Below are 144,179 nucleotides of genomic sequence, written 5' to 3' on the forward strand. Positions count from 1 at the left end.
AGCATCCAGAGCGCATCCCTGATTCACGCAGTCAGGGCCCGCCCGATTCATGGAATATTTGCCCGGTTCAAAGTGAATTTGCACTGCTGAAAAGTGACTTTGCACTGCCGACACAAACCCCGATTCATGGAACTGTGCAAAGTGTATTTTTGTCCAGGTGAAGTCATTTTGAACTGCAAAAATGACTATGCGCTGACTTTGCCCATACTTTGCGCTGCAAAAATACACTTTGCACGGTTCCACGAATTAGGGTTTGTGTTGGCAGTGCAAAGTCACTTTTCAGCAGTGCGAATTCACTTTGAAACGGGCAAATATTCCATGAATCGGGCCCTAAGTGCCCCCAGGAAGACTAAACTGCAGCAAGGAGCAATGGACAACAAAGCACAAAGGAATCCCCCCAGAAAAACCCGGGCCGATTAACCGGTCAGAAATGCTTCGGACGCCTTTCAAAGATAATGCTCCATTTTGAGCCCGAGTGTAGGTAATCCCGTCCACAAACATGGCCAGCCACAGGGAAATCTGCGGTCGTCACTAAATTTAAACCTCGATTTTCATATCTCTAAAAGTGACCGATTCTTCAATGGCAATGGTTGCCCCGGTGTATAGTAGAGTTTCTTTGCCTTCAAATAATTGGGAGCAAGACCTGGTGAACACTTGAACAGCAAACAGAGAAGGCAAAGGCTGTGGGTAGGGTGAGATTGGTTCATATGCAAGGACTAAGCCAATCATGGCCTTCTGCCATTTCTGAGGTCATGAAACTGCTGATCGGGTAACTCAATATGCAAAGCATTGGCACAGTCCAGTTGAGAATGCATAAGTGAATGGACTCAAGAAGTATGGCTCCCCGACTGTGGCACCCTACCTACCCTTGCACCTGGTCTGACTTGTCGCGTGCCACGCACACCGGAATGCTGAAGGTAGTGTTGAGATCGGATGGAGGCACACAATGGGGCTCATTACGAGAGTGCTGGGCCGGTAAAATGCCGGGAAAACTGAAAGTAATACTGGCTCGGGCATTTTTATCAGACTGGCACACTCTGAGTTTGCCGCTAGGAGACCAGCAGGCCTGACCTGCCGGTAGTTCTGGTCCCTACTACAGGTGCCGGTGATTGCAGCAAACCCATTCCTATGGGACTCCATGGAATGGGAACCTGCTGCCGTTGCGGGCACCCAATGACTCTGGAGTGCCCGTGGTGTGCTACAGGTACAACTTTATTCCATCATGTCAAAATACATCTTCACAGCGTGTTCCCATTTATGAATGTTCCAGCCACCTCCAACCGTCCCATACCGAACCTTCCACACATAACGTTCTGAATGACGTCATAACAGGTAGGCAGGATTTTGTTCCGATTACAGTGGATGGGACCTTTACATCAGGCCTGACACTTGGATATGTGTGTTGACCATGCTACCATACACGTAAGTGCTAAGCTGTCCCACACACAGAGGGGCCCTTTGTGAATAGGATATTCAAGCTGACTAGTTGGTGCTGCTCTCTGCCTGTGTTGTGCAATCTGCTTTCAGCAGAATTAGGGAACTTCTCCCAAAGTCTTTTTCTGGTGACATCTGTTTTCTGCTGTGTTTGGATCAGGCAGATGCCGTGGGAAACGTTTATTTAAAACTGTGTCCAGTATCCATGTTTTCGGGTTTTGTAAACAATATTAACCGACCTGATTAAGCTGTCACCAAACAAAGCAGATAGATAATCTAAAAGAACATTAATGGGCCTCTTTATTTAATACTATACGATCTGCGGTTTATAGATGGCGAGTGGGCGGATGCCTGCTCTGTGCTGTGTTTTTGTGTCTCGCTATTTGTACTTATTTTTTAGTTTTGAGTGTTTGATTTGTTTTTGCGGAGGTAAGCATGGTTACATAGATGTTGTTTTGGGGGATTTCTGTTCATCACACAGCAAAGTAGGTTCAATCTTTTGCAAAGCGGAGCAAGATCCCAATTCCCCAGAACCAGGTGAAGGCGAGGTTACAGTGCTCTATGGCTAGTGACCAGAAATAGACCCAGAAGCAGCTGGGAGACGAAAGGGTGCAGCAGAAAATCCACATAAACAGCATGTGGGGCAGGTTCCAGTGCTCGCAGTGACAGCATCCGCTGATGCAGGAGGTTGCAGTGCTCCTTGGGGTAGGAAGGGGTCAGAGGGGAAAGTGGTAGGACAGATGGGCAGAGAGGAAGGCAGAATCAGTCCAAAATCCTTTTCTCTTTTTTCACACCTGCCCTACACTGGGGTATATGGTAACATTATGTATATATAGAGAGGTTAGGTAGGGTTGTTGGGGGTAGGGGAAGTTGGGGTTGGGTGGTTGGGGGTAGAGGGAGTTGGGGTAGGGTGGGGGTAGCGAGAATGGGGGTTTGATGGGTGGGTGCGGGTAGAGCAAAGGTAGGTACGTAGAGAGAGTTGGGGTGGGTGGGGTAGAGCGAGTGGGAGTAGGTTGGGTGGGTGAGGATAGAGAGAGTGGGGGTAAGGTGGGTGGGTGTGGGTAGAGAGAGAGAGGGGGTAGGGTGGGTAGGTGGGGGTAAAAACAGTGGGAGTTAGGGTGGGTGGCTGGGGGTAGAGAGAGTGGGGTAGGGAAGGGTTCAAATCAAGGAATGGCCCTCAAAGAACAGCCCAGAATGTAATGTTTTTGGATGTGGCCATAGTAACCTCCCAGCTTTCCTTAACCGTTGTAATTCATTATCAAAGTTGTTAACTACCACAAATCCAAGATTTGTTATTGACTGATGTTTATAATTGAAGTCCAGTTTATCTTAAGTATTGTTTTAAATGAGCCATGTAGTGTCTGCCATGTTTTCTGTCTGTCTGTATGTGCTGTAAGCGATATTCAATCAACACTACAGCTAAATCAATGCCTAGTCTGGGATGCTGAGGAAAACCCGTATTGATGTATTTTTATATCCAGTTCAGTACTCTGGATGACAACCCTTGTATAACACCCCCCTCTTAGAATCCCCCTGACCCCACTGAGCCAAGAAGTAGGTTTGTTTTGCAAATTAAAAGGTTTATTTGGACAATTCAACAATATATATCTATCACACTTTATAAATAAATTGATAACTGATATCACACTTCAGAATACGACCGTGATCAACAATGGATAATGTTACAGGGGTACACTGATTTGGTTACTTAGGAGTAGCGTAGAGGATGAGGTAGCTGAAAATGCTTGATGGTTTCAAGGAAATGCAAGGTGGAATAAAATGCAGTACAGAAATAACTTGTTATGATTTTAGCAAAAGGTAATATGATCACTTTTTCTTTTGACAATTCACTCCCCCCCTATGCAATACAGGAAATGGAAGGAGAGCACACAGTCTTCAAGAATCCCAACAAATCACACTTTATAATGCAATACACAGTTCCAGTTCCCCCAGCAAGCTTAGAGAAAACAGGGATGAGTTTTAAACACAGGCGAATTACTTTAATGTGGTTTGCAAGGAAGTGAAAAGGTGCTAAAATTGCATTTAATTCCCTCTAGAGGTTCAGGGTGAGTGAGAGATGCTTGTTGGTATTAGTTCAGGCTCACTTTAGCAATGCCCTATGAGTTATTACCAGGTTGCAAACGGATTTTAACAAAGAGAAGCAACAAGCTGCTGATTTCTACAGATGAAGAAATCGGGCCAAATCGCAAATCGCGGTAAATTTCACGAGTGCGTGTCTCGCGATTACGGGAAAAGTATAGGGAGTAGGAAGTCGGTTCTAGGTTTGTTGGAAAGCCTAGATAAATTTCTTCCTAGCCCAAATGGTTCAAGAGATATGGACGATTTAATAAAGGTAGATTTTCGGATTCAAAGTAAAACTCAAAATGACAGGTGACAGCTTGCAGCTGCAGAATTGACAGGTGACAGTTGTGCATCTTTAAAAATGACAGATGACATGATTTCTAGGAGGCAGTTCTACTTAGGTTAAAATAGTTTGGATTAGATTATTTTAACTAAGAGATTGGTTCTGCACAGTTCTGCTAGGTACTCACAATATCAATTTGAAATAGGCCTCGTCACGGTCTGGTCAGGTTGGACGGGACTTCCGGCGGGTGGTTCTGAAGTCCCGGCTATCTCGGTCAGCTCTGCTCACTGGGTCTGTCCAGCACCGGATCTTCTCACAACGGTCTGGTTTGTGGTTCTCTCGGGTTCCGGATACAGCACTGCTTTCTGGATACTGCTACAGGTTCTTGCAAAAATTCTTGGCAAAAATTCAAACAGCTTGCTGTTGAATAGTTTGGTTGGTTTTGAGGCCTGCTGAAGAGGATTCAGCTGGTGGATTCAGGCCTCTCTGCTACAAATTCTGGAGTTAATTTCTGCTACAGGTTCTGGAGATTGATGGATTTGAAGTCTGGATCTCTGGATGTGAAGTCGTCGGTCAGCATGCTCCGCAGCAAATGGAATTGAATGTCTCTACCTGTCCCAGCAGTCTCTTTTTATGTGTTTTGAAAATGGGTGTGTGCCTGGGCCTAGCTAAGCCTGCCCCTCTCTACTTGTCATTGGCCCAATTCTCCCCTCTCCCATGATTGGGGGAAGGAAATGGATTTTCATCATGATGAGGTCTGTTTATGGGTCAGAGGATCCTCCCCTGGTCAATTTGCACACAAATCTATTTCTGACCCAAATACATATTTATCTGTGTACCATTTTCCTAATATTATAGGTCCAGTTTACATATTTTCTGTAGCACCAAACCATCCGATCCCTGTCTTTGTACGATGTTGTGTCCACTGATGACAGAATTCTCCCCTTTTCATCCAGATAACGACCTCTAAACCTTTTCAGATTTTACACAAATGTGCACCAGGGAGATGGGTTTCAGATGATAAAGTGTCAGATTTTTAACATGCATACATTTGGAGTGAGACCCTATTTTCCGCTAGCAACCCCCCAGAATACACCACAGGGTCCTAACACCTCTTAAAACGTGCACAGAAAAATCACAAGAATAATGATATTACTTATATAATTCTGACAAGTCCGCACTATGAGTTATCTATCTTTTTAAAATTATGCTCTGGTCAAAAAGGGGTGTGGCTTCCCACATCACATGGTGGAATAACTGGTTTATCCACTTCCCCCAAGCCAGCTTGTTCACAGAGGCACAGCCGCCCCCCAGTTTCTCCCAAGAGGAAGCTATTTTACGACGCCCCCAATATAACATTTGCCTGATTCAAGGACAGGCTTTTGTTCAACTTTCTGCAGTCCCCAGGTCCCCTCCCTTAATTCAATCAGAGAGGTGTCAATTCCTTTTGGCAAGGGGCAGAAGGATGCCGCTAGGCCTGGGAAGAGTGGCTGAGCAGGTTTCAACTCCTGTCGGGGGTAGTTGTCAGGCAGAATCCAGTTTCATTAAGCCAGGTTTCAGCTAAATGTCACTTTTTGTTCCCAGTTTAAATCAAACTTACAATTTTTACATATACATTAAATAATTACTTCCTTCAAGTAATTTCAGAATGTAGTTTTACATTGTATCCACCTCTTAGCAAGTCTTTCCTTGGCCTGGTTTTGTTTCATTTGTTCAGTTTTACACAAAAGTCTGGTGGTTTTAAAACGCCGGCTTTCTGATAGTGGTGAGTACCGGTATTGCAACCATTTTTGGGATTAAGAAAATGAATTCCCCACAGTCTGAGTTGCTTTTTGGCAATCAGCACTGCCATTCCCAATGGTTTCAGGCTACTGTGTGTGTAGCCCAATGGTGGTTTTAGGCAGTGCCCTCCTGTGCTCACAACATAGGCAAAAATGGGTGGCAGCCTATTCTTCATGTTTTCCCTGTGCACTCTCTGGGGAGTTCTGGCCATCATGATGTTTTCCATGCCAGTACTGCACAGTTTTATGGTAGGGCTTGGATGCATGGGTAAAAACATCCTACAAGCCCCCCCTCTTGCGATGTCCATTCTGTCCTTTCACTGATGGAACTCGCAAGATCTGGGATGTTCGCCTCCTCTTCTTCCAATTCCATAGATGGCACAGTTCAGCATCTTTTCCTCCCTCCGGTCGATCAATCAGTTCTCCTTGCTGGTCCTGATGGGAGGATTGGGCGGTACCCCGGACCCCTCGGGTCTCTGCTCCCGGTCCCCGGTCGTCCTCCTTGGTCAGTCTCCAAGGTTTCATCTCTCCTAGAATGATAAAGCAAAGCGGCAATACACATTCCTAGACATTTCTTCCCCACCATTGATATGGTGGGGTGGCATATACATTTTATAGTCAAAACATTTGCATTCTTATTTTAACCAAAACAAGATACAATTATAAGACATTTTTTTTCAAAATCATAATATTTTAGAGACTATATGTGGGATATTTTAGGGTTGGAATTGAATTACTCTGGAGCGGTCCCCCCTGGTATTGCAGAGGACTCCTCCAGTTGTTGCAGAGTGTGTCTGGGATGGCAACACTTTAGCTGATTTATATGGACCCACTTGTCTTCCCCCTCTGCCAAACCGCCTTTGGGGATGCGGATCTTGTAGGCCACAGGGGAGATTTTGTCTATAATTTCAAATGGTCCCTTCCATGTAGGCAAAAATTTTCGCTGTTTGGCCTGGTTCCTTTGGAAATTGTATAGATAGACCCGGTCCCCCACAGTATATTCCTTCCTGGTGGTCTTCAGGTCGTAGTGGGTTTTCATGCTATCAGCTGATCTTTCTAGATTCCGCTGAGCATAGGCAAAAGCATGCTGAAGGTGTTTCCTTAAATTCTCCACATACTCATGAGTTGTGGAGGCATTTATCAGTGTCTGCTCTTGAGTCCTGTAGAGCAAATGCTGGGGAAGCACCATCTTGCGTCCAGTCATCAACTCTAATGGTGACATTTTAGTTGCAGATGAAGGGGTAGATCTGATGGCCATTAGGACCAGAGGTAATCGGATATCCCAACTTGGCCCAGAATCTGCCACAAACTTTTTTAATATGCTCACAATGGTTCGGTTGTATCTCTTCACTGCTCCAGAAGAAGCTGGCCTGTAAAAAATGTGTAGGTTCCTTTTAACCCCCAGTATCTCCCACATCTTTGTCATTACTACACTGGTGAAGTGGCTACCTCTGTCTGACTCAATCATTTGAGGTAGACCAAAACGGAAAAGATGTGGTTAATTGTCATGATCTCTGCTTCCAAAAGGTCAGGGTTTTCCCAACTCCCTTGGAAGCAGATCCATAACCCAGGTTCCGAGTGCCAACCAGTCCCAATTGGGACCTTTTGGACCCAGTCCTGGCGCCAGTGGCACCAGGCTCATAAATATGCCCAGCCCCAGCGCTGGAAGCGCCGGGCTCATAATGCTTGGGTGGACTTACCTTCAGCAGACCATGCTGCTTACTTGCCTGCCAGTTGAGCCTCTGATCCTCTTCTGTTTGGAACTACGTTTCCTGTTGGGTGGGGCTGGAGCCACTCCCTAGATTCAGAACACTGGAACTCTTCTGGAAGGCAGGAACTCTTCTCTTACCAGGAACTCTTTTCTTACTTAGGCGTGGCTGTGGAAGGAGACACCTAAGCACTACAGGAGGCTATTTAAACCACACCCGGTGGATGAATCTTGCTTTGCGTTATTCTGCAACCTCTGCAGCAGAACGCTCATCGTGTCTTCTGCATCCGGTCCTGGGCCTAAGGAAAAAGGATTACCATCCTGAATCCAGTCTTCAGCAACACCTATAAAGACAAGAAAGAACAGGTTAGCATTCCGGCATCTGAAAGGCAAAGGCTTACCATCCTGAATCCAGTCTTCAGCAACACCTATAAAGACAAGAAAGAACAGGTTAGCATTCCGGCATCTGAAAGGCAAAGGCTTACCTACTCTTCGTGCGCTCCGGAGGTCTTCACACTGCATTCCGGCATCTGAAAGACAAAAGTTTACCAACTCTTCGCACGCTCCGGAGGCCTTCAGCGCTGCATCCCGCATCTGAAAGACAAAACAAGGTGCGTTTAAAGACATTGGGGAACTTTAATACTCACGTGCCATTACTCCTTTCCACATCTAATCCAGTGGGTATTCCGGCACCCTGCAGCCGCTCCAAACTCGTACCTGCAAAATAAAAAGACAGTTAGAGCGCATAGTGAAGCAGGCAACAAGCGCTTACTTACGTGCTTCCAGGCGCTTCTATTCATCACACGGGCTCCATCTTCAACTCACTTCAGCCCGCCATCGCCGGAACCCTGCAAAACAAGAGACATCATTACTAAAGACTTTAAAGACATTTGAATGACTCGAAACTTACCGTTCGTGCAGTAAACGACGGACAGCAGTCCTCTGAAGTCAAGAGGCCTGCGCTACCTATCCAGTGAAGAAACTGGTTACAGCACCCTGCCCCGAGGCAGATGGAGAGCTCGGCATTCACTTACCTAAGGTGAGAGCGTTAACCTTTGGGGGTCTACAGGAGAGGAGAAGAGGAAAGAGATAGGGACACCCCAATAACCCCAGTTCATTAACCCCATATTTTCTATCTGCAGACATCTTACTCTACATGTCAGGCATACAGTGCACAGAGGTCCAGCCCAAAGAGCCAACCGGGTGCTACACATCACCTTTGAAGATACGGTAGTCGCCCAGTCAAGACCGGCGCCTCTGCGAGAATCAGGTGAGCGTTACAGAACGCAAAGCCTACCGCAAAACTCTCGCCCAGGCGCTATGGAAACCTCGGATACTGACCCCCTAGCCCGGTTACTTGGGGAACTAAGGGCAGAAGTGCATGCAGCTCGTCAGGAAACGAATGCTCTAAGAAGGGAACTAATTATTTCCAAGGAGAGAACAGACAATCTTGCTAGACAAGTGCTACAGTCACAAGCCGGACAGACCCCGTTACCCGCATCAGGGGCAAATCTTCCTTCAACATCCTCTATGAATCCAGTGCAGATCAACCTACCTGGGAATGTACCTCTGGCTCCGCCCGAACGATTTTCTGGTGACCCAAAGAGGTTTGCAGTATTTATCAATCAGTGCCGGTTGCACTTCTTATGCCGGCCAGCAGCCTTTCCAACTGATCAAGCAAAAGTAACTTTTGTACTTTCGTACCTTAGTGGCAATGCGGCAGACTGGTCGATCCCTCTAGTTAATCAAGATGATCCGGTTCTCCATGATTTTCAAGCCTTTCAGCTTAGTATGGAAAAACTGTTCGCAAGACATTCACAGGGGCAGGCCTTGGACAATGAGCTTCTTTCGTTGCGACAGGGTAATCAAGACCTTTTGGCTTATATTGCATCTTTCAATAGACTAATAGTGGAAACTCAATGGCCTGAGGACAAAAGGATTACGCTGTTTTATAGAGGTCTACGTGGAGAGCTCAAAGACGTTTTAGCCCAAGTAGTGAATCCCCCACAAGACTGTTCGGATTATATAGACTTGGTCGTTCAAATAGATCACAGGCTGCAGAACAGGAAGGCCGATCGTTCCAAGTTTGATGCTCGAGTATTTTCCAAACCGCCAACTCCTTCCAAAGTAGACTCCGGGGAACCCATGCAAATAGGGGGTCTGAAAGGTCCTCTAACACAAAGGGAGCGGGAAAGGAGGAAACAGTTGCAATTATGCCTATATTGCGGAAACTCAGGGCACTTTCTTCGAGACTGTCCGGTGAAACCTGCCAAGAAGGCAGTAGGAGCTGCAGTTACCAAAGTTACAAACTCTGAGCAGGGAAACGACCTCGCCCGACAAGAATAGAGGTCCTCTTGCCGAGCGTGAAAACCAGTTCCGTGACCTCGCATTTCGTGATACCTATGGTCCTCATTAGCCCTGATAATCCAGATCGATTACATGCAATTGAAGCTTACGTCGACAGCGGTGCCATCGGCAATTATGTGGATCATGAAATGGTTTTGAGGATGAATCTAACTCTTTGTCCCAAGGCTGTAAAGGACGTCATTACTACGGTGGATGGTACGGAGATAGCCTCCGGGCCAGTAACGCATACCACTCAAGAGGTGACGCTAGTAAGTCAAGATGGACACCATGAGAAGATCGTGTTCGATGTGATCAAGGCCCCTCAGTTTCAGATTATTCTAGGAATACCTTGGTTAGAGAAACACAATCCTCTGATCGATTGGCGAGCAAGAACGGTCCAGTTTCCAGAATGTGTCTCTACTTGTCACCCTCCACCTGGTGTTGCACTGGCCGCAATTTCTTCAGAGACTCCCCAGTTACCTCCCGAATACCTAGAATACCAAGATGTTTTCCGGAAGGATCAGGCTAACTCTCTACCTCCTCATAGGTCTTATGACTGCCAGATAGACCTGATACCTGGATCTACTCCTCCTTGTAGTAGAATTTATGCCCTCACCGAGCCTGAGAACCTTCACCTTCGACAATACCTGGATCAATACCTGGCAAATGGGTTTATTCGTCCTTCCAAGTCCCCTGCTTCTTCAGCTTTGTTCTTCGTTCCAAAAAAGGAAGGAGACCTTAGAACTTGTATCGATTATCGCTCCCTGAACCAGATCACCGTTAAGAATAGATATCCGTTACCTTTGATCCCTGAACTCCTGGACCAAGTCAGAAAAGCATGCATATATACAAAGCTGGATCTTAGAGGAGCTTACCACTTGGTACGAGTAAAAGAGGGCAATGAATGGAAGACGGCCTTCCGCACCAAGTATGGGCTATTTGAATATCAGGTCATGCCCTTCGGACTTTGCAATGCCCCGGCCGCCTTTCAATATTTTATGAACGATGTCCTCAGAGAGCTCATAGATGTATGTGTTGTTGTTTACATTGACGACATCCTCGTTTATTCTTCATCGGAATCTGAACATCGGAAACACGTGAAAATGGTCCTCGAAAGATTGCGTCAACACAAACTTTTCGCTAAGTTGGAAAAATGTGTTTTCAACGTGACTGAAGTTGAATTCTTGGGATTCATATTATCCCCTGGCGGAGTGCGTATGGATTCAAAGAAGGTCGATGCAGTTCTCAAATGGCCATCACCATCCTCCGTAAAAGGTGTGCAAAGCATGTTAGGCTTCGCTAACTTTTACCGCAGGTTTATCCCCGAATTCTCTCGAATAGTCCAGCCCATCACTGCCTTGTTAAAGAAAAACAAACGTTTTGAATGGTCTACCGAGGCGGAACAAGCTTTCCAGGATTTGAAGACTAAATTTATCTCTGCACCAATCTTAAAACACCCTCGCCCCGAACTCCCCTACATCGTGGAAACTGATGCTTCAAGCCTTGCCATGGGGGCAGTTCTATCACAAAAGGACCCGGTAACCAATCAGTTGCATCCCGTGACATTTGGTCCCGCAAATTCTCGCCTCCTGAAATCAATTACACGATTACTGACAAGGAACTTCTGGCTATCAAGTCTGCCTTTAAGGCTTGGCGGCATTATCTGCTGGGGGCCCGACACACCGTTACTGTGATTACGGATCACCGAAACCTGCAATATTTGAAGACCGCAAAAGCCCAATCCTCTAGACAACTCCGTTGGGCATTATTCTTTGCCGAGTTTGACTTCATAATTACCTATCGACCTGGTACAAAGAACGGTAAAGCCGATGCCCTTTCTCGGATGGGAGTGGAAGAACACTTGGTCAACCCTAAACCTGTATCAATCATTCTCGAACAAAGAATTCTGGGTGTAATCACCACAGAATCCATAGAGGAAGTTAAGGATAAAGCCAGGCAACTTGTAACTCCAGCAGACATACAGAATTGGCATCTGCAGGGAAAGGACTTTGCAGTAAAGGACAACTTATTGTATTTCCAAGAACGATTATACCTACCCAGCACAGATTTACAGAAAAAAGTAATCTCTTGTTATCACGACTCTTTAATGGAAGGTCATCCCGGTATAGCCAAGACCTCAGAAAAGATCAAGCGCTACTTCTGGTGGCCGTCTTGGAAAAAAGATATCAGAGACTTTATAATGTCCTGTGGAGTATGCGCCCAAAACAAGAGTCAAAAGGAAAGACCAGCAGGCCTCTTACGCCCTATTGACATCCCACCTCGCCCTTGGCATACACTTTCTATGGACTTCATCACCGATCTACCTCCATGCTCCGGATACAATACGATTCTAGTAATCGTGGACTTATTCTCCAAGATGGCGCATTTCATTCCGCTCAAAGGCTTGCCAACAGCAGCAACTCTGGCCCGAGAATTTCTCAAAAACATCGTCCGACTGCACGGTTTTCCTTCGGTTCTAATTTCGGATCGAGGTAGTCAATTTATTTCTCATTTTTGGCGAAGTTGCTGTCGGTCGGCTCAAATTGATGTGAGACTATCGACCAGTCACCACCCTCAGACCGACGGACAAACCGAGAGGACCAATCAAACTCTGGAACAGTATTTACGGTGCATGCTGCAACAAACTGAAAAAACTTGGAAAGATATCCTTTGGATAGCCGAGTATGCCTACAATAACTCTGTCCATTCGGGAACTGGGAAAACCCCGTTCTTTCTTTTGTACGGCAGTCACCCTCGCACCTCGGAGTTGGATCCCCTCCAAGATCTTGAAACACCAGCAGTAGACTACCTGCATTCTACAATCACCCAAGCCTTTAAGGAAGCTGTTTCTCACCTTCAAAGGGCTAAAGAACAATACAAGAAAGGAGCAGATCAACATCGGAAGGAAGCCCCTCACTATCAAGTAGGGGATCAAGTCTGGTTATCCACCAAATATCTATCTCTAAAAGGGCCACGCACATTCAACCCAAGATACCTTGGTCCCTATTCCATCACTACCATAGTAAACCCAGTAGCGGTCAAGTTGGACTTGCCCCCGCACATGAAGATACATCCGGTCTTCCACGTCTCTCTATTAAAACCCGTGCAACCTCAAACCCGACTAACCAAATCTCCAAAACCTATCCTAGTGGATGGAGAACTCGAGTTTGAAGTCAAAAGCATTCTGGACTCCAAGATCTCCAAATCTAAACTATTCTACCTAATTGACTGGAAAGGCTACGGCCCCCAAGAGAGATCCTGGGAACCTGCTGAATATGTCCACGCTCCTCGCCTAATCAAAAGATTTCACCGAACATTTCCTGACAAGCCAAAACCCCCGGAGAAGCCCGGTTTGGGAGGGGCCTTGAGGGGGGGTACTGTCATGATCTCTGCTTCCAAAAGGTCAGGGTTTTCCCAACTCCCTTGGAAGCAGATCCATAACCCAGGTTCCGAGTGCCAACCAGTCCCAATTGGGACCTTTTGGACCCAGTCCTGGCGCCAGTGGCACCAGGCTCATAAATATGCCCAGCCCCAGCGCTGGAAGCGCCGGGCTCATAATGCTTGGGTGGACTTACCTTCAGCAGACCATGCTGCTTAATTGCCTGCCAGTTGAGCCTCTGATCCTCTTCTGTTTGGAACTACTTTTCCTGTTGGGTGGGGCTGGAGCCACTCCCTAGATTCAGAACACTGGAACTCTTCTGGAAGGCAGGAACTCTTTTCTTACCAGGAACTCTTTTCTTACTTAGGCGTGGCTGTGGAAGGAGACACCTAAGCACTACAGGAGGCTATTTAAACCACACCCGGTGGATGAATCTTGCTTTGCGTTATTCTGCAACCTCTGCAGCAGAACGCTCATCGTGTCTTCTGCATCCGGTCCTGGGCCTAAGGAAAAAGGCTTACCATCCTGAATCCAGTCTTCAGCAACACCTATAAAGACAAGAAAGAACAGGTTAGCATTCCGGCATCTGAAAGGCAAAGGCTTACCATCCTGAATCCAGTCTTCAGCAACACCTATAAAGACAAGAAAGAACAGGTTAGCATTCCGGCATCTGAAAGGCAAAGGCTTACCTACTCTTCGTGCGCTCCGGAGGTCTTCACACTGCATTCCGGCATCTGAAAGACAAAAGTTTACCAACTCTTCGTACGCTCCGGAGGCCTTCAGCGCTGCATCCCGCATCTGAAAGACAAAACAAGGTGCGTTTAAAGACATTGGGGAACTTTAATACTCACGTGCCATTACTCCTTTCCACATCTAATCCAGTGGGTATTCCGGCACCCTGCAGCCGCTCCAAACTCGTACCTGCAAAATAAAAAGACAGTTAGAGCGCATAGTGAAGCAGGCAACAAGCGCTTACTTACGTGCTTCCAGGCGCTTCTATTCATCACACGGGCTCCATCTTCAACTCACTTCAGCCCGCCATCGCCGGAACCCTGCAAAACAAGAGACATCATTACTAAAGACTTTAAAGACATTTGAATGACTCGAAACTTACCGTTCGTGCAGTAAACGACGGACAGCAGTCCTCTGAAGTCAAGAGGCCTGCGCTACCTATCCAGTGAAGAAACTGGTTACAGCACCCTGCCCCGAGGCAGATGGAGAGCTCGGCATTCACTTACCTAAGGTGAGAGCGTTAACCTTTGGGGGTCTACAGGAGAGGAGAAGAGGAAAGAGATAGGGACACCCCAATAACCCCAGTTCATTAACCCCATATTTTCTATCTGCAGACATCTTACTCTACACGTCAGGCATACAGTGCACAGAGGTCCAGCCCAAAGAGCCAACCGGGTGCTACACATCACCTTTGAAGATACGGTAGTCGCCCAGTCAAGACCGGCGCCTCTGTGAGAATCAGGTGAGCGTTACATTAATCATCAGGGCAGCTGCTGTTTCTGCCTTGCAGTTTGGGGCTGGGAGACATTCTACCCACTTGGTAAACAAGCATGTAACGGTCAACATGTACTTGTTTCCTCTAGACGAGCGAATTACAGGGCCTACAAAGTCGATTTGCAAATCTGACCATGGCAGTGTCATCTCCCTCTTTTGGAGAGGTGCACGGTGCGTGAGGGATGATGGCTGAAATTGTGCACACACAAGACACCCCTTCAAGTATTGGTCGAGGTCCTGCCCCATGTGTGGCCAGTATGCAGCCTCTCTTAAGATTTCCAGTGTTGTGTGAAACCCCCTATGACCGGCGGTGGCCGCATCATGGGCGTGACTTAACATCAGGCTTTGGAATGAGGTAGGAACCACCCACTGATTGTCGCCAGCTTTGGATTTCCTTACCAGCAAACCGTCTTGGATTCGGAACATATTTGGACATTTCATCAACACTCTTAGGTCCTCTTTCCCAATGTAATCGGTATCCGTCAGGGGAAAGTTCTCAGGGTCCTGAAGGTGTTGGTAAAACTTACCAATAATTGGATCCCCCTTCTGAGCTATAATTAAATCAGCATCAGGGGTCTCCTTACTCCATTGGGCAGTTGAAAGATCATTGTGAGCATTTGTCTGGGACCTAGTGATAGCAGTGACCTGGATTTCCCCCAACAGGGACTCTATTTCGATTAGATCCCCTTGGATGGCCCCGCTTTTGGCCAGCTGATCAGCTAAGTCATTTCCAGTTTTGTCTGGTCCCTCTACTTTGGAATGACCCTTGATCTTCTTCCAGTAGATGGTCATCCCATTCGAGGTGACCAGATCATCAATGTTTTGGATTAACTTCCCATGTTTCAGGGGTTTGTTATTAGCACATAACATGCCTCTGGTTTTCCAATTAACCAGGTGCTCCACGAACCCGTTCCGTACATAATCCGAATCAGTGATTAGGACCAGTTCGTGGAGTTGATGTTGGACAGCAGTGAGGATGGCCTGATGCACAGCCATCAACTCTGCCACCTGACTACTTCGGGGACCAATGTTGTATCCAGCGGAGGGTTCTGGTGACTCATTCACCCATGCATTCCCTACGCCGGCCACCAGTTCTTTCTCCCCGTTGTCGTCAACATGGTAAGAGCATCCATCCACATAGACAGTGGGCATTCCCTCACACTTGGCTTCTTCAAAGACTTTGTGTGGGGAATTAAGGTATGCCTCCATGTTGTCCTTGATTTTTAGACTTTCGTCCTCGAGACAGTTTTCTCTGGCACAATCATGCAAGTCAGCCAGACCTTGCGCGAGGGGACTCTTCTTGTTTTGGCCATATCTGACCTCTACAGGAAAGCCTTGCATTGACAGAATCCAGGAAGTAATTCGGGAATTACTCACATTTCCGGCCCGGATCCTGTCACTTTGGAGATATTGCAGAGGCTGGTGTGGAGTCTGCACTATGATGTGTTCCCCCTCGATGAACGGGCAGTAATTCTTCAATGCCCACACCGTTGCCAGGAGTGCCTTCTCACAATCGTTGAATTTTTCCTCCACAGAGTATAAAGTTTTGCTCGCATAGGAGATTACTTTATTGACCTTGTCATGCTTTTGGTATAATACTGCCGTCAAGCATGTATTAGAGAACCCTGTCTCCAGGAAGAACTCCTTGTTTCTGACAGGGTAAGCTAGGCAAGGCGCTTGTGAGAGGCTTCTTTTGAGTTGTCTTACTGCCTCGGATTGTTCTGGACCCCATTCCCACTTGACCCCCCCCTTCAAGAGATGAATCAGGGCTCTAGTGATCTATGCGTAGCCTTCAATGAACTTTCTGCTGTAATTAGTCAGGCCAAGGAGGCTCCTTAGTTCCCGCAGAGTTGTGGGGTCTTTCAGCTTCTGAAGTGCTTCCACTTTCTTTTCTTGGGGACAGAGACCCTGAGGAGTAATCTCATGCCCCAAGAAATTAACACGGGTTCTACACCACTGTGCTTTCTAAAAGGAAAGTTTTGCTCCGGCAGCCCTCAACTGCGTCAGAACATAACGGATCTCCGCAATGTGTTCTTCCACAGATGAACTTTTGATGAGGACATCATCTAAATAAGCCAGGTTACCCCTCGCACCCAGGTCGGGCATGGCCTTATGTAGGAAAATGTTGAATTCATTGCCGGAGTTGAGGTATCCGAAGGGAGTCCGGGTCCAGCTGTACTGCTGGCTCCCAAAGGTAAAAGCCAGTTTCTATTGGTCCTCCCTACTGACAGGCACAGTCCAGTATCCATTGGTCAGGTCTATTGCAGTGAATACTTGTGAACCTTGAATCTGGGCCAGCCCTTGGTCAATGTAGGGCAGAGGCCATCGGGAAGTATGGACCCGTTTGTTGAGCTCCCTAAGGTCGGCGCAGAGTCTCCACTGGCCGTTTGGCTTCAATATTCCCAGCACCGGATTATTGAAGGTGCTGTGTACTGGACGGATTATCCCACGGGTTCTTAATTATTTCAGTAAGGGACTCCATGGATGCGAGAGGCAAACGATATTGCTTCACAAACACTGGAGTCATTCCAGGGTCCATGGGAATTGTTGTGGTGTGGATGTCGGTGCGACCACAGTCATATGAGTCTACCGCAAAGAGATCTTGGAAATCCAAGAAAACTTGTTTCAAGTTTTGCTTCTGTTCCAGAGTCACACAGGCATCAGCTAGGTTGACTCTCTCTTCCACCATCTGCCTAAAGCCAGGAAAGACGTCTGGTTTTGCTATCTCAGCGGCCTCCTCCAGCTGGGTGGAGAAGTCCCTGGTCAGAGTGTTGATTTGGACTGGAGGCTTCAGGTGGGAAAGGCAGCCCTCATGGATGTGGAAAATCACCTCGTCCCTTCTGAAGTCACAAGTCACGTCTTCCTTACCATAAGGGCAAGAAGTGTACACCAGGAAGTTCCCCCCATGCCGGGTAAAAATCCTGTCTGGTGTTGTATTGTCCTCACTGTCACTGTCAAAACAGTCCTTGGGGATCAGTCCTAACAGTTCATTTCCTAAATCAATGGAAAAATGTCGGTCATCAACCGCCATTCCAATAATGGTGCCTGCGGCTAGAGTAATACTCTTTAAGTCGCTGTTATCCACCTCTATTGGAATGGTGTTATGTTCCATGTTGACTAATGGTGTTGGGTTTACCCCTAACTCTTGCTGTTGGAGAGAAGCATTTAGATGAATATAAGCATCAGGGTTTTTCAATTTTTGTCCTCTTTTAACTTTCACTTCCAGGGAGAATTGTCGGGTCCTTTCTGGGATGGTGACTTCCTCTTTAATCTGAATTTCAACTGCATAAGATAGCAATTGAGCTGACCTAAATGCTTTTTCTGAATCATCAAAGCCCATGGGATTTTACGCTAATCGGGACCAAGCTTTGAAGTTTATTAGGTCCAAACTAATGGCAAAGCGATTGAGAATGTCACTGCCTAAGTAAAAGGCGGCAGTGACGTCTCGCACGACCCAACAATTATGGACTATGCTCTTGTTGCCAATGGAGATTTTGAGCATAGACCTGCTTGGCAGGAGATGTTTGGAATTAGGTGCTTCCAGGTCCATTTCCCATTTGTCTATCAGTTTAAATGTGGGAATGGCTGGATCTTTTGGGAGTTGGCGGAACATGGCTTTGCTGATGAAGCTCTTACCGTTGTTCACACACACTCGAGTGAGAACAGAGTCCTTCCCATCATTTAACTGAAAAGGGATGAACAACTGCTCTCCAATTTGCTGAATATCAGCCAGGCTCTGAGCTGATTTCACATCTTTCTGGACTATAGGAGTGGGAGTTTCTGATTGTGAATTTCAGGGTGTTTCCTTCCAGTGTGGAATACCACCTTAAACTGGAAGGAAGGTTGATTTTCAGAAATAGAGAGGACCCCCCATCACCAGTCTGTTGTCCTACTGCTATTACTGTCACGTCTGGAATTTGGTTGTTCTGGAAGTGAAATTCTACTTGGCCAGCTTTTTGTTCAACCATGTGGCAGGTGCCATTTAAACTAACATGGTTGACACTCTGTTTTAATTTTATTGGTCGACTAGTCTAGGTCCAGAGGACCTTGTTTACACAATCTATTAGGGGTGACAACCTTCTCAGGAGGTCATTCCCTGGTAAACAAGGGGTGCCCTCTGGAGTCACTACTATGACCGGGTGTTTCACCTTGTGTCGCCCAATTTTGATGTCCAAATCTGCAGTCCCCTCGACAGGAATTTCCTTCCCGTCAAAGTTCTGCAGTTGTCCAGGAAGAAAGGTGAGAGGAAAAAGGTAATTCTCCCCCCTTCCTGCATTTAGTTCATCAAAGGCCCTTTTGGACAGAAGGGTAGCTTGGGATCCAGCGTCCACCAGTGCCAAAATTGTACCCTGCCCCTGTACTTGTACCGGGGCATAATATCTTCCCTCCTTCTCCTCAAGGGGGCACAGATAATGCACATTTTTGGACAACTGGTGGGCTAACTTTCTGGTTTTGGACATGGCGAGAGAAGAGATTTGAGCAGAATTCTGTGGAGAGTCTTGGGAATCTGAAAGAAAAAGTTGGCAACTGGAGATCAGAGCCATTGTGGGTTCCCCTGGTTCCGGTTCTGGGCCACCCCCCCCTTTTGGGAGGAAGTCACCAGGATGGGTTTGAACCAGGGGATTTCGGTATTGTAGGTTCTGGGATGAGATGATGGGCGGCGGTAGCTCAGTCTCCACATCTCCCCAGTCTGAATTGGCGTCCCTTGGGACCCATTTTTCCTTGGGAGGAGTTCCCCCATCTCTAAAGGAGAAGATCCTTTCCGCAGGATCGTCTGAGGATCCCTCTCCCTCAAATTGGAAGATCTGTACCTCCTCCACAAACTCGGCCTGTTTGGGTACTTTGTTTCTCCTACCTCCTCTCTGCTACTTGGGTGGCAGACTTTCAGGGGTAGGAGATTTTGTTTCCGGTTCCTGGTTTTCCAGGGGCTGTTTACAAGTTGGGAAGGAAGCTTCCTCCAAGGCTTGACACACCCCTTCCCCTTGTGCCTCCTCCCTGGGAACCGGTGGGTTATCGGGGTGCTGCCCCATCATTGTTCTGGAGCACCAGGTCCAGAGTTTGGGGCATTCTGCGGTGGCATGCTCATCTGAGGGTTCTGTTGAGCCCTCAGTATGTGACCCAGATCCCGTGCCATATTTTGGACCTGGCGCTCAAGTTGTGAAACCCGCTCAGGCTGAGATTGGTGAATTTCTGCCCTCCTGGGGGAAGTTAGGAGGGAAGTTCCCCGGGTTAGGCGCTTGGCTGGATCCCCCCCTTGGGCTGGAGGAGTCCACACATAACTCAGGATGGGTCGGTTTCCCTTGTAGCGGGGACTTACATAGTCAGGGGAGCAGGGGACCCCATTTGTGGGACTACCTGCTCGACTCCCTGTCTGTGACTGGCCCGAGGGCCTTCTGGGCTGTGAATTATTTGGTGCAGGGAGGTTTTTAGGCCCCCCCATCTCCAAATCTAAAACGGGGGCAACCTTTACCTCTGCCACCTTGGCAGCAGCAGGGGTGCTGTTGGTTTTGGGGTTTTTCTGCGCATTATTTTTATTTTCGATGGGCTTCTGCACCTCATAGATCCGGGTAGCCTGTTCAATGACCCAGTCTAAAGACCTTTTCTCATGAAAATCTCTGACGAGCTGGGTAAGGCATGGAAAAACGTATTGATAAATTCTCTGCTATCCGTGCGCACCCTTCTGGTGGTCTGCGCAAAAGCACAATTTAATTCTTGCACAAACTCTTGTGGGGCCTGATCCTCCCCACATTGCAAATTGTAGGCTGCCTTGCGAGCCTCTTGAGGATTTCTGTGGACAGAAAAATGTTTCAAGATGGCCGCCTTATAGGTGGACCATCTTAAATGATTTTGGTCCTCCACCCCCGCAAAGAAACTGCAGTATTCTGGGGAGAATGTCTATTTGACGTACTGGATGCAGCTACTGCTGTCCTTCAAATGGAAAGTCTCCATCATTTGCTCATAGAGCTCCTAGTGTTCCCAAACAGAATACTTGGCGTTCTTATGATAAGGAGTGATGACACTCCTGATTGCCTTTATTTGTTTCAATGGGTCCTTAAGCAAGGCCCTTTTTGCCTTATTGGCCTTTTTGGTTCGGGTAACCCTGGTCCATTCATCCTCTGACTCAGAAGCACTGCTCCCAGAGGTGCCCGTATGATCTTCCAGGTTTTCCCGGATTCTGCAAGCCTGGCAATGGCTGGCAGAATGTGGGGACCTGGTCACCTGTGTCCTGTAATGCTCAGAGTAGTCTTCAGACCCCTCCCTGTTGCCAGGATTTGATGGGTACCCCCCCCACTGACCTAACTGGGCAGAGGTTTTCAGGATGCCCTTAATGGGCCTACTCTCCTGGGGTTCCCCACTAAATTGCACTGTGCTTGGTTGCCCATACCCGGATGCCCGCCCATCCATTCCTGGGAGGTACTGGCCTATGAGTCCCATACTTCTAGCTGGATAGTAATCTGCCATCCCCGTGGCCCTGGGCTCATGTGCGCGAGGGGACATGGGGGTGGCAGAGTCCAGGGACTGGGAGAGATGAAGGCCTCTGGTACTAGGGCTCCTGAGGTTATGCTCAGGCGTTTCCCTTTCCCAGCGAACCTCGTCTCTATCAGCCCCTGCTCCCTGTTGCAATGCAAGAGCCTGCGCTTTCAGTTCCTCAGTTAAGGCCTTACTAGACTCTATCAGTCTCTCCTGCATCGCTACCTGTTGCTGGAGCCTATCATTGTGCTGACAGAGAGCCTCATTTTCTCTCTGTGCCTCCTGATTGGTCCTGGAGTACTGGGCCAGTCTCTGCTGCAGGAGGGTAACCTCCTCAGTCCCATCTCTACTGGCCTGCTCCTTTCTTGCCAGAGCCTCCTCCACCCTCCTGGTGTGATCTAGCAAGCCCATATGCTCTTTTTGGAGGTCACCCAGCCCCTGGAGGGCCAGGTGATTTTCTTCCATTTTCCTTTTTAAGTGGCAGACTTCCTGGCCTAAGGTATCCCTTTCCTGACTAAGAGCCTGCATCTGTGCCGCCAGGTCGTCCCTTTGCCTTTGGAAGGCACCAGCTTTCTGGCACTCCTGATCAAACTCTGCCTGGGTATCCAGGTCTTTCAGAATCAATGTATTGCTTTCCTCTTTCTCTCTGTCTAATCGAATTCGCAGGGTGGCTACCTGCTCTGTGCATGCCCTGTTGAAGTCCAGTTGTTGCTCCAGCTTTTTCTGGCTCTGCAGAAGGGAGTCCAAACCTTCTTGGTACTCCTTCTGCAAGGACAGAAATCTGGTATCCTGGTCAGCCTTTTCCTGTTGCAGCCTATCCATATCCTCCTTTATTTTAGTGATGTACTGTCTGCTGCCATTTTCTGACTCCTGGCTCCCATGCAGCCTCTGCTCAGAAGAGACTAGGTCAGATTGGGCCTTTTGTCCTGCATGGCTCTCATATATAGATACAAATATGCCGCTATCCTGGCAATCTTATTGTGTTCATCTTTGGCCTTAGAAGCCATATATAATTCACTCAGGGCCACATGTAATGGACCCTGATCTATCCATGTATCTGGACGTTTTTCAGTGACCTGTTGCGCAATTGCCTGCAACCAGACCGTTTGGTCCTGATGAGTCCACTCACCTCTCACAAATAGCTTATGTAAGATGTGCTCTCTGGCTATTTTCATATCTACCAAGGTCGTCATTCTGGAATTTGAGTTCCTTCCTGACTTACAGAAGTTTGTATTTTATTTTGCAAAACAGACCGTTTCCTTAGAGCGTTCCTTTGAGGGATGCTTTCATAGTGTAAAACAGCGTGGTGATCTAACCGGATATGTGTATCTGGTCAGTTGACACACTGCATTAATCTGCACAAGTGGTAAATCTAACCCAGAATTTCCCGGCTCCGAGCCCCCACTTTTGTAAGCGATATTCAATCAACACTACAGCTAAGTCAATGCTTAGTCTGGGATGCTGAGGAAAACCCTTATTGATGTATTTTTATATCCAGTTCAGTACTCTGGATGACAATCCTTGTATAACACCCCCCTCTTAGAAACCCCCTGACCCCACTGAGCCAAGAAGTAGGTTTGTTTTGCAAATTAAAAGGTTTATTTGGACAATTCAACAATATATATCTATCACACTTTATAAATAAATTGATAACTGATATCACACTTCAGAATACGACTGTGATCAACAATGGATAATGTTACAGGGGTACACTGATTTGGTTACTTAGGAGTAGTGTAGAGGATGAGGTAGCTGAAAATGCTTGATGGTTTCAAGGAAATGCAAGGTGGAATAAAATGCAGTACAGAAATAACTTGTTATGATTTTAGCAAAAGGTAATATGATCACTTTTTCTTTTGACAATTCACTCCCCCCCTATGCAATACAAGAAATGGAAGGAGAGCACACAGTCTTCAAGAATCCCAACAAATCACACTTTATAATGCAATACACAGTTCCAGTTCCCCCAGCAAGCTTAGAGAAAACAGGGATGAGTTTTAAACACAGGCGAATTACTTTAATGTGGTTTGCAAGGAAGTGAAAAGGTGCTAAAATTGCTTTTAATTCCCTCTAGAGATTCAGGGTGAGTGAGAGATGCTTGTTGGTATTGGTTCAGGCTCACTTTAGCAATGCCCTATGAGTTATTACCAGGTTGCAAACGGATTTTAACAAAGAGAAGCAACAAGCTGCTGATTTCTACAGATGAAGAAATCTGGCCAAATCACAAATCGCGGTAAATTTTGCGAGTGCGTGTCTCGCGATTACGGGAAAAGTATAAGGATTAGGAAGCCTAGATTCTAAGCTTTCAGATGAAAGTTACATTTCGTTCCTAGCCCAAATGGTTCAAGAGATACGGACAATTTAATAAAGGTAGATTTTCGGATTTAAAGTAAAACTCAAAATGACAGGTGACAGCTTGCAGCTGCAGAATTGACAGGTGACAGTTGTGCAGCTTTAAAAATGACAGATGACACGATTTCTAGGAGGCAGTTCTACTTAGGTTAAAATAGTTTGGATTACATTATTTTAACTAAGAGATTGGTTCTGCACAGTTCTGCTAGGTACTCACAATATCAATTTGAAATAGGCCTCGTCACGGTCTGGTCAGGTTGGACGGGACTTCCGGCGGGTGGTTCTGAAGTCCCGGCTATCTGGGTCAGCTCTGTTCTCTGGGTCTGTCCAGCACCGGATCTGCTCACAACGGTCTGGTTTGTGGTTCTCTCGGGTTCCGGATACAGCACTGCTTTCTGGATACTGCTACAGGTTCTTGCAAAAATTCTTGGCAAAAATTCAAACAGCTTGCCCGGCTGTTGAATAGTTTGGTTGGTTTTGAGGCCTGCTGAAGAGGATTCAGCTGGTGGATTCAGGCCTCTCTGCTACAAATTCTGGAGTTAATTTCTGCTACAGGTTCTGGAGATTGATGGATTTGAAGTCTGGATCTCTGGATGTGAAGTCGTCGGTCAGCATGCTCCGCAGCAAATGGAATTGAATGTCTCTACCTGTCCCAGCAGTCTCTTTTTATGTGTTTTGAAAATGGTTGTGTGCCTGGGCCTAGCTAAGCCTGCCCCTCTCTACTTGTCATTGGCCCAATTCTCCCCTCTCCCATGATTGGGGGAAGGAAATGGATTGTCATCATGATGAGGTCTGTTTATGGGTCAGAGGATCCTCCCCTGGTCAATTTGCACACAAATCTATTTCTGACCCAAATACATATTTATCTATGTACCATTTTTCTAATATTATAGGTCCAGTTTACATATTTTCTGTAGCACCAAACCATCCGATCCCTGTCTTTGTACGATGTCGTGTCCACTGATGACAGAATTCTCCCCTTTTCATCCAGATAACGACCTCTAAACCTTTTCAGATTTTACACAAATGTGCACCAGGGAGATGGGTTTCAGATGATAAAGTGTCATATTTTTAACATGCATACATTTGGAGTGAGACCCTATTTTCCGCTAGCAACCCCCCAGAATACACCACAGGGTCCTAACACCTCTTAAAACGTGCACAGAAAAATCACAACAATAATGATATTACTTATATCATTCTGACAAGTCCGCACTATGAGTTATCTATTTTTTTAAAAGTATGCTCTGGTCAAAAAGGGGTGTGGCTTCCCACATCACATGGTGGAATAACTGGTTTATCCACTTCCCCCAAGCCAGCTTGTTCACAGAGGCATAGCTTCCCCCCAATTTCTCCCAAGAGGAAGCTATTTTACGATGCCCCCAATATAACATTTGCCTGAGTCAAGGACAGGTTCTTGTTCAACTTTCTGCAGTCCCCAGGTCCCCTCCCTTAATTCAATCAGAGAGGTGTCAACTCCTTTTGGCAAGGGGCAGCAGGATGCCGCTAGGCCTGGGAAGAGTGGTTGAGCAGGTTTCAACTCCTGTCGGGGGTAGTTGTCAGGCAGAATCCAGTTTCATTAAGCCAGGTTTCAGCTAAATGTCACTTTTTGTTCCCAGTTTAAATCAAACTTACAACTTTTTACATATACATTAAATAATTACTTCCTTCAAGTCATTTCAGAATATAGTTTTACATTGTGTCCACCTCTGAGCAAGTCTTTCCTTGGCCTGGTTTTGTTTCATTTGTTCAGTTTTACACAAAAGTCTGGTGGTTTTAAAACGCCGGCTTTCTGATAGTGGTGATTACCGGCATTGCAACCATTTTTGGGATTAAGAAAATGAATTCCCCACAGTTCTGAGTTGCCTTTTGGCAATCAGCATTGCCATTCCCAATGGTTTCAGGCTACTGTGTGTGTAGCCCAATGGTGGTTTTAGGCAGTGCCCTCCTGTGCTCACAACATAGGCAAAAATGGGTGGCAGCCTATTCTTCATGTTTTCCCTGTGCACTCTCTGGGGAGTTCTGGCCATCATGATGTTTTCCATGCCAGTACTGCACAGTTTTATGGTATGGCTTGGATGCATGGGTAAAAACATCCCACAGTGAGTCATTATGCCTCTGGGTCATTGGTTGTGTGTTATACATTTTATAAAGTAAAAGGGTGGTTGGCTGGGGGTAGAAAGTGAGGTTAGGGTGGATGTGAGTAGAGAGAGTATGGTAGGGTGGCTGGGGGTAGAGAGAATGGGGGTTTGGTGGGTGGGGTAGAAAGAGTGGGGGGGGCTGGTGTGGGTGTGCAGTTAGAGAGAGTGGGGGTTGGTTGGGTGGGTGGGAGTCGAGGTAAAGGTAGGGTGGGCATGCAAAGAGAGTTGGGGTGTTTGTGGGTCAAGAGAGTGGGGTTAGGGAGGGTGATGGTAGACAGAGTGGGGGTAGGTTGGGTGGGGTTAAAGTGATTGGGGTGATGTTGGGGTAGAGTAAATAGGTGTTTGGTGGATGGATGGGGATAGGGTGAAGGGGGTTTTGGCTGACTGTATAGAGAGGGTGGGTATGTAGAGAGTGTGGGGTGGTGGGATTAGGTAGAGAGATGGGGGTTGGGTGTGAGGGAGGTTGGGGGTAGAAAGAGTGGAGGTAAAATGGGTAGGTGAATGTAGGATGTGTGTGGGTATGTAGAGGGAGTGGGGCACGTAGAGAGAAGGGGGGCCGGATTAGTGTGGGTAGGGATCATGAGGGGTGGGTGGAGTTAGAGAGAGTGGGGGATTGGTGGGGGAGCAGGTGGGTGTAGAGAGAGTGGGGGTGGGTGGTGGTAGTTGGCTCAGGGCAGAATACATGAAGAACAAAGGAGCCTCAGGAGAACCTGCCAAAAAAAGCCCAACATTAGCCCAAACAAAACCCAACCAGCAAAAGTAAGGTGTCACAACCTAGCATGGAGAGGGTATCAACAAACCCTCCTGAACCACAGAAACCGAAATGTGTATGACCCCTCTTGATGGGGGGATGTGGGCAGAGAGAGCTGGGAGGGGATGACTGGGAATCTCGAAAGGACTAAAAATCAGATCTGTCATCAAAAGTAGCCCAAACATAGCCTAAGTGTACATAAAATAGCCCAACATAGCTCTATAACCGACCCTTACAAATCACTATGCGGCTGGTAAATGGAAAGACCGGCACCTGACTTGCCTCTTACAAAGCTGCTGATTGGAGCAAATACTTTTGGGGAACTCCTCATTGGGTAGTACGGTGGAGCAGGCTGGAAAAAGAAACTTTAGTGTATTGCAAACACAGTGAGATTTAACTGCTTTTCTGTAGCACTTCTGTTCAAAGAATGGTTTAACACTGTGTTAGTTCAGGCTGTAAATCACCAACAATCCAACTTGTAATACAATGTACTGTACTAGCTGTAAACATTTTGTTGAGTTGGTAAAATGCATTGGTTTGTTTTCCTGAACAATGAGTAATTTCTGCAGAGAAAGATGCCCTAAAGACGCTATCCTAAAATGGTACTCATTTGGAACATGAAGATTTTCCATTTTCTGAATTACCTTTATGTTATAGTAAATATTTAACATAGGAAAATGCATGCTTTGCCGTACTCTTTCAGTCTGAAATGATGCTGACTTCAAGTTGACACGGGTTTCAACCCAGACCAAAACCAGCCTCCACCCTTGTGACACCCTTGTGGCAAATTTCCAGGGGACCCTTAAAAAATAACAGAAAATTCCAATAGCTTGAGGTTTGTAGTGTGATTAGAGATTAGCATATGTTGGCCTAAGCCTGTTCATTTTAATATTGAGATGCAAAAGTAAATTGTTCCATTGAAAATGAACCCTTGAACTTTGCCTGGTGATAAAGCCAGCCATCAGAAAAGTATGTTGTAACTAATTACACATCCTTACTTTCCCAAGCTATGAAGGAAAAAACTATGATATTGTCAAAGATTGGGAATTGGGTCTCACTGAATACTCACAACATGTTACATACCCTAATAAAATATGCAAAGATCAGTCATGAACAATTAATTGAGGACATTGACATCTTGACAGAGGAACTAACTAAAGAGCATGACCAGGATAAGGTCAAGTCTTTTATGAGCAACCTAAGTGAAAAACTATCCAACTACCAGGATGAAATACGATGGAGAAAACTTAGAAAATTCCAGAAGGACTGTGAGGAATATACGAGTAGCAGAATTTACACTTTTTCTAAAAGAATATGACTCTCTATAAGACATCAACTCAAGTAGCGCCTGATGCTGCTAAGGATATCTCATTTCCTGAAACCTCTGATATCAGCTCAGCTGAAGAAGAAAGCCCATCAGGATCCCCACACAGTCATCGTAAACAGGATTTGTTAGACAAGATGAGAATGATTTACAACGAAATAGAAAAGCAAAAAGACCCTCAAAAAGAAATCCGGCACCAGACGCTGCAGGCAGAGGAAGAAACCAGAACAGGGACAGAGGAAGAAGACACCAAACTCGGGGGAGATACCAGATTCAGATGCTAACACAATTGAAGAAACAACTATAATGGATATTACAAAGGCAAATACAGTCATGAATTTAACTGACACACCCCTTGAAGATCTAACAAATAAACTACTGGAATTAGGACTTTCTTTTGTTCCCGTCCACAATTTAGACTTATCGGATACTTTAATCAATGTTGTCAAATTGCGTCTCCATAAATATGATGTTTTCTATTCTGATAATATCATCCCGTCTCCCATACCGGATGCACAAAATGTGAGCATAAGAGAGACTGAAGCACAGAAATGCCTCACAGCATTAAACAAAGAAATTTGACATAGAATTTTCTGGAATTTTTTAATTTGGATTATGAATTCTTTTGTCATCAGTGTCATTTCAAACCCAAATATTACTTCAATACCCCCTTGATTGAAGATCAAGCAATTTCACAATTATCAAATACCATTAAATCGGGCTTGCAAAAAATTAATTGGCTTACACTGTCCAGATCCAACCTGTTTAACTCAGATCTGAATCTTTTTATAGACCTCAAAATGAACCAAAATTAGATAATCAAATCTTCTGATGAAGAGGGGAATGTAATTCTTTCTGGGGGAAATGACTGTGTAAGTGAAGAACATAAACATCTCAAAGACAGGAATTGTTACAAAAAGCTATTAAAAGACCCTACTAATGAATTCTATATTTCCCTCAAGCAACTGTTGGATAAATAGTATGGATGTGGCATTCTTGATAAAGAAGAATAAGAATATTTATCTGTTAGATACCCCAAAATAGCCACCTATTACCTAAGGTACATAAACATGCATTTTCTCCTCCAGGTAGGCCAATTTAATTATATTGGTTCTTTAACTGAACCCATGTCTAATTTGATTGACTTTTTCTAACTCCCTTTTGTCACCAGTCTTCCATCCTATGGTAAGGACACAGGAGATGTTCTGAATAGATTATTTAACATACCTTGGGAAAGTGATTTCATTTTGCTGACTTTTGACGTTGCATCCTTGTACACTGTAATTCAACATGAGGACAGCATCAGAGTAGCATTGACTATTAGACCTCGTGGGTTAGAGACACCAATTGTTGCTCTTCTGGGACTGGAAATAGAAGAAGGACTTTCATGACAACCCTACCTGTGCTAGCTAGACAGAGCAGCCTCCTTGCATAGGAAAACCTGACTTCCTACCAGTGTGATCGCTTTTAGGGCAATGAAGGGCGAAAAATGCGTTATAGTGTCTATAACTCTGTGTAATACATTGAGAAATGCAAACCCTTCAAATGTTATATGTTATATGTTGTGCAGGCTAATAATCCTGGATTAATCGTAAAGCAGCCCGCTCCTATGTATAAGTCAATAAAACTGTATTTTCCCCTAAATGTGGTAGGTTCTTGTGCAGCGGCAGTGACAGTGCAGTCATTTCCGATCTGCTGAGAGAAATAGAGACGAAAACCAAAGGAACATTCCAAGGCCTTGCTGCTGTGTATGAGCAGAGTAAGGACAAAGCAGGGAGCTCCGGGGTGAGCAGCAAGGACATATCCAAGTCAAGGCATCGCTGCTGTGTATGAGCAGAGTAAGGACAAAGCATGTAGCTTTGGGGTGAGCAGCAGGGACAAATCCAAGTCAAGGCATCGCCGCTGTGTATGAGCAGGGTAAGGACACAGCATGGAGCTCTGGGCTGAGTAGCAGGGACACATCCAAGTCAAGGCATCGCTGCTGTGTATGAGCAGAGTAAGGACAAAGCATGGAGCTCCGGCGTGAGCAGCTAGGACATATCCAAGTCAAGGCCTCGCTGCTGTGCATGAGCCGGGTGAGGACACAGCATGGAGCTCCGAGGTGAGCAGCAGGGACACATCCACGTCATGGCATCGCTGCTGTGCATGAGCCGGGTAAGGACACAGCATGGAGCTCCGGCGTGAGCAGCAGGTACACATGCAAGTCAAGGCATCGCTGCTGTGTATGAGCAGAGTAAGGACAAAGCATGGAGCTCCGGCGTGAGCAGCTGGGACATATCCAAGTCAAGGCATCGTTGCTGTGCATGAGCCGGGTAAGGACACAGCATGGAGCTCCGGGGTGAGCAGCAGGGACACATCCAAGTCATGGCATCGCTGCTGTGCATGAGCCGGGTAAGGACACAGCATGGAGCTCCGGGGTGAGCAGCAGGGACACATGCAAGTCAAACAAGGAATGAAAAACATGTGAACCTCAGCTAAAGGCACTATTTTTCCAGTCTAGCAAACACACACACAATTTGTGAAAAACAAACCATATGACAAAATGTTGCAACTTCCATTAAAACCCACATCAATAATTTATCCCCAAAGATCAATCGAAACGCAAAGAAACTGGCTCTCCCTGCCTTTTTTGATGTTTTTTAGACCTGTGTTTAGGATCCACACTCACTCAAGCTAAACCTTAAAGGTCAATTTAGTCTGCCACACCTCTGCCAAGACTCAAATTTCCTCAGAATTACTAGTACCCAAAAGGAACCTACTATTTCCCCATACTTTTCCCCATGGTCTCGGGAGGGTAGCTCAGGAGTAACGTTCTCGCCTTGGAAGCAAGTTAATGTGGAACAACACTGGTTCGATCCCCGGGTCTGCGCTGAGAAACCTCTGGGTATTAAGCACGTTATAAATAACATATCATATCATACTCTGAACAGATGTCACATACTCTAGAACAGGGGTCTACAACCTCTGCCTCTCCAGATGTTTCGGACAACAATTCCCATGATATATGGCTTTGGCTGTTAGTCAGATATGATGGGAGTTGTAACCCAGAACATCTGGAGAGCCAAAGGTTGCAGACCCCTTCTCTAGAAGCTAAATTGCTGCAATGATGTCCTGGAAGGCAAACAATGGGATGTATGCATACTTAAAAGGTGTATAATGTTTGAGAGTCACAACTTCCAAACATAGTAGATATCACAAGCAAGATAAATGAGGTAGGCCTGAATAATATACGGTTTGAAATACAGTATATAGGTACATGCCCGCACATGCAAGTTCCTGTCCTATAGTCTCCTTTAGTGCTTGAGAGACCCTCCTCCGCCCCCCCCCCATAAGGGTCATCTTAGCAGTGGACCTTGCTTAAACTACCATTGGCTGACACAGCACTAACACAAATAATTGACTGACCATCGAATATGAATTATGCACAAAACCCAGACTACTCCAAACGTGGGTGCAGAGTTGAGAGTCAAAGCTGCATCAGGTCTGTGGACTGTAACATTGCACCTATGCAGGACCATAAAGAAAAGGGTAGCAATGTTGTCAAATGATATACCTGCTAGGTAGCTAGTGAGACATGGTGAAAATTGAGAGTGGATGTTTAATGCAACAATTTCCATGAACATGGTGGAACGCAGGAGAAAGAAAGGGAAGCATACTGGAGTTCAAGGCTGTGATGATCAAATGCAATGGAAAGTGTGTATTGTGTTCATGTGAGCATGTGCACGTGAGAAGTGAAGGACCTAGGACTATGAGAAGTATATACTATGGTTCCTTGCACATGTTTCCTATCAAGCCAGCACAATTTTCCTAGGAACCTCCACATTTCCGACTCCAGCCGAAGTCTTCGCTGGCTCTCAGTCTCCCAAAGAGTCTCCCTAAAAGCACTCGTGCTCACTCACAAAAGCCTCACCAATCAAGCCCCTAGCTACCTAGCCTGTAGATTTGCTCTACACACTGCTGCAAGACCACTCAGAAGTGCCCAATCTAACTGTCTCTCTGTCCCACGCTTCAACTTGCAAAGATCTGGTGGGCGCAGCTTCCCAGTCCTAGCAGCCAAGCTGTGGAATTCGCTCCCAATCCACTCAGAGCAGAAACTTCCTTCCCGGCATTCAAGCGCAAAGCGTCAGCTTGGCTGACTGCCCAAGACTTGCCATGATCCCTATCTCATAGCGCCCAGGGTCACTACAACAGCATCACTGACTCACTGCTACCACCTGCTCTTACACATTGTATATTTCCTGTATAATTGGCCATTATGTATATCATATCCATCTGCTTTATGTTACCATGTCTGTAATTACGTGTTGATCATTTTGTATATATGTATACTCTATTCAAATGCTCCATTTTACCATGCCTGTAACTAAATGATGCGCCTGGTTGCCCTCGGGCCTGGTGCGCTATACAAATAAATAAAATACAAATATCAAGCTGTCACATTTCCTATATGTATAGGGGCATGGGTTAGATGCCTATGGTCTTAAAACATGGAAACGTCTCTTCTGTCCTGGTCCTATCTTGCAGGGCCAACTTCTATTTTACATTATATCTTTTCTAATCAATCGATTTACATTATATCTTCTCTGGTCACTGAAGTCCTCAAATGTTTTTAGTTTTGGGGAATGGTGGAACTTGGAATAATCTTTGCTGAATATATTAGGTCACTTTGGTTGGTGGGTACATACAGCATTGACCTTGGTCATGTACACAGATTTGTACTTTCAATAATATATGATTGGGTTGAGAGCAGAATAGAAACTGCTTGTGTATTTGTAGAAGCCCTGTAAAGATGGATGAGGACCTTAATATCCACGAGCAGCATCCAACCAGAGCTGGATCCTTTAGCCGATGAGTGACGCTGCTTGTCCACTTGAGGTCTGTGTGTGTGTGAAATTCAAGCACAAAGCCTGGCTAATTAGTAGGCTCAGGGTGACGGTTCTCCCCATCAATAGAGCCTTTAAACAGATCTGCATGGCGGACGCCTTGTGCCCTGAAACCATGATAGGTAGCGCCTGAAGCCATGATATCCGAGATCTTATAGTGAAATCTTTGCCGCTAGTTGCTCCCCACTTGTTGTGGGTACTAATAGTAATAATACCTTCAGTGGCGGGACATACCGTGATGGTGAGAGCCCACCAGTGTCATGGCCACAATGAGTCAGGCCGTTGCACACACAAGCTGGGAGCCAGGGGAGAAGCACTGCACTTAGGCCAGCAAAATGCATATCTGGTTGATGGGTCGGGCAGGTCAGACACATTGGGAGGCGTTGCACTGAACACTTACGGGACACCACGACATTTCAAAAGCTCATAAAATATGAGATGATATGTTATTTACAACGTGCTTAATACCCAGAGGTTTCTAAGCGTGGACCCCGGAATTGAACCTGGGTTGGTACGTGTCGTCTTGCTTCCAAGGTGAGCCCGTTGTGCCTGAGCTACCCTCCCAAGAGCGTGCTCCAGAGCCTATCTAAGGCAACCAACACCCATCGGCACGCCTTGTCAGTTATTCCAGGAACCCTGCCTGGAAAGATGCAAGAACACTTACCTGCATCCTGTTTGGCGCAGGGCTGAGCTCTGTGGGTCTTCTGTGCTCAAGACGACCATCGCGTTTTCCACAGCGGTACCTATGAAAACAAGAAAGAAAAAGATTAGACCAACTCGTTTACGAATCCTGTGTCATGCTCAGCACTCGCAGCCCTCACACTAGTCTCTGGGCCACTTACCATAAACTGTTCTGGACAAACAACTCTTCACTCCACGGATTCGCCTCCCTGGGGCTCACCTCGTACATTGCTCCAATCTAAGAGAAAACTAAAAGGAAAAGGATTAGTCCACCGCATTACGTCTATGCCTGGTGCCGTCATGCAGGCTTTGAAGGACACAAAAAGAAAGGAAAGACATTTTTTATTAAGGAGAAACCAAGTTTACTTCTATTGCAACCACCTCTTAGGTGGCTGCTGACCCCCTGGATGTTTTTCATTTTGAAGACTGGGAGTTGAAGAAACCGTCAGCCTTCTCGAAGGGTGATCAAGAGACGCAGTTGCAGGTCAGAGCACACTTTAGCATGGGCATCACCAGAAACATTGCAGGAAGGAACAGACAGAATTGGGCACCTCCATCAACGACCACCCCTTCAAAAAAGACAAGTGAGAAGCACTCCAAACAAAAAATACCCTCCACCCATTAGCCGTTCTTTTAACATAACTAGTTAGAAGCTATAGGGGAGGATGGGTACCAGCAACTTGTGGTTCGCATCCATGACATGATGCCCCTGGTTTTTAGTAAATGCCGACTGCAAGACCAATCGTGTCCAGCTTTTGAGCACTGTACACCAGGAGTGCAGGAATCACGGCACGACTTGCATGGACATGAGAGCACAGTCCACAGCCCAGAACCGTAGTGCTCATTTGAACTACCAGAGACTAAGCAACAGCGAGTAGTTATCTGGAAAGTCTCCGGCATATACACGCACTTGAAACCATCTCAGATGATTTTCGTTCTACCCATATACCGTGGCGAGACTGCAGTAAAGACTTGCCTCTTCTTGCTGGCCTTTTAAAGTTTGGGACCTATTGGATATCCTTCCTGACCCACACGAGTACCTCCATAGTATCAGTTCAGAGGAAGACTAGCCCTGAAGAAGACGATCAGTTCGTCGAAACTAGCAAGCACCCAGTAACAAGAGTTTTCTCGCCTAAGCACATTAATTAATGTCGTATCTGGTTTAGCTATTGTTTTCATCGGCACGCAGCACTTCTAGTGCCCTTAAGTATTCCACTACCGGGTCAAGCACTTGCTGTTGCATGTTCATGATACTCCCACATACTCCCACAGAAGGGAGAAATGGGCGGCACATGCATGCCTGGTTCATACAGCATCATACTGTAAGAAACGAGGTAGCAGACCTGTAGGATCCTGTGTCCCAGCATACTGCTCACTGCGTGGATGTGCTCTTAAGCATCCATGTGCTTTTATGTATTTTATGTATTGAATCCATGTATTTGTATGACGGTTATGCATGCATGTTATTCTAGTATCTCCACGTTTTCATGAGGAGAATTTTGACTTCTCTGGTGTGGAAATAATTAGTCACGTGTGTATTGTGTAAACATTTATGTATTTTTACATGCACTTTATTAAATGTTAAATATTAAATATACATACTTTCTGTCTCACATATGATATGATGTATATGTAGATCAGGCTGGTCACCGATAGGGAATGTGGTATTATTTACACCTAGCTTTATGCCAATTTATGATTTATATCCAATTTTCTAAAGAATCACCCATACAGAATTTATGTGGTTTATCACAATGCCCCTGGAAGTCAGAATACCAAGTAGGACGTTACACCCAACTTTGATAAAGTCCCACTCGACTCTTAACTGCAATTAATTTGGGAAAATGGCCTTTATTACCCATGACAGCCCACAAGCGAAGGCATTCTTACCTTAGTATTCCACCTAGTGCAACACTGTAGGAGACCATCCTAAGAGACCTCTACATTTGGAGTTACTGTCTGAATGTTTTCTTATTTAGAAGGTCTAATGCAGTTACTCCAGCGGTCCACTCAGGCTTGGCTTCTCGTTATCAAAATATGAAATTATTTGAGTAAAGGGATGAGCAGGGCATGGGTTGCCTGTCAGGATAAACTACTAGAAATGGTAGGACCCTTAGTTAAACTCCAGGATTTAAAGGGCAATTACATTTTCGACTACCAAGAGGGACCGTCAGATTTCTGTTTGTGGAGGAACATTACAGAGAAGTGGTCCATTGTGTCTCTAGATTTTCCTCCTTGGATAGAGCACAGAATACCGATGAAACAGGGGCCCAGAACCAGCATAGCCCTCTCTCAATAACAGAGATAACACAGAGGGGATTGTGGTATGCAAAATGCAGGGCAACCCAGCCTTTTTAGCAATGTAAAGCTGGGGGAAAAACAAGATCAACAGCCAAGCTCTCAGTCAAGGTTTTCTCCAACATTTCAACAGGAAACAGCAGTTTATATAGTCATTCTGATGTCGTTGTGATCACTTAGTTATCAAAACCTATTGCTCCTGGTCATTGGTTCCCTCTGATAAGCTTTATATATAATTCTATATGTTCCAAAATAATGATTGCATAACTCCTTCTCTAAGATCCCACCCAAAAAATATCCCATAAAAATGTGCTACGTCATCATGCCTGAATATTATTTGTGTAGGCTCTAAATTACTTCTGCAGTGAAAAGGACATATGCTTATCAGTTAACATGCAGTGACACTGGCCTTGAACTGCCGTGGTATAACGAATTATGGATGCGAATCGGGGGAGAAGACCAGGCATGTTGCTTGCAGTTCTTAATGAAATAAAATACCCCATGTTATCTCTGCCATGATGTCTCAGAGTTTGAAAGAGTTATTCCTCGCTCAATTGCCAAGTCCTGTCTTGCCCCAATATATACCCCATCCTGCCTTGACACATTATGAATAACTATTGTTATGATTCATGCTGCTTTGACCATGTTTAATGTTTTCGTCGTTTGGCAGACAACTATGCACATTTAGCTAACTCAATACTCTCTCCCTATACCTACCAGGGTAATTTATAATACACCCTGGTAGTTTCTATGTTGTAGACACAATATGTATCCTGCAAGGATTGTTTTATTTCCCTAAGTGTCCCCTAACAATCCACCTTGTTATCTGATGAACATGTTGTTCTTTTGTATTTTATGTATATATGATGAATGTTATGTTTTATGTCTTTCTTCATTTTTTTTCAATTGCTTTATTTAGTTTTTTGTTTAAAATTTTTTGTGTAACTATAAACTGTGCTCTTAATAAATAAATGTATTGCCAGTACCCCTTAGACTTCTTCTCTGGTTTACCCTTAGTGACTGTTTTTGCTAGCACTATCCTTAAACTCATTATGGAGATTTCATTTAAATGTTTGACAACATTTAGGACTGTCCACAGCATGAGTACCCTTCTGTTGGTTCTGTTTTAGCATTATTTTCTGCCCCAACTCACGCTTGCACATAGGGGCACCCCTATTGTTTGTTACATAATATTTTCGTCACAGCATATATTTGTGATTTCGCTGCATCCGTGCGTTTGTGTTACGCCTAGCCGAGTGCAGAGACATTCATCTGCCAGCTACCAAGATATTTTGCAGGCAACTCCTTGTTCCACGGACTTGTAAACCATCTACTGTGTTATTATAACTACTTGACCTAAATGGTTGAACGGCCACTGCCAGAGACACTGATATCTTATTTCTTTATGAACACCCCCCTTTAAAGTTCTCTTGGCCATGAACATTCCTTTGACACAGCCATCGTCCAGCACTACAGATTTTCTTGAATTAACTATTTTTATTTCAATAGCATGCTTGCTGTGAGGCACTCTTAAAGCTACAGGCCCTTATTCTCTACTGTGCTTGTCACGTTCTATCCTTGCAGGACACCTTCACTTCACAATCTACCAATTTCCTGATGCATGCCTGTCATATGTCATCCCTTCCTATGTTTATGCAGCATACTTTATCTACTGGCAGTCTACTATTGTACTTGTGTTGTGAGTCCCTTACTTCTCTACACACCTTCATGTCACCTAATCTACTCTATTTTAAAGCACGCTACTTCTGCATGCTAATGCCTTCATGCTAGGCCCTATCTGGCACCTAATTGTTTAGCGCCAACAATCTTAATCTTTATTACAGCTGCATTTTCAGGAGACTTCAAAGTGCAGTTTGAAATGTGCCCATTCTCACCTTATATCTTGTTTTTTTTTCTCTCTATTGAAGGCAGGGGAAGGGACAGCTTGCAATAACTAGCCCACTACACCATGAATAAAATATTTCATCGCACAATTTTCGCTAGGGCTGACCGAAGCAGGGCCTAGTTGGCCGGTTGGTTGAACACAAAAATCCACTGGTTTTCACGGCCCCTCCAGGAGTGGTAATGGCACAATGTTGCCCCTGAAAAAAAGCAAGGATTCTTTCCCTAAAGAGGCCAATTCAATAGAGACAGATAATCCAAATGCAGACTCAGCTCAAGATGTTTCAGGGGTAAGATACCTTTACATTCTTACCATCGAAATGGCAGGGGTTGAATACAACATTCCATAAACAATTGAAGGAAGATTTCCCAAAAGCCTTGGGTCTTAGAAAGAATAAAGGGTTTTTACATAGAACTTTCCACTCCACTAATCCAGAACAAACTCCTCAACTGAATTTGAGTTTCAAACAAGGTCATGTGGTAGATCAAAGCCTGTTGCAAAAAGTGGCAATAGAGCATACGTCTTCTCATCCCTTACAGTCCTCCAGCAATACACTTTTGACAAATAAGAAAGACCAGCGGTTTTGGTCTAGTCTTAAACTGTGTGATTGGTCTTCAAGGATGCATGTTCTTTGCTTCCCATGCAAACTCCAGAGAAGCAGTCTCTCCACTTCCAGAAGACCAAGGGCATCTTTCAGTATACATTCCTCTCGTTTTGTCTTTCTTCACTGGGGAAAATCACAAAGAGGCTCTCATCAGTTGTAGGACCCTTAGTCGACAGTGGATTGTATAGCAACATAGCTGGGTGACATATTATTAATGTCATACTCCAGTTAACATCATGCATTTTTTCAAACTTATTTCTACTGTAAACACAAGTACAGGGGATATCAGTCATCCTCAACTCTTTGTTTTGGCCAGTTTGGGCTTAGCACCCTATAACTTTGGAAATGGAGTCAAATGTTCAAAGCCCCTTCCATCTTCTCCACATGTATGAACCAACCCAGAGGGTCTTTCCATAATTATTAGAGGAAGCTCAGCATATGGTATGAAGAACTTTAGGTCTAGAGATCGCTCCCCCCACCCACCCAAGAATTGTGCAAGTGGCTTTAGCATTGCTTCAGGAATCTTGGGCACTGGGAACAAGAAACGTATATATTTATTGTGAAATGTATTGGTTTTATGATGAGCGTAAAAAGTTGTGGATCGATCTAGGGCAATGTAGTGAACAATAATTTCCTCAGTGAATTTGCCATGTTGTCCTCATATCATTGCAAGGATGTCCAGTGTGTGTCATATCATTCAGTCAGAGTGTTCAGATCCACCACCTCAGCTCAACATGAGCCTGTAGAAGGCCAGGCTAGGGGTGTACACCCATTAGTTTGTAGAATATTCAGTGGAATTGGTTTCAAATGTCCACCTAAGGTATGTATTCTGTTTTAGGAAATGTGAACCCAGTTATCTCCATTTCAAGCATTGAATGATTATCAGAATGTATTATTACCTGCATTGTCAGCCACAGTTGCCATTCTTTTCTGTTTGATATTACAATCAATGAATTTCTGATGTACGAGTTTTAGATTTGCAGAGTGGTTCTTCTCCTACTGGAGTATATTTTGTTATTTTGCAATGTACACAGGTCAATTCGAGTATGTAGAATAGCCATTCTTTACACAAGATCTTGGATTATGAGCTGAACGCTACTTTAAATCCTATGAGACTCACCGCAGAAATGACCAGCCCACCAGCAGGGTGAATCGTGCTGAGAGAATTTATATACACATCACCTCCCTTACTGCAGGCCTCTTTTAGTCTATTACGTACAACAGTGAATTGAGCCCAGAGTAAAACTCATGGATTTAGGCCGCTGTCTCAGACCTCATGATCCCGATCTGCATTTTCACAAATCCAAATTGGGACAAGGAACCCCATTGCTATTTACAGTGACGTCAATTCACCAAAATGCTAGGGGTAGCGAAAGTGACAGCACACACCCTATGTCATCACAGCAATTGGTGCCATATAACATTTGACCCATCACAGGAAATAACACTATATGTAGTGACTCGCAGATTATAAAATTGACCAAAAGCTTAAGATTCATAAAATAACAAATGGGCCCTCAAGCAGGCACAGGACTACTTTAACTACTAACCATGTTTAAAATCGGGTACTGCTTTAATACGCCACAGATGAGGCCACGGTATGACAGGAGTACATCTAGTAGAACCAACATAGACTAGGGGTACTGCCATATATATGCCACTATAGCCCTGTATAGACTCTTACTGCCATTTTATATCAGTTTTAGCTGCACCTGTCAAACACATTAATTATATAAGTGAAGCCGCACATTCCCAGGTGCTGCCATAATACAGCATGCCAAGTACAACATCCCATAAGCAGACACCGACATGGTGCGCCTGTTATAACCTTACATGCGAGGTGTAGTCATGATAAGTATGGTACACCTTACAATTCCAGTTACTTTCATCATGTGCAAAGTGGAGCCTCAATTGCCCCAGTAATCCCACCCAATTTCCGTTAATGTGTCAGACATCTGGTAAAGTGACGATATGCAAAGGACATAATCACATTTCTCTAACTAGTGCCATCATATGCAAAGTCCAGCATTATATGTCCCTGCAATGTTGTTCTATGCCAGTGAAGGCCTTTCGTGCATGTTCTAAGGGGCCATAAATAATGTACAGCTTCACATGTGTGATCGCTGCCATCATTTGCCAAAAAGCCTTCAATGCCCCAGTAATGTCACCCAGTGCACCTAATTTATTCATTTATTTATTTGTGTTTTTCAGTAAGGCGCTACATGCCCCCGGGGCCTCAGAGTGCAGCAAGTAAGAGGAGAGCAGAGCAACGAAGTGAATCAATCAGCAAGATTATAAATTAGTCGATGCAATCAAAAAGAAGTTTTTTTAATCATCCCTTAAGGTCTTGCAGGTACGGTGTACGTCACAGCATGCACTGTTCAGCCTTGTGTGTCTAATTTCTGCCATGATATGCCGAACCCAGCTTCAAAGGCTCCAATAATACAATTCAATGGCCCTCATTAGGACTCTGGCGGAAAACCATGGTGCTATTAGCACCATGGTCGATGCCGGAGTCCGCCATGGCGGAATGGGGAATTACCACCCCATTCCAAGGTTGGCAGGGCGGTAATTCCCCATGTCACCATGGCCCTTCCCCATTCCCATTTTTGCCCCATAGGGCATAATGGGAATGGGGAAGGCGGTAAGTACGGTACCGCAAATTGCGGTACCATACTTACCTCGAGAGTCCCTTTGCGGGCCCCTACTTTCACGGCTGGTCTAGACCAGCCGTTAAGGTCGGGTCCCGCAAAGGGACCTCATAGTAAGGCGTTAAGGGTTTAACGGCGCCGACACCTTTTACGGCGCTGTTAAACCCTTAACGCCAGGGTCCTAATGAGGGCCAAATGTCTCTTAATGACTTATGTACCTGGTATGAGAAACCATGTGCAGAGTGTACTAATTGATTGATTGATTATTTATAATGCGCCTATACACAAGTGTTTCAAGGCACAACAAGAGAGAAGGGTGGGGGAAAGGGAGGACATAAACAAAAACGGTCCTTCTAGGCCTTGTGACATTCAAAATGTGTACGTTGAGGGTAGATGGGAGGGGGGGAGTGCCGCTAATGGGCGAAGGGGCCCATGTGAAATCGAGTGCCAGGGGAGGCAGGAGAACAGAGCTGGGGGAAAGTAGAATGGAGGGGAGGAAGATCCACAAGCTAAGTGTGGGCTAAGGGGCTGAAAGGGCTACAGTGGTGTAGGCCCAGCCAAGCAAGTGCAGGGTGGAGGGGCCTGGAGGAGCAAGTGCAGGTTGAGGGGAAGGGTGGTCCAGGGAGACCTAGCGCAGGGGTAGACTGGAATGGGATGGCCTGGTGCCCTGAAGACTCTGAAGGAACCAGCCAGCCAGTCAGGAAGAAGACAGGGATATTAGCAGGGGAGGGGGAGAGGGAAGGAAGAAGAGAAAAGGAAGGTCTTGTGAAGCTTCTGGAACTTAAGGAGATCCGGTTCAAGTCTGAGAGGGGCAGGGAGGCCATTCGAGAGGGAGGCACCTGTAGAGGAGAGAGCTCTACCCCCTACTCTCAGCTTGAAAAAGCGCCTGATCTGCCTAGAGGTAGAGCTAGACGACCGAAGGTCTCTAGCAGGGAAGTATTTGGGGAAAGAGAGTTGGATGTAGCAGGCTCCCAGGCCCCAGAAAGCCATGTGGATAATGCAGAGGGTCTCCAACCTCACGTGTGCAATTGCTGCACTCATACGTCTAGCACAGCCTCAAAAGTCCCAGTAATGCCATCCTATGTACTCATAGGACCTCATTACGACCCAGGCGGTACGGGGTTAACGGCGCCGTAAAAGGTGCTGGCGCTGTTTACCCCGTACCGCCTCATTACGAGGTCCCCTCGCGGGACCCAGGAAGTAACGGCTGGTCAAACCAGGCGTGCTTACCGGGTCCCGTGAGGGGAAGAGGGAGCAAACAACGGGCCAACTCGTAATGGCCCGTTGTTTGCTCCCTCTCCCATTCCCATTCAGCCCTATGGGGGCTGAAATGGGAATGGGGAAGGACCGGGTCCGGGTCCTTGGAGGGAGGAATTACCAGGCCTTCCGAACTCAGAATGGCCCGGTAATTCCTCATTCTGTGGACCCGGACCCAGACGCGATTTCGGCGGCAGCCATGCCGCCAATAGCGGCATGGCTACCACCGAGGTCGTAATGAGGCCCATGGCCTCATATGTACCCATATGAACTGGTCAGCCTTACATGTCTAATTTTTTGCCATTTTATGTGAAATGCAGCTTCACATGTTCCAGAAATGTGATTCAATACCAGTTAATTCCTCATATTCTCAGTATAATGAGGTACCATATGTAATGTTGAGCCTCATGTGTATGCTGTATTTACTTGCTTCCATAATATGCCAGCCAAATCAAGCCCAGAGAGTTTGTCCCTTGCGTCCCTTCTTCTCTTTGGGCTTCAGGACCAAAGACAGATGCTGACCAATGAAAATACAGTATCTGAACCAGTACATGTTCAATGACCATCAAATGCTAAAACTGCTCACCTACTGAAAGTCCTCAACTTCACACCAAATTTTAAGATTTACAAGTAGTCTTGCAAGCCACATTTGCTTTAATCTGTGAAAGTTATAATTGCTAGCTTGGTGTGCGTCTTAAATGTTATCTTTAACGTGTAAATATTGTAAATCCAAATAAAATGCACTGGGACTAATTGACTAACTTAGAAAACAAGGATAAACTGGTCTGTTGAAAGAGAACGTGGCCCAGGGTGGTTCACAAGCATTCAGGAGCCGCCTTGCAGCGTGACACTGTCCTGATTGACGTTTCATCCAGGGGTCAGGTCCTAAACGTGGGGGGACTCATTGACATATCAATTGAATGTGCTGTCACCGGAATTTAGAATATCAAGGTGCCCTCTGAAAAAAGTGGGGGGACTTCTCAAAAAGGTGGTGGGTCTCTGTCCACCGGTGTGAACCCTCGACTTGTGGCCAGCTCATATCTGAATTGAATGAGGGTGTTACACCGCAGCTTGGCCAAATTGTAAGATCGCTCCCAAAGTAACTGTTTCCCACCCACACGTAGGCCTTACCTTTAGGAGCTCTGTACAATTGCATCTCCCACCCTCAGCATCATTGAAGCTCCAGCCACGACTCCCCTTCCTGACTCCAGCAAAGCTGCAAACATCTCCGCTTCTTGTTTTGTTTCATCTGATCCAGGGCTTTTCCCTAGTTTCTCTCCAAGGATCCCTCTTTGCTTTTGATTTGGCCATACGCCTGTGTTCTCGGAACTGGGATTTGCGGAGGCAGAGCCATAGGCCTCAAGAGAGACACCGGGTGGCATCAACCCGCAATTGAAGTACCTGAATGTGCAAGATATGGTTCACACTGTTAAAAGACACTGATGGGTCTTACATGATAAAGGCAAGATAAAGGCAAGACTGCAGCTGGAATCCTGGCCCTGGCGGAGTTTATGAAATGGTGGCACCAGTGCAGAGTCCATTCCTTGCTGCCCTGACCCCACTTGGAATGGATGCAGCACATCCGGTAAACTTCAAGAGCTTCGCTTGAGCCAGCTGCTAAAACCTAGGCTGATAATTTGCCGACACTAAAAGATCTACTGTGTCCCTCTTAAGACATTGAAGGATGAGTGTCTGTTTCCAGGCACAACGGCCAATCCCCGAAGCCAAAGAAAATGGAAAAGTTCTGTTGAAGGGCTTCTGTTGCATTTTCTGCTTATTTTCATGGAGCTGCAGGGCCCGTATCATAAAGGGAATAGTGATTTAAGAGGTGCCAGGAGAGACTATAATTCCTCTTATGGAGGCCTAGGAAAATCCATCAGGAAACTAGTGGAACAAGAAGCTTAAGTGGGAACAGACAAGGAGGTCATTATAAATGGGCCGTAAAAAAGGGCCCTTTGGAATAAACAGGCGGAGACACGCGCTCTTCCTGTGAAGTATGTTCCATGCCATGTTCATGCATTTGCAGCACTTATTTCAGCAGGGAACTGGAAAGTCGGCTCCCTCCTCTGCCATCAGCTCCATGCTGCAAATATGGCTGCCTCTCTGCCCGCATAACGGAAATGCTGGAATCCATGTAGACTCCACCTGTGTTTTACACCTGTAAAATAGAGGTGGATTCTATAGGGAGCCGTGCTAATTTAATACACCACGCATGTACGTAGTGCCCAGCATGAATAATTGCTTTGTAGCCCCAGTGAAAAAGTACCCGCCCTATTTCTATGTATTTTTGTACAAAACAATAAAAAATACAAGAGGTCGCTTGTACATAATGGCTGCTGTGCTCGCCAGGAAACGTGCACCCTATTTGAAAAGGAAGGCGACCAGACAGGAGAAATGTAAGGCTCTCTATGGTTAGAATATTTAGAGCTATGACATCTAACAAAAACATTCCTACGCGAGATAAGCAGCTCAGGGATCCTGGGAAAGGAGGTGTCATGGCTGCTGTCACTGCGGTCAAGGAAACAGCTTGGAACAGGCCGGATCCAATCCTCGCCCAGGCAACATCGAAGACCCGGCAGCAAGTACTGTGTTTTTTTCAAAATAGATCAGCAATACGCACTGTGGAAAAACACTAAATAAGGAAATTGGAAACAGAAATGAAAACTACAGCTGCCCTTTGTTTTAGATTTATTTGAATTGTGTTGTCCTGCTCGTGCTACGCTACAAATAAAATGAGTTGCTTCATTTTTGTTCCCCCCTCCCCCCCCCCCACGATAATACTATCTCATAATACATTTAGCAAGCGACAACAAATGATTCTTTCCACGCGCTCCTCCTTTTTAAATATCCCGGGAACTATTGTATTTGCACAAGTGTCAGCAAGGGGTATTTTCCAGGAGTCGGCTCATTACCACCATGTTGGTATCCTGGCGGTAAATCCACCAGGGTACCAGCAAATGGTAGTACCATTAACGGCACTTGGTGCCGGGGTGATGATGTTAATCCACATTCATGATGTGCCAATATGACTGGCAATTTTTGCCAGTAGGGTGTTGGTATTACCTCTAGCTCTGCGCTGGAGGTAATTCCTTGCCTGTTGGCCGGTGCGGAAGCGTACTGGTATACATTAGTACCGGCACGTTATTTCCACACCAGCCAACATATAATGAGGCTCACTGATACGGTTGATCCTTACACACGAGACTGCTTAGCATTCAGCCATAGGGCCTGATTTACAAACAATCGTTTAAATGAAAAAGTCCCATTGGGCATTGAAAGCCTTTTTGTAAATCAGGCCCATAATATTTACCAGACACCCTAGATTTCTTGGCCAACACATCTCCCTCATCACTCAGAGTCTTTAAGAAAATGCCATTTAGTTGCTAGATGCCTCATTTTAACTATACCTTTTGCTTTATAATATGTTTCATGAAACTTCGTCCCACTTCTAAGCACTGTAATAGCAGGTGTTATTAACATTCACTCTAGTGCTACACATGGTAGCACCAGCCCTCACAGGGATGAAGGGCTGTGTCCTGCAGGATGGCGACCGAGGTCAGCACGTAACTCGGTTCGACCGAGGTCAGCAGCATTCACCGCAGTGACTGCAATGTCATGCATGTGCTTGTCTTGATGAGCTTACGGCTCTTTACATAGTTGCCTTTATGTATCAGTTTTCTCACTTGGGCATCACTTATAATTGATTATTTATAACGCACTTGATACCCAGAGGTTTCTAAGCGCCGACCCAGGGTTTGAACCTGTGTTGCTCAGTGGCGTCTTGCTTCCAAGGCCAGTGCGTTGCAAGGCCAGTGCGTTGCCCCAGTATCCATCCATTGACTCCTTACGAGAGGAGCAGATACGTGGGTGACTGAGGTAGCAACAGACGCAATGACGTGCCTTTCTATCCCGATATTGGAGAGCGCCGGATCCAGCAGTGCCAATACTGAGTAAAGGCCATTGACCCATGACTTGAGCAAGCAGCTCCAAGCAATGTCCTCTTCTTGTGCATTAAACGCTACCCACGTCTCCTGGTGAAATCCTAGCAGAAGCTTCAAACACGCGCGGGCAAATGGTACTGCTGCCTGTATGGCCCGGAGCACTACAACATGTCCTAAGTGACAGAACCGGGCCAGCATGAGAAGGGAATTATGTAGGTTGCTTTCCCACACATATTTGAAGCCATTTCAGTGAAAGAAGTCTGAGGGCTGGTTGAGTGAAAAGAAGTGCGTTGCTTCTTCTGCTGAAACCGTGATGGATAGGCCTTCGCTTCTGAACCAGCACCTACCTCCAGTAGGTCTGCAGGTCCCACTCTCGGCAGAATTGAAGGCCCAGCAGCACCTCCACCTTCTGGCGCTGGCAAAGCAAGCAGGATCCACGCTCCTTTTCTCATATCCCTTCCACGCATTTTCCAGAGCCCACGTCACCCGCATTTTATCAATGTGCCAAAGGTGGGAACCGGGCTATCTGCCCTAGGCCCTCCCCCAAGTCACACAGCAGCCAACACACTGCTGAGGAGCTGGAGGCAGGACAAACGGTGAGAAGGACCAGTGAAACTAAGCCGGGCTCTGACGATCCCTCGTTACTCTCAGATTGGCATTACCTCTGAGATCCCTGAACCAGTGGTAGCAGAAGCAGTGTCAAAGGTCGCAAAGGAGTTGCAAGTGGTAGCAGGGGCTACCTCTGGACACCCCTAATTGACATCCCCTTTGCACTAGATGAGGAGGCCTCATATCTCCTGTTTTTGCCTATCCCTCCCCCACACCCACAGCACTCTGCACCAGGGCTGGCTTTAGGGCAGGGCGGGCCGGGCGAGAGCCCGGGCGCCTTGCCCCCCAGGGTGCCAATAGTCCCCCACCACACCAGCTCGGGGTGTCTTTCAAGGGCTCCCCAAGCTGGCGTAGTGGGAGAAGGCGCAGCAGGTGCCTCTTTGTTATTAAATGTGCCCGCATTTAATAACAATAGGGTGCTGATGCTTTGCATCAGCAACCTAGTCACATGATTACCTCCTCACCCCGATGTGGGAGCGAGGCGGTTTGCATTGGAATAGGGCGCTCATGCGGTGCACAAGTGCCCTATTCCAGGGATTTAACCCTTTGCGAGGTGCCGGAGCGCAGAGGTAAAACATAATGTGGCGCATCCTGCCCCCCAAACCTCTGCCCTGCCCCCTTTTGACCAGTGGTGCGTGGGGAGGGGGACGCCAAATCGCCCAGGGCACTGCTGCCGATAAGGCCGGCCCTGCTCGGCACCTTTACCCGACCTCCCCCTTATGTTTTTTCACTACATTTTTTAAAGTTTATAGATTGCATTTTCGGTAACGTGCCATAAAATGCAATTTGTTAATGTTTTGACATTAAATACACAGCATTCCAATCTCACGCCCATCGCATCTAGCAAAACTAAACTCAGCATATCCGGGCATGAGCTCCGAGCACCCTTTGGCATTGCGCCAGGAAAGAAAACACACATTAGTCGATAGGTGCATCTCTGTGCTTGGTCCTCGTGCCTGGATCTCACTTCCTTTTGTTGTCCGAAATATCGACTCTTTTTTTTCTCTATTTCGGAAGAACCTCAAAACATATGGCTTTTTATAATTCTTATATTTGTTTCCAATAAACCTCTGCGCCCAGATCTCGCTTCTGTTCGGCTCTCCTCCTAAGGAGGAGATATGCGCAATGCAAGTAAAAAATCTCAAACTCAAGAGATCAGCTTCCGTCGAATCACGAAGTGAAAAAATGCCACTCTATTTGCCATTAGTTTTGTTTTTAGCTGTATTAGACACAACTCAAGTTTTATGAATACAATCACTGCTAATAATTACACCCCCAGTACATTTTTCTACAACAACTTCATCTGCCCTCATAGATCTCAAATTCTACACCCCAAACTTCTGACCATACAAGTTAATTTGGGCAAATTATAATTTTTTATAACAGGATACATTGTTAAAGGAATGGTTCTCCCAAAAATTATTATTGCAAAAAAAGATGGAAAGATGGGCAATAATAAAAAAAATATATTGGCACTTTTTCTTTAAGTCCCTATGTAAAATTTTGAGCAATTGAAGCTCAAAATTTACAAAAGCAAGCACATGGGGGCATCCATTTTGTGAAATGGATGCCCGCCTGTGCTCACTTTTGCTTTTGCGGCACTAATGAAGGAAAAGCCAGCCAGCTGTAGTAAACAAAAGCTACCACTGGGTGGCTTTTCCTTCATTGGTGCCGGGACTCGCAGGACGCAGACCAGAGACTACAGACAGAAAAGCCGCAGCTGCATCTAAGTAAGTGCTATTTTTTTTTTTTAAAAGCACTAGCTGCGTTTTTTTTTCTAAGTTTTCCGGGCTGGAGGAGCCCGGAAAACGTAGAAATAAAACAGCAGCTTTAAAAACGTTGTATTTATGTTTGCGGTAGCTTTTGAGCTACCGCAAAGATAAATACAACGTTATTGTGTTTCGAAAACGCTGCGGTTTTTCTTTCTAAGTTTCTCAGGCTCTGAGGAGCCTGAGAAACATAGAAAGAAAAACTGCAGCATTTTTGAAACACAACCACGTTGTGTTTCTGCCTGCCACTGCTATTACTTTGGGTCTCCGCACAACGCGGTTGTGTTTCCATGCCGCAGTGTTTCTGCCTAAAGCTGTTTTCCCATTTGGGGCTCTCGGGCTCCCCGTGGGGATCCCGAAAGCCCCAAATGGGAAAGCAGCTTTAGGCAGAAACTGGTTTCTCAGGCTCCTTCGGCTAGGAGGAGCCTGAGAAACTTAGAAAGAAAAACAGCAGCGTTTTCAAACACAATAATGTTGTATTTATGTTTGCGGTAGCTTCAAAAGCTACCGCAAACATAAATACAATGTTTTTAAAGCTGTGGCTTTATTTCTAAGTTTTCCGGGCTCCTTCAGCCCGGAAAACATAGAAAAAAACCACAGCTAGTGCTTCTTTTTAAAAAAATAAATAGCACTTACCGAGATGCAGCTGCAGCTTTTCTGCCTGTAGTCTCCTGTCTCCGTCCTGCGAGTCCCGGCACCAATGAAGGAAAAGCCACCCATTGGTAGCTTTTGTTTACTACAGCTGGCTGGCTTTTCCTTCATTAGTGCCGCAAAAGCAAGCACATGCGGGCACCGATTTCACAAAATGGATGCTCCCATGTGCTTCCTTTTGTAAATTTTGAGCTTCATTTGCTCAAAATTTTACATAGGGACTTAAAATAAAAAGTGCCAATCTATTTTTTTTATTATTGCCCATCTTTTTTTGCAATAAACATTTTTTGGCGAACCATTCCTTTAAAGATCCTTAGGTCCAGGGGAAACAATGTATCACCATCAAGGGGCTTCACATTTGTGATGTTATCCTCGCATGAGTTGACCATGTCACGTGCATCTTAAAACATTATCCAGGAGCTTTTCTCGAGCAATCAGGTGACAGGGGAAGGATCAGAGAGAAAGGGGTATACTCTGGCTTGCACATATAGACAGTTAGATATGGCCAGCACCATGAGAGATGATCTGCTCTTCTCCATGGAGGTCAAGAGGGTAATGAGCACATAGCATTTGTGGGTCAGGGGGCTATTCAGCTGCTAGTGTATGCTAAATATGTGCACTTGTTGTAACCTCTCTGCTGTAAAAAGAAAATGACTTCACTATGCTATTGTTACAACAGGAGGAAAACATTCAAGTTGTAAGCTACTAGCCAGCCATATAAAGTCACTCCCCTGCTACATTCTATACATGCGTACAGTGCGCCACTTCTAACTTGCCAGGGGTCAAATATCACTAGCCGAGGGCTAGTGGTAAGTACAAATTGTGTGTGCAGACTACAACCTATTACTTTACAGTTCAATTTTTATAATACATGACAGCGTGAGCTAGCTGTGTAGAAGCCTGTAAACAATGCTCTATTTACAGGCTAGTTGGGACCTAATAACTCGTAATAAGAAAATGTTATCATCAACCATCTGTAATCATTTATAACAGCGGGTTTGTGATATAACAATGCCCGCACTGAGCAGAATTCCAGCTGTCGCTGAAGCATTTTATTAAAGTCTTCATAATCTTTTCAAATTGCTCTCCTGTAAAACAGCATGCTGTGACCCTTTACAGGCATACGTTGATAAGGAACTGTTTATAGCGGTTCCTTATCAACGCTGTGCAGGTTACAATCTATGACATTACAGTTCAATGTTTATAATACATGGCAGCCTGAGCTAGCTGCATAGAAGCCTGTAAACAATGCTCTATTGAAAGGGTGGTTGGGACCTCATTACTCACTTGTAATTAGAAAATGATATCATCAGTCATCTGTAATCATTTATTACAGCGGGTTTGTGATATCACAATGCCTGCACTCAACGCTGTGGCTTGCTGGAGTCTAGCACATGAGAGCAAGAAACTGTGTGTTATTACTTATTGTAAACCAAAATCTTTGAAGATGCATTTGATTAAACAGCTTAAACTCTTTCTGCAGCACATTAGCACATCAGAAGCTGCATATTCGTTTTTTTTTTAAATTCTAAGCATAAATGTGTGGCGAATGTAATTATATAGCGAATACAATACCCCTACCATACATAAAAAAAGGCTATTGCAAGTCACCTCAGAGTTTCCTGGCCTTATAGAGGAACACTCACGGAACACCCTAAGTATAGTAGATAGAGGTACTTCATCTCATGCATCACCCCAAACCTTTCTAGTGAGGCCATCACAGCCACAAAACAATCTATGCCCTCAGCTTCATTCGGACAACAATGGTAATGTGGCTGCACCGTGGGCCAGAGGGCCGCATGCATCGTTTGAATTCAATAGAGATTTCCACTGAGACATCGATGGAATGTTTCCAGTCAAGGAAATGTATGTGGGATGTGGACTTTCCATGCACTCTCCACGGAACTGATCATACCCATTTCAAGCATCATTTCAAGAGCCTGATCTCCAATCCCGCAGCCTGGTGATGAGCGGTAGTGTGGTTCGGTATTTCCTGCAGGATCCGACCGGGCCATCCAATTATCTCGGCCATCAATGAAGAAGTGGGCCACAGTTGCAAATGGCCATTCATTCCTTTTGTGTCCGGCTGCTTGAATTGCACCCAAGGGGGAGATTTTTGATGAAGTGTGATGCAAATTGTGCATTTTAAATAATATTTATTCAGCAACACTGGTCAAAACTACTAGACGCAGAGTGAATTAACTCATTAAACTGACCCAAATTGGCCCAAAACGTGGCCCACTTTGACCAAAAAACGGGCCCAAACCATTATTTTGTGTTTTTGGTTCGGCTATAGGCCTATAGCCTGATTTCTTGAGGTACTGGGCCTCATTAGGAATTTGGAGGTAGCCATGCCCTTAATAAGGGCATGGCTACCTCCAAACTCGTATCCGAGTCCAGCAAAAGGGGATTTACCGGGCCATTCCAACCTTGGAGGGCCCAGTAATTCCCTTTCGCGGGACCCGGTCCCGGTAAGTCCACATTCCCATTTGAGCCCCCATAGGGCACAATGGGTTTTGGGAGGATGGTAACAACGGTCCCGTTAATAACGGGGCCGTTGCTGCCATCCGGTACTGCTCACAGGTGCCGCTCTGCACGCCTGGTCTGACCAGGCATTCCAGAGCGGCACCCGCGAGCATACTCGGAATGTTGCAGCGAGGTAACAATTGCACCGGTAACACTACCGGCGCCATGGTTGCCTTACCGCAACACTCCTAATGAGGCCCATATTATTTTATACACAATCTCCAGCATATCTTAATGTGAGATTTCAAAGGCCCACTCTGGGTATCAGCTTCCTGGCTTACCAATGCGATCAAAGGTGCTGGCAGAAGAATTGTGTAGTCTAAAACGATGCTTATGTACTTTTGCTGGCTTTGGTTACAGTTTGTGGTTGCGCATGGAGCATTTCACCATGACAGAATTTCGGGAAATGCTTGCTCACGTGCGCTCATGGAGAATTTTCACAGTGGTGGTGACCACAGCGCCTATAAAGACACTAGGTTCTGATAGCCCAGAGCACACAGCTAAATATGTTTGTAATTGCCAAAAAGCCCACAGGATGTTAGTGTGCGAGGGGTCTATATGCAACAAAAAGCCCACAGCGTGTTAGTGTGCGAGGGGTCTATATGCGCCAAAAAGCCCACAGCGTGTTAGTGTGCGAGGGGTCTATATGCGACAAAAAGCCCACAGCGTGTTAGTGTGCGAGGGGTCTATATGTTACAAAAAGCCCACAGCGTGTTAGTGTGCGAGGGGTCTATATGCGACAAAAAGCTCACCGCGTGTTAGCGTGTGAGAGATGCAAATGTGATAAAAAGCGCACAGTGTGTTCAAGTGCAAGGGGGCAAACATAACAAAAAGCCCACAGTATGCTCATCTGCAAGGAGGGGCAAATAAAATTGAAAAAGTACACAGTATGTTTCTGTGCGAAAGGGTGACAGACATAACGAAAAGCCCACAGTATGTTGAGGTGCGTGGGGGGGCAAACGTAAAGAAAAACCCACAATGGGCCTCATTACGAGGTGGACGCAAAGGGATACCGGGCACCGTTAAGGACATCGGTGCCGGTAATCCCTTTGGGCCCATTAAGGGACTTCAGAGCTGATAACGGTACCGCAATTTGCGGTACCGTTATTAGCACCTTCCCATTGAGCTCTATGGGGGCTGGAATGGGGAATGGCTTTTTCAATGGGCACTTACCGGTCCCGCAAAGGTCGGAATAGACCGGTAAGTCCCCATTGAACGAGGGCGGACTCGGTACCGGTATTGGAGGTAGTCATGGCGCTAATAGCACCATGACTACTTCCAACCTCGTAATGAGGCCCAATATGTTCATGTTTGAGGGGTCAAACGTAACAAAAAGCCCACAGTATGTTCAGGTGCGAGCAAGGCAAAGGTAACGAAAAGCCTCCAAGGGGCAATTCATGGAAATACATGCAGAAATCGCGCAAGGGCTGCGCACCGAAAAGGCTAGTGCGTGATCCTGCGTGATTAAGAAAATCTGCGCGTAACGCGTATTCATAGAATTGCTGCGAAAAGTAACCGTATTTGCAAGTCATGTCTGGAACGCCCCCGACACGCCCACACGCAAAGCAGGAAACTGCCAGATCAGCTACCTTTGCACGCTCCCCAGGGCACAAATACACGCACCCTTCAAACAGTACGTGGGGTCCCCCGTAAGCAGACCTATGACTCAGGGAGCCGGCGCAGGGTCCACTTAACTGTATCCACCACCCAGACAACATGCGTATAAAAAATCAGAACTCGGCAATAACTCGGGAAATGTGCGTGCAGACCCACATAAAACGTTTCTGTACCCCACTGCACACCTTACGCACATCCCTACGTTACATCGGAACCCCAACTCAGTACACGCACCCCAAAATCCACCATGTGAACCCACCTGCACGCTGGAAATCCTATGCGCACGTGTACTTACATCAGCCTTCGGGTGGCAGATCCTATGAAGGACTTGCATGGGCATTTCCCAGCTGAGACGATGAGCGATCGATGCCAGGAATATGTCTCTTGCTGCGAAATAGTGTGGGCTTTGTTGCAATTTTTTCCCATTTCAGTTGTTCCTCCTGCTTCCCAGCCCTCTGTGCAGGCCACGCCCACCGTCTGCTCGGAGTCTCGTACAAGGCCCTCGATGGCTCGCAAAGGCTTGACAGGCCAGCACAAAATCCATGCAGGTCCAGGAAAAGTGGCCTATTTTCTGCAGAATAAATTCCATGAATCGGCCCCACAGGATGTTCATGTGTGAGTCGGGCAAACATAACAAAAAGCCCACGATATGTTCATGTGAAAGGAGGGCAAACATAATGAAAAGCCCACAGTATGTTCATGTGCTAGTGGGACAAATGTAACGAAAAGCTCAGAATGTTCATATGCAAGGAGAGCAAATGTAACAAAAAGCCCACAGTATATTCATGTGTGAAGGGGGCAAACATAACGAAAAGCCCACAGTATGTTCATCTGTGGGGGGGCAAATTTAACAAAAAGCCCAAAGTATGTTCATGTGTCAGGGGGCAAACGTAACAAAAAGCCCACAGTTTGTTCATGTGTGTGGGGAACAAACCTAACTTTCCAAATGTGGTGATAGAATTTCACATAAAGTGCCCGAATTAAATGAGGTCTAACCTGATTCTAATACAGAGAGGAGAGCTGTCTTACCCATATGGACTTACCCATATGGGCAGTCTGTGCATGGACAATCTGTGCGGCTGCACATGACCCTGCAGTCATAGGAGCCCAGCAGGCACCAGCTGCCTGCCTCCAGCATATAAAGTAACATTGTTCTCAAGATGGGCTGTGCTGCATCCATGTACAAGGCTCCCTTTATTGTTTGTCCTAGTGAAGCAACGTGTCATCCCCCTGCTGCAACACGACGACTATCCCCTAACCCAGCAGCCCTACCCACTCTATGGGTCTGTAAGTACTGCTTATCACTTTCTTTATTCAAGCAGCCCATTTCAAGATTTAAAGTGGGACGAGTTACAAGTGATGGCTCATTTAACAAAAAACTGTTTTGGACAAGATATTCTTAACATTTCGGTGTTAAGATGTGCAAAGGGGCATTTCTATTTATAAAGCACAAACAAAGCACCAGTTAGATGCCGAAATCCATGCCCTCCTCCAGGACAATTCAAAATATCACACAAATCAGTTTTAAACTATCTGCCTTATTTTTACACGTTTATATTTAACAGACCAAAAAGCGTTTATTTGAGGGAGAATGTATCATTTTCCTCACATTATGAATCAAGCCTTTGTCAAACATTGAAACAGAAACAGGTCACCTTTCCGCACATCAGCTTTTTTTATGAGTCTTTCATTCTTGAAAGTACGTTTTCCAAAACCACAGGCCTTTTTTTTTGCCTTCTGCTAAATTGCATTCTGGTATTTGTAGTCTTCCATTCAAGCTTGTGGGGAATAATGCCACTACACTTTCTGTTTGGCATATTTATGTGAAGATTTATATATTTGTTTGAGTGCTTTACTATGATGTGTGCAATCCTTAGGTCATCTTTTCAAAACAGAGTATTGTTGAAAGCCAAACATGTGGGCGAGGTTACAGTCCCGGTGACTGGAGGGGTTATTGTCCCTGAGCTGACTTTCAGGGCACAAATCGAGGATACACGTGGGCGGACAGCATCTGCCCACTTTTTCGAGAGGGCGGCACAACCCCTGCTTTGTGTTTTTGGGGCCCACATTTAAACACAAGTTTTCTTGCTTAAGTGTTCAGCTACTAGGATTTCACACCAAGTTGTTATGTTTCCAGTGCATATTAGACGATTACCTACAAGATCACCTAAAAGTGTCATATTTTGATTGTGTTTTCCATGGAATATTTCATTATAAATTGTTGGTTTAAAAGCTGCGCACCTTTTATACTTTGCCAGTAGATATTGAAATATTCTCCTCGCTCTGATTATTTTTCTGGGTTGACTATTTTTTAGAAAGGCAAATGTTGTCTCGTGCACTTTCTTCTAAGGGAAAAGGTCAATTGAACTAAATGTGTATATTTCAGTTTAAAATATGTTCACTCACTGTGCATATGAATGGGTGGCAGCCTTTCCCACACTAAGTGACCTGAGGGAGCTATACCCATCCCCAGGTCGAAACAACACTTTTTATCACACAGTTTGCAGCAGGAATAGGAAAAAAACCATATGGATTACAGGAAGATCTAAAGCTATAACATCTCAGCAACAGTCACCTAACCTGCTGAGTTGTCTTTGCAGCAATCTGCTATAGAATCCCCTGATTTCCCCTGCTTTGCACTGCCCATCCCTTCCAATCAACTATCAGGTGGCCCATTAATGAGACTCCCATCCCATTTTGAAGTGAGTAGCACATGCTAATTTTGCAAAATACCTGCTAATGTGTCACCAAGCCTGACCCAGCACGAGAGCTCACAAAAACCGTGCCACAACTAGTGATTTAGATGGCATATCAAGGAGAATGGGTGTAACTTCTCCCTCTGCCCCCATGTACTCAGCACCTATGCATATGTTATTGAGCCCCCCCCAGTTTATTTTTAAGGACTTGAAACCTGTTAATTTTGTAAGACCTGCAAAATGACTTACTTCCTGCCTCAAGACCTCTTAGGTAAACAGGCTCTCTCGCACTATGAGGCAATCCTGCAGTAGATGCAACCTGCCCGGTCTGCCCCAGGGCCATTCCCTACCCTGACGCGACATCCTTGGAACCTGCTTGGGGTCTTTTTCCTTTGACAGGCAATATAATCTTAGTCTGTAGCTTCTGAAATAAAAGCATATTGCTAGTTTGGACAACATGGGCAATTATATACACAATAAAAATACAAACAACCACGAAACGGCTGCAAAAACAAGCATTAACTTCAGCTAGCAAAACACAAATAGCATCTTTTTGCAATACCGCCCACAGCCAAATGGTGTTTTCAAACAAAAGTTTATAAAGCACCTTTTACAAACAATATTAATACCAATTACATCTGGGAAGAGGTGAGATCAAGTTCCTGAATTGCAGACTGGCCTCAAATCCCAGCTTGTCCACTTACCCGGGGTGCGATCCCAGGCAAATCCTTTTATCTCACTATGCCCTTTCTGCCAAAATTAAAAGTCTATGGGGGTCTTCACGAGTTGGGCAGTAACCCTTAAATCCGGCAGTAACGCTATAACCGCTGCATTTAATGGTTCACCCAATCATAAGTCTGGCAGCATTTACCTGCAGCTCTAAGCTGGGCGTAAATGCGCCAACTTAAAGCCCATTTCCGGGAACAATGAGCGCAGCACTAATTGCGCCGAAAATGCCTCATTGGGTCCAATGGACCCAATGGGGAATTGGTGTCAGAATTCATCAATCCATCTTAACAAGACCTCAAGCTATTATCAACAATAGCACAAGGAACAGGCACAGCTGTATGAAATAGTGACAGTCGCAACTGCAGCGATGGAGCCCCGGACCTTTGGACAGCACAGCTCTTGCCCTCTCAATGGTAGTATTAGCTAGGGTGGCATGCCTTTGAAATGTGACCGAGACCCACACAGGGCGGATTTAAATCTGTCACTGAACATCCCCATGGGAGAGGGGGATATTCCTTAGGATCCACAGGACTCCTTGACAAGAGAACTCTGAGAATGTGCTCTGTATGTGCGCCAAAGGTTGCAAGCAACTGCAAACCAGCGTACAGTAGGAGTCCATCTGGGGCGAAAGCAAAAATAGATGGTCCCTGTGAGGATGAACTGTTATATTAGCCTGCCAGCGTCAATGCACTCTCGAAAGAGACAGCCCCCCTCACCACCTTCAATGCATGGACGGGGCAAGACCCAAAAGAAGTAGGAGGGATCATGCCACAGTTTTGGGGATACGGAGGGTGGGTGGGCATGATTGTTGGGATGTGGGGGGTGGATGTTCATGGGACTGTTCACATTCAATAAATTACAGTTCTGCAGCAAATGAGTACAGCAGTCATTGTGCCTCATTACGAGTTTGGAGGTAGCCATGCGGTCCTTACTGGCATGGCTACCTCCAAACTCGTATCCGGGTCCCAAAAAAAGGGAATTACCATTCCGACTTTTGCGGGCCCGGTAATTCCCATTTTCAGGACCCGGACCCGGTACGTCCCCATTCCCATTGAGCCCCTATGGGGCTCAATGGCAATGGGGAATATGCTAACAATGGACCCGTTAATGACTGGTCCGTGGTTAGCATCCTGATCTGCTCGCGGTTGCCAGTATGCACGTCTGGCCAGACCAGACGTGCATACCGCCACCCGCGAGCAAACTCGTAATGTGGCGGCCCAATATGAACGGTGCTGGTTCATACCTCGGCGCCAGGGTCGTAATGAGGCCCATTGAGTTTACCCTATAGTACTGAATTTAGTGATGTTATATAATAGTGCAAAGTGAAAACAAAGGGATTAAAAAAAGTTCTGAATCAGCTCATTATGGATGATGCATCCTCACTTCCACCTCTAGGTGGCCTCTGATTACCATCATCAGAGTCTGGGTGGCCATTGCCTTATTCAGGAGGCATAGGGACATCCCTCCAATGCATATGTTGCGCAACATTGCAGACTATGACCATCTTACCACCTTCTCAGGACTGTACATGAGTGCCCCACCTGTCCGGCGCAGGCTCTGGAATCTTCCTTTGAGCAGTCTAAATGTGCACTCAACACACATCCGGGTCCCTGTGTGTGTGCCTCATTGCATGCCATCTCCGGTGTAGTTGCATGGCTTCTGATGAGTGTCATCAGCCCTGGCAGCTGTGGATAGCCTGAGTCATCTACAATAGGCAAGAGAATATTTTAAGGATGGAAGTGGTTGCTGTGTACACAAGCCTCATTCTACAGCGCAGCATGGCTTCATTTTCCTTCAGGCACATCATCAAGAATGCATGAGCCTCTCTCTGCATGACCTTAGGGGTGTCTGGGTCTTACAATGACTGATAGCGAAGGCGTACTGTTAACCCTGCTGCATGGGGAGGGCATTTGCCACCTTTTTCTCCAACTTATCGCAAGTGCAACACATCCCTTAGTCTATTCAATATCACGGGCATGCTGCTACTTTCGATTTGTCATCATGCTGGGCATAGTTGGGCAGTCTTTCTATGACTTTCTGTTTGTTAGTGTGAGGTGGTTATTGTCAGGGATCATGGGACATACCTCAGTGCATCCTCTGTACTCCACTATCAGGGGCACTCATGCCACACTGAGCCTAAGGGAGGCGGTGATGGGGGCAATGGGCTGTTCACTCTGGCATGTAGAGCTGTGTGCCCATTGTAGGCTTGCATGTTTTCACTCACATGCATCATGTACTTACATTTGTTTGTCCATGTATTTATTACACGTGTATGGCAGCATTCCTCTGCCCCTCCAGCCCACATTCAGACGTTATTCAGTCCACATGTGCATTGTATTCTCAGTGGTGCTACTTATCCAATCCATGTAGGCTGTTCCTCAGGGCCATGACATCATGGTTGGAACACAGGAAATGGGCACATCAGTGGCTCACGGTCAGATCAGCATTGCTTGTCATGTGTACGTTCATAAGCTGGTACTGCTTTCTGTTGCGGTGCATTTGCTCCTGTGCCTGGGGCGGTGCCAATGCCACATACGTACAGTCCTGTGCACCAATCATATTGGGGATGTGGGATGTGGCATAGAACTTGGCTTGGTGGCATGCAGCTGGTTTCGGGTAGTGGGCATAGTGATGGGATGCAGTGCAGGTCTCATTAGTGCATCAAGCACCTGTGCTATCACATTTGAAAGAGCTGGATGCAACATGTGTAATCCCAATGGTGTGCTGAAATGTTCCCGCAGCTAGAAAGTGCAGAACAGTCACCAGCTTCAGCAGAGGTGGGATGGCAGTCCTGATTTTGATCCCGCTCTGGAGACCTAGCTGTATGAGACAGAGAAGCCCAGCTATGATGTTTGTTCAGCTGATATTGTGGTTATCTGGTCATCTGTCATTGACCAGGGTGAGGGTCGGCCCAGAGGTATGGTTATGGCACTTCTCAGGGCTGCATTTTGCTTCAAAGTTGGTTTGGTGAAAGGCGTTGGCCTTAATACTCTTTTGGATGTAATTGGATGCGTCATTGTCATTGTCATTGTCTTATTTTCATCACCGGCATGCATTTTGTGAGGGTAACTGTACTGCTATTTTGGAAGACTTATTGCCTGTTTTTTGGTTGTTTTTAGGTAGTATTTCACCTTGTAATAAGGTGGAATTACTGTTGCATTTTTTGGCAGTATTTCCACCTGTGGAATTAGCACTATTCTAGGAATTACCACTGGTTATTTTGCCGCTAATTCCGTCGGTGCAAAAAAGCACCAGCACTGATTCCGCCAGAAAAAATACTGATGGCAAAATTGCCGCCAGTTTGGTGTTCTTGTAATTTGGCAGTGTGGCAAAAGTGTGGCAAAAGTGGCGGCAAGAGAATTAATGATGGGATTAAATGGGAAGTTCAACAAAAGAAGCACATTTTTACTGTGCCAGGCAGACATTGTTGAAATAACATAGCCAGCTATGAAAAAAACATACTATTCATATTCAGTTTTGGCAGTTTTATTTTTCTTTAAATATTGGTATGGCACTGGAAGTTGGGTGTGTGCTTTTAGCTTTGAGAAGTTGATGTGCTTCTTGCATCGGTTATAGCCCAACCATTCATTCATCTGATGGTTTAAAAACTGTAATAGAAGAAGGTCTTTCCGGCAATGCATTACCAAATGTTGTTGGGTCTCTGGCTGATCAGAGGCAATATGAGATATGCAGACAGCAAGCGCTCCACAAATCACATAGTGAAATTATGATAATACAAGACAATGAACGATCGAACCTGGCTTAAACTAAATGCCGGCTTCTGGCTCGGCTCTAGAATCTGTGTGAATGGAGAGCCAAACCAGAGCCGAGCCAAGCACCCAGCGTCCTGACACTCTCACTCGCTGCATGTTAAAAAAAAAGAAAGGCAACATGCTATGATTGTATATGATTTATGAATATTAAATTTATTAATATTATTAATAGTACATGTGCAATGATGCTTTGAAGTCACAAATATTTAACATTATTGTGAATGAAATCTGCTTAACTTTGCATTTTTGTTAGGCTGTAAAATGCTGTGAAATATATTTTGGATTGTATCTATTGTAAATAATAATGATATTAACTATAGCATCTCACTTCAAGTAATGTATGTGATTAAGAAAATATTTTCTTGCCTAATTTACAAGTAATTTCATTGAACTCTACAACTACCAGATTGACCACCAGACGTCTTCCACCTGATGTCCCAGGGCTGCATTCACATCCTGCAGCCGTGCAGAAGTACAGAGAAGAATTGTGCTGCCAGGCGACAACACATCTTTGATGATTGCAAGCGCGTCGAAGAGCGCAGCGTATTTCATCTCCATAAAGCCGCTGTGCGCCCCACATCACTTCCCTGTTTTTTCTGCACAATACCTCCTCTGTCGGGCCTCTGCCACGAAGTGCGGGTAAAGAAAGCACCTTCCATCATGGCCGCCCTAGTGTGTGACCTGCCTCAATGCTGGGCTGCCTAACCGCACTCCCATCAGATTAGTCGGGTGGCTGTTATCAGGACAAATCAGGAACCGGTAGGCGTAAGCCGGCCCTCCGATTCCAAAGGCCCGCTTACCAAAGGCCCTGTTTGTGCCTGTCTGAGTATGGATGAGACGGGGGGGGGCTGCCTCTCTAAATAACCTCTATGCTGCTGTGACATGGGTCCTCATCAAATATCCCTGACCCTGTGATTCCAACCATGCAAGTACAGTCCGCAACTCTGTCGGCATGCAGCATCTCCTCTAATCTATCTCTGAATGGACCTGTCCAAGAACCCTGGCAAATGTTCTACTATTCCTACCCACCTATGCAGCATTTCACCCCTGTAATTTCTGTGTTGCAATACTTGTTTATTAAAAAAAAAAAGAAAAGTAAATCAATAGTAAATTGATGTGTGCACCGCCCCCCACCCACCCGCATTGCTAGCTGCCATTTAAAATCGTATTGGATGTTTGCACTCCATCCATTGCTTACTGACATCTAAAAATCGAACTTCGGGGTCTGCACATCATGCACTGCTTGCTTCCACTCCCACGTGCTTGCTCCCCCTACTACTCCTCGCCCTGCCCCCCCTGTTTTGTATCACTGCTCTATGAGAATTGCAAGAGTCACACCGGGCCTAGTAATGTTGAGTAGCCTGTCTGTCCCTATCCCCCCACTTTCTCGTTTGTTCTTCCTTCCTTGTCTTGCCCCCACTCCCCACACCCCTTGTTCTTGTTGGACTGCACTATGAGAATCACAAGAGTCATATCGGGCCTAGTAATGTAGAGTAGTTTTTCTGTCCCTATCCCTAATGCCCCCCCCCCGCCCACTCTACCTCCCCACCCGGTGTATAACACTTAGACTGCAGATTTGTTGTTGACAGTTTTTCTTTCATCTCCCCTGTTTTATGTTCAATTTGCACGTGCACTGCCATCAAGGGTAGTTTGTATTATTCAGAATGTTCAAGGCCTCTGAATAACTGTAACTTACTCCCCTGTCCCCTCCCTGCCTTGAAGCACTTGTTTTGTGCATAAGCGCTTTATAAATAAAATATACCATACCTTAGCATACCAATGGCTCGGCTCGTGCTTTGGGCTAAACCAGGCCTTTGGCTGTGCTCTGGCACTGGCTCGGCTCTGGCTCGGATCATGGTTTGAATTTTGGGGCTTACCCGCAGCCAGATGATAACAAGTAATTGGAGGCAAGCATGAGACCCTGCTGGATGTCGGAGGAGATGACGCCCTCTGCACTCTGAGGCCTCTGGGTTAGTAGCGCTCTATAAGAATTGAAATAAATAAAATACTAATGGCCCCTCTTCTTCTTTGGGGTTTGTCCTTGTGGTGTCTTTCCATAAAAAAGCTCTGAGGCTTCTGGGTGAGTAGCTCTGCATAAGAATTTAAATAAATAAATAACCCTTAAAAGGCACACCACCCATTTCCTCTAAATAGTAGGGGCCATGCATCAACTCATGTCTACCCTTGACCTGGTCCCTGACGACTTTGTGAACGCTGAAAATTATATTGATGTGTCTGTTCTACTGAGATCTAAAAATGGCTCAGAGGAGACACTGAGAGTCCTTTCTCTTTTCCATGTGCTCATTAAATGTGTTCCCGTCTTGGCGGTTCTTTGATACATGAGTTTTCTCGTAAATAAGCCATGGCTAACTTTCTGCAGAGAGCAATCATTACTATTTTTTTATGACCGATTAAAGCACCTTTGGTATGGTATACGGCCTGCTCATGCGGTTAGTCCTTATGCCACAGGCAGAAAGTTGGATGTGAAGTTTCGATAAGCAATCCTTAAAACCGGGAAATAAAAGAAACACTTTTCCTAGTGAACACTGCCATCTATCAGCTAAAAACGGTAATGCATCTCGGGAAAGAAGAAAATGCATCAACCAATCAATATTAGAGTTTGTTCACAGTTTGGGAAGGAACTATGTGGGCCAATTATTGCAAAAAACACATATGCAGTTCAGGGTTCGAAATTGAGCCGAGCTGGAAGATATTTAGTTCCTGCTCGTCGCCTAGAAGAGCCTTGACAGCTTGACACCAAAACCTACCAGGAGCTACGTTTGCCCATGCCAACTGATGCCAAAAAAGCACACCAATGTGAATTTAACTCTGTGAATTTGGGGCAATCTGTAAACCAACATTAGGACGCAACTATACTTTTAAACCATAAGGAGTAGTAAATAATGAACAAAATGATATGTTTGCATTGTATGTGGAAGTTAGATTTGCAGAACACTATATACCAGTTCCTGGTACGCCAGTAGTAGCTCCTGGTCACTGCTGGATACCCAGGAGCTGATTTTCGCTCCTGCTTATCCATTCTTAATTTCGATCCCTGCAATTGAACACTATATTGATTATCCCTTTTGTGATATCTTCGTATGATGTCATTGTCATTGCATGGCAGGAGAGTTTGCGTTTCAACTGGTGGACATTAGAGGGTTTAAGATTATGCATTCAATGTCACCTTGTAAGGATTTTATGCAGGTTTTGCAGAGGTTTTGTGTTGTCCTGGACATGCAACAGTAACTTCACATGAAGTAACGTTTTCTCATCAAGTTAAAGGCTTTTTAAATATATGCTTTGACTACTGCCACATCCTTAGCTCTGAGGTGATAGTTCACGGGTCAATCATTGACCTCTAATATGTGCACTTCACAAATCAGAACCAGGGCCAATTCAATCCTCCATCTGATACATGGAGTACCATTAAATCGTGTAAATCCACAGCCGGTAGGCATATCACTACTTGAAACCCGGATAGTGTTATGTAACTCACACTGATGCATCTAGACAATATTTCTGGTGTTAGTGCCTTATTTCCCCAGACATACTTTAATGTAGTTCGGCAACTAAATACTCATGTGAAATCCAGTACAATCTATGTTTTTTTTTAAATATTTTTATTTTATCAAATGCAGATATTTATTTTTCTCTGGGACCAGTAGCTGTGGAAAATAGGGATTTGGTTTGTGTCCAGGCCTTGTGTGCTCCCACACCAGGGTATGTAGCACCCAGTGAATGGCCCGCAGTCATTTTCCCTGTGACTCAGTGGAAAGAAATGCTGTGTGCGAGCCACATACGGTGACACCGGACAGGCAGAGCATGGTCTTAGCGCATTCCCTGCAAGTTGGTTGCATGTTACGACCAGGGCCAGTCATAGGCATGGCCTGTCCGTGCCATCACTCAGGGACTCGCACTCGTAGGAGCCCTGCTATTCGCCAAAATAAGATGTTCCTAGAATTGAATTAGCTCACAAAAACATAACTCGTGATATTGCCACGTAGGTAAAAACAGTGACCATTAATTTAGTGCACATTACCAAGTTCACTTCTCTCTTGGCTTACTTAGGGCACCTCCTTTTAATGTAACATCCCATTATGCCCTCGAATTCTAAAGACTCGCTCTTGATGTCATTTTCTGTGATGTCGCTAATGTCAGTACCTTTTATTTATTTATTTATAATTTGGTACTGATTGTCATACATTTTCACACATATAAAACATCTCAAAAGATTGCACAGACAAATAAAATACATATATAGAAAACAACAGCATCTCAAAAATGAAATCATTCTCAGAAATAGCAGTAGAATCTCTACATATATCTAAAAAACAGGAAATACTTAATCAGTAAACAACAAATTTAAACATCGTATTGCAGCTATACACATCGAATTCTTAGGTTCTCAAAGCAAAAGTTGCCAGAAACACATTTGAGATGTTGCATTGTGGTTTTGACCAAATTTACCAAACATTACACAACGACTTTCCGATAATTTTGCACAATCAGTAAACACTCCAGTGTTTCTACCGCACATTTACATAAACGACATAGGGCCTCATTACAAGTTTGGTGGTAGCATTGCCAGTAAAACCAGCAGGCTGCCGGCAAACGTGCAAAATTTTCCGGTGCCCGCGAAGGGGAAATTACTGGGTCATTACGGCCCTGCTGGACCCGGTAATTTTGGGCCATGCACCTCTTACATTGTTCATAGGAAAACAATACAATTTCAATCTTAGCATTAGAGTTCTGCAATTATTTGAGGGGTACAAATGATTGCAAAAGATTAAAAGATTTGATGTCATATTCAAAATTCTTAAATACCTCAAAACCTGCCAGCAAATCTCTATTAATCACCCAATCATAATAAAATAAATGTGTCTTGGTACTAAGAGGGCCGAATATCAATGTGTCCTCTTACGAAAATACATCCCTTAATGTCTTGATGTACCAGTCTCTTCACAATGTTAAACACTAACATGATTGCTTCCTGAGTACATCCTCTAAAATAGTGTATAAAGAACCAGCAGGAGGGGACAAGAAGCCTCTATATAATGGTAAAGGACTCCAAGTGGTACGGGTCTGTAAAGACAGAGCGCCTAAGACGCGTCTGATTGCAGGATGAGGAACAACCTGGGGAAGAGTCAACATTTTTTTCAAAATCTAGGCCTCAACGTTGGCCAAGTCTCCAGGAATAAAAAAGTCTCTGCTCCATATATTAATTCGGGAATTATTTTCTGATGATAGTGTCCAATTACAGGGGTTAACGAAAATCGACCAAATTTACTGTCCAATTGGCATAATAGGCTTACTGCTGACATTAGAAATCTGTGGCACAGCTTCCTTCTCATTGTTTGCTGTTATTGAGATGCCCAGATATTTAAAATAATCCACCTTCTCCAATGTCTGGCCCATTAATGAGGTCCACTTAAAAGAGCTGCTAAACTGTTTCCCCTTTCCACTCCGTCTCAGGGTCGTTACAAACATTTTTGATTTATCAATGTTTAACATCAAATCTAAATGTGTACAGTGATTATGAACCATGCACAAAGGCTGTTGCAAACCAATTGGCGTATAATTAAATAAACAATATCAGCTGCCTACAATAAGAAGTGAATACAAACAGAACCCAGTATTGGGTGATTCGCTTTTATAGGGACATTTTTCAAATCCAAGATATCAATTCTAAAAAGAAAGGGGGCCAACACACATCCCTGGTTTAATCTCCGGGTGAAACTAATCCAGCCTGTGAGAGTTCCCCTCTGATGCAATCTACGTCTCAGTCTTGTGTTAGTGTGTAGGGCTATCAGCATGTTTAAAAGAGATTAACAAAGGTAGCGGGCGCCCCTCTCTCGCAAGAACAGACATGATAACCTGTTCAGTGGTTATTAACAAGTTGAGAGTTCGCAGCCACTGCTTTTACCCACTGTGCCTTTCACAGATGGGAAATATCCATTTGCATATCAGTCTTTGTCCTGCCCAGGGGCAGTCCAGCACCGAAATACAATGGCAATTCCAATCTGAACGAGAGTACCACCAGCAACCCCATACACGTGTTTCACCCTTGTTGTGGTCTCCCTCTCACTGTGCTTAGAGAGGCATCAGCTTCACCTCACTGATGATCCCCAAAGTTCTGTTGATAAAATCGAGGCCAATTTGTTCATATCCAAGAACTGGTTTAGGATATATCACTGTTAAGTGGGAAAGCCCCAACTTAAATTTACGTTCAAAGAATAAACAAAACAAATCATCTAAAAGTGGTCCATCATCTCAGTATCTGTAACTCTTGGGAGTCTAAGGGAAGGTGTAGAAGTTTTAGGTATTAGTCCCAGAGGCAAACTTTGATTATGAACATTATGCAATTCTGTGTGTTTATTACTTGGTATTCCTTTTCCTCAAGTGTGAGGAAAAGTGCATAGATTCTTTACCTCTCAAGGTACCTTTCTTTCAGCAGGAATAAAAATGGGCACTGAAGGGAGTAACCGAGATTCATCGACCCCTACCATTCTGGACCTATATAAGAGTTCAGCATGTCTACAGTTTCTTTTAAGTTAACTTCCTTTGACGTTAACGTAGTTTGCACCCCTACATTACTTTTGAAACCTTGGGTTGAGTCTTACTCAACCTAGTGTGTGGTAAGCAAACTGAGATCAAAGGAGCCATCTACCTCCTTATTAGATTACAACAAGTTAGTACTATCTGATTTGTCCGATAAAGGTGTTAAATGTTTTAGTTTTTTCTTCGCTTTACAGGAAATAGTCATAGAAGTAGGCTTCGGGTGCCTCACGATCTACAGCTTAATGTGCTTTCTTCATTACACTTAGCACACACTTCTTGTTTGGTGTAGATATGTTTTTACCACTTCTACTATGGAGAGCCCTAACTAGGCGCTGTGCACTTTTGAAGCAGTGCTTATACAGAGCCGGCAGGTGATGCCGCTGTGTGATCAAGGCCTGGCACTAAGGACCTTCATGCAGCTCCTCTCCCACCTCTATCTCCACTTCTGGCATTCCACAGGGCTCTACCCTTTTGCCCTGCCTCTTTAACATCTATCTCGCCCCGCTTGCTCAGATTATCTCCACTTTCTCTCCAGCACTTCCAGTGTTATGCAGATGACACCCAACTCTTTTTCAAACTTCCCTCTGAATCTCTTTCTACTGCCTCCGCCATTCCCAACTGCCTGTCTGCTATCCAGTCTTGGTGCGTCTCTAACAATCTCTGTCTCAATGCCAGCAAGACTGAGATCCTTCCTATTGGGACTCATGTTCCTTCTTTCCTCCCTTCACTCTGGCCACACTCTATGAGCTCGCCCCCCTCTCCTTCCTCTGAAGCCAGAAACCTTAGAGTCATCTTTGACTCCTCTCTCTCTTTCCTTCCTCACATCCTTGACATTGCCAAGAAAGCTCATGTTCAACTCCTCCTCCTCAGAGGTATCCTCCCTTTCCTCACTTTTCCCCAGAGGCTCAATGTGTCTAGAGCTGTGGTACTCCCCAGGCAGGACTATTGCAGCAACCTCTTCCTTAATCTACTGTCTTCCTCTCTCCGCACCCTCCAGCTTATCCAGAATAGGGCTGCAAGACGTATCCTTTCCGTCAAGCCCAGGGACTGTATCTCTTCAGCCCTAAAATCTCCCCACTGGCTCTCGGTCACTCCAAGGATCAAATTCAAATCCCTCTGCATCATCCATATGGCTGGCTGGGACCTGGGACCACGCTACCTGAAAGTTGCTCTTACCAAATGCTCTCCCTCCAGATCTCTCTGATCGTCTGGCTCCAACTTTGTGCTTGTCAAGAACTTCTCTAAGCAGAAAGAGGGTGGCTCATCTATTTCCCCGGCTGGCTCCATCCTCTGGAACAGCCTCCCCACTCGCCCTCCTCTCTGTCTTGAGCCGGATCTCCTCAAATTCTGCAAGCTCCTCAAGATTTTCCTCTTCTCCTCCTTCCCCCTCTCCCTCCCATGCTAAACCTCACAGTCGCTGAGATTGGTGGCCTGGTGGGCCCTTAGATGTCCTTCTGGGTCCTGGTCTTCTGTCTAATCACCTTCACTCTCCTACCAAGTGGTCACTGCCTTGCACTTACCTGTTGCCCTGCAACACACTTTCTGGCACTTCCCCCTCTGTGGAAACTTCATCACTTGCCCCCTCCCCTGTCCCTTCTCTCTCTCTTCACTTACACATTCCGAATGTTCACAAGGCCTAGTAGGACCATCTCTGCCTTTTGCTCATCATTGTTATTTCAGCACATTGTCTTGTTTTGTTCCCTCCCCTTTGCCCTTTAGGTGCTTGTAAACACAATTCCTTGATGTATACAAATGCCCAATAAATAAATAAAAGCCTGTCTCTTCCTGTCCACGCTCGGCCGCGGATGCCGCAACCTCTAGTCGCCTGCTTCTGTGTACCTTCTGTTTTCTTCAAACTATAGACATCTGCAACCTTCCTCACATAAACGAGTTGCTACAGATGCCCCCCAAAATTATGTATATCTTCCTGACAGGTAAGATGAGCCCCACCTCTTCTGCTTCCCCCGTTCTCACAAACGATGTTCCTAACCATCCACCAAGCCCACCTCCAACGCCATTTTCACCTACAGTCCTCCGAGTCTTTCATCTAACTGTATATAGCCTGTAACCTGCACCACGTTGCAGCTCTTCAAGCTGACCTTGATAACCTGACAAGCACTGTTGATACGGCACACCAGATCCAGGGCGCAGCTCCCTTGGTAAGTAGCCCATGTATTTGCCGCTCCTGATTATGCCTACTGTGTCCCTGCCACACCATCATGCCGGACCCTATAAGCAAGATATGACACACTCTCTTTATCATGGAATCTACTGCATCTGTACTACCGACAGATTGGAAATGACTTATACTATCCTCATCCTACAACCATGGAACCTGCACTTCCTACAACAATGTAACCTGTAACAACCGATCGTGTAACAATTTTAATTGTAATTACACACCTTCAGGCATTACTTTTACCCATACTTGCACTTACATCAATGCTGACCGTTATGCGTCTTGCTTTTCAATCTGACATAGGCCCCCGCTCCTTGAGGTGTGGCTTTGCCAAACAGTGCACCCACTTGCACTGCTTGACTGTAACCACCTGCTTTGCATTTGCACTCACTTACTTACATCTCATATGCTTGTCTGCATGCCTCGTGTAGCCCCCACACCATGAGGTGAGGCTTTGCCAGTCTGCATAGATGCACCAATTTTGTCTCATATGCTTATCTGCACAGCTGATGGAGCCCCCTGTACCATGATGTGTGGCTTTGCCAGTCTGCTTACACACACCAATTTTATCTCATATGCTTGTCTGCATGTCTGATGTAGCCGTCCATACCGTGAGGTGAGGTTTTGCCAGTCTACATGCACACATCAATCTTGTCTCATATACCTGCTTGCACGCCTGATGGAGCCCCCCCATACAATGAGATGAGGCGTTGCCGGTCTGCATACACACACCAATCTTGTCTCATATGCATGTCTGCATGCTTGATCTTGTCTGCATGCCTGATGTAGCCCTCGCACCAGGAGGTGAGGATTTGTCAGTCTGCATATACACACTAATTATGTCTCATATGCTTGTCTGCATGCCTGATGTAGCCCACTGTACCATGAGGTGAAGCTTTGCCAGTCTGCATACACACACCAATTTTGGATCATATGCTCATCTAGCGCCTGATGTAGCCCCCTAAAACTAGGTGCCAGCATGCATACACACACCAATTTTGTCCCATATGCTTGTCTGCATGCCTGATGTAGCCCACGTACCACTAGGTGAGGCTTTTTTCAGTCTGAATACACACACCATTTCTGTCTGTAACCAATATGCTTGTTCTTGCTCTTCACTAAATGTACTATGCACGTTCCTTAACTAGCGCCTAGATGCCTCTGGTATTTGTGCACTGAAATAAATGCTAAAATAAAATAAACCTTTCCAAAGCCAATTGATTAGATTGTAAATTCAGGTCTTCCTAGAGTTTTCGTGAGGCCTTCGTACAGTTTTTAGGAACATTCTTGTTTTTTTTTTTTTACAGTGCATGAGTCATTTACTCTAGTCCCACTACAAGACGTCTCTGCCTCCCTTCCTGGTACTGTCTTTGCTTGAATCAAGGGAGACAATGAGTGAGCCATAACTTTCAAAATCAACTCCTCTCCACAGGGCAAATGACTAAAAGGAGACTGTAAAGGAACTCCCAGATTGACAGTACTCTTCTTGCTCGTATGGTCTTGCCTAGTCTCTACAGCACAATATCTAATCTTAACCTGAAACAAAACATCCAGTCTGTACACAATTTTGCCTAAGAATGTTTCACTGTCCTTAATTTTAGGCTCCCCTAACTCTCCTGCAGCAGTTATAAAACCCTCTGAAAAGTTCATTTTTACGGATAATTCTTTCACTGTAGACCTAACCTCTCCCATTTCAAATTGTAATGTATCATACATAGCCCCTGTCCATTGAGTTAAGTATTCTGGACAGGACTGGGAAGGAAAAGAAGTCCACATCTTGCCTCCCTGCATTCAAGTTGGCAGATACACAATACTGGTCGTGATGACACCAATTAATGAGCTGCTGACGCGCTAAAGAGTTGCACCTCTTCAATACCCTCCCACAGGGGTGATCATGAGGGGCAGGGACCGAGGGAGAGTCAAACTCTTTTAGCCAATTCTTGAGGAAACAATAGGGGTCAAAATTGAAATATCAGATATCAGATCTTTGTCTGGACGTCAATAAAATCTTCTGGGTCAATGTGTTCTAATGAACACAACGTTTTAAGAGCTTCCAATGATGGAATATTGGCACAGACCTTCGTAGGAAGTACCGAGATTTCACCGTCAACGTTTATCCAAGGATCCTTGATCAAAACAGAGGGAAGCAGCTTGCCTGGGTCTGTCCAGCGTTGAGTGTCTTGCCATTGGTAATCAGGCTAGTGCCACTGAGATTGGACATAGATTTATGATGCACTTTTCCCATCTTAGAACTGCACGACTCGCCGATAGCATATTCCTATCTATTTTTCTCTTACCGCTCCTCAAATCATTAATGGCGACCATCGAGTTCAAAAGCAATTCACAAAGATAAGTCAAAGTGGAGTAGTAAATGGTGACCAAACTAAGTGACAGGTTTCCACGAGCACTTAAGCAAAGTTTTACAGTGCAATCACTCCCAGATTTCAGGAGAATTCAACGCCGAAATATAGGGAGTGAGGGAGAAACAAATCGAATCACAAGTCCGTGTGACGTACTTTCAATAATATGTTGAACAGGTGAACGAAACTGCTTCAAGAATCACAACAGCGCCAGTAGGCCACACATGACCAAACTCAGCCTTTCATCCTTCCGAGGTCGGTAAATGAGCACCACACACCGTGGGTAATAATAAACAGCGCTCAGATGCCTGAGAGTTCATAGCGCTATATAAATGCCAAATTATTATTATTATTATTATTATTATCATTATTATTATGGACTGCCAAAGACTGATCACTCGAACACCTCACTCCGCGCCATGACATTCCATATGCAAACTGCTGGACCCCCACACACCTTTTGCCAACAAGAGCCATGCAAATCCTGGGGCCGGTCCTGATTATGGTCTATGTTGTTCCGCCTTTACAGTTATATTGAGATGTGCTCACTCCATGTACCAGATTTTTTAATCACGCACCCATTTACACAAAGCATATGCCAGATATTGCCATTATATGCCTAGGTAATGCCGCCATATGCTACATAGTGGCATCATATGGTCAGCCAGTCACAGCACCTGTCACATTTTGAATGAGTAAAGAGTTAGCAAGAATTGTGACTATTACTGGGTGTAAGAGATGTACATTGTGGGGTGTATGTTAGGCCCTGGCAGCTGCATCCTTTTAATAAAGCTTCACTGAAAAACTCCATGTCTATGTTTTATACGATGGTCTGTTTATCCATGTTTTGTTTTTTGAAAGAATGGTTGAGTGCGATTTCTCCCTCTAGGCTACTTGCCCACCACTCACTAGGTTGGGTAAATGGAGGCACTAAGTGCTGGAGCATCTAAGTGCATATGTCAGACAAGGCATAATGAGGGGTTGGAAAAATGCCAAAGGGCCTTTGGTGACATCTGTTGTGACCTGCTACTGTTACATGAGCAGGTGCAGTGCCATGCAGCATTAAACCCGTGCACGGGCAAATTAGAAGATACCCACCAGAAACCTGAAATCAGCAAGAGAGGGCACAATCCACCCAGGAAAATTCAAGCGCAAACCTTTTGGAGGTGAAGACGTCATAGTTCCCAGCACGGAGCCTTGAAAGAAATTGAAGCCATCCCCATGACAACAGCGGGATCTCACTAGGCTCACCAAGCGAATGGAAACGACTGTATAGCTGCCAACCATTCACAAACGCAGCCCAATCAGAAGCTGTAGGAGCAAGGGACATCTAAGGCACCATGGACTCCTCTAATTAGGCCGGTTGCTCCTCACCTACCGAGACCACCCTCTCGCACAACTCCCCACTGCTTCCTCCTTATGCAGAGGTACACAGAAGCAGCCTTCGTGCAGCTTCCAGCGCCTAGGAATTCAGGAATGAGTGCAACAGATATACACACATTCTTTCCATTGAAGTTGTTTTCAGGAAAGGAATGTCCTAAAGGACACAGAAAAATTCATTGATGGATCGATTTGCTTTTGACAAATTGATTGATCTGGGCTATGGATTGGGGTTGTTTGCTTGTCTGATAATTGTTCGCGGTGAACTGTCCGCAATAAATCTGCTCGCATTAGAACAATTATCAGACGAACAAACAACCCCAATAAATGTGAAACCGAAATGCGGCTGCCTCCACCCCCCCACCCTAGTTACCGGTTTGCTCGTCTCCAGTTCTACTGCACCCCTGCGGCATCAGATCCGCTCCTCTAACGCCGCAGGGACCCCTTTTCCTGTTTTATTTTGTCTTTTTTTTGGCCCTCTGTCTCCCATGTTGAGGAAGCGGGAGACAACCCGGCAACCCCACAAGGCCAAAAATACCGAACATGGGGTTACCAGGGGACACCTAGACTAACCTCTGCTTCACATGTTTGATATGTTTCATAATCGATTGAATGGTACTGGCCGAATTCGGTCAAATGTACCATTCAATCAATTAAAAACAAACAATTTGGCTAATACCCTGGGCTACTTTGGTCAGTTGTCCTAGGCTTGGTTTGCAGTGAGGGTAATGGCTGTTCTATGGAGGAATGGTGTCTGTATATCGTCGTTTCTTGCTAAATGCTGACCTTTATTAGAAGGCCAGACTGGCGTTTACCTGCTTTCTTCAGTGGAGGAGTGAGGGGAGGGGTCAGCTCATAAAGGGGTTCAGGCGGGCCCATTACTAAATGTAGTGCCTCCAATTCATTACCTTTGCTCCGCAAGTTATATCTTGCAAGGAGGGTACACATGTCTTGCAGACAGAGGGCACGTACCGGTTTCGTCTGCCCTTACAGTAAACGGCAGAAAACTGCACTTTTCCCCAGCACTTTGCACAAGTGCTTCGTGCTGCAGCCCAGTTCTTATAGACTCCTCCCCCTCCTTCCGGCCACACCACCGGGCAGGGAGAACTCACAGAAAGCAAGATTCATGTCACTCCAATAAGGTACTGTAGACAACTGCAACTGCTCATTATTGAGAGATACTTTAAAAAAAATGAATTGGTGGTATTTACATAGAGCAGACTTGATTAGTCAGCTGAGCACAACCGGAGCTGTGTGGGATAAGTGTAAGCTGGAGTATTTACAAAGGGCTTGTGGCAGCGATGGATACAAAGGAAGTGGACATACACTGGAGGGATTGCAGTCATTGCAGGTGCAGAGAATCTATAGTCCAGTGAAGGGAGTAGGTTTGTTAGATGGGTGGCAGAGCAAGCAATCAATACACGCTGATTTTAAGTTATGATATGATATGATTGGTTATTTATAACGTGCTTAATAGCCAGAGGTTTCAAAGCGCAGACCCGTGGATCGAACCTGTGTAGCTCCGTGTCATCTTGCTTCCAAGGCGAGCACGTTGCCGCTGAGCTATCCTCCCAAGTTAACTCTGGGTCTGGTCTCTGGTGGCATGGCAGAGATTTCCACATTGGAGGTTCTTAGCTTGAGAAGCCTTATTTATTTACTTTCCTCTGGGTCTCAATGAGCGTTGCATGTAAGCTGAAAGTTGTGCAGGTCTGGCCCGAGCGGTAGAGTAATTTCCTTCGGTGGTTTGGTTTACCGGTATGGAGGGCTTTAAAGATGATGTGCCAGGATTTGAATTAAATGCAACTTTAGAAGGCAGCCAGAGTAGTTTCATGAGTGGCAGAGAAATGAGTCAAACTTGTGGTGACGAGTTCATGGAATATAGCCTTCAGGGGAGTGAGGGTGGATTGAGGAAAGCTATCACTGCTATAAGTGTGCCTGCTGACTGTCACCGGAAAAGACACAACTGCCACGGTATGGACTGAGCACGTCCACAGACCTACAGCAGCCTGGGATATGTAGTTTGCTTAGGCGGGTTCTGTAAGTGATTTCAATCCGGCACACACCCAAGTCAATGCCTAGCGTGTAATGCACAACTGAAATCCTTATTTATTTGTGTCTAAAAGTTCCTTTATTCTGAATGATGTACCACTCATATCACACCCCTCTCCTGGGACCCCTGCAGTCACGCTGAACCAGGAATCAGGCTGGTTTGCAAAGTTAAAATATTTATTTATGTATTTACAAATGTATCACCATATGTTTAATAGGTACAAAATAATCACCAATGGGGTGATGTCACACTAAATAATCTCTTTAATACACAAAGAGTAATAGTGAGCAAAACAATTCAGCATAGAAATAATACTTTTGTGTGTGTGTTCAGATCAAATAGAAGTGTGGTTGCTAGTTCCCCCTGCACACCCCTCAACCCCCAACAGGCAATGTAAAGAAATAGGAGGAGAGAGAACAGGTCTCAGGAATGTCAGAATGCAAACAAAATATCAATCCTAATTTCCCCCCAGCAACACCAGAGAAAAACAGAATTGATTGGCAAGCGGTCAGAATGGTTTTAAAGTTATCTTGAGAATGGATTGGGTAAAAACACTAAATATGGTCTAAATTGCTGAAATTGTTTTAATTCTTATAGGAGCCACTTTGGATAGTGACAGACAAACACTAGCAATGATTTGATACTAAGAAGCAATGTGAAATCTGAAAACTGAGGTCGGGAGCAATCAAAAGCAGTTTTACACGTGTCAGAATTTCCCTAAAACAAAATTTGTGGCAAACTTTTGAGTGTGCAATAATCACAATTACGGGAGAACTATACGGATTTGGCAGCGGTTCCAGATGTGAATTAAAGCTGTGGATGTTATCTCCAAGCAGACATTGGAATTTTGTTTCTAGCACAAAAATTGAGGAAGATATGGACGTTTTAGTGGAGGTCGTTTTAAGAAATAGGTGCAAGAAGGGAAAAACAGGAATGCGCTTTTAAAAGACAAATGGGATTTTTTTTTACAATAGGGGCTGACTATGAAGAAACACATACCACACGGAAGCACAGCCACTTGATCTGGGCGACTGCCTGCCGAGGAGCTCGCCTTCTTCAGATGAAATATATCAGCGCAAAGATAGTTTTAACAATACTAGTACAGGAGGAAAGGTAGAAGGGATAGACTAGAGGGATCAGGCAATTCAAAAAGATTTCTAACAATGCAGGCTCTGAAGACAAGATAGGATGGATTTAAGATAGGGATTGACTATGGACAGCACATATGCTAGTGACACAGTTCAATCTATAGATACTCACTAGATATTTTTTTAAATAGAACCGTCAGGATTCTGGTCCGTCAAGATTTCTGGTCAGGGATTCTGGTCAGGGATTCTGGTGACAGACTGCTGAGCACACAGGATTGGACTGGGTCTGTTCACAGCATGGCACAGGACTAGATCAGGTTTGCAATGACTCTGGTCACAGCTCGGCACAGGACTGGATTGGATCTCTTGGTTCTGATGATAATTATTCTCAGCAGGCAAGCAGTAAAGCACAGCCCGGCTGTCTATTTTGATTCCCCTTAAGTTTTTGGGGTTCTGGTTTTGGAATCTTAAGGCCTAGCTGAGAATGGCTCAGCTATTCAAAGGGCCTTTCTGCTTTTGTGAGTTCCTGGAGTCTGGAGCAAGTAGGATGGATGATTCTGCTGCATGGTGCTCCGCCAGCAATCGGTTGGTGGGTGAATCTGTGTGTCTTTCTGAGTGCTGAGCTGTCTCTATTTATGCTTATGATAGAGGGGTGTGTGGTCTGGTTTAGCCTAAGATCGTCCCTTTGACAGGGATTGGTCAAGGTCTCCCCTCTTCCTTGATAGGAGAAGAAAAACAGTGTGTCATTTTTATGGTGTGGGTTTATGAGGCCTAGAGTCTGCCCCTTGCCTCTTGAACACAAAGTCTATTTTTGATACAATACATATTTACAAATGTGCAACCTCTATAACAGGCATATATACAGATTACATATTTTGTGTAGCAGATACACCTCCAGGCACCGTTGCTGTAGGATCTTGTGTCTGCTTTTTACAGAATTTTGCCCTTTTAATCTGGAACACAATGTCCAATTTAGGAGCAAATGTCTACAAATGTGCGCGTTGAACATGGGCACACGTGTATAAAGTTTCATACTTCTATCAGAAATACATTTTGTGTAATATCACTTTTTCCGCTGTTTCCTCCCAGAACATGTTACAGAGTTCTGGCACCTTTTAAAATGTGTAGCCAATATTTACATTAACAATGCTGTTATTTTTGTGTTTTTAGCAATTGTACACAGTAAGTTATCAGTCTTTTTGAAATGTGTCTTTGATCCTTGTTAAGCAACAAATGGTTGTTTGTCTCCGCCTCCTTCTTCTCCCTGCAGCTCAGAAGCAGTCTCCTCCCAGTTCCTCCTGGGCCCAGGCCATTTTACAATGCTTCACACTTGACAGTTCCTGTAGCTGGAGGATATCCATTGTCTCCTTCCCCCTGCAGCCCAAATTCTCCCCCCACCCTATAATCATCACTTCGGTGTGATTTTGGGGTGGAGGGAAGCAGAAGGGAGAGGCCTGGTCTCTGTGGGGAAAGCTGTTATACTGGTTTGGTTGCTTTTAGTCAGGTTTAAATTCAGATGTCATTCTGTTGCATTTTCTTCTTGGTTTAAAATAAACTTGTGATTTCAAACTTGCAGCTAGAACACTTATTCCAGATCCTAAACCATGGGATTAAACAGTTACAACATAGGTTACTCTCAGTAACAGGCCACTTAGTTTTCAACCATTTGATTTCAGCGTGTACAAGTTTAAGGTTTATCATGCAGGCTTCTGACAGCTGTCATTCAGGCAGCCGAGGGTACTACGCCCAGATTTTGACAGATTCCACAGGCAGGCAACTTTTGATGTGGATGTTTTTATGACAAACTCAGCTTTCCAGGACATTGTAAGTTCACAATGATTTCTTGAACTAATTGAATTGTAGCACCCGGCAAGAATATTGGATGTTTGAGGGTGTTCTGTACTTGCATTCTGCAGTTTCAGCAACCAAGCAAAAAGGATTTAAAAGCAAGATTTTGGATTTCTTTCAGCAAAGCACCGCTTTTCCCTCTGTGCTCCATTTTCACTAGTTTTGAGGCCCAGTGACATGTTTCAGGAGTGAGATCTCTGTTCCACCACTGACAACATGCATGGTAGATTTAGCAGCCATCCTTTCGTGTTGCAAAGCACGATTTTCAAAGGTTTTGGCACACACAAGGGTTTTGCGGCCATTTTAGGATTTTTGGCACCATCAGAACACAGGGATGCCGCATGGCAGAGCAACAGTGGGTCAAGACATCCCACAGTTCTCTACAAGTTAGTGCCTTGTAATTCTTGAAAGCTAGCTTGCACAAGTAGTCATAAAGAATAGCATTCTAGAGCTAAGGTTGTTGGAAAAGGATAAAGTGTCGGATGTACCCCACTCTGTGGTGAAAGAAATGCACCTCCCCCCACATGCTGATGGTGCCCAGCCTGCCAGCTGACTGCCCAAGAGCACCAAAATAAAGATTTGCAGCAGACCCTGAGACAGCCCTACTCAGGCTCTCTCCCAAGTAAGGCTTTTTGGATAGTGTTCAAAGTGCACTTTATAAGAATTCTTTATGTTTTTAAGGACTCTTGGTATATATTTGGAAAGACCGTATTTTTTATTTTTAAAGAACTATTCATATGTTTAATGGACTCATTTTAGCTTTTAGGAACTCTTTTTAGTTTTACGCAGCTGCTTAAGGATAGTATAAAATATCTATGCATCAACAACTAAAGAAACCGCATACCAGCCTTCCTTTGTCTGCCTTTCCTTGAGCGTGGTTTATAGATATTATAGCCTAGTGTTTCTTTCCAAGGGGATTTGTAGATAACTAACCTTTGCCTTCCCTGCCCACATCGGTTTCACATAGAGGTGCACCAGGGGGCTCTGGAGCTCAGATAAGCGGGGGTTGCTGGAGACAGGTAAAAGGCGGGTTAACCATTCAAAAGTAAGAAGAAGTGTAAGACAAATTATTGCTGTCCTCGTCTACACCTCTCTCCCATCAAGTGTGTCAGGACCATCCACGCTGCTGTTCATAGTATCAAGTGAGAGGAATATTGTTGGACTTGATTGTCAATGCTTTGCAACATTCACACACATTCAGCAGTGTTCCGCTAATTTCTCTGCAAAATGGACCACTTATGATTGTTTTTTCTTTGCAAAATATTAAATATAAAATATTAAACATTTTTGAAAGAATGACCTTTTTCTTAAACGAGAGCATTCCAAGTGTGTTAAGTAGACATGGAAGTCTTCATCTCATATTCTCTTTTTGTTGGGGTTTGTCATATACTGTTGCTGTAAGTCCTAAGAAGCATCTACATACAAGGGGAACCAGGTGAGCAAGAGAGTCAATGAAGAGGGAAGTGTAGGATTAAAAAGGGAACAGAAAACAGGCAGGTGTAGGTTGTTTGGATCAGATCAAGGAAGGAGAAGGAGGACCAAAAGACCAAGCAGAGGAAGGACAGTGCAGAGGAGCATGGGGTTGGATTACTGAAGGAGTGTGTAAGGTGAGCTAGTGGTTGGTGAAAGGAAGTGGTAATTGGGTGTGAGTGTGTAGGAAAGGTATGAGATTGAGACTAGTAGGGAGTGCATGATAAATTGAATGGAAAAATGGGAATTGTGCGATCAGACTGAAAAAAAAGGTCCGACCGTACATCCCTGCAGCCCCTGTAAAAAACAAAAACAGAAAAAATCACGGAAGTGAAAGGGAACCGGCACTGCAGAGACACAGACTGAAGAATAGGTAAGTAGGGTATGTTTATGTTGAGGGTGTGGGTGGGGGGGTGTCGTGGGGGTGGTGCGTACATTTCCCATGCAAACTTTTCCGTTACTGACTTTTCCGTGACGGAAGGATCACGCAGATCCGTAAAAATGAAAGGAGAGTGACTGTGGGAGGAGGTTTAGATGGAGAGTAGTAGTAGTAAGGTGGAGGGGGAGAGTACTAGTAGTGTGGAGAGGGAAGAGTAGGAGTGTGGAGAGAGTAGAATAGTAAGACTAGTAGCAGTAGAAAGAGAGGAGAGTAGCAGTGAAGAGTAGAGTGGAGAGAAAGAACAGAGATGGGGGAGATGTGAAGGCCGATAGCGAAGGAGGGTCAAAGGACAATGAGAGTACGGAGGGGAGGAGAGTAGAAGGAAGGAGAAGGATGGGTAGAACTTCAGGAAGAGGATTACAAAGGCATGAAAGGAAAAGACTTGGAAAGGGGCCTGTGTGTCTAGAAGGCACCTATCCTAATACTGAATTAAATGGGGGAACATAGAAAAGGCACCACCTAGATTGTTCCCTGAGGGAGACTGTTAAAAGGGGGGTTTCATTTGGGTTATAACTCTCAGGCAGACAGAAGCTTTATAGTAGGGATTGCCAATCTCTAGTGACCATCCTAGGGTTGAGGGATATCTGGGCTAGGGAGGGAATGGCCTCACCAGATAAGAGAGAGTGGGATGGCTCTTAGCAAGCCCCTTTACAATGTGTCTAATTAAACCCTTTCTTCTAGAGTTGGTGTGTTCTTGAAGCCAGCTGTGAGCAAATAAAATGAAGCACAAAAAATAACTTATTTGGGAGATGCCCTCAAAATATGTGCCGTGACCTTTCACCCTTCAATAAAAAACAAATTCAACTCCTCTCTTCTCCCTCTAACACTGCAGTCACGCATTGCTTATGGAATACAGTGCTATTTAATGACGTCCCTGACATTACACTTATGATTTGATATCATTCTAAGCTCTAACTCCCTCAACCTCACTTTCTGAGCTCCGCTGCAGCCTATCCATTTCTCACAAACCGACAAACGCTGCAACACCCCCAGAAAAACCCACCACACTCCCCGGAACAACCCCATCCACTGCTGTTCCATCCTGATACATACCAACATCACAGGAAGAAATGCTATAATTTTTCTACTCACAGAACTTAATTTTTCATATTTAAATGTATCACCTTCTCATATTACTGCAATTTCCAAGTTTGAATGCATTCATGAAGGAAGCAGCATGTATTTCCTTATAAAATATAAATGGTTAAAGAGTTGTTTCCTCTCTATTCTTAAACTTTAAAAACCTCAAAATGACATTGTAGGATGGAATGCCATGAACCAAAAGGCTCCCATTTTTTGATTAGATTATTCTTCAACAGAGGCAACCAACACCGGACTTTGACAAACATTGGACCTTTAGAGACTTTCTTTGATATGATATGATATGATATGGCATTTATAACGCGCCTATACACAAGTGTTTCAAGGCGCAACGAGGCAGGGGGGGGAACAAGGGGAAGACAGACAACGATCCTACTAGGCCAGGTGTCATTCAGATTGTGCAAGTGCATGGGAGGGGAATGGGGAAAGTGCGGGGGGAGGGAACAGTGCAGTGCATTGCATACAATAATAAAAATAGGTAAAGTAACGGCCAGCAGATGGCAAGTGCAAAGGTAAGTGCAGACATCAGGTGTGAAGTGCTGGTAGTGGGACTGTAGGGATACAGAAACAGTCCCCAAGTACGGGGGTTGCCAGACAAGCAGTGCGGGTGTGTGTGACTGGTGGGGAAGGGACGTGGGCCCGAGAACAGAGTGTGGCAGGTAACCAGTGCAGATTCAGTTTCGGCCAGAGGTCAGCAGGGCAGAGGAGCAGAAAAGGCAGAACCAAAGAGAAAGGTTTTTCGGTGCTTCTGGAACCAAAGATGGTTCTCCTCAAGTTCCAATGAGGCAGGGAGGCTGTTCCAGAGGGAGGCCCCAGCCGAAGAAAGAGATCTACCACCAACTCGTTGCTTGGAGAATTGACTGACCCAAAGGGCGGAAGAGCGAAGAGCTCGAGAGGGAAGATATTTAGGAAGAGAGAGTTGAAGGTATTGAGGCCCCAGAAGGCCTTATGGGCAATGCAGAGGGTTTTGAACTTGATCCTCTGAGCCACTGGGAGCCAGTGCAGAGATTTCAGACCTGGAGAGATACGATCCCTGGGCTTGAGGCCAGGGACAAGTCTCGCAATCCTGTTTTGGATGAGTTGCAGAGGGCGGAGAGTAGAGGCAGGCAGATTTAAAAAGAGGCTGTTGCAGTAGTCCAGCCTAGAAAGAACCAGAGCTCTGGAAACAGTGAGCTTCTGGGGGAAGGAGAGGAAAGGTAGGACACCTCTGAGGAGGTGCAGCTGGTAGTGTGACTTCTTAGAGACGGCAGAAATGTGAGGAGAGAAGCCAGACGGATCGTCATGAAGACAACCAACAGATTCATTGTGGAGATTAAGCTGGGAGATGGCCAGTATTTTTAGGAGTTTGCCCAGGAAGGGCGTGATGAAGATTGGGCGATAGTTAGCCAGGCAGGAGGGGTCGGCAGATGGTTTCTTAAGAAGATGGTGCACAAGGGAGTGCTTAAGGGGGGATGGGAGTGGTTGCAGAAGTCAGCCAGGGCAGGAGCCAGGGTGTCAATGTGGTCCTTGATGGTTGAGGAACCGGGGTGAACCTGTTTTGACGAGACTTTCATAGATCGGAATTGTCTAGAAATCCTGTGGAGAACAGGGGAAAGGCAGAGAAGGAGGGAGGAGAGGTGGCTGCAGAATAGCCAGAGGAAGAGCAGGGAGTAGAGGGAGGAAGGGAAGTAGTGCTTGGCTAGGGAAAGCTTACTTGCAAAAGTGGCCATTTTCTTTTTCTCCTGAAGTCCAAATAAAAACAATAAATTGCTACTGTGTAAAATAATTTGATAACAAAATAAAGATTTGCAACAGTGAGTAGATTGAATCTGGGTACCAAACTGATTACAAGGTCACCTAATTGTGTTCAACCCATTGATATGCTCGACAAGGTTTGAACCCTTGTCCCTGATCTGTTCCAAATGAACCAGGAAGATTATACCATGCAGGCTAGCACTGCTTCCGAGAGTGAGGGCATCTGAATGGCAACATACTTGAATAGATTATGTTAAACTCTCCTTGCAGCACCCCTGTGGCCAGCACATAAAGGTGCATGTGTTTACAGACCCTTGCACCTAGTTGGTATTTCAATATTTTTTCTCCATTAGAATGAGTTTTTAATTCATATACTCAAGTGGTGTCACATCACTGCTTTACTTGCAGCGCTGCGCTTACCTTTCTTGGCAGACCCGGTGGATCCTGGGTGATTGCCTTCCGGGGGCTCCATCACAGCACAGACCCTGTCGCAGATCCCATTTCATGAGGACTGCCATCTTGCTGGCTGTGTGCATGCCCCGGGGGCCAGCGGCCGGTTTCCGCGCATGCACTGTGCATAGTTGCCACAGGTTACTTGGCAAAGCCAAGGAGCCTCGATTTTGCCCAGGGGTACAAGAAGGAAGTGGACACTGCTCTCAGCAAGTCACAACATCCTCTGCCTAGTGGAATTGATGCTGCCTAAATCTCTTACTTCTGTCCCTGTATTACTCTCTTGTTTTGTTCTCTGACTCTATGGCTGTGTTTTCCCTGTCCCTCTCCAGGAGGCCCTCTCTCTCCAAGACTCCTTCAGCCTTGTCCTGGGTCTCCCTTCAGCCTTGCCATGGCTCTTGTTTTCTTTCTCCTGTCTACCTCTGCTGTTTTCTAAAAATTACTTTGATGTCTTTTCTTGGGCACCCACGTCAGGGACTACACTGTCTGACACCACGTTAATTCGTGGGTGGTCCATTCCTGTGGTGTTGGGAGAGGGCTCTGAGTCTCTGGCTGAGTTTCAGTCTCTCAGACTGGGGGCTGGGGTTGTTTTCCCTTCCCATGATCTCCTTGGTCCAGACTGGACATCAGCACCTGAAGTAACCTGGACCGGTGCAAGCCAAGATCTACAGGTATGCAGGAATCCCAGAGGGGTTGTGGAGGAGGAGGGGGGTGCATCTTGACAAGTGTATTAACCTCAGATAGAGGAAAGGCTGAATATATCTGACCAGGATTTTGCAAGAACAAATTTCTCAGCAGAAAGTGCTTAAAACACTGAGCTATTTTCTGAAATATATTAGCACTCACTTAACAATATGCATTTCAAATTTAATTATTGCACATTAATAGTATATTTCCCAAGGAAAGATGAAAACGCTAAACAAATTATAGTGAATGCACAAACGGTAGGCATAATAGGGAACACGGAACGCATTACATGATTAGTTGATCAAATAGGTCTTGCAAAAGCAGAATCTAAAGTAAACCACATGAGTTCTTCACTGAAATCAGCTAGCAACTTGGGTGATAATGCCAGACTTAGTAGGACATTATTTGTCTGCAATGTTCTATGGCAATTCTTCAGCACCAAAATTACATTCTGTTTCAATCCCATGGCTCTCCATTGTCCATGCATGTAGTATAATGTCCCAAATAAATTCAAAGCTCATTACCCTGCTGGGCAAACCCACTTTTTCGTACTTTGTACTTTTTGGGGAAGCTGATGCATTTTGCAACTATCTTTCTTAACCATTGCAGTTGCACCAGTTCTGGCCTAGTCCCTACTCACATTTTCATTGTGAGTCAAGACCCCCAATCTTGTCTGTACATCCATTCCATCAAAGTGCAATCTTTTCAGATCGTATATGAGACACGTTCTGTGGAATACATCTAAATCCCATGTGTGGCAAAATTCAGCAAGGCAACTCAAATCCCTAGTCAATTCCTTGTCACAGGCAATCTTCACTAGAGTTGTATGATGTAGTAATTCAGGCTCCAGCCATTTCCTCCTCCTTTGATGTTACTTTCTCAATGAATGATGTGCGCATTTCTAATAGTGTTGGTTTGCGCCACATGTATGTTTGTCTACTGATTATAATTTTTCAACAAGTAGAATTTCTGATTGTTCTTGACTTTGGCAGTGGTTGCTCACAATCCTTTTTTTCCAGCAGTATTGGCTTTCACTGATTTATAAACATGCCAAGTATCAATGTGAAGCATGATGTGTGGACATATTAATGAAATGACTTTGTTTATGCTTATATGTCCAGTGGTTGCTACCAATGTCCATTGGTTTCTACCAATTAAACTTCTAAATCACAAGATGTAAACTGTTGAATCCATTTTGTAAAATTATCTTGCTTCATTGCAACCGAGGAAGTACAGTCTGCAACTTGGATATCACAGAGCTTACAATAGTTTGTTATCCGAATCCTGAAAAATGTTTCTGCTATGTTTGAGACTAAACCATAAGCTGTCATGTTGACCATCACCAACCAACCAAAGCCTTTTTCCTTTAAGTACATAGATCCTCATTACGAGTTTGGCAGTATTTCAGTGCTTACTGTTAGTGCCACTTGGTTCAGAGGATTTACAGCAGGATTAGAAGAGGTGGAAGGGCAGTTTAAGTCCCCATTTTTAGAGTCCCTAAGAATTCATGGGGATTTTGGCAGAATTACTGCAGTGATAATTCTGCTGATTTTACTGGTTTTTGGTATTAAGGTGGAGTATTTAAGTCCAGCTTTCTGCTGGAGGTTTTTCCTCCACCTTACCACCAAACTCATAATATGGCAGTGCAGTAATTCAGCGGTAACACAGTGGTAACAGAATTATCACCACGCTACGGCTGTTTTTTTCCCACACAGCTACATTTGTAATGAGGCCCATTTTCCAGTGATGCCTGCTCTTGTCGCTTCATCTATTCAAGGGAAGGGTTATTTCATCTGGCATTTGTAGTAAACGTTATTGGACATGAAATGTAGGCCTAATAATTCACAACATGTGGACATTTTTGGAAATTTCAATTACCTGCTGCTCCCAACAAAGTGTTGAGCAGATCAAAAAAGGCAATAGTGGTTGTCTTGACAGGCCCATTGCATTTTTATTAAAAACTTTATTTAAATTCAGCAAGCATAAACCATATTAGAACAAGTGGCGCGTACATTGCATCACACCTCCCGGCTGCCAGATCACAACACAACAAAACAGTACAGTAGATACTCAGTTATTGGCCAGGTATGTTCTAAACTCGCCCCAAATGTCCCTAGGGTGCGATGTTCGTGGCTGCATCAGTACATTTACATCTTCGCATTCATTAATCCATGTCAGCACCAACTTATATTCAGAGGTTGTTGGTGTTTCCATTTTACTAGGATTTTACTAGGATTTTACTAGGATACACCTCTTTGCAACCATGCACCCCACATTTAGCAAGGATCTCAATCACCTTTCCGATATATCTTGCCATAGGCCAAATAACACACTCCTCAGTGAGCTTTCCATTTGTATCCCAACCACCTCAGATAATGTTATATATACCTGCTCCCAGTAGTGTATCAGATCAGGACAATTTCATAACATATGCATTTACCCTGCATCTGTGCCCCCATAGCACGGGCACCAGCCAGTATGGTCAGGGTATAATTTGTAAGTCTTTGTTGCGTATAGTGTAGCATGCACCAGATCTAGTATTAGATGAGCTTCATCCTCATATTCATGGATACCGATTTGGTGAGTCCACTGATAACCACCCACCCATCTGTGATCTCGTGGCCTAGTTCAGCTGCACACTTCTCGAGCAAGGTATCTCGCCCCAGAGGGGACCCTGCTAGTATTTCTCTATACAGAGTGGCCAGTATGTTCCGGCACCCATATGAGTTGGAGATGAGAGCAAGTAACCTATTTTCCGGGGGTTCTGCAGGATAGCCTTCCCACCTTTCTTGCACCACAGCTCTCAGTCTATAAAACGGTACCAGTTCCGTAAACGTGCCTCTGTGTCTTCCCTTCCACGCCCCTAGTGTTAGAAAATGTCCCTTCAGGGAATGGATCTCCTATAGAGCAGTATTCCAGTGCTATCCATTGTGCCCTCACAGCAGGATCCCACATGGGGGAAAGATGAGGAAAGTTCCACAATGGTAGCCAGCGATAGTACTGGGCCATCTCAGCTGTTTTTGCAAAGATTGTTCTCCCGGCCATCAGTGTGGTCTGCACCGGCTCATACAAGCACTCGTCTGCATAAGTGCCATTGATTATCAGTGTTCTCATGTCCGAGCTACTCACTACTGCCATCTCCTGCTTAACATGCGGTGGAGCCTATTCCTCTTTTCCATACCAGCAGGTAGCAAACTGAGCTTTGGCTGCCAGCCAATACGTCTCCATGTTTGGGTTATTAAACCCTCCCATTCTATATGGCAGTGCCATCCCTGTCCACTTTTTCTGCACAGCGCTAGCGTGCCATAGGAAGCGAGAAATATTGTTATGGAGGTCCACAAAAAAACATTTTCCAGGCCATATCGGCACGTTCACAAGTGTGTACAGCAATTTAGGCACTAGTATAATTGTGATCAATGCCAGCCTGGCTGCCAAAGACATCAGCACCCATGCCCAGTGTGACATCTTAGTGCCCGCAGGCTCTGCAATGGTCTTATAGTTGTTGGACAGTAGTGTGTTTTTGGCCCTAGATATTGTGACTCCCAGGTATTTCAACTTATCCTGCGTCCACTTCAGCAGGACAGCTACTCGGGCCGGGGTGTGTTGTCAGTCAGGGGGAACATCTTGGATTTCCCGTAATTCACTGTGAAACCCGAATATCCACCAATTTGAGTGATATCATCCATTATGTGGTCCAGATTGCTCTGTGTATCCCTTACACAGAGCAGGATGTCATCTGCACATAAGGATATGATCTCTGGCCGTATCACTATACGGATAGCCCTCCCCCCGTGTTGATGTCAGATTAGGTCCACCATGGGCTCTATTGCCAAAGCAAAAAGTAAGGGTGACAGCGGGAAACCTTGGCGTGCCCCTTTGCCAAGCTCGAATGGGGCTGACTGCGTCGTGTTTGTCTGAGCCAAGGCCATGGGGTTCGTGTATAGAATTTGAATGCAATGGATGCAGGTGCCACCCAGACCACGGCCCTCATTACGACCCTGGCGTTGGACCATGGTGCTAATAGCACCATGGTCCATGCCGATGCCGGTAACTTACCGACTCCGCCATGGCGGAATGGGGAATTACCGCCCCATTCTGAGGTTGGCGGGGCGGTAATTCCCCATGCCGCCATGGTCCTTCCCCATTCCCATTTTTGCCCCATAAAGATCAATGGAAATGGGGAAGGCGCTAAGTACAGTGCCGCAAATTGCGGCACCATACTTAGCACCAAGGTCCCTTTGCGGGTTGGTTTTTAACGCCTGCAAAAAGCAGGCGTTAAAGTCTCCAACCCGCAAAGGGACCACGTAATCAGGTGCTAAGGGATTACCGGTACGGGTACCCTTACCGGTACCGGTAATCCCTTAGCGCCAGGGTCGTAATGAGGCCCCACATCTTTGGGGGATTGCGTACAGAAATGACCATGACACCATGTTAAATGCCTTTTGGGCATCCAGTACCACTGCCACTGTGTTGGCCTTAGGGGATATACGGGCCATGATGTTGAATAGCCGTCTGAGGTTGAGAGACGTCGACCTCACCGGGATAAATCCTGCCTGGTCATGGTGTACTAAGCCTCAAGGGTAATACTCTGTTAGCTATCACTTTGGCGTACACCTTGGTGTTTATGTTCATTAGTGACAGGGGCCCTCATTACGACCTTGGCGGAGAACCATGGTGCAATTTGCACCATGGTCCATGGCGCTAAGCTGCCAACTCCGCCATGGTGGTTGGCGGACTTACCGCCCCATTCCGACCTTGGCGGGGCGGTAAGTCCCCAATCCCCATTTACCCTTCCCCATTCCCATTTTTGCCCCATAGGGTATAATGGGAGTGGGGAAGGCGTTAATTACGCCACCGTAAATTACGGTGGCGTAATTAACAACAAGGTCCCGTAGCGCCATGGTTTTTACTGCCTGCAAAAAGCAGGCGTAAAAATCACCATGGCGCTACGGGAACTCGTACTCAGGCGGAAAGGGGCGCCATGGTTTACGCCGGCGTAAACCCCTTTCCGCCAGGGTCGTAATGAGGGCCAGGGGCCTGTAGGAGCTGCACTCCTCGCTTGGCTTACCAGGTTTGAGTAGCATGATTCTAGTGGCTCCTCGCTTGGCTTACCAGGTTTGAGTAGCATGATTCTAGTGGCTTCCCGAAGCGATTGTGGGAGGCAGCCTGTCTGAATGGATTCCTCCCATACCTTCCGCAAGTGGGGTGCCAGAAGGGCCTTTCGGCAGTCCCTTCATTACCTGCAATATTTCTTCCGCCATGAATGGAGTGTTAAGTTGGGTTCTAGCACTTTTTTATTCCTTGTTTTTATTGAATTGTTTTTTAATAGCGTGCCTAATACCATAACTGAGTTTGGTTTCTAAGTGCGGATCCGGGGTTTGAAGCTTTGTTGCTCTGTGTGGTCTTGCATCCAAGACCAGCGTGTTGCCCCTGTGCTATCCTCCGTTCACAATAGCTTAGTGAAACAATAGACATGGGGATAGATTCTAATAAGTCAAGTAGACCCTGCTCTTCAACCATCTCCTGTGTTTGGTAGAGTGCTGTGTAGAATTGTACAAACACATCATTAATGCCCTCTTTCGAGTATTGCATCACCTGATTTTTATCCCGCACTCCCACAATAATGCTCTGGCCCCCTTCCATCTGCACCAAGGTGAATAACACCCTCCTCGGTCTTTCCCTCTCCCCATACCGTCTGGCCGCTGCAGGTCTAGTGAAGTACTTCACCTTTCTGTCTGCGAGTCGCCGGAATTCCTGGTTGGGTCTTAATGGCAGCCAACGTAGCATGACGAGGCACTGTTGCATAGTCTGCCTCCAAGGTCTTGAGCTTGTCTTCATTCATAGCTATATCTCTGCGTATAGCTTTAAGAACCCCAAATTCCCTGGACATGGCCATTCCCCAGATGAAGACTTTGAATGTTTGCCATAGTGTGTCTTGTGACACAGAGCCACCGTCATTCATCTGCAAATGGCGTCCTCTATATCAGTTTCCAAAAGACCAGATCTTGCAATGCCAGTAACTTAAATTGCCATGAAGCACGGCCCCAGGTTTTGGCTCCACAGGACAGGGAGAGTTTTATCGTGGGGTGGTCAGAGCATGCAGTTGGCGGCCATCAATAGTGGTCTGGCCATTGACCCCGTACGGTCCAGGTTCAAAATGGTGTTCATATCACCCACCCACACAACCAGGATCAGCGGGTATGCCATAAGGCCCATATGAGTGTACTAATAGGTCTTCTCTGTTCACTAGTTTGCAATGTGTCACAAGGTACCGGCCATCTGTGTCTGAGTGCAGTATCTTGAATGCAACTTGCTTATGTATGAGGGTCAGAACCCCCCAGAATGCGAAGAGAAATTAGTAAAGAATCTATTCAACCCCCACCCTTTGGCAAACGCATCATTCATACCACTGCACGTGTGGGTTTCTTGTAGGAATAGTATATGTATATTGTGTTGGTTAACATGCAACACTATTTTCCTCACCTTAGCATAGTTCCCCAGCCCGTACATTCCAACTCAGTATATTAAGTGCCCCATCAAGGTCTAAAACATAGTCTTGCATGTTGCCAGTGGGATATGGCCATGTTCCATCCACTACAGGCCATTGCCGCCATTGTCCTCAATATTGTGCTTGCCTGAACAACTTTAACCCAACTTTTCTCCCAACATCTCATCCCCCTCCCCCCACATAGGCCCCCTCAACCAGGGCCATAGCAGTCCCTCCTCTACTGCCCCCTTCCCAACCCCAACAATTCCAGTAGTCCCCACCCTACCCACAACAGAAACCATCGTAACCCAGCATCCTTGGATAGGGGGCCACCACTTCAGCATCCAATTCCCCCGATACTAGCCTGTCCATCATGACATATGGTGAGGGCTGAAGGATAAAGGAGCCCACTATACGTGAGCACACAGTACAATACCCCAGGACATTGGTACTCGTTTGAAGTGGATGTCACAACTGTGACAACGCCTACCAATTAACCACTGAAATAATAGATCTAAATAACATCACCACCAGGTCCGGCCTCATATTCAAGAGGACGCCACCTTAGCCTCTTTGCCCAGCGCTAGTAGAGGTTGAATTGGTATATTGGCCTTGATGAAGGCCGCCGCCTACTCTGGGATTGTGAAGAATATGATCTTGCCTCTATGTTCTATACGTGGTCTCGCCGGGAAGAGCATGGCGTAGGGAGTGACCCTCTCCCAGAACATGCACTTGACACCAGAAAAGACTTGCGCTCCAGCTGCATGGGTGTGGAGAAATCCAGGTATTTGTGTACTGAAGTGTTTTCATAGCGCAGTGGGCCCCTCTCTCTGGTCAGGTGCAGAACAGTCTCTCGGTCCCAGTGGTTAAGAAGCTTTGTGATAACCGCTCTGGGAGGGGCCCCTGGACTTGGCCTCATGGTAGGCATTCGGTGAGCATGTTCAACCACAAATGTGGATGAGAAGCCCTGTTCCCCAAGCAGTTACTTGAGTAAGTTCTCAACAGCCACTTGCAATGGACCATGCCCAAACCCCTCCAGGAGTCTGACAATGCAAATATTACTCCTCCTCAATCTAGACTCGAAATCATTGCATTTAGACAGGGCCCTCTTCAGGTCTTTAGCCAATGCCGGCCACTTGGGTCTTGAGTGCATGAATGTCATCTTCTGCCGTTCCGATACGTGTTTTGGCCTATGTCACTCTTGCACATACTCGCTCGATCTTGCCATTGAGGGTGCTAATGTTGGTTGCAATGCCATCTAGTTTATCCATCTTGGTGGCAAAGCCTGCCTGCATGCTTTCCATCAGTTTCTTGAGATTTTGGGCATCTGAGGTCGACTTTGTCGAGCTCGGTTATGCCTGTGCCTCAGGGGGTGCCTCATTGCGGGGCCTGCTGGGGCAGGCACAGAATGCCTTAATCATGTTTTGGTCCTCTGGCCGCTCCCTCCTTTGGTCATGGCGGTGGGTCAAGGTGGGTCGGCACCCAGCCACCACCCCGGAGTGGAATCACAGAACGGCCGGACTACAATTTACTGCAGTGTGTCAGGGACTTTACCCAAGTACGGTCCCATGTCTCCCACATGTGTCCCCCTTCACGCCAATTGACGAGCCCTCTGCGCTGGCAGTACTTTCCACAGTCCATGGGGGCCACAACTCAACTGTGGAACCCCTCACAAAGTAAGTCCATACCATATACATTAGGACTTAATATCTTAAGATATTGCTGACCTTTTGTAATCAAAAATTACTTCAAGTAGCAGTGCCCACCAGTACTAGGTTTCCTTGGCTGTGACAACACCCAGCTCCCCCCGGCCGTCTCCTACAGCTCTTGCCACTTCAGCAGTACTCAGGGGATGAGTGGGATAGTGTGGGAGGACCTGGCAAGTACAGTGCATGCTCCGCCTCAGCGCAGGTGCATCACAGTGATCACTGGGGTCCATAGGCGACCCCAAGCAGGATCTACTGTACTGCTGTGCTCCCCCTGCGTCGGCTGATGGCCTCCTCACCGTTATAAGCTCTCACGGGTGGTGGCATAAGAATGACCACATAGCTCCGGCCCCAAGTTTTGAAACTCCACCAAACTTTTGGTTGTTGCTTTCGGGGCCTTCCAACCCAAGTGGCTGTGGTCGTGCTGGGGGATATGTCATTGCAAGCAGGCTCATAAGATTAAAGGAAAGCAGCCATCTTGCGTCTGCTCATCAGCAGCCCACAGGCCCATCGCATTTTTAAGTTTTTCCCAATGACATTTACTTTTAAATATACCAATGGTTTCCAAGAAACTGGACCATTAGTTAAAGTGCTGCATTTCAACATCTTTGATATATCAAGTATACAGCTCTCAAAAACAATACATTTCCGTTCCCACAACAGGTTGTCATTTGGAAGGTAAATCGGATTGACCGCATTCAAACTCCTTAACTATTTCTGAAAGTACTCCATGTTGGGATGAAGACATTGGACAGTAGGAATGATCTTGAATAACTTTCCTTGGTCTTGCACGGGTGTTTAGGTAAACTTCTGGCTTCTGCACAGAAGCATCTTCATGACTATAGTTGCTGGTGGTTGTTTATGTAGCAAAGGTAGCTCACTCTAAGGAAATGTCGTTTGACAGCCGTCGTGCCTTGTTTGCTGTCGGTCTTTCTTATTCCCAGGACTTGATGAAAAATAATAAAATGTGGACTTACAATGTGGGTCAGCTGTCTTTACTTTTAAAAACCTACGATTGCCCATGCATAATCTTGAAACATGCAGAGGATTTTTAATTTGTAGTTCAAACTAATTCCTATGAAAGTATGTGAATTTGTGGAAATTGTAACGTGAATATAATTTTCTTGACAGGCAATAATAATAATACAAGTGTGGTCTCCAGGTACTCACCCTGGGCCTTCTAGGAAGTGGGACGTGTATGCCATTGCCAGTCTAAAGCTAGAGTTTTTTTTAAAGAATGTGAATTATTTACATTTCACTTCGGTGTAATCGAATGGGGCATCCTGATGTGGAGAGAGACAATGCAATAGATTGAACAAAAGACATGTTATACACAGGTGTAGCGCTCCAAAACACTGTGTTAGTCAACACAACAACCATGCGGGGCTTACCATAACTGGCTATGAGAAGTCGTAAGGCACTGACAGAAGATCACCTGCACTAGTCTCCACCTGTGAAATAGAAATGATGGGTCAAGAGGAAACAGACAAATCTCACATCTAGATATTACATATGCACCTATGTGTGTAGGAAAACACCCAAGGTCATTCAACATATCATCCGTGCCAGGCATACCTGCATTTGTTGTGAAGAGTCAGAAGGCAATGACAGGACAGTACCTTTACCTGTCCCCTCCTGTGAAATAGAAATGAAAGGGTGAATAATGTCTAGTGAATGATGCCAGATTTGAGAAAGAGCAAAACAGACAATCCAGGCTCACATATACTACACAGCCAGTCAAAGCATACATATTTCTAAATGACAACCAGTCACATTATCCCTTGTGGCTGAATCTTATGGGGAAAGAGCATTTAATAATCAGCTATATACACCAGCCATTAATAATCTTTCAGTAATTCTTGGGGACGTTTTTGGTGAATTGCACATTCATAGATCCCAGCACTGAAATGAACACTGCATATACATAACACTTTCCTCTTTTATCTAACATTTTAATTTTACGTGTATCCATGTTACCTGGTAGAACCCCACAATTTCTTAGCCATTGTCAGATTTTTTTAAACATGTTTAGGAAAAACGTGGAGTGTTGTGCTTGGCCTCTTTGTATATGTAGTATATGGACAACTGATGGCGAGGAATGGGCATTTTACGAACAAATTCACAATAAAAAGAAACACATGTTTTATAGTAACTAATATGTTGATAGAGAGCACAAGGCAATCTAATAATAAATTGTACATGTTTAAAACCAGGTTGGACAGTCCCATTGGTCAGTAGGATGATGCACACTCTATATCCCAGTCTGTCCCCAGGGAAAATGAATCAGTTAGTAAGTATACATGCCATTATCATATCATATCATAAGTCATTCAATTTAGAACAAGGAAAAACGTTAATATGTGAATGTAATTAGAGGCCTAAAAGAATTGATCCCAAATGTTGCTTACCTTTCATACTTGTTATCGAACAAATGCTGTCTTGACTATTACTTTGTACCCAACTGAATCTGCAGTGAGGGATGCACGTGGGAAGCAGCCACAATTGCAGAGAGTGTGGTTTAGATGTGATAAAAAAAAACGTGGAGGTTGAAGCTTGATAGGCAGTTTGCAGCTTTTTGTAAATTGATCATCTGGCATCAGGGTGCTAGACACACAATGGGCCTCATTACGAGTCCGGCGGTAGCCGTGCCAGAAAAACTGGCAGACTGCCGCCGGACTGGTAATACCATTCCGCCTCCGTGATTGCCGGAATCATCGGGGGATTTCAACCCCAGTTACCCGGTAATTCTGGAGGCGGAATTCTGTAAATCCCCATTCCCATGGATTCCCCTAGGACTCCACGGGGATGGGGACCATGGTAACACTGGTTCCATCTATGACAGAGCCAGTGTTTCTATGTCCGCCTGCAGGCGGGTGGTGTTACTCCCGCCAGGTCAGACCTGGCGGGAGTGACACCTCCCGCCTGCAGGACTCAGAATCAGCCGGTCCGGAAACAACGGTGGCAGCGGATTTACCACCACAGTTGTTGCCGGACAGGCTAACTTGTAATGAGGCCCAATGTGTATTACTGTCTATGAATGTGAATAGATTCTTGAATGGCTCTGAAGCTATTAAATCTTTGATAAGATAATTGATCTAAGTGCACACTAGCAGGCATTGTATGATCAAATTAGGATGACCCCAAGGAGAGGGGTTGCTGTCTCGAAGGAGCAAAACTGTGCCTCTCCCCCGGTGTGGCATACTGGACTACTCCCATTTTCAAATTCAAGACATAGAAAAACAAAATACACATTTCCACCAACAGCCTAAGACATTTTGGTGTTTTTTCTTCAGAGAGCAGTAAAACCAGTACCTTTTGGGAAATGGTTCTTGTAGTTAATGGAATTAACACATGGAAATATTTAGAAAGAATTGCTATAACTACTTGTAGTGAGGGAGCGCTTCCTACACAAATGGCTCGAAAGATATCACTAGGTACATTGGGGCCAAATACATATCTGTAGAAGTCAGACAACTCACTGCCTTACTGCGATATTTATCATCTCCTGGCAAGTAAGGGATTGCAGATGGGAGAACAGCCATTGTGATCAGGTGTAACAGTTTGACCCTTTGTTCAAATGATCGAGGCCCTTGTCTGTGTAGGCTATCTACTTGTGGCCATCTACTTGTGGCCTACAAATTTACCAGGCTAGGTTACCAGATTGAAACACAGTAAGATCCAGTGTTGATCCGCTGAACCAACCCCAGCACCTCTGTGTCCGCCCTGGCTGACTCAGTCCGATTACCCGAGGGAGGATTTAAGGGCTTGGGAATCACAAGACAAAATTATTTAACAGAGTTAGCATTAGCGCAAAGAATCAAAGGCAAGGTTTCAAGAATGGTTATGACAATATTACAAGTTCTGAAGGTAAGGATATGATAGTTTGGAGATAGGGATGGAACAAAACAAGATATGCTATGATTTTCTATGCTTCCTATTAATACTTACAGTCCCCTTTAATTAAAGATTTTGGACCGTCAAGGGTTCTGGTCGTCACACGGATCAGTCTAACCAAGGACAGCAGGGCACCTCTGGCATGATAGGATCAGGTGGGCGGTTCTGGTCACCGGACTGGTACCTCGGGTTACTGCACTGGACTGCACTGGTTACAGGAGACGGGAGATCTGTGAGATAGCAAGTTTCCTGCAGACAAGCCTTTAGTAGTAGCAAGCCCGCTGGATCAGATTCTTCACTTGGGTTTTGGGATTGGTTTCAGAATTTGTGCTTATTTGAAGAAGGAGTTCAGCAATGCTGAGGCCTTAGGTTGGTAAGTAAAATCAGGAACAAGGATGGAAAATTCAGGAACAGGGCGCCACGCAGAAAATCTGAATGAAGTCAGGAATCAGTGTCTTTTTGTGTGTTGTGAAGTTCCCTTATTTATCATGCAAAATGACATCACTAAATTATATGGCAGGGGCAAGCCTACTGTCCACACCCCTACTGCTAGGATTTGGCCAAAGCATAATCCCTGCCTTGCTTTTGCTGATTGGATGACAGAAAAGGATGTCATGTTTAATGGTGTTCTTTACAATGTCTGGAAACCTCCCATAGCTATTTGGACTAAAATCTAACTTTCCCACAAATATATCTTTATGTAGTTATGACCTCGAAGAAAACCAGATGCACGTGTTAATATATCTCGTGGGTCACAATTTAATCCAATTCCCAAATCTGTGAGACCTGGTTTTACCTTTCTGCTGCATTTTGGCAATTTTAACCATGAAAGATTTGGCCTAACATTTCTCAATTTTGTACACAGATTCGCAATTACCCCTGGGATATGTGTACACCATGTTAAGTTTGCAACATTAATACTTTTCGTGCAATCAGTCTTTCTTTAGAACTTCTGTTCCTTACGCAGTAAGAAGCTCTACCAAATTTTCAAATGAATAACATAAATTTAGATTTAGGATTATGCCCTTTTAACATTTTTCCTCCTTCTTGTGGCAAAGTTAAATGTCTTGAAGTTCAATTGCAAAAGGAAGTCCATTATCACTTAAACAGGTTTTTTTTTCTTTCTTTCAACTGTAAGCAAGTGTCAAATCCTTTGAAGCAGGGTGGGGCCTCTCTCTCTTGAGAGTGAAGCTTCCTGTCCCTCCCACTGGAAGGGTGAGTGTCTTAGCTTGCTATGGTCCTGGCCTGAGGCAAAGATGAATGTTTAATGTAACTTGAAAAGTGCCATTGTCTTGGGGATTCCAAGCCTCCGGCCAGTAAATAGCCCTTTCCTGTTCTAGCAGTTGAGGTGTCATCCGTTCTCAGGGTCAGGAACTGACAGAGCAAGTTTTTTTTCTTTTAACTATAGTTGGCCATTCAGACTGGGTTGAGCTTTGATTTACAGTTTTAATTCTTAACTTTAAACATATCGAATTAAAACAGTTTATAAGTGTGTCCTTACCGTTCCAATCCGTTTACATCTCTTAAATAATCAAGCCTTTACACAATGCTATACTTTTAAAATAGGCAATTTTGTTCTTCATTTAGGAAAAAGCACATTTAACTTATTTCTTTTAATTTCGGTTTTCCTCTGCAGCAAATACACACTTTAGTCAGCTCTAGTCCTTCCCTTGAGTGCTGGAATGGTTTGCAGCCTGGATAAATGTATCAAGCATTTGTTTAGAGTCTTTCTCTGGACAGCTGATTCCTGATACTTGTTGCAAAGTTTTAGCCGCGTTTCAGTGGAAAAATGATAACACAGTCCCTGGTTTGCTTTTCAAAGGATACTGTTGCCAGGATCTGTCATTCAATGAGGCCCGGTTCCTCTGAGCCACAGTGGATGATCCTGAGCATTTCAGGGCCTTTTTGATGACAGAGGTTTGTGAGAATTGAATGGATTTAGCACCAAAACAGCACTTTTTAAGATTAGGAAAATGTCATTTTAAAAGGCATTTTTGGGTTTTCAGCACAATGATGCTGTTTTATTCACTTTGCTCCATGTATAATGTTGCCGAGCCCACTGGCATACTCCTGCAGTGAGGACCCCATTTTCACCCCACCTGAACTGTGTGTGGCAGGGTGTGCTGCCTTTTTCTGGTTGTGACACAAATGCAGTTTTTAAAGATTTTGGTGCGCACAGGAGTCAGCGCGGTATTTTGGACTGTTTCTTTCATCATTGCAATAAAATGATGTAGTGAGGCACATATGAGTGGGTCAAAATATACCACAATACTACTTCTGTCATATCTACTTCGTCATCTTCTCTTACTCTGGCTAACCATGGCAGTACTAATGTAGATGCTGCTCTCCTCCCTCTCAACATGCGAAATGGGGAGATTTGGGTGATCACGTTGGGCGTTAACCTGTGGGCCGCAATGGCCTCTTTGACACTCTTGAGGGGATCCATCCCTGAAGCAGTTGTCAGTTGGATGGCTCCTTTAATAAACCTATTGGCTCTCTCCACAGGTCCATTGGCTTGAGGATGGTACAGAACCACTTTTCTTTGATGAATGTTGTTTTTGTGCAAGAATGACTCCATGGGTCTCATTACATGGTAGGCGGTAAGGGTTTACCGGTACCGGTAAGGGCACCGGTACCGGTAAACGCTTACCGCCATACTACGAGTTCCCTTTGCGGGACCCGACCTTAACGGCTGGTTATACCAGCCGTTAAAGTAGGGTGCCGCAAAGGGACCTCGGTGCTAATTACGGTACCACAATTTGCGGTACCGTAATTAGCTCCTTCCCCATTCCCATTATGCCCTATGGGGCAAAAATGGGAATGGGGAAGTGCCTTGGTGAATGGGGAATTAGCACCCCCGCTCACCTTGAAGCAGGGTGGTAATTCCGCCATCCACCAAGGCGGACACGGTAAAATACCGGCGGCAACCATGGCGCTAATAGTGCTGTGGTTACCGCCTACCGTGTAATGAGGACCCATGTCTCTTGGCACTAACTGTAGTCCATTGTTTGTGACTAGCTCATTGGGGAGAACTTCCCTCTGGAAAATGGATGTGAGGACTTCTATCACTGTAGCCAACATGATATTGGGGACAAACTCGATGCTCGGGCATCATCGCCTCCAGCGGTCTGATAAAGTCCAGTCCCACTTTCAACCATACTGCTACGGGGACCTCCGTGGGAATCTTCGGGGCTTGCCTGGTCTTTAAACGTTTATCGCTGTTGAGACACTCATGGCATCTCTCTATCATTGTGTGAATTTCTTGATCCATGGAGGGCCACCAGTACGCTTCCCTCACTCTTCATCGTGTCATGGTGTTCCCGAGATGCCCTGAGTGGGCTGTGCATAAAATGATTTTTCTCAACCCTGTTGGTGGTATAATTTGTTTTTCATGATAAGCCCATCCGCTTCTGAAACTTCCTCAGCCACCTTCCAGTACGGTCTCATGCCTTCTTGCACTGACTTTTCATCGGGCCATCCATTCCTGATCCACTCTTGGATCCTTGTCATCGTGGGGCCTTTAACATCTTCTTCATTCCAGTGCCTCTCACTAAGTACCAGGAAATCTGGGCCCTTGAGGTCTTGGATGGATGCCAATATGCATTCATCCTGCAGGAAGGTGGTGACTTTGTCTTTATCTTTGGGTAGCCTTGACATGCAATCCGCCTGTGCATTTTTCCATCCTGCTATATGATTAATCTCAAATGTATATTCCTGCAGCTTGGCCACGATGCGTGCCAAACGGGGTGTTGACGCCTTTGTCCCCCCTGAACTGAGCATATGAATGAGGGGCTTGTGGCCGGTGACCAGTTTGAATTTGGTGCCCCACAGATACATTCTGAAGTTCTCAACTGCCCATGCACATGCCAGCATCTCCCTCTCAACTGTGGAGTAGTTCTTCTCAGCCATAGACCGGGCTTTAGAGGTGAATGACACCATGTGTTCTGTGTCTCCTTTCTTTTGTGTGAGGACAGCTCCTAATCCACATGCGCTGGCATCCGTGGTGATAACCGTACACCAATCTGGATTGAACAGCTGTAGGCACGGTGCTTCTACTATGTGTTGTTTGATGTTTTCTACTGCTTTTTTATGGGCTTCTAGCCATGTGAATTCAGTGCCTTCGTTGAGTAGATCTCTCAGTGGCATCGACATTTCCAAAAACCTGGGGATGAATTTGGCATAATACTCAGTGAGTCCTAGGAACGACCTCACTTCATCCTTGTTAGTTGGTTCTGGAGCTTTAATTATCGCAATAGGTTTTGTTTGGGGATTATGCCTTGTGATGAGATCTTGTACCCTAAGTACTCAACTTCACATGCTCTTAATACGCACTTTTTGTACCTTATCTTGACTCCAGCATCCTCCAGCTTGGTAAGAACCTTCTTCAAGGTGAGATCATGTGTATGCTAATCTGCTGAGTAGACTAGGATATCGTCCTGGAAGTAGGACACATTTCCTATACCTCGTAGTATCAGGTCCACCATACGCTGAAATGTTGAGGCCGCAGATGACAGGCCGAATGGCATCTTCATGAACTGGTATGTGTCAAATGGGGTGATGAATGCGGTTAGTGGCTTGGAGTCTTTGTGTAAGTGAATTTGATGATAAGCGTCTCTCATGTTTAACTTGGAGGACACTCTGGCCTCTTTCATCATGAGGATTAGCTCATTAATGCTTGGAAGGGGGTAGCTGTCTGAAATCACTTCCAGGTTGAAACTGCGAAGATCAATGCACACCCTTAAATCTTATGAATTTTGTTTCTTGATGAGGACCACAGGGCTCAACCACTCTGAGGCCTCCATTTCTTCAATGGTGCCCTCTTTCACCATTCTATCAATCTGGTTTCTGAGTGAGTCTCTTGCTTTCGCTGGCACTGGCCTCACTTTGTGTTTGATGGGGACTGCATTTGCCTTGAGTAGTATCTTATGAACAAAGTTTTACATTTTTTGCAGTCCTTCCAAGAACAGCTGTACTCCGAGACCCCCGGCTGGCCCATAGAGCCAAGGTTTGCTCAGAAGTACTTTAAGACGAGATAGCTGCACCCATGAGATGGATGGGGGTGCAGATTTATTTCTCCAACACCAATCAATAAGGACAACTCAATGGTTTGGCAAAGGGAGTCTGTTTAATGACAAGTACAAATAATGGGGAGTTATGGATATCAGCAGTGATGCGATCTTCCTTCTCGTTTCAACTCCAACGAACTTCATACAAGTTGTAACATTTATACTCAAAAATCGTCATCATTGACGTGTAACAATCAAAAGTTAACATGCAATTCTATTGGTTAGGAAAAGGTAACTTTACTATAGGTACTATATCTGTATATGGTAACAGAGTGAGGGGATTGGGTAAACACTGTAAGGTGGGCATTTAAGCCCTTCCTTCAAAATGACTACTGTGGACGTTTGTTTGTTTGTTTGTTTCTTTGTTTATTCATAGTGTGCACCAGACCCAAGGATATCAGGGCTCAAAAGGCATGAAGAGGGTTGTTCAGCTTCGGTTACATTGCTGTAAAATATCATACATTACATATACATTATAGAAAAAAGCATCAAAAGACAGATATAAACAATATGTACAATGAGAGACAGTTATATACAATATGTGCAAACAGGGCAGAAGATGTGGTGAAAGCATGGTGAAGAGTCAGATGTCATGTTCCTTGATCCACTGGATGAGGTTGGATCTAAAGCGTATATAAGGTAAGTCTTCCCTTAAGGTAGGTAGGAGCGAGTTCCAATATTGGGCAGCTTTGACCAGGAAGCTACTTCCACCAGTCTTCGTACGTTTAAATCTAGGAACCTGAAGGAGATTGGCATTGGCTGTTCTCGCAGGGCGGTTAGAGGATTGTCTCGAGAATCTGGCAGTGAGGTATTGTGGGGCAGCTTGGTGTAGGCATTTGTGTGTCAGGGATGCTGTTTTAAGGACATTTTTGTCTTTTGTAGAGAGCCAGTTGTTGGATCTCCTGAGGTCGGATATATGGGCTTTCTTGGGAATACTAAGGGCTGCTCTCAGGGCATTATTTTGCAGAATCTGGATCTTATTAGTGGTGTATTTGTTACTCCCTAGATATAAGACATTACAGTAATCTAGTTTGGATACGACAAGAGCTCTTGCTAGGGTGATGCAGTTATTGGATGAGAGAAATGGTTTGGCAGCTCTAATTAGCTTGCAAGTGTAGGCAGTAGTTGAGGCATGGAGTTCACTTGTTTTTGAAGGTTAGGGTGGAGTCTAAGTAGAATCCAAGAGTGTTGACTTCCTTGGCTACTGTAATGATATTATGGTCAATTTTAAAGTTTGAATAGTGGTGGCCTAATTTATTAAGGTTAGCAGGGGTGCCAAGGATGAGGAGTTCCGTTTTGTCATCATTCAGGCATAGTCCATGGGATGCCATCCATGCCTGGATGATGAGGTACACTCTGTTCAGAAAGGGCAAATCCTTGTTATAATCTCCCGTCAACGGGATGAGGATCTGAGTATCATCTGCGTAGTTAGTGTAAGTGATACCCAGGCCATCTAGATCATCAAAAAGGGGCTTTGTAAAGATGTTGTATAAAGTGGGCAAGACGCAGGAGCCCTGGGGCACACCTCAGGTAATAGGTATAGGGTCAGCAACTGCTAAAGGTGAGAAGACCCACATTGTTCTGTTGTCCAGGAAAGATTGAATCCAACCTATGGCTTCTTGTGAGAAGTGAGCAGCAGAGTCCAAATGTTTGCAAAGAATCTTGTGGTCGACCAGGTTGAACGCCGCTGAGAGATCAAGTAGCAGTAGTAGTGCTGTCTTACCATTGCCTCTCAGGGTATCTATTTGTGCTTTAAGGTCGATAAGCGCAGTTTCCGTTCCGTGTAAAGGTCTGAAACCTGACTGACATACTCCTAAAAGGTGGTTGCATTCCAGAAATTGCTGGATTTGGAGATACGCCATCTTATCTAGGATTTTCAGCAGGAATGGGACTGTGGTGATGGGGCGGTAATTGGTAGGTATAGACGGGTCAAGAGTTTGTTTTTTGAGAAGTGGGAGGACCCACATCTGTTTCAGGTTGCTAGGAATGATGCCTGGGGAAAAGGAGGCATTTATGAGTTTAGCAATGAAAGGGGAGAGGTCACGTGCAGCAACCTTTATAATTTGTGGTGGGCAAGGGTCGCCATGGCAGTTGGATGGTTTGACGGTTGGGATGACTTTTTCAACTTCTAGGATAGCTACTTTCTTAAAGTTGAAGAGGGCAGTAGGTGTAGTAGGGAGAGTAGGAGGCAAGGTAGTCAGGGGCGAAGGATCAAGTATTTTATTTGGAGTAGGGGCAGTGATTTTAATGGGAGAATGGGAGAGGAGAAGGGTTTCTTTTTTATTGTTAATCTTGGTCTGGAGGGCCGTTATCATGTTAGATAGGGCACTCTGTATGCTGGTGCACCAGTTTTTATCCTTGAGGCAGGTGTCAGGGGCTTGGATGGGCGTTTCTATTTCTTTGAGGATTGTGAACAATTCTTTAGTGTTAGAATTGGCTTGGGAGATGCCCATGTTGTATGACTCTTGTTTGGCAAGGATGATGTATTTTTTGTATAGGGAGGCTAGTTTGTTAAGGATGTTTTTATTGGTGTAAGACCGCTCTAGTCTCCAGATTTGTTAGGTTTTGCGTTTCTCTAGTCTGATTGCTTTTAGGTGAGGAGAGAACCATGTATTAATATGTGTTTTCGGTTTGCTCTTTCTAATTTTCAATGGTGCAATGGCATCTAGCACGGATAACATTACTTTGTTGTATTCTTCTACCAGGGTAAATGGGTTTGTAAGGGCAGGAAGAGAGTTTAGGGTGGGAAGAATCAGAGGTATGAGTTTATCAGCAGTTATGTTCTTTTTGTTTCTAGTGTGAGTGGCGGGAGCTATGATATCAGCATGTGAGGGAGCTGCAACTTCTAGGGAGAAGGAGATCAGGCAGTGGTCAGACCAGGGCAGCGGTGTTATGGAAGTGATGGAAGTTTGGCAATTGTGCTCTGCTATCCAGTCAAGGGTCCTGCCTTTGGTATAGGTCACACCTGTTACCTTTTGGGTAAAACCTAATTCCTTCAGGGAATCATTGATCTGTGTGGCATTGTGATCTGATGGGTCTTTAAATCCGAGGTTAAAGTCTCCCAGGAGGAGGCATAGTGAGGAGTTTTTGAGGTTGTTAGAGAGGATGTTGGTCAGATCTTCTTCAAAAGAGCCGAGTGGGCCCGGGGGTCTGTAAATATGGTGAATGGGTAAGGTCTGGGTGTCTGAGATGGTCGGTTTGGCAGTGAGGGAGTCGCAGGAGTCTACATTTAGTGGGGGTGAGTCTCAATGCTAGACTGGATTTTGCAATTATGGCAAGGCCACCGCCTTCGGGAGGTAGTGTGATCTATTCTTAGAAGGGTGCAGTCCTTGGGAATGGATAACATTATCGCTGGGCCAGCTGCTGAGTGAAGCCAGGATTCAGTAATGGCAAGGAAGTCAATTTTTTCTGTTAGGATAAGATTGGCTATTTCTGTGGCATGGGCAACCATAAATCAGGCATTTATAAGAGCTCCTTTTATGCCGGTCTGAGTGGACTCCATAGGTGATGCCTGGGTGCTGTGGTGGTGTCTTGGGTGGGTATTGCGGTCTTGAGTGAGTCGGCTGTTAAGCTGGAGTGGGTGCTGAGTGTTGGTGGTTTTGTGCAGGGGGTTTTGGCGTTAGGTTGAAGGCCTCTTGGGTTTCGGATGAAGTGATTTGAAGCGTATAAGGTTTTGGCGGTTCATAGATTTTGGGTAGTCTAGCGCGAAGTTTAAGGTTTCTTTGGAGAAGGCTGCAGGGTCTTGTATTGGGGACATCATGACTAGGGAGTTTGATTGGGAGAGTCGCATATGCTGATAAAGGCGGGATGAGTGGCATGGTAGAGGCTACTGTGCTAAGTAAGTATAGGATAGTCCTTAGTTGAACAGTGTAAATTGTGGGCATATACATAGCTAGAGCGTGGATGGATGTGCCCAAGTGTCTGGAAAGTAGAATATTCACAGTGGTCGCAGGTCACAGGCTATGAGCAGTGTAGGCATAGGGCTGGAATCGAGGTATGCACAGGTATCTAGATTCGACACAATCACAGATAGTACTTTCAATAGGCTAAAACAAAGTGGGTGCAGGGGCTTAGTGCAATGTTCAACGTCAGCACTTGTAACTAATTGCATAATAATCACACATGTCTAGGTATGGATCTTTCACAGTGGTCACGGGCTATAAGTAATATAGGCACAGTAGGCTGGGAATGAAGAATGCACAGGTATTTAGATTCGAATCAGGTGCAGATGATGCATTCACAGGCTAGAAGCAGAGTAGGTGCAGTGGCTCACAGGTATCTAGTTACCAGATATTTACCCTTGTCAAAATATGGTCCTTTCGCATGCTATGAGCAATGTGGGTACAGTAGGCTGGAATGAAGAATGTACAGGTATGTAGATTCGATTTAAATGCAGATAGTACTTTCGCAAGGCTAGAAACGCAGTAGGTGCAGAGGCCCACGAATATCTAGTCAGCATGAGTATCTGGTTGCAGATGTGGAGGGAGGATAGCTTAGGGGCAACGTGCTCGCCTTGGAAGCAAGACGTCACGGAGCAACACAGGTTCGATCCCCGGGTCTGCGCTTAGAAACCTCTGGGTATTAAGCGCGTTATAAATAACCCATCATATCATATCATAACATGTCTAGACATAGATCTTTTAACGTGGTGTAGGCAGGCTAAAGGCAATGGGCCTCATCACGAGTTTGGCGGTAACCCTTAAATGCGGTGGTAGCGCTATTACCGCTGCTTTTAAGGGTCTGCCAAATCACGGCTTCTGCTGATTTCCCCCCAGCTCTTAGCTGGGGAGAAATCCGCTGAAATTTCGCGCTCTTACCACCGGCGGGAAATCCACTGATGGTAAGAGCACAACATTTCCATATTGAGCCCAATGGGGAATGGGGAATTCCCGAATGGGCTCAATGGGGAATGGCCAATACCTGTTCCGCCAAACCCGTGATTCGGCGCTATTAGCGCCGGGGGGTTTGGTGGTAGGGCTATTAACGCCGGCCCTAATAACGCCGGCGTTACCGGCCAACTCGTGATGAGGCCCAATGTAAGCACAGTATACTAGGAATAAGATATACGTAAGTATCTAAATTCAAGATAAACATGGCAGTGCTGTGCTGAAACTAGATTCAAATAAACATAGCAGTATTGACGCGGTGGTTATAGTATCAGAATGGTGGTAATCAAGCTTTAAGCAAGACATATACAGTAGTAGGCTAGGCAGAGCAATATGGCACACAATGGGCCTCATTACGACCCAGGCGGTAAGTTACCGCCGGGGTCGTACCTTTGCCACCATGGCGTAAACTACGTTTACGCCATGGTGGTTGGCGGACTTACCGCCCCATTCCGAGGTGAGTGGGGCGGTAAGTCCCCATTAACCCATTTACCCTTCCCCATTCCCATTTTTGCCCCATAGGGCATAATAGGAGTGGGGAAGGCGTTAATTACGCCACCATAAATTACGGTGGCGTAATTAACAACATGGTCCCTTAGGGCCATGGATTTTAACACCTGCTAAAAGCAGGTATTAAAACCTCCATGGCGCTAGGGGACCTTGGAATCAGGTGGTAAGTGTCAGCGCTGTTTACGCCGCCATAAACCCCTTACCGCCTGGGTCCTAATGAGGCCCAATCTATTTTTAGAACTTTAGGAGTGGAGTGGGCATTGAGCGTTCATGAAAGTCAGATGCCAGCTGTGTTGGAGAGTCTGGAAACACAGTTGGCGCAGTGCATATGGGGAGTAGTCCGCATACAAAGGCAGGCATGGGAAGGCACATGGAGTGGATTGTTAAATAGACTCATTTAGTATAAAGCCGTGTAAATACCTAGATTGGTATTGGGCGGGGGCGTTGCTTCAGAGCTTGCAGGAGTCAAATGAAGTACAACTTCTAAAATGTAGAGCGGCTCTTACTATAAGGGCGACAGCGTGCGGGGGCCCATGGCCCAAACGGCTCCAGACAGGTTTGTGCCTTAGTGGGTGTCTTCCTAAGGGCCGGCTCGAGCCTGCCGGCTCACGATTGGCTACAAATGCAGGTGTGAGGATCAATGGCAGGGGGCGGTGTGGCAAGGTAGGTTGCTTCACAACCAGGATGGTTAGGCAGGCCAGTGGGTGGCCATGTTGAAATGGCTTTCGCCTCGTGGCTGCTAATTGCGAAAGTAGCAGCAGAGTAGGTCCAGGCTGTTAGCTGCAGTCTGGAAGAGTGGTGGGGCCAATCTTAGGATGCAGACAAGATGTAAAGAGTGCCCATAGATTCTGGGCTGATTTTACCAACGTCGGGCGGTAGACATCCGTGTGCTGCTGAATTAGGCCGGCAGCCTAAAGACCAACCCGGTCCTTTTCGGATGGCATCTCGGGGCAGGCACTAAAAGTATGACGTCTCATTGGTTCTACTAACTGTAGGACCCTAGATTATTTGGTCCATTGTGATTGGGTTGGGACCAATCCCATGCATACTTTTCCACTTTGCTTAGCAGCACGCAGAATGGTCGGCCAGGTGCGGGATGCCCCTTAGTTACCTGGCCTTCCTCTGATTATTGTTACAATCATCACTTTAGTATCCACATGTCAATTAGTTCACTGTGGTTGGCCTCGAGACTGCATCTTCTGTCTGGAAAAGTTCTGATATCTCTGGCTGGTCAGGTACCAAGCATAGGTGTGAACCCGCGCTTCTTCTTGCTTGGCTGGCCACGTGATTCCTACACCGTGAATTTGTCTCTTTTCTCTCAATTTGTGTATTTGATTCTTATTTAGCCCGCCACCTGCCTACGTCTTCTTATCTAGACCTTTCAGAGGCAGGATATTCTGTTCTTAGTTTCAATTAGATGTAGCTACTGTTTGCATCTTCTATTGGTATGACCTTGGCTTTCCTGGCACGAGGTGCCTCTGCTGAGTTTCGTTTCAGCCGTCTCTTCTCGTTTTGCTAAATATGAATCTTTTCTCATTTGCCCTTTAGTAACCTGGGTTGATTCTGCTTCATGTGCAAAGTAGAAATATACGTATAATACTGTGCTTCGTTTCAGGTAGACTATGTATAATGGCGCTTGCCGCACTATTCTTCTACTAAGCATAGCAAGCCGCACTGTTTTCTTAGCTTTCTTGCGGTTTCAAGAATATTTACAGCTTAACTTTCTTACATTTGAACATCGCTCTTTTACTTTAAGTTCACAATATCCTTTCTCATGGAGTTTCGTTTCTGTGTGTCATTCTTGGGTCATCATTTCTTCTATCTGTGAGTCTGTTCGGGTCCTCGTGACGTCACCATTCGTCTTCCATCAAGACCTTTTTGGTTTCTTCCGGGACTGTACTTAGGCAATCTTCATTTCGTTTCATTTGTTGGTAGGCTTTTCTTAATGGGTACTTTACTGTCCATGGTTTTCCTGGTATTGGTACTTCAATAGTTGCTGTTCTTCTGATAGGTACTGGGAAGAGCCCTACGGTGGTTCTCTGCTGGTTTATTTGCTCCTCATATGTCACTATCTCGATGTGAACGTTCCTGGTACTTCAAAATGGGCGACTGGAGTTCAGGTTTTATTTGGGACCTCCTCCACACTCCCCCCTCTGGGCGATTCATCTACCACTTTCACTGCTGTCTTTGGATTCATTTTACTCGGTTCTTCTGTATTCATCTTCACTTCATCGCCTGGGTTCATTCCTTCTTCATCTTCTGGATCTATACATGATGGTCTGAAGAAGTGTCTCTTTGGAGTCCATGGGCCTCATTCCGAGATTGGAGGCAGCCATGGCGCTAATAGCGCCATGGCTGCCTCCAATAACGGTACCGAGTCCGCCCTCATTCAATGGGGACTTACCGGTCTATTCGGACCATTGCGGGACTGGTAAGTCCTCATTGAAAATACCATTCGCCTTTCCCATTTGAGCCCCCATAGGGCTCAATGGGAATGGGAATGGGGAAGGTGCAAATAATGATACCGCAATTTGCGGTACCGTTATTTGCTCCCTGGACCCTTTGCGGCTCCCGCTAAGGCTGCCTGGTAAAAGCAGGCGGACTTAGCGGGACCGGCAAAGGGACCTCGGAATAGGGCGCAAAGGGATTACCGGCACCGGTGTCCTTACCGGTGCCCGTAATCCCTTTGCGCCAGCCTCGGAATGAGGCCCCATAATTTTATTACTCCTTTCAGGCTTCCTTCTGTCTTTACATGTTCGTCTTTATTCCATGTCATTAGTTGACATTGTCCATTTGGGCTACAGTAAACCCATCTTCCCACATAATTTATGTGCTTCCTAGGATAGAGAAACTATGTTCCTTCCAGTGCGTGAATGCTGCCCTTCACAAAGTCTCTTATTTCTTCATCAGTCAGGTCTTTGGGCTTCTATCCTGGCTTGATATCAATCTTGATCTTCATCCCTATGGCTTTTTTCACAGTTTTCTGGCACTGGGAGATTATTATCTTGATAACACAAAATCCTAGCAATATCATCACTAGCAGGGCTCCCAAGAACTTGAATGCATCTGCCATCCATTGTGGAACCCATGAGAATAGTGATCCAAACCAACTGTCATCATCAACTTCGTCAGTTTCATCAATCATCTGATTCTGCAGCTTCGTCAGCATACCTATGGCTTCTGTTAGAGTTCCATTTTCCTCATCGTGAGAAGGTATAAATGTGCAACATGATTCTCCGATTTCTGCACAAACTCCTCCATCCATAGCTGTGATCATGTCAAGGACATATCTGTTCTGGAGAGTCATCAGTCGGATGGCTCTTAACTCTTCCTTGATTGCATTGAATCCTTTTATTGTCGTGTTGATGGTCTGCAGTAACTCCCATCTGGTTATCTGTAACCATTTAGTATTTGCTCCAACTTGGAATCTTGGCATGAAAATTGTCGCGAACACTGATGAGGTGAGGCTAAAAGCCTGTGTTCATATGGGATTGCATGAAAGGCTTGTTCTGATTTGGCAGAGAAGTAATTTTCCTGTTTCAATCGAGTCATCAGTTCCACAGATCTCTTTTTTCTCAGGTGAGCATCTGCTTTCGGAAAACTGTCAATATTCAGGTCACTTTTCGGGATCATCAATGCTGGAATGAGGACATTCACTATTGTGCATTTACCTCCCGAGTTTCTCGGCAGTCTGATGTATGCTTTGGATCCACATGCCCAATAATGATCCATAATTACTGCAGTCCCATGCACCATTCCTGGGGCATCAAAAACTCTTCCACAGTTCTGATTCTCTCCAATTTTTCTTGTACCATTGTTCCTGAAGCAGAACTTTGGGTTTTCCAGTGGCACTATCTGCAAGGGTCCTCCTTTATCTTCGACCCATGTCAGCTGTTTTTCTGTATGATGTCGATGGTGCCTTGGTAACGACCAGTGACCATCCAGGCTCTACAGATGAATACTCCTTCCGCCCAACCGTCTGGTGAAAGCACTGTTTCCCAAATATGCATTTGGCCTCTGTTCTTCCAACTTTGAGCCTCTTCTGGAGTTTTTCCTTGGACATTTAGTTTCAGGTTCACTTCCCATCTGATTTCCGCTCCTTTCACTCCAGGTTTCTCGTACCTGATTACGTGATTCCTAGTATGAGCTCTATTTCTTGTCTTAATGTCTTGGACATAATCATCTTCATCGGGATAGGCTGTTTCAGTTGCCCATATTAGGGAAGCATCCCTGCCCATGAACTGGCCTCTGGTCTTGCACATGGCTAAGTGTGAAAGACAGTGTGCTGTCTGGACATCAATTTCTACAGCTACAAAGATCTTGGACTTCCCCATGCGGTATGGTAGGAGTGCATAAAGCATTCCCCTTCTGAACTTTGTCTCCCAACTTCCTACATGTGCTGGTACCAAATGTTGTTTCTCAAATGTGCTCTGCTGTCCAAGTAATTGTTTAGTTCCTTGTTGTCTCTGTGCATACGTCTCTTGATTCTTAAGGTTTTCATGTACTTTGCTATAACTACATCCCTGAATGCATCTGTGTGGCTCCTTCCTGCTGGAGGATTCTCAGGTATGCCGGTCCTTGGTGCAGGCCTCCTCATCTGCGCCATTTGAGTAGACACAATTCTGGCAGTTCTTTCTTTGTCCTCATACATCTTTTTCTTTCTGGCTAGAAATCTCTGTATCCATTCTGGCATTTGTCTAGTATATGGTTGTACTGTGGAACTTGTGCCTGTCCCTTTCACTTGAACATATATGTTTGGCAATGCTGTCTCTGTGGACCTATTCTTCAGTTCCTCTAGTCTTTTCCTTTCTTTGGCTATGAATGGCCATACTGTGTCTGCTGTGCTTGTGCAGATATTTTCTCTGAGTTTGCGCTTGTCTTTCTTGGTGTTGGCTCAGGAGTTTCTGATATGGCTGTTTCTGTTGGTTTTCTTTCCAACTCTTCTTGTCTTTCCACAACGTCTGTTGTGGATTTTCTGATAATAGGCAGTCTTTTCTTCTCTGATGTTTTGGATTGTGGTTCTGCAGTCATTGACAATAGGCCTGTTGCGTGTGCATTCCGTGTTTGCCAGTAAACTTTTTTCATTCACTCTTTGCCGACCCTCTCTCCGGCTTTTCGATTTGCTTGTTAACACAAGTGTGTGTGTGTCATTGCTAATCACATCCATTTCAAGTTCATTCATTCCACCATCAGATCTCCTAGGGACTGGAATGACTATGTAAGGTCTGGGTACTTTTGTGGGTTTTATGCGCACATTATTAGGTGGTTGCACTGGAATTGGAACGCTTTGTGCACCAATGAAAAATGCAGTTCTGATCGTTAATGACAGTAAAACAATGATGAATATAATACACAAATACATTATGCCCGTGTATGTCAAGCGGCAGCATTTACTTCCAGAGAAATGTGGACTTCTCTCCTCCTGCAGGAGGATGAGGTTGCTGCTCTGGGCTCCCATCTCGATCCTTCGCCAAAATGTTAACTTTTATTATACTCCTTTAAACAACATCTTTCGGATTCTGTTTTAAGAGTTGCATGTGTTTCCACAATTGTTCCCTCTCGTGTGGGCTGTGAATTGTCTCTTTATGTCAGGATACAGTTCCTGTACTAAACTATGGGAAAATCAAATCAAGCAATAATTCAGCAAGTCCTTTTACTGTGCATGATCAAAGTATGTCAGCTCCCAGTCTATGCCTCTTATCTCCCTCAGTCCTGAAGACTTATTGTTTTTGTCAGTAGGAAATAAAAAAAGAAATCTCTGGCAATATTCTCTCAATCTGTCCCTCGGTGGAAAGTCTAAAACCTTCTGAAATAGTTCTGCTGATGTTTGGAGAGTTCCGCTTGCATCACTATTCCATGCAAGAGCATGCCCATCTGTGTAGCATTAGCTGGATCTCTGATGAATGTGAGGACGTCAACATCGATCGGTCTCCCCACAAGCTCTGGAAAGTCTGTGATTAACCAGAAGAAAACGTTTTCGGCCAACCTACTGTCTTCTGGGGACAGGGAAATTTGTCCCGTTTTGCTGATGTTCAGGACTGTATGCTTTCACTTCAGTGTAAACAATGCTGCACTTTCCGTTTGCGTGGAGTGCAACTCAAATCGTAATGTTATTTAGGAGTGTGCTCAGACTTCTGTATTCACTGGATCTCGAAGAAACATGAGTGTGTTGGTCGTTCTTCTGACAAAATTTAGACAGTCTTCGATTAGGCGAAAGAACAATACGTTGACAAGCTGATTTACTTCCTTCCTTGCTTGTAACATTTGGCTTCTCCTCACTGTATTCAGGAAGTTCAGAATTTGTTCGGCAATTACAGTAAGCAATCTTATTGTCTTTTCGTTTTCAGGATCTTGAAGAAAGTCAGTGACACTGGTGAGTCTCCCCACCAATGACGAGTACAATTTTAGCACTAGATCGAAGTAGGCCACCACATCTTTGGTGATGCTGCTACTGTGGGACACCATAAGTGATTCCAAACAAAGTCTCGGGGTGGAATGAGTCAGGATAGTGTATTTTCTTCCAATGTATGTGTCCTCGATCAAAATTTGGCATGTTATTTTCTCGTCACAATCTTAATGTGTCTCAATCCAAAGTTCAAAGTCAACAGACTATGTTGTGGTTTATGAATGCACTTGTCTTCTTCACCCTGCAGCTAGAATGCACAGAGTGTCCAGTTTATCTGCCCTTATCCTCTTTTTTGCTCAGAGGAATGCCCAAAGTGAAACCACAACTATCTCACAAAAGTTCCTTTGTCTTTACTTTTGCTGTTGCTCATGCGTCCTTTTTCCTTGTCATGGATCTCGTCTGCACGTGCTGTGGTTCTTCCCCATCGCTCATAGTCTCCTCGTGCTGGGGTACAGGCAGGGGGCCTTCTCCGATGTAGGGTTTGATATCTCCCTGAAAAATCCAAGCTCTCCTGCCTTGTAGTTTCACTGCAGAGGGAGTGCAGTCCTCCACTGTAAAGGGACTGTTAAATCTTGGCTCGTCCCACCTTTTCCTCGTATGGTTCCTTACAAAGACGGTATCTCCAGGGAAAACGGATGGTACACAAAGTCCTTGAGCTGTGCCTGTAGTAATATCTCCTTCTGTGTTCCGTGCTGCTCTACACCCTTTTCATCATTGCTGCAGCTGGCCTGAAATTAAAGTAAGGCAAGATGTCATGCAATTCAGGTAATTTTGTATTTCAGACCCTAAGAATTCTCCTGTGGACTGGGCATCACATCTAGCTCTATCTCGGGGTGTCAGGGGAGTATGCATTCTTCTTCCTGTGGCTATCTCGTGTGGCGTAAGATGATGGTCAGAACCGGGTTGGTTCCAGAGTGCATACAGTGCCAAAGGAAGGCAGTGCAACCATCGCTTTCTTAGAGCAAGCTTCAACTTGGCTATCCTTTCCTTTAATAAGCCTTTGAGCTTCTCACAGACTCTGTTACCTTGCAGATGATATGCCGACGAGAACCTGGCTTTATACCAAGCAGCAAGCTAATCTGTTTGAAAGTCTTATTTACAAAGTGAGGTCCATTATCTGATCTCATGACTTCACACACCCCCCACCTGGGGAATACTTCTCTCACCAAAAATGTGGCCGCACAGGTAGAGTCTGGGTGCGTACATGGACCGGCCTCTATCCATCTAGCGAATGGACACACTGTAACAATTTAGTATCTGTACCTGTTACATACTTGAATCATGTTGGCGTAATTGACATGCAAGTGCTGAAAAGGCCCATTTGGCCTGGGGATGACTCCTCTCATTACTTTGAATGTGTGCCCAGCTGTAAATTGTTGGCAGTAAAAGAATAAAGAATGCAACGTGCTCGGTTAAATTCGGTATGAACCAGTCTTCTGCGAGTGTTGCTGGTAGATTTTCCTTTGTCATATGTGCCGGATAATGTAGCTGCTCCAGCACTATCTTTAACAAGGCTATAGGCATTACTGGTTTACCAGTGCTGTCTTGTCACCACAAACTGTCAGAGGGGTTTAAAGAACACCCTCGTCATTTCCACAGATTTTTCCCTTCCTGTGGTGCCTCCCCTTGGAGTTCCATCAACTGCATTTGCCCTAGATCGTTATAGCTCTCAGGTGTAGTTCGTGCAATCATCATTCTCTCATTGGTATGGACGACTTCTACTTCCAAGATCGTCTCACTCTTGGATGCTATACGTTTGGCTTCCGTGTCTGCTGCTGGATTTCCGCACAAGATAAAATCTGTCCCTTTCGTGTGGGCTGCGCATTTCACGACCGCTATTCCCACTGGGAGCTGTAGTGCCTTGATCAGCCTGTCCAATAAGGCCGCCTGCTGCACTGGCGTGCTGTCTGCTCGGAGGTAGCCCCTCCTTTTCCAGTGCACTAAGCCTGCGTGCACTGTCGACATCACACAGACGAGTCACTGTACACCGTTACTTCCTGGTCTGCGTGATTCTCAATGGTGAGTATCGACGCCAATAATTCTGAAGCCTGTGCTGAGTAATGAGATGGTATTCACGCACTAATAAGTACTCGAATATCTCCATTTGCTGTGTGTTTCATCACAGCGACGCCTGTATATCTTTGCCCGTCATTTTGATCAATTCTCGAAGAACCGTCAATAAAGACACTTTCTGCTTCTGCCAAAGCATTTTCTTTCACTCTGAAAATTTCATAATAGAATTCTTCATAGTTTGCACAGCCATGTATTGGTTCACTATCTTACATAGGACTATCTTAATCGATGGATTCGATATGATCACTTCATAAGCAGAAGCTCTCTGAGATGTCAGGTTATTCTAGGATAGCAAAAAGTGAGTGCTCGACGTACAACGTCATTGAGCATCCCATCACAATGGTTGTAGCCTTCTCTATGGCGAACGCTGCGGCAGCTAAACTTTGTTCACACGGGAAATGGCCTCGCAATACTTGATCCAAATTTCCACTATAGTATGCCACGGGCCTGTCCCCAATGTGGTTCTCTGTGTGAGCACTGCCATCATAATGCTGCCATTCGTGTGTGAAAACAGGTAAAATTCCTCTGCACAATTGGGAATCCCTAAAACTGGTGCTGTGCAAATAGCTTTTTTGAGCTCGGCAAATCCTTCCTCCATGGTCTCAGACCATTCAATTTTTTCTTTCGTCACTTGGGCCTTCTTTAAGGCCTGAAGTAAAGGCTTGTTGTAAGAGCTATAGTCGAAGACCCATGCCCTGACATAGTTGCACAGGCCTAAACAACTCTGCATCTGTTTTATCATCTGTGGCTTAGTCGTGTTCAGTATGGCTTATGCCCTTTCTGGGGGCACTCTTTTTCCCTCATGTGAGATCAGCTGGCCTATGTACAGCACTTCTTGTTGGCAATATTGTAGGTTTTCATTGTCAACCTTATATCCTTTCTCAGCCATTATAGTCAATAGCTGAACAGAATCATGCCTGCATTGTTCTTCTGTAGTGCTACAAATTAAGATGTCATCCACATATTGCAGGACGCTTACCAATACAATATTGCTTAGGTCCATCTGCAGGACTCTGTTAAAAATAGGAGACTCACAGTATTCCCAGGGTAGCCTCGTGCTTTTCAGACGCATCTGTCTGAATGTGAATGACATCAGATCTTGTGAGTCACGGTGCAACGGGATTGAGAAAAATGCATTTTTCAAGTCAATCACTGTGAAAGATTTTGCCTCAACAGGTATATTACATAGCATTGTAGTCGGGTTAGGGACTAAAGGGAACTCAGCCTCAACAATATAATTTATCGGGCGTTAATCCTGGATTAGCATCCAAGACCCTCCCTTTGATTTTTTGATTGGATAAATCGCAGTATTGCATGACGACTCTGGCGTCACTAAAATGCCTTGCTCCATCATAGCCGAAATTGTCTTAAAAATCCCTTCATCTGCCTCTCTAGACATGGGATATTGTCGTACTTTGGGTAAAATTGCTTCCGGTTTCAGCTTAATTTTCATTTCTCCAACCCCTTTCAATAGGCCTATGTCATAGGGGCCTGTGGTCCACACTGAGACAGGCAACTGGGCCATGTCGTCATCAAAATATTCAGGACGGTTTCATGCCAACATCATCTCTGAGGCACTTCCCTTTTGATCATTCTCACCCAAAAGGTGAGACTCACCTCCACCATTGTCTCTCCCATATCTGCTTTCTCTTCAAACAGATTGTCATCAGTGACGTCAGTCAATCGGTATCCTTCTTCAATGGCGATAACTGTGTACCATTGTCGGCCTTCGTCGTCATAACCATCTATCAAGGCCATTCTCCCTCATACTGCAGCTGTGTGTATCACTAAGGGAAGTACTTGTCCCTTTTCCTCGTGCATCGGTATCCTTGGTCTAAATAGAAACTCATCCAGGGTCCTCATGATTTTGTCTGAAAAGCCTGGTAGCCCTGCCATTAGCATGCACATACCATACCCGAATATTTCTGGCTCTACTGGTATAGCCCTCATAGCTGTGTGTCCTGCTTATGCTCTAATCATTTCGCATACGTTTGAATAGTGCATTCCTGGAGTTGAACATACTATGCCCTCCTCCATGAATGAGATTGTCATATTTAACTTTGTCATTAAATCTCGACCCAAAATGTTTACTGGGGTCTGTCGTGAGTATAATAAAGGCACATTCATCTCACATTCTCCTATAGAGACTGGAAGTGTGTTTGTGAAGGGAACACGACTTGTAGCTCCTGTGAAACTCAGAGTATTTATGGCATTGCCAGACAAGGAAAACTTGCCTTCACATATGCACGAACGTGTTGCACCAGTGTCAACTATGAAAGAATATTCTTTATCTCCTATAACGACATCCACCCTAGGTTCCCGGTGAGGGTCTGGTGTCACTGATAGGATAGAACACATCAGGGTTCCCAGTGAGCTGTCCTAGTCCATATATAATTTTGACCCACCGTGTGCTGGTGGATTTCCCCCATTCTCAGTGTTACTTCGCATTCCAGGATTCATGGTCTGTCCTGTGCTCATTGTCTGTGACAGTTGCATAGGTGCTTGCTGGGATTGTCCTTGTGGAAAGCTCACTATATTCTGAGGTTGCAAACCTTGTTGCGCTCCTGGCGCTTGTTGTTGCACCGTGTGATTTTGTGCAACACCCTGCTGTAAAAATGCAGGTGAACTCACCGTACCTGCTCCTGTTCCTTGGCCGTTCTGCACCATGCCTTGGTTTCTGCATGTGCGCGCCATTTGCCCTGTCATTCCACATAACCAACATATTGCCGGAGGTCAGATCATTTGCCCATTGGACATATCTTGATTGGCATTTTGCATGTTTTGGACACCTCCTTGATTACTCTGGAAACCTCCCTGAATACTCAGCCATCCTCTTCATCTAAATCCTCTTCCCCTGGGGTAAAACCCCGTACTTCCCTGATTATTCTGCTTTTGGTTAGTCACTTGTTGCATGCTTGATTCAGCTGTGCTAGTTATCATGGCTCCCTCAAGAGCTTATACTGACAATTTCTTCTGCACCCATTTCGCTTTCTCGCCCTTTCATGCAGCTTCTTTTTTTTATTCTTTTCTTGCAGTAACCTGCAATAGTGTGCAATGTTCAGCTGTATTTCTGACCATGGTTTGGCTTCGATCCCTACCAATTTCTTGAGCTGTTTCTGTACCGGCTCTGGCAGCCCTTGGCACAATATATGGTAGAATATAGGTATAGATTTCCCCCAAGATTCAGAAATTCTGTATATAAAGCAACGGATCCTCAGACTCCTTCCTCTTTCGTGTCATTATAGCTCCCATATCAGAAGTGACTGGGTAAAGCACTCATCATGCCTTCCATACGGCGGCTCTGCAATTGTTAAATGGAGCTCCATCGTGCGCAGTATTAATTGTGGTCACACCCGGGTAACCTTCCCATGTCCACACATCGGCTGCTCTCTCGCCAAGTATGTCGATTGGGAGACCCTTGATATCCCCTATAGCTAACGTGTTTCCTCCTGTAATTTTTTCTAACTCATGTATCCACTTTCCAGCTCCGGATGTCAGCATTGGAAACTTGTTTTTCAAATTTTCTCGATCCATGTGTGGTCATGGAATATATTGTGGTCTTACTCCCCCTTTCTCGAGTAACGGAAATTGGGATGTATAGCTCTCTCTATCTTCTCTTATTGTTCTCCTGTCTATTGCAGGGGTAATGTTCATGCATCGCTGCCTGCCTGGAAATGTCCTAAGCCTGCTCACAGAGGGCGGTGGACACACCCCGCTCTGACCGTGATATCCTTCTTCATGTCTGATTGTGTGGCTAATTCTGATGCCCTTGTGGACTCGCTAGTATCTGGCCATCTAATCCCTTTCTCTCTTGGGAGTCGTCTTTCGCACCTTCTCTCTTCCTCCTTTTCCTCACGCTCCTCCCTTTCTGTGTCGGACATTGTCTGTCCCCAACTCGTGCAACTTCTTGCGTCTTCTCTATTCCTACTTATTTCTGATCTATCCAGGGATAGTTCCTTATTCTCACTACTTCGGGAGACATCCTCAGTGTCATAAAGCTGAGTTCTCTCTAGGTGCTCGTCTTCCCCCTCCCCTTGGGGTGTTTGTTCTAGCCCCATTTAATCTTATATTCTATCGATCATTTCTCTGATGCTTCTGGTGTCGAAGTCATCTTCAATATTCGCCCTTGACGTGCCTGGTACTGAATCGTACTCAGGAAAGAATTCCTCAATGTCTTCCCAATCTACTACTGGAGCAGGTTTTTTAACCTCGTGCTCCAGATATTCAAGATTGCATGCTCTCTGTCTTCGCTTACGTTCTACATCGTCATCGAATTCTCTGCGCTTCCTTGCCTCTTCTCTGACCCTATCTTCTTCCTTTTTCTTTTCATTTCTACGTTCATCTGCCCTTCGGATTTCCTCATCCCTTCGTCTCTTTATTCTCTTCTCTCGTATTCTTTGCTCTTCTTCTAACTTTTGCTGCTTCAATCTGTCTTGATCATTGGCTGCTCTCTGTTTGCGATCCAGCTGTCTTTCTTGCTCTTCGCGATATAGCCGTTCTCGTCATTGTCTATCTTTCTTTCTTATTGTTTTGTCTCTCAATTCTTTCTCTTTCTCCTTTCTCTGTACATCATCTAGCCTCTCCTTTTGTTTTGCATCATCAATGCCTTTGCCATCAAGTTTCAATAGAATTTGCCCTCCCATTCATTCATCTTTTGCGAATGCTATCTCATCAGTTCTATCTTCACTTCCTTTCCATCTTTTGCCTTCTCTCTCCTTGTCGAGAGATGCACTTGTCTGTGTCTGGTCCCTTCTTTTGCCCTCCTGTCTTTCCTTGTCCCTTGGGACTGTGGAGGTGATATCCTTATCTTTTTCTTTACCTTGATTTTCATCACTACTTTGCGTAGGTGACTCATAAACCGCGCTGCTTTAAGTTCTCTCAGCGGGTAAAACCCCTCGTCTTTGTTTTCTTCAACCTTCGTTTCGGATGGGGCGTGTGGCGCGGTAGGCATCTCACCCCCCTCTGTGCATACATTAAGTATCCAATCTATTGGCGGCTCCTCTCCCTTCTCTTGTTCCTACATCTTCCAAAGTTCTAGAATAGCTAGGCGTTTGTCTAACTTTTTGCCTGTGTATGTGGCGGGCAAATATGTCGTCATGTGTTGCAAAACAGCTTTAGATAAGGACCCGCCCTGTGGCCAGGGCATAAACATTTTGTGGGCGGTTCCTTTAACCCACTCTGTACTGTATTTTTTCAGTTTAGGTGCATGTTTCGGCAATTGCTTGCACAGGTATGTTAATGGAGTTATGTCCTCCATGTTTAAATCTGTTCCCTTTCCCCTTATATAACACTTGTTGAAGCTTCACGTGACTTTAAACAATTCCAATAATACGAGCCAGCACCAAACACTGCAAGCTCCAATCCCAATTTTTAAAAAAAATGTATATCTTCTATTTTACTCAAAAAACATCAATTTGTATACTATATTATCTCAGCTATTCAATCGCGTAAAATTTAAGTCAGTTCTTCTAAGGAAAACACGTTTAACAGACTAGACAAACACCAGCTGATCACATGTATCTGCCACTAAAATTACCCCGACATGGAGTTTAAACGTATCCCTTTCATGGAGCCTTTAATCGCTGTGGTAGTCTATTCGTTCCCCTTTATTTGGGGCTCTGGATACACGTTTCTTCTAGCTGCTATATTAGCGTAGGAATAAGGCGAATCCTCTCACTTCTCGGGTGTCCTCCCCGGTATCCTCTCTCTTCTCGGGTGTCCTCCCCGGTATCTTTCCTCTATTTACTTCATTATTCTCGAGTCATTATTCCCTTCCCCCTGCATATATACATTCTTCTCTACTTCTAGGTATATTTTGTTTTCCCGCCTCCCTCCGTTACCTTTTATCTTTACTTGTTCTAAAGCATGCACTTTTGCCAAAACACTGCCTCATTACGAGTTTGGAGGCAGCCATGGTGCTATTAGCGCCATGGCTGCCTCCAAACTCAGGTCCAGGTCAGGGTAGTCAGAATGGGGACTTACCATGGTCATGTCAATCTTGGAGGACCCAGTAAATCCCCTTTCTGAAAACCATTCCCCATTCCCATTCGAGCCCCCATAGGGCTCAATGGGAATGGGGAAGGAGCTAATAACGGGCCTGCAAATAGCGAGCCTGTTATTAGCTCCCTGGACCCTTAGCGGCTCCCGCTAAGGGACCTCGGAATGCATCGGTAGCGGGTTAACGGCACTGGCATCCTTACCGGTGCCGTTAACCCCCTACCACCGTACTCGTAATGAGGCCCTTAGTCTTTTTCACTCACTGTTCGCATGTTTTCCTCTCTGGACCCTCGGGATCACCGCCTTTGTCACCGCCTTCTTCGGCTTTTCTCCCGCTCAGCTGCCCGTAGTAATGGGAAGGGGTTATGTGGAGAAGCACAGGTTCCTTCAGACCTCGTTCTGCAGATTTGAACTTTAAACTACCACTGTCTACAGGAGCTTCACAGTCTACTCAGCCGAATGGCAAAGGACTTGTGATATTGCCGAAGACCTAGAGTTACTTTATGTCGATGGTCAATGGGTGTCTTATTCTAATCGATAACCATCAATCTCTGCTACCAAGTATACTCCTAGACCCCCGGCTGGCCCATAGAGCTGAGGTTTGCTCAGAAGTACTTTAAGACGAGATAGCTGCACCCTTGAGATAGATGGAGGTGCAGATTTATTACTCCAACACCAATCAATAAGGACAACTCAATGGTTTGGCAAAGCAGATCCATTTAATGACAAGTACAAAAAACGGGGAGTTATGGATATCAGCAGTGATGCGATCGTCCTTCTCGCTTCAACTCCAACGAACTTCATACAAGTTGTAACATTTATACTCAAAAATCATCATCATTGACGTGTAACACTCAAAAGTTAATATGCAATACTATTGGCTAGGAAAATGTAACTTATTATTATTATTATTATTATTATTATTATTATTATAGGTACTATATCTGTGTATGGTATCGGAGTGAGGGATTGGGTAAACACAGTCAGGTGGGCATCTAAGCCCTTCCTTCAAAATGACTACTGCAGACGTCACTAAAAGTACGACGTCTCATTGGTTCTACTAACTATAGGACCCTAGATTATTTGGTCCATTGTGATTGGGTTGGCACCAACCCCATGCATACTTTTCCACTTTGCTTAGCAGCACGCAGAATGGTCTACAAGGTGCAGGGTGCCCCTTAGTTACCCGGCCTTCCTCCGATTATGGTTACAATCAATCATCACTTTAGTATGCATGTGTCAATTAGTTCACTGTGATTGGCCTCAAGACTGCATCTTCTGTCTGGAAAAGTTCTGATATCTCTGCCTGGTCCGGTGCCAAGCGTAGGTGTGAAGCCTCACTTCTTCTTGCTCGGTTGGTCACGTAATTCCTACACCGTGAATTTGTCTCTTTTCTCTCAATTTGTTTATTTGATTCTTATTTAGCCTGCCACCTGCCTACGTCTTCTTATCTAGACCTTTCAGAGGCAGGATATTCTCTTCTTAGTTTGAATTAGATGTAGCTACTTTTGGCCTCTTCTATTGGTATGACCTTGGCTTTTCTGGCACGAGTTGCCTCTGCCGAGTTTCGTTTCAGTCATCTCTTCTCGTTTTGCTAAATATGAATCTTTTCTCATTTGGCCTTTAGTAACCTGGGTTGATTCTGCTTCTTGTGCAAAGTAGAAATATATGTATAATACTGTGCTTCGTTTGAGGTAGATTATGTATAATGGCGCATGCCACACTATTCTTCTACTGAGCATAGTAAGCCACACTGTTTTCTTAGATTTCTTGCCATACCTTACTGTCCATGGTTTTCTTGGTATCGGTACTTCAATAGGTGCTGTTCTTCTGATAGGTACTGGGCAGAGCCCTACTGCGGCTCCCTGCTGGTTTATTTGCTCATCCTATGTCACATATCTCGGTGTGAACATTCCTGGTACTTCAAAATGGGCGACTGGAGTGCAGGTTTTATTTGGGACCTCCTCTACACAGCTTTGGAAAGTCTTCTTTTTGGTCTACCGTGCTGGGATCCCGCTTGATTTTGAGCTTGGCCTGATCGTCCCACCCGAGGACTGCTGGGCCTTCTTGACTGAAATATATTCTTGTGGTGGTTTCTCTCCCCTTTAACTCAACTTTCCCTTTGATGTACCCTAATAGGTCGATGGATGTGCCTCCAAACACTGTGGGCTTGTGGCTGGTGCTGAGGACTTTGACTGTTTTGGTGCCCATCATCTCTTTTATATGTACGGCGGGGCAGTATGGTTAAGTCCGAGCCTGAGTCCGCCATGACTTTCGTTTCCATGCCGTTTATTCTGATGTCGCAGTGAGGCTTTTCTCTCCTGGCTCGTTGGCTGTTCACCATTTACACGGTGGGCCTCCCTTCTTCATCGGAGGAGGAATCTCTCTCTTCATTGGACTCAGCGTTGACATTGCCGACTTTTTTGCTACGCCATCTGCATACTATTGAAAAGTGTCTGATTTTCTTACACACTGAGCACTCTTTGTCCCTTGCCGGACATTCCCGGTTGTTTGCTAAGTGTTTAGTGCTGGTGCATCTATAGCACTTCAGTGGTTCTTTTCTTCCCCACTTCCCATCTCATGCATCAGCGACTGGTTTCTCCTTCTTGGTGCGGAAGGCTATGGCTTGTACTTCCACTGGGCCAGGCCCACCCGCATATTCTTTCCTTCGTCCTGCAGTCTCTTCAACCACCCTGGCCATCTCGATGGCCTTTTCCAGTTGTAACTCTTTTTCTAATATAAACTTGTCCTGCACTTTGCTGCTGTTGGTATGTACTGTCAACATGTCACAGATCAGTCGTTATTTCCGAAATTGCACAGCGTGGGTAATTTGCGTAGTTTAGTCACATAGGAGTCCACCGGTTTGGATGCCTCCTGTTTTCAGCAGTAGAACCGTATTCTGTGCAACACCGTGTTTTCATTGCTGGAAAACCGTTTGATTATTCTCCTGACGTCCTCCTTATACACGTCGTCATTATCATCCGCCACGACTTTGGGCGTAAGACATGCAAAAACTTGTTGGACTTCTACGCCAACTGCATTCAATAGCATGGCTCTGAATAAGGGTTGCCATTGTGGCCATGGGATGGCAGGCCTACCTGGCGGGGCGGAGTTCCTACTTGCATAGCGCTGCGTAGGTTGATTCTTGATCCTCGTCACCAATTATGTTGTATATTAATGCACAGGAGACTTCAGTGTAGCTGGTTGAACCCTTATATTATGGTACCGATGCCAGTATTACATTAACAATTAACTCAGCATCAATCAAGTTCTGGGGCAACTGGCTCTACACGGTGCAGGCTGATGTGATTGTTCAAAGCCTGTAGATGGGATAATAATGTCCCTTCAGAGGAGTGCCGGTAGCTTGATCTGCTCTGTGCCCTCTGCTCCTACTTCTCCCTTTGTTTCGCCCTCACGCGAACCAGCACTTCCGGTTTTTTGCAGCGGTCTCATGAGACTGGGAGTCTCGCGATTCTCTACAATCACCAAGATGGATAATTCACCTGGGTCAGCCCTTCTCAGTAACTCATCCCAAACGGCTATGAAGGCTGTCTCAGTTCTAGGTCTGGGGTGGATGCCAGTTTGGAAGGTGCCCAGAAATACGAACTTCTCCATGTGATCTTGGGGCTGAGAAGTCACCAATTCTTCAGATCATTAGGATCAAGCGATGATTTTTTCAAAAGAGGGGTTATAGTTGAATATTTCAACTGTGGTTGGACATAGCCTTGTGTCAATGATACATTGATAAATGTAGTCATAAAATGTGCAATATCAACCGCTCTAGGCTAGGCAACATAAGCCAGCAACACAAATAGGGCATAATTTGTAGGTTTTAGTTTATGTACCAGTTTGATAATAGTATCCGAAGGCACAATACTAAAGTCTAACTGGGGAGCCCCTAGATGAGATGTAGTATCATATACATATGTCCCAAGATCCATTGTTGCTGTATCTGAAGGTATAGGGTCAATGTGAATCTATATTTTCTCGGAGCTCCTGATATGACATCTTTCAAAAGACTATTGTGCTTATATAGCAACTATTTCGGTGTTAAATAACAAGTCAATTAAGGTAAAAGATCATAAAACAGACATTTTGGAAAGTCAAGGCTATCAGGCACCGAAATATCATGATTGCAGTATGATAAGTTACGTCTATAGTCCATGAATGCAAGTAACCTATTAAAAAGTTGAGCATTAGTATATACGGACTATAATATCATAAATAGAGCAAAAAATGTTATGGATCATTGCCCATCTAGACATATGTGTAGATTTCTGAAAGAGCATGTAGGATTGCCTTGTGGGCTTTCCTGTGTAGTTGGATCCCTGTATAGATATAGATTGGCCCATATCTTGTTCCAAAAACATTCAAGGTAGGGGCACAACCAAATGATTTCAATAATATTTGCACCTTCCTGGTTACTTCTCCAACAATTATTGTTGTTTGTTGATTTTCATCTGCAAAGCTTGTTGGGATCCAATACCAGTCTTGAATGCCTTAAACTGGGCGTGTTTTAACTTAGTCTCTTTTATGTTTGTATGTATTTATCATATTGGACCATTGTAAATCAACATATTGCCGTTGTAAGCCCTTTCCCATTTATTCTTCAGGTGCATTGTCTGAGTGTTAATAGTGAATATAAAGTTGAAATTGGTCAAAACTGGCTTGAGTTTGAGGAAAATGTAGGCTAACTCCCAGCAATCAGAACAAGAAACTACAACCTGCTAGGGAAAAAGGCTAGGTGCACCCTTTTTCGATAAAGACAAGAGCTTTGTTTTGTATACAAAAGAAAAAGGTGACAGGGTATTACGAATCCACTGCCGTAGAGCTCTCTGATGTCTATCATACAAGATTAAGGTTATAAACACAAGAATCATCACTCGTTATGCACTCGATATACAGTGTTAATCGCCCACCCTCATTGGCTGCCGCTTATATACATGCTAATGATTACATATAGCCCATCCTCCAATTGGCTCTGCTGTCTTCTCTCTCATCTTCACCACACTTGGTTAATGTCCCCGTCCATTGTGGAGTACTGTAAAGCAATTTGTTAACATCAACTGGCACCACCCTACCTTCAATCCTAACCACATGACACGCACCTGGTAATCAACATGAACTCAGTGGGCAAGTTCAAGGTCAGCCTGGTCATTGCGAACAAAGCAGCCCATTTCTCATCCCAGACATGCTGGCGCCCCCAGCAGTCCCTCCCCACTGTGTGGGCATCATTCTTAGCTCTTCTTTGCATAAATCATAGATCGTGTCATTCTCTGCTTCCCCCTTTGTCAGTTCCCGTTATCAAGAATGAACCTAATGTCCCACTAATCAATCCAGTTCACAAAGGATTTAACACCCATTTCTATGCACATCTGGTAGTTCAAATAGAGGGACCGTCATTCTGGGGGTGCTAGTGTCTTAAATCTTGGTTCATGTTTTGGCATCCCAAGACCTCTGCCTTCCCTTCCAGTAATAAGACCTATGGAACTGGCCCAAAGCCCTTTGCTTCTTCAGCTACACACATTCCTGCCTAATTGGTTCATAGGCCTAACTGATGTGAGTGCATATGTATGTTCTTTGACACGCCTGGAATCGGGATGCGATGGTGAAATGCAGGGTGAGGCCTCATTGTTCTTTGTTTCTTCGAAAACACAGTCTACTAGGATTCAGGCCTACTCGTAAATCCAGTATTAGTTTGTGTTATGTATATACATAGTATATCCTACATAGGTTGATTGCAACACTATACTCCCCTCTATGTGATTTCCCACTCCGATCAGTTGTCCTCGTTCATAGCACACCCTCCTGCCCCTTACACCATCCTGTTCTCATCTATATATTTTAAAATGCTTTTCGCAATCTAAATCGTCTAGGAGTGGAGGTGGTCTGAACATGCATCCCAATACAAATTTTGAATAAAGCATAGAGAAGGGAAAACTATTCTGAAGTAGAGTCGATAAGGCCTCTGTGATACATCTTCTAACATGAAGGTAGCTCAATAATTCAGAGCAAGGTACTGTGAAATATTGTGTAAATCTAGAAAGGTCAGCATTTGATTTGCTTAATTTAAGAAGTCATAAATCTGATTTATTCCACAAATTAACCATGTTGACCACTGCAGTATCTGCTTGTATATTTTGAGAGCATTGCTTGTCAAATAGGTCTTTCTTTAAATAAGTATGGCTGAATCCCTAACACATTTTGTGTTCTCTCCCAATAGAGCATGATCGTCTTGAGGATTCAGTGACTGATTTTACCTGACAGGTCTTGAAATACATTCTGACTACCATAGGTTTGTTCAGTAATTCTCTTTCTAATTTCACCCACTTGGGGACATCATTGTGAGGTACGGGAGCAGAAGTATCTGATACAACTGAGTTGCTATAAAAGGTATATCTGGGTCTGGCAAATCTAGTCCTCCAGCTATTATATCTGCTGGTAATTTGGTTCTAGTAAGTCTCGTTTTGCACTTTCCCAAAGAGATCGGGATAATTCAAAATATACCTAAAGGTAGATATTATGATCATTTTAATACATTAGATTTTCCCCTGTAATGCAATTTGTACTGAGATCCATTTTTAGAAAGTAATTGTTATGTTCTTAGTCAGAAGTTGGAACACTTGCAAACTCTCCTAAATGACTAAACATAGCCATCCATCAGCATGACACTCATCTGTACTTTAAGGTCAGTGCCCCCAGGAAACTGCTCACCTCACTAACAGGCGTCCACAAATTGGATTGTATCTCTACAACACTGTGTACGCTGCAATGGCTTCTCCTCCCCGGAAAGGTCATATTCAATACTGCATGTATCACCTACAATGCATTCTTAAATGGAACACAAATATACCCAGCGGCTAAACTCCACACCTCTGGAAGCTATCAAACCTCACGTAGCAAAACTATCAAAAGGTAGGAGTCAAAGCAGTCCTTCACCTACCATGCCCGGACCATCTGGAACTCCCATTAGAGGCTTCAAATACCCCTCACACACTCTAGTTTAGCAAAAACTCGTTTAACAATACAAGCTGATGGAAAAGAAATCCTTCTCTCACTTCACCAACTCTACTGCATTACTGTATAAAATGGCAAGCTCAATTCTGGCAAAATCCTGTTCTAACGTGCTCCACTGCTCTTGATCTAGGTTTGCGCTATAAGCAAAACACATAAAATAAACCAATAGCCCTCTGCTCAGACTGATTTCAATGCATTTTACATTCTTCTCCACCCAGTTAAAATTAAAGACAGCAATGTGTTCTGATATGCACATTGTGTCAGGCCCATGGCTTCACATTTACCCTGGCTTGTTTTATATTGTGAACAAATTGCAAATTCTGTAATTAATGATATAACATGTTGTATTGAGTTTTCAGGATCCTTCGCTAATAGCATAATACCATCTTGCTTTATTCTCCCACATGAGAATAAAAAGTACTTTGATAGCAATAGGGATAATAGGCTTCCCTGACGAGACCTTCAAGTTATGTGAATGGGGATGACATATAGCTTGCACTAGAAACACTGGCTGACTGGTGGATTACTGTGTACTAGTTGTGCCTTAGAGATAAAGTATGGCTCTTATCCATTCCTCTTAATAAGTCCAACTAAGTAATGCTATTTGACCCTATATAAGATCAGGCTTGTTGGGCATTCTGTTATTAACATAGTTCATGCAACAAGAGTCCCATGTTCTCTTTTGCTCGCTATTAGGTACCAAATCCATTTGAGTGTCATGATCTAGTCTCAGGATGACCATTCATAGTTCAGTCGCAAGAATCTTGGCTAATATTGCCACGTCTGTATAAGAAAAGGATATTGGTCTAGAGTTGGATCAGAAGCTTGAGCATTTACCTGTCTTTGGGAGCTGAATCCTGGTCTAGTATCGCAATGAGATTCCACTTCTTGAAATAGACATTTTACAATTGGTTAAACTGCGGATTTCCAAATCTTATAAAATTCACTTGGAAGGCCCTCTGGGCCTAGGGCTTTGCTCACTGCTAGATTCCTATTGGCATTATTAATCTCTTTGGAGTTCTTTGTATTTTTGTATTTGTATTTTGGTATTTATAACGTGCAAAAAACAGACCAAACCTTATAGCGGCACAGATGACAATAGTAATTGATATAGAACACAGCTAGATCCATACCGGACCCCATAGATGTAACACTACTCTATCTGAACAAAAAGGTCTTCAATGCTCGACGAAACTGCAGAAGTGAACTCAGAGTCCTCATTTCTTCTCGGCTGAGTTGCAACAGTCACTGGCAGATTTTTCTTGCTGATCATTGCTGGTGTACCTGTAGGAAGAGGAGGAACAAATCTACAAAATCTCTGTGTGAGCACGGAACACCACATAGTGTTCAGCTGAGTTGCAGCAGTAACAGGCAGTTGATGGCAGGAGCTGGCAGGTTCATTAAAGGCAGCCAGGTGGAAGGGTAGACAACATTGGCTCCCTTGCCACTGCACTTGCTCATTTCTGCAATCACTCTCATGCTACCGGGTCTTTCCCCTCTTCCCTTAAGCACTCCCGTATGCACCCCCTCCTGAAAAAGCCCCTTGTGTCCGGCTAACTACCACCCCATCTCTATCACTCCCTTCCTTGGGAAACTGGAGAATCTGGTCTTACCCCAATTGACTCAGCATACTGAGCTTGTTGGTTGCCTATACAACCATCAATCTGGATTCTGAGCATCCAGAGTACGGAAACTGCTCTCCTGAACACCCATGAAGAACTGTTTGCATCGCTTTACTCTAACTCACCCGCTGTTCTCCTTCTACTTTATCTCTCTTCTGCATTTGACACAGTAAACCACTCCATCCTCATAAAATGGCTCCATGACACCCTTGGTATCTCAGAGCGTGCCCTGGACTGTCTGACCTCCTTCCTCACTGACCGCCCCCCCCAGGTTATCCTAGGCACTTTCTCCTCTTCCACCTCTATATCCACCTGTGGCATTCCCTACAGTTTCCAGCCTTTCACCATGGTTCTTTAACGTCTATTTCTCCCCGCTTGCTCACCTTATTTCCACGTTCTCCTCTCACTTCCAGTGTTATGCAGACAACACCCAACTCATCTTCAAACTTCCCTCTGATCATCTCCCTACTTCCTCTAACATTCCAGATTGACTATCTGCTCTGCTATCTAGTCCTGATGTGTCTCTAATGATCTCTGCCGCAATGCCAGCAAAACTGAGATCATTCTTATTGGGACTCCTGCTCCCTCTTAACTCCCTTCTGTCTGGCCACCGTCTATGTGCTCTCCCCCTTCTCCTTCATCTGAAGCCAGAAACCTTGGAGTCATCTTCAACTCCTCTCTCTCATCCTGGACCTTGCCAAGAAGGCCCACTTTCATCTCCACCTCCTTAGAGGTATCCTTCATTTCCTCACTTTTCCCCAGAAGCTCAATGTCTCTTGAGCCCTGGTACTCTCTACGCTGGACTATTGCAACAGCCTCTTCCTTAATCGACCGTCTTCCTCTCTCCACGCCCTGCAGCTTATCCAGAATAGGGCTGTGAGACTTATCCTTGGCCTCAAGCCCAGGGGCTGTATCTCTTCAGCCCTAAATTCTATCCACTGGCTCCTGGTTGCTGCAAGGATCATTTTCAAATCCCTCTGCATCATCCATAAGGATGTCTGGGGCCGGGGATCACGCTATCTACAACTTGCTCTCACCAAATACTCTCCCTCCACATCTTTACATTCTTCTGGCCCCAACTCTCTGCGTGTCAAGTGCTTCTCTAAGTAGCGTGCTGGTGGCCAATATCTTTCCTAGGCTGGCTCCCTCCTCTGGAACAGCTTCTCCCTTCCTCTCCATCTTTAGTCGAATCTCCTCAAATTCCGGAAGCTCCTCAAGACTTTCCTCTTCACCACCTCCTTCCCCCTCTCCCTTCCGTGCTAAACCCTGCAGTCACTGAAATTGGTAGCCTGGGCTCTTATGTGTGCTTCTAAGTCCTAGCCTTCTATCCAATCGCATTCAGCCTCCGCCCTCCCCTATCACTTGCCTTTGGGCACCCACTGGCTTTTGTTGTTCCACAGCCCTGCACTTAATGTATCAGCAGGTGACCACTCTTTACCAAGTGATGTCTGCCAGGCGATTACCGGTTGCCTACAGCTGACTCTGGTACTTCCTCCTCTGTGGAACCTCTAGCAATTACCCCCTTCCCTTGTCCCTTCTACCTCTTTGCACTTGCACTTTCCGAATGCTCGCAGGGCCTAGTAGGACCGCCTTTGACTTTGTTTCACCAGTATTATTTTATTTGCCTTTTGTTCCCCTGTTACCTCTCCTTTGCCCTGTGGGCGCTTTGAAACACAATTTCTTGAAGTATAAGCTCCTTCAAAATGTGCAATAAGTAAATAATTAAATAAAAATAGGCTAAAGCGAGAACCATTCAGAGTACTTCAACATGCAGATGTTCCAAGATTTCACAAAGACAAGGGCTACAATGCACCATTCTGGCTATGCATGATCCAGAATTGGATCCCAGGATAGAGTCAATTCGAGAATTCATACTTGAGGCTTGTAAAATTGTGTGAGAACACTTGAACAGTTCAGGAGCATAACTAGCCGATGTATGGAATGCACAGAGACTTAAGGAGGATCTGCCAGCTGGTAAAGTGACAGAATGCTGACAGCAAGACCCTTGGGATGAAGGTCTCAATGTAGATGATATGACTATTGGAATAAAGCAAGCAGGGTTCTGGCCTGTGTGGGCCATCTCTATGATGAGATACAATATGTAGTCAGTGGTAATGATGGGATTTGGAGAGAGAACTCTACAGTCATCACAGACATGGTACTATGAGAAACAATACTCAATGAAGAAGTGACAACCTGAAGAGGAATTTAGCAGGGCAGTCCTGCGTGAGAATCCCTCCTTGGTGGTGTCCTTATTGTGGCAGATGTACAGTGAATTCAGCTCTTCACCTGCTTACTGTCCACAGTGTCAATTTCATGGATGTACCAATTTATTAGACCCAGAGTCAGTGAGCACAAATTCGCAAACTGGCCCAGCAGCTGCTGGCATTCCTGCAAGTCCTGTTCTGCCAGGTCTGGGGAGATCTGCACTCCTCCAGAGAACCATCGGTGGACCCTAAGTGTAATATGGAAGGAAGGGGATTAGTCTCCTCCTAATTCCCATTATCAGTCACTAGAGCCAACACTAAGTCATCCCGGCTGTAATGTGGATTCAGCTGGCTGATATGAAATATCCTGTGCATTTTCCTAGAGACCTTTGTACCGGTGAGAAGTTAACCTCACTGTTTTTCTCCAGACTCACATAAGGCCCAGTCCGCTTATCTCAAAAGACACTGGGTGTGACAGGTTCCATAATCCAGACTATCTGTTCTAGAAAATACTCTGTCACTGTGGCTTTCTGGTCATGCCAGTGATTCCACAGATCCTCGCTAACTTTGAGATTCGGAGCACTCTGTTCTCTGTACTAGTCCATTTTGGATCTGAGCCCATAGCACATAATCCATTATGTCGTGGGAAGGACTTCAGGGGTTAACCTCACATCCTTCTCACATAAAACGTAAGGGACTCCTAAAGGTTTGGGCAAAAAGAAGCTTAAGGGGGTGAACTATATTCCATTCGGGTGCACCTCCTGAAAGGTGAACAGGAGGCCTCTCCTCAGGTGCCTTGCAAAGCCACCCGTCATGCCTTTCAGTGTCTTATTGATGTTCTCCTGCATGTCTCCCGTTTACCAGGCATGGCAGTAAAACATCCTATTTTCTCCTAAGGTGCTCTTCATTGTCTTGTTGAATCCATCAACAAGCCCATTTGTTTGGGGATGGAAAGTTGTAGAGAACTTGTAAGTAACACCATATTGCCTTTGTCCCAACAGCCTCTGTCAGAAATGACCTCTTTAGAAAGCACCACATATGAGAAAATCCCTATCAGACCCTTTGCCACCACAGGGACTTTTGATGCTCCTCATGGGTACTGCTTCAGGGTACCGGGTGGGGTGGTCTGCCACAACCAAGACAGTTAAGTTCCCTGAGTTGGTTTGGGGTTCCAAAGAAGCCACAATGTCTATACCAATCATCTCATAAGGCTGCATAACCCCTGGTAGTGAAATTAAAGGTGTCTATGTCGCACAGCCTGACCTACCAGATGCTTGGACCAGAACAATTCCTTCATTTTTCCTACCATCGTAGGCCAGTAGAAATGGGCAGACAACCTGCCAGCTGTCTTAGTCAATCCTAAGTGACCTGCCAAATAAATGTCATCCAGTTATGGGCCTAGCCCAGTAGGAACCTCCTTGGGAGGGCACCAGCTTTAGAATTCTTGTGCTAACTATACAGAAGACTATTCTCGTAGTACACCCTAACCATCTCAGGGGCTTCACCCTGAGTGTGTTTATCTGCATGATCATAAAGATCAACAACAGTGGGCAGTGTCTCTGCACCCTGAAAAGGTCTACCTGACTTGGACCTCCAGCTGATGACATCTCACTCATTTCTGAGGTCCGAAATGACCATGTCTTCCACCCTAGATTTTTGTTCTATGTAAATAGGCAACTCTAAGGTCACTGAATCCTGTGCCACAGCAGTAAGCGGCCCAGTGGCCACTAGATAATCTCCTGAAGAAGCAGGACCCTCTGTGGACTTAGAATCTGGACGTAGTACTCCTGGGATCTCTGGGACTTTGTTTTCTCCAGCTGGAAGAGTGCCTGGGTCCATGGCTTCATTTGCTGCTTCTTTGGCAGTAGATCTAGTGACCACAGCGATTATCTCTGAGTTAGGAAGGTAATTTGCTAACAGTCAACTGGAATTGTGTTGGCTGACATCTACAGGGGGGCCTTCATCTCCAGTGAAGAGGGTCCTGGTTCCAGTGCAGCCTGCAGTGAGGCCTTGTTCCAACAGAAGTTCACATCCACTGTTTCCTGGCGATGGTTAGGGGACAGAGCTGACTTTCCTTCTTCACCTCTGTCTTTCTTCCAACACTAGAACCGACATGTACATGCCTGCCACCTGCTGGAACACACAAAGTTCCTGCAGGCATAGGTGGCTTTTTAACTGAGACCTTTGAACCCATCCTCTACCACTTGCGGGCTGGTGCTGTAGATGTCAGGAGGCTACTACAGCAAAGGTAATGCCTTATGATTTTGGCATGGGTCTTTATAAAAGGGGGTTCTGCTCAGCCGACCACCCTGTCTGAAACAGACGTACCTGCATCATTTTAAGTACTAAAAATTGAAAAAGCTCTCGCTAACCCATCTCCACCAGATGGCATTCTGCTGCAGTAATTGGACAGGATTTTATTGAAGCTACTAGGGTGAGGTAAGGCCCAGAGGATAGCACCAGAGTTGCTGAAATTACTGTATGAGGCCAGAGGAATTGGAGTCCCGTACATTAGAAGGTACTACATGGCGATACTACTGCAGGTTGTGATTTTCAGCATATCCAGTAGATCAGGTTACTGATATGCTCGGGAAAACCTGCATACAGCAAGACGGGTCAGGAAACCTGGGTGCCTTTGACTGTTTCTATGAGCAGAAGCACTGGACTAAGAAAACACTAATGGTAGATTGCAACAGAATGTTCTAATTGGCAGGATCAGTGTTCACAGGGGTGAAAGGGGATGAAGGAGGGAGTGAAGTGCAATAGCGGAGGCATAAGAAGGGCAGGCTGGAAAAAAAGTCATACAGCGATGGAAGATTTCTGTCATATCAGGATAATAAATTGGTTCACCCTGGGAGCACAATCCATTTTCTCAATTATGCGAAGGTTGAAGTAGGACAGAGCGAGCATGGACAGATTTTCCCCAGCAGTCACCTGAGCATAATGTCAATGTTGTACTGCAGAATCTAGCTGGTGGAAGAAGAATATTGCAACTATATAAGACTGGGCTGGCCGAGCCAGGTAAGACACTTCTAAGGGCTAGAGATAAATGGGACCGTGACCTGCGGACCCATCGATGGAAATTGATTAGAGATAAAGTGTGCATACGAAAAAGGACTCTAGAAAAAGACACCTTACGCTGACCCACTATAAATGCTTCATGAGAGCCTGTGTCACTCCCAGAATGTTATACTTCATGGGGGAGATTGATGAACTGATCTGATGTAAATGTAAATTTGACCGAGCGGACTATCTGCACATGTGGTGGAAATGCCCTGTAATAGTGGGATTTTGGTAGAGGGTTGTGGAATGACCAGCAGAATTTGATAACTGGCAACTGGAACCAATTATTAAGGGCCGGATTCATGGAATTATTTGCACGTAAAATCAGGAACTTGCGCGTCAAACTGCGTGCAAAACACTGCATGGAAATGAATGCGCGGTTCTTCTCTGGGACTTGCATGAAGTTTGCGCAGGCTCGGCACGGCTTTGCGAGTGGCCAGAACGTTACATTTTCCAGAGCTGCCATTACCAGGAGTCTCCGTCAGTTTAAATTTTCTGGAATTAGGATCTACCCTTATTTCTTTTCTGACCGATCACCCTGCTCAATTCCACAGGTAGATTTGTCCATGCCTACGCAATGTACTTCTTCTTTCGGATAAATATCATTATAAAATGGGCAGTGATGGACAATGATCCGCAAACTGTGGTTGGGCATTCAGCGCCTTTTTTTTGGCAGTTGAGTTAAGGAATTGTCTGAATTTACATATTGAATAATTCACATGCAACCTTGTAACCTGTATCAAATTGATGCTTGTAGTTGAGAACTTGTGTAGTGTCAACAATTTAAAAACTGTGCAGGACGCAATGGCTTGCTTTCATGCTTCCCAACAGCCATCGTCAAAATTACGCTGCATGCGTTTTCTGCGCAAATATTCATAGAGGAGAATTACTCATCAGAATAGAATGCCATGCAATTTTTAAAAAGTACAGGAGGTTATTCCTAACGTTACTTTTATTTAAATGAATTCTCTTTGAAAATAATTCCTCACGATATTTCTGTTGTTACCTTCCCAGAAAGTGAAAGTGTTTGGTCCGTGTCCTTAGGCATTTCACAAAAAATCATATACAGTCAGGAATTGTTTATAGAAAAAAAAGTGCCCACGTGTGTCTCCTACTTAGACATGAACGTACATTCTGTGCAAACTAGCACGGCTATCTTTCTTGCACAGTCCATTTCCCCAACACATTTCCACCCTCCACCATCACCAAAGACGCTTCATTCTCTAAAACCGAAGATGCTCTCTTAGGAAAAATCGACACCCTAAATCAAAAAAATACTCTCACAGCAAGCCTCATTCAAGAATGACCCAGCAGCTACCAACTTCAACTCAATTACTCCCCAGCCAACTCCTTCCACCAAACAATTCACCTTCAGAGACCTTGTCGAAAGTGAAGTCTCAAAGCTAATCCAGAGCCTGAAACCATCCAAATGCAAAGGCGATATTTGCCCAGGACCCCTCGTCAAAGACTGTGCTGACGTGCTAGCCCCAGTCATCACTGCTTTCATTATAGCATCATTCATCAACAGTACCATACCAGCCAGTCTTAAAAAAGCTTGGGTCCTCCCCCTCCTGAAAAAAAAACCACTAGACCCATCCATTCCGTCCAACTACTGGCCAATTACAATAGGCCCCTTCCTACTTAAAATTCTAGACTTTGCAGCTTACCTGCAGGTTCAGCAGTTCTTGGACGACAATAAAATCCTAGGGATGCGCCAATACGGTTTCCGCCCAGGACATGGAATGCAATTTGCCCTTCAAGACCACAAGAATCAGCTTTATGAGATTAGGGACAAAGGAAAATGCACCCTGCTCCTCCTCCTAGATCTATCCACTGCATTTGTCTTGGTCAACCATCCAATCCTATGTCAACACCTTACCACTCATGCTAACATTTCCCCACAGGCTGTTGCCTGGAGTGCGTCCTTCCTGAAAGGCAGAGTCATGAGAGTCTTCTCAGATACGTCCAATGCCTCCACCTCCCCCATCACCTGTGGTGTCCCCCAAGGATCCTGCATTGCCCCCACCCTCTACAACATCTTCACCAGGCCACTCGTCAACATCTGAGATACCCTCGGCATAGCCTACACCAACTATGCTGATGACACTCAAATCCTGATCCCACTCTCAAGCATTTACACAGAGGACTCCAATACTCTAAACAACATTTACTCTACTATGCAGGCATGGATGGCAGCGAATCACCTCTGCCTATACAGCAACAAGACAGAAATCCTAATTGTCGGCAAACCCAATGCCCGCAAGTCGTTGAACACTCAAAACACCTCATTCCAGATCGACCAGTGTGTGAATCTGGTCTCAACTACAGTAAAGACACTCAGAGTCTACCTTGATGCCTCACTCACCCTGTCCAGACAAGTCAGTGCCATTGCCTCCTTCTTCCAGGGCAATCATTGGCTCCAAGTTAGACTATTGTAACATCCTAATCCAGACCCTGAGAGCTGAGAAATCCTACTGGGTCTTTTGCAAAGCCCTCAAAATCCATCTCTTCTCCTAACTCCCCCACTCCCACCATCAAGTCAGCTATTTTCTCAAACCCAACATGTACAGTATGACTAGTATGTATGAAATCCCTATGTCTCCATGTAACCAATGTACCAAATGTAAAGCTTACCTATGTTCCCTCTTCTTCCACCAATACCTTACTGCTTTCACTCAGTGTGCCTCCCTGACTATTATCTGACTTGTAACAGCGCATCAATGCTTCTGGGTTGTTTGTGCGCTGTATAAATTAAATAAATAAATAAATAAATAAATAAACAAGGACATAATTTGTCATAATGGGAAATTCACAGAACCGTCGCACCTGGAAAGCCCAGTTCTAGCTGCAGAGCACTGCGGTCACATGAACACAAGCCATGAATCTTGTCAGTTCGCGAGAAATTGCCACCCTCATTTTCCTCAACGCCCCACTTTCTGTGGAAGTGTCCGTAGGTCCTGTCAGTAATCACAAAGACCCCAGGATCGGATTCTGGTGTGGGTGTGCCGTGATGGAGTTCTGTGGAAAATGTGTGTCGAATTATATATATTCCTTGTAAAGGATATGCACTTCCATGAAGAGATGTGGGACAAAAAGACCCCCCTCATCACTACATCACATTTTATTTGCTCCTTCTAGATTTCGGGATGACTGTGCTTCATGCTTAAGAAAATCAACATGTCAGGTTTTTTTCAGGTGCGATCGCTAAATATTTCAGAAATATATACCACAGAATTGCAGTTTGAAAACAAGTAGGACACATTTACATTAAGAATACATAATTAAGTCGCCAAATAGATGTCAAATAATGTATTTTTTTTTGCATAAAAATCCCCAGTGGCGGCTGGTGGAATTTCTCAGCAGAGGAGCGTTAATATTTCCCCCAAATTGGTGCAAGCATTCAAGCACAGTGACAGCGCAAATCTAAGTAGCAGGGTTTAGGGAGGTTCTCCCTGTAAAAAATGTTTTAAAATAATGTTTTAATATAGTGCATTTTCAGCACACTCAGAACTGGCCTTGGGGCAGGACCGCCTGGGCGACAGCCAGGGGAAACATTACTCCCCCGCCACGCAAGCTCAGAGGAGTGTTTCAAGGGCGCCCCTGAGCTGGTGTGGTGTGGTGTGGTGGGGGAAGGTGAGGCAGGCGCCCTATTGAAATGAAATGCACCCAGGTCCTGTGATGGCCTGGGCTTTCCAGGGCTGGATTGGGTGCGCATTTAATAACAGCAGGGTGCTGATGCCTTTGCATCGCATCAGCACCCTATTGAGATGATTACCTCCCTCGATCTGGAGCGAGAGCGGGGAATTAGAATAGGGAGCTGATGCATTCCCATCAGCACTCTATTCCAGTGATTAACTCTCTGCTCCAGCTCCAGCATTGACCAGGAACACGCAGGGGTGGGGGGCACTTTTCTTTCACTCCCCGGTGCTGCCGCCACAAAGGCCAGCACTGAGCACAATGTTTGTAAAATGTTTGGTAAACACCCATAGAATTTGCAACCAGTTCTGTAGTGTAACATATGAATACGTCTAATAAATGGCAGGTCACCAACCGTAGACAGGAACATTTTACAACACCTTTTCATGATGCCTGTAACCACATTTGCACCCTGCTTGGGGGCGATCTCAGCCCACGTTCTAAGCCACCTGATGCCCGGTTCCCCAAGCTGCCATCTTCCCCGCCCTCTGATCCCTTTTTTTTTAAAGATTCCCCCCTCCCCACATACCTCTTCTTTTTTCTTCAATAATTGGGTCCAAGATCTTGTGAAATATTTGTTAGTAGTCTACTCCCTATTTTTGAGCGAGTTACCTTGAACTGCAGTTACAAAGCCCTCTACGAAGACCATTTTCGAATGAAGCGTGGCTGTTATTGTAGTTTGGTCTTTTAATTGATCGTTAATTGCCTCATATAAGTTTATGAACGGTGCCATGACTATTGACAATGCTGCCACGTGCTGGCATTCCTAGCTGAACCGCCCGCTTCTATTTTGTCATGCCCAACCAAATCCTGTGGCTCTTTTCCCCCGAAGTGTCTATGCTCAGAACGGGCAAGTCCACCAAAGGAGGCCTATCAAGTGAACCATCATTTTCTCTTTCAATCCAACGCCGCTTCCTCCCCTCCAATCCAGCCTGGATTTGCAGAATTTTATTTTTATCGCTCCTCTTGAATGGACATGATGAAGGCTTTAAAGCTTCTTTCAGTGTTCAGACCTTGGGCGTGCACATTAATTGTTGGTTGTTTTTTTGTTGAAAAGGGCCCGTATGTGTCACTGATGGTACCAACTTGTTCCTTAGCCTATGATTCTCTCCAGGTTCTTGCAGTGGGGTACTGAATGACATAGATTCGCAAGTGGAATCGTTACGCAGGAGATCTGCACGCGATTGAGCATTGCTTTCCTCTGAACTGCTTTCCAGCTGGTTCCAACTTGCTAACTTCCTAAATTCCCCCTCCTTTCGCAGCCATTGCTGTTAAGGTGGCCTTTGTGTCCTTCAATCTAAGGTTATTGTAATGCAATCTTTGCGTACCCAAGCCTCCACTTATTCCTAAACTCATTGGTTTCCAGTGCGTTGTTCCTTTAGGGGGGGCAGGTTTTATCAAGTGCTTAGGCCTCCCCATTTTCCTGTCACCCAATGGCTTTGTGAAAAGTTAATTAGAGGCATAACGTTTCTTATGGCCATTCCAGTCATTCTTTCAGATGTGGGTTGCCCCTGCTGTCCCTGATTTTTTAGCTAGGCAGGTACATATTTGTGCTGTTGGCTCTGGCTGTATTACATCTGTCATAGCAACTAAACAATCAGTTGGGGCGGGATCCAATAATTGGGACGATAGGAGTGGCTCTGATGAATGTTCCAATGGGGCAATCAGCTTGGCCTGATCTACCACGACTTGGGCGCGTCTCTCGTTGTTTTGCAGAAATGCCCATTTGGGGGCTTCCCTGAGTAATCGCTCCACACTCTCCCTCTCTCGTCAGGCTACAGACCCTGGAGTCACTTGCTCTTGAGAGTCTTCAGGTCCCCTTGATCCAACAAATGGGGGTGGAAAAGGGGGTGGGGAATTTAAGGCCCCATATTTTTCTAAATAGGAAGTTGTTGAGGCTGTGACCAGAACTTTGGCATCGAAAAGCACTGGGGCTATGTGAATTGTACATGAAGCTCTTGTGCTGGAGTGTTCATTGTCTCCACTAGTAGGACCATTATCTGTCAACAGCTTGTTCACTTTATTCAATGCACTCACCTCACCGTCCCCAGGTGAAATTCTCAGTACCATCCTCTTTGAGAACTGCGTGTTCACAAGCGTGTCTTCCGTCCAGTCACCCACGCAGTCTTCAACTCCTGATGTAGCATTCCTAGAGTCTGTTGCATGCCTGTTCCTGCAGCTGTCTCGCAGCCAACGGCGGGGACTGCTTTCACTCTGCTTTCACCCCACTTCCCTCCACGATTTAACAGAGAATATAAAGGCTCCTCCTCACTAGAACAAACAGTTAAATGGTTGACTAAACTCCAAAGAGCACAGAATCAAATGGCCAGGTTTGCATTTGGGCTCAGATGCACCAATCACACAATGCCTGGACATTTGCTGACAATCGAGGAGAGAAGTCAGTTCAAGTCTCTGGTTCATGAGTCTGCATTGCAATAACCCTCTACACCTTTTCTAACTCCCCTTCTCTCACCAGCCAGCTCGCTAGCTGTGATTGTCCTCCCTTAACCTCTTCATCATCCACTTGTCAAGGTGAGGAGCAAGAGGGAACCCCTCTGGAATGCGCGCGATGGTCTACAAAGCTCCACACACGCACCTCTTCGGCATTGTTTGCTGATTGTTTTAACATGGGTTGACCTTGTCACCAGTTTACCAGGAGTAGCCTAAACCCGGGCCCTCTCGACTGCAAGACGCTGACCAATGCATTCTGAATTCAGTCAGTCTCTCCTTCTAAAATGCGTTCCCACATTGACCCTTAAACACACAAGATAACTGTGCTGCAAACAGCGTCCCATAACTCACAGAATCACTGCAATGACCACAGGTCCTCACAGACTCTCTCTTTGTCCCTTGCTCCTTGGATGTACCAAATGTGTAATTTAATAGCACCTTCCAGAAACCTCGATTAACTAAATGAAAATATAAAAAAAGAAAACACCAAACAGCAAACATGGCCGCTCCCATTCCCACTAGTTTCTTTTGACACACTGATGTCCTCCTTGAGCTTTTGCACTTGAAGGAACTGGACTTAAGCCACTGATACCAAAGCTGTGTGAAAGGCAAGTTCCGGGCTGGAAAAATGTCCTAGTGGCCTGGAGTCATCTGTCACCATGTACTCCATATACTCTAAGCATGTCTTGTAGGCTATATTAGTCACTGCCAGGCAAAGGAACAGAGGCAGTAACATTCTGTGCCGCTGAAAGCCTTTGTGGCAGACACATATGTTGATAGAGTGGTATACAGTGAATATAAAGGAATGCAAATAACGAGTAACTTTAATGAATGACGAAAAATAAATAACGAAAACATGTCAAATTTCTGGTTAAAAGTATATATGGGGGTAATAAAGCTATGGAAACGGGGGATTTGGAGGGGACCCCGGTAAATTAAAAAAGAGAAAAGAAATCAACATTTTTGTGTTATTTAAAATAAGTCTAAAAGGTTTTCGTTATTATTGCGTTTGTTATAATCCTATGGAAGCGATAGACTGACTGCTAATTAGAATATGGTGGGATTGAATGTCAAGCCTTGCACATTCACACTCACGTCCACGCCCTATTCCTCCAATTTCTCTACATAATAGACCCCTGCTGGTAAGAAACCTCCTTAGTTTTTTGCTTGTATTTTCATAGTGAAATATGAAGGGTGGAATCTGGTAACCCATTATTGGATTACACAAACTCAAACCGGCAAATGTTCCTAAACATGAAGAACTAACATTCTCAAAAGTGGAAGTAAGCATACAATAATAGTGTGTACCCGATGGCCTTTTGGTGCACGGCTCGTGCTTGTCGACATATAGGTGTCCCCATGGCAATGCCTACCATAGTAAATAGTACACCCAACATACACATCTAGGAAGCCAGAGATCAACCTTCCCAGTTCTGGCCGCCAAATGCTGGAACTCTCTCCCTCTTACTATCAGAGCTGAACCGTCCTTCTGGTCTTTCAGAGCTCAAGCAAAACAATCTGGCTCTTTAACAAGAAACTTTGAAAGGCCTTAGGTAACTCACGTTCCTATTCCACTGTATCCAATGCCTTCTAACATCCGTCACAATGCATTACTGTATCTTTTTGGTGCTGTCAACCATTTTGTAACTGCTGGTGACAATTCTACGCTCTTGCATGTATTATTATGTATGTAACTCGACCAACCTGTAACCTATGGTCGACACGCCTGACTCTGCTATGCTCTCTATCTGTATGCTTCTGTAACGCCTTCATAAGCTCAAGCGCCCAGCTACCTCGGGGTTAGGTGCGCTCTATATATAATAAACTAAACTAAACCTGAGCAGGAACCTGAGACAGGGGCAGGCTACACCCATTCAGAGCAGGCATTCAACATACGTTTTCCAGGGATCTATAAACTCCCAGGACCCCACCCAGTCACCCAGATCTTCACCCATACCGCAACCAGACCAATATGGCCTCAACATCATTGGGTCCACATGGGCCATGCCACCTGTGGAGATGAAGATTTTATGCTTTTCATGGGTGTGGCCCACGCACTGGGGAAATGATGGGAGATTTGCCCCCAGGATGAGCTTCTTTGGAATACCCATCATTATTGCTGCTTCAATTGGGACTCTTGTGTTCGTTACTTGTAGCTCAACTTGGGCTTTCGGATACAAATCGTGGGTCCTGTGAACACAGGTAATGGGAGCCAATGTTTTGGGAGTAGCTGTTCTGGGAAAATGATATTTTCTCAGATTGCACGCTGTCGGCTGCCATAATCCAAGACGGCTGGTGCCTGCTGGTTGTCAAGATCCACAGCAATGTAGTATTCTTTCCCCTGGCACCGTGTGTACACATTTTCAAATGTTCCACCTGATTGTTTTCATGGTACGCTCCTTCTGAGCAGTATTCTTCCTGGTGGACCAGGTTCAGGTTGCCATAGCAATAACTCAAACTCATTGGCTTTCCTGTGGCTTGTTTGAACATGCTCTGGCATCCCGCTGGTACAGAACTTGATTACTGTCCTCTTTAGGCCACCTAGTAGAGATCATGGACCAGTGTACCTCTAACCTCCAGTGGGGCGCTGACGGGGGCTCTAGAAGGTGTGTCCCATTTTCCTGAATTTGGGAATACTATAAGCTGTCTGCATCTGTTGTCCCACGCTCCTTCTCGGGTGTAACTGCAGCTCCTTTTTTGGTGGTATGTCGGTCTTGGCAGGCAAGCACTGGTATGCCCTCTGGTGACCAGTGGTCATCTGCACTGCTTGCACCAGGATGAGCGTGTGTAACTGTCAAAGGGATGCAATGGTGAAGAGTGCAGTGAATGGCAAAACTACTCGAGCAACAGGGCTTCCTTTACCTCCTCCAGCACCATTGCATCAGTCCACTTCGCTATGGCACTTTCATTTAATATGCCAGTTCTCTTATTGTTTCAGTTGGATGCAGCCGCAGGACACAAGTCACACAATAGCTGCCGGTGGCACTTTGAAACATGGCCCAACCACTCCAATATGCCCTTGTTGAAATCATTGTAACTGGTCCTCCAACTAGTCTAGAATTTAGTAACACTAGAGCTCAACAATCAGGAGGAAGCCATTGAGCAATCACAGTGTTGTTTTTCTCATCTGGCCAATCTGGCCACCTCCAGAACATTTTCAGAATTTTGAAAAGGAGTGAAGAAAGTGCTAAGCCAGTGGAGCAGTAAGCAAGAGGGTTGATGGATCAACTTCCTCCTTCATCTTCACATTCAAATTTAATCATATGCTGCCTAGTTTTTGAAGAGGCCTTTCTAACAACATCTCTCATCTGAGCTGGCTGAAAGCTGAGTCCCTTCCAAATTCTCCTCCAGTGTCAATACTGGTTTGGGGCTGGATTACGGCCTCTTTGATCTTACAAGTTCTCTGGGTTGAGGTAGAACCTCTAGACAAGGGTCCACTGAAACAGGTCCAGAGTTGGGTAGTTGCTGGTCAGTTGGTGTGGGAACGTGGTTGACTCATCTCTGATAAGGTAGGGCAGGATTTATTCGGGTGAGATAATGTATAGACCATCTTCTTCTTGCCTTCTTCTTGAGCTGGAACTAAGTGAAGCCCCTGTTGCCATTAT

General features: G+C 45.2%; 1 long non-coding RNA gene across 1 annotated transcript; it reads left to right on the forward strand.

The window, feature by feature from the left end:
- The first annotated feature begins 1,334 nt into the window (after positions 1-1,334).
- LOC138510921 (uncharacterized) lies at positions 1,335-61,921 on the forward strand. Its single transcript, XR_011280467.1, has 3 exons — positions 1,335-1,422; positions 40,139-40,280; positions 60,553-61,921. It is a non-coding gene; the product is annotated as an uncharacterized lncRNA (long non-coding RNA).
- Positions 61,922-144,179: the final 82,258 nt, after the last annotated feature.

Source organism: Ambystoma mexicanum, chromosome 6p (genome assembly GCF_040938575.1).
Source record: "Ambystoma mexicanum isolate Mex_15411 chromosome 6p, UKY_AmexF1_1, whole genome shotgun sequence".
Taxonomy (NCBI): Eukaryota; Metazoa; Chordata; class Amphibia; order Caudata; family Ambystomatidae; genus Ambystoma; species Ambystoma mexicanum.